Source organism: Dryobates pubescens, chromosome 3, assembly GCF_014839835.1.
Source record: "Dryobates pubescens isolate bDryPub1 chromosome 3, bDryPub1.pri, whole genome shotgun sequence".
In the NCBI taxonomy this organism is placed as follows: domain Eukaryota; kingdom Metazoa; phylum Chordata; class Aves; order Piciformes; family Picidae; genus Dryobates; species Dryobates pubescens.
This window is the reverse complement of record NC_071614.1, coordinates 41741563-41885741: the sequence shown is the minus strand read 5'-3', so window position 1 is coordinate 41885741 and position 144179 is coordinate 41741563. Positions and strand designations below refer to the sequence as shown.

The 144179-nt window shown below is 40.1% G+C and overlaps 1 protein-coding gene across 4 annotated transcripts; it reads left to right on the top strand.

The window, feature by feature from the left end:
• Positions 1-90576: 90576 nt before the first annotated feature.
• Positions 90577-138494, top strand: EFEMP1 (EGF containing fibulin extracellular matrix protein 1). 4 transcript variants are annotated; one of them, XM_054180043.1, is made up of 12 exons: positions 90577-90750; positions 91125-91212; positions 91346-91433; positions 94342-94390; positions 94570-94830; positions 126599-126721; positions 130423-130542; positions 132499-132618; positions 133892-134011; positions 135383-135506; positions 135633-135828; positions 137977-138494. In XM_054180043.1, the coding sequence occupies exons 3-12, from the start codon at positions 91353-91355 to the stop codon at positions 138133-138135; spliced, it is 1353 nt and encodes a 450-aa protein (XP_054036018.1). In that variant the 5' UTR covers positions 90577-90750; positions 91125-91212; positions 91346-91352; the 3' UTR covers positions 138136-138494. The 4 variants fall into 4 exon arrangements, with proteins under 4 accessions (XP_054036018.1, XP_054036017.1, XP_054036019.1 ...); XM_054180044.1 differs by lacking the exon at positions 90577-90750 and adding an exon at positions 90898-90984; XM_054180042.1 differs by lacking the exon at positions 91125-91212.
• Positions 138495-144179: the final 5685 nt, after the last annotated feature.

The window sequence follows — 144179 nt, the reverse complement described above, 5'->3', positions numbered from 1 at the left end:
AAACATATTTTGTTGCCATCTCAAACAATACTTAGCACTCTTCATCTTCAAAGCATTATATAAACATTGAGTCACATCCTCTCACAACAACCTTGTGACACTACCTCCTGTGAATAAAAGCATTCTCATTGTGAAGACATAGAGAAGTAGCAAGAGATCTGGACTTTGTGTGGGTTACAGGAAGAGCCCTTATCAGAGTCAGATGAAGAAGCCAGGGGCTCACAGGCCAATTTTGATCTTCACACTATTAATCTCAACTTCTGCAGATACAGAAGTGCAGAATGTGGGTTGGTTTGGGGCGGGGTTGTCTTCCTCCCCCACCCCCAGCTCTATTCCTCCTAAGGTAACATTCATCTCCTATATGCACACATTAGCTTGCAGGCACTTTATGCTGCTACATGCCCTGCCACCTGAAGTGAACCATGCAGAGCCAGGTCCAAAGCAGGGAATTCCCTTTTCCCTGACTGAAAGGTATTTCAGGCACAGTTATATACAAGTGTGTCTTTGCCCTCAAGTCATGAGAACATATATCTAGCTATGTCCAGCCAGGGAAGATCATCTTATCTTTAGACATGCTCAATTCTGACAAAGTAGTGATTGGAGGAGTTCACTGCCTGTGTGGAGAAGGCAGTGCCATGGCCAACAGTTAATCAAGTTACACAAGGCTAATACACTGGGCACGTGGTTTCTGTACCTAAATTAAAAGCCTTAGGTCACTCTGAAGTCAGTGGAGTAAGGTACGTCCTTTCAGGGGGTAATTCAGAGACATTAATTTAGGTTCCACTGACTACAAGGAGTGTCTGTGCTCCTAAATTAGACATCTAAATCAGTAGTCTGTGTGAAGCAGAAGTCATGTGAATACATTACTATAAATACATACTCCCTGCAGTGCCAACTCCTATAAAGTGATTAAACATGAAATGGGTAGATCATATAGTTGTCAGGGCTTCTTTTCCCAAAGAAAACTGACAAAGAAAATATGTTATTTGTATTCTGTTTCCCCCTCATTAGCTGGCTTCTTCCTAACTGTCTAAAGAGATCTTTCAGACTAAAAGAATCAGATTATTTACCATAAAACTTTAACATTACCTAAAGAACCCTTTCCCAAGGCATTCCAAGGCCCAAGCAAGGGGATTGCTTCTCCTAAGGCATGACAGGTGTGTAGTAATATAATCTAGAAGGTTTTGTTGAATTTGTGCTTCTTTGTATTGTCCAGTACCCTCATTTCTAGACTGGAAGGCATTGGGAAAAAATGGCATGAGGAGAATGAATCATTCAGCTGTTAGGACACTAGCCTAGGGTAATTCCCAGGCTCATCACTCCTGTGACACAGCTTTAAACAAGTTATTTCATCTCTATAATATAGCCTTGATCTCATGAGGCGCCATCAGGTGCTTCCTGCATTAAATGCTAGTGCCACTTTTTGAGTTCATGTTAAAACTGTCTGTGTAATTCCCAAAGTGATGCCCATACCATGGAGCCAAGTGCTGGTTAGGCAGCATGAACAGGCTTGCACAGGTATCACTGTGCTGTCCTTTCTCTCTGGCAAAATGTCAAGACAGACCTCAAGCATGAATGCCAACAGCTCTCTCAAAGACTTACACAAGCTTCTGGCCCATTTCAAAGCAGTGAAATATTTGTAAGAACTCTAGTTTACATAAAGGGATGGGGAAGCATTAAAGGGGAAAAAAACCCAGGAACTAACATGGTCATTTTAACATGTATTTTCTGTTCTTGTTCTCAAAGTAAACTGCACAATCAGAACCTGATCAAATTAGCTCTCCATCTCTGCAGTAATGGCTCCTCTGTCAGGATTGCAACAATCTGAGACATGCAGATTCACTTTGTCAACCACACACTTGGGCCCTCTAAAATAACCTGAATTCTTACTTCCTTGACTGCAGGAAATTCCAGCCAGGAAGAAGGGTCCTTCAACTCTGAAAGCTGGAGCCAATTCTGAATGCAGAAGAACTGATGAAACTGTCCAAAACCTCATCTAGAGGTCATCCTTGCCACTCTTCTCAGTGTAGATAATGTGTTTCTGGTATCTCAAACTAAAATGAAAACATAAAAATGTAAGTGCCACTAATACACAGCTTTTCAAGCAGCAAGTCCAGCTCTTACAGGCTAACACTGTTAGCAACATAGACCTGGTTTTACCTCTGCGGCAGCACTTCCTAGCATTTTAAGTCTCCCATAAAGAGCCATTTGTGGCCTTTCTATCACTGGGATAGTAGGAGCACATAAAGACAAGAAGAGCATATAAAGGACCCCACAAGAACAGACAAAGGATGTAGCTGAAAAAGTTTGTGAACCTTTCTCTAGCTATCAGGTCCCAGCTGATGGGTTTTCCTTAATTCTGGATCACCTTCATTCCTTCTGAGCTTGTACTATCAATGCAAGGACTGAAATAAACCCATCGTCTGTACTATACTGTAGCAAGTGTGCAAAATAATCCATATTTCCATATTAGCACCCATCTCCACACACTCTATTGCAGAATGATAAAATATTGCATGCTAAACTGTGATGGAAAAAACAGGAACAAAACCACTCACTGTTCCTCTTGGACACACTTAGGTGCAGTGAATTAAGAGGTGCAGATGTATGAGTTTAAAATGGGTATTTCTTGTTGTTCAATAACACTTTTAAAGTAAAGAAAGGTGCATTGGATTCAGAGTTCCACTGACATTTCCATGTATGGCATTTTAGTTCTTCCATTAATGACTATTGAAGTGTCAAGTACTATTTCATACCAGAACAGTATTAGGTTCTATAAACCTTCACTTTGCAGGAGCATTGCTGTTTTTCAGGTATAATAACCTGATAGCCTATGGAATAAAACAGAAGAAAATAGTCAAGTTAACTATCTAGATAGTGAAAGACTATATGTATTTATTACTTCAGAGTGAAAACACACTGCAGACAGGAAGGGGGAAAGGTTCAATAAAAGCAGTTTCAGCAGAGGAATTTAAAATTATTCACATATTCCTTGGGAATAATCCATAGCACTTTCATCTGGTAATAGTAGTGCTGTGTTAGGACAAAGCGGCACTTGGGAATTCTGGATTCAATAGCTATCTTGTAAAAATCAGGTGAAGGCTCTTAGACTAAGTCATCTATAACCAGAATTAAAACCCTGCAATGATATGCAGTGTAGAACATGTTAGGAGGAAAAAAAGTATTACAGATGTGAAACAGAAGTGTGGCTGTCATTTTGTGCCTTCTGCAACGGTAAGCTTTATGGTGACATATGAAAGAACAGCTCCATGACACTGAATGCTTCATCTGCAGTGGGTGTATACAGACAAATGATGATTCCAGCAAATGGTGAAAAGTGGTAGAGTCCTTTCTTAGATCCACACTTAACCTTTAAAAGTTTATCAGTTTCACCATGTCCCTTCACACTTCTCTGAAAGCCATGTAAAGAAAATAATGAATTTTCCCAGGGAGATGCTGCCTGCATTTTATACCTAGACAGCTGCTGCACTAAGGGCAAGATCCTCACCCAAGGCCAAGAGGAAAGCAGTGATACTGAGCAATGAAAACACATGCACAGCCAGGTCCTTAGTTTATCCATAATGCATTGAAATCAGCAGAATTTTACAGTTTAGGACATCTGCCTTTCTCCAGTGCAAAGAAACAATATTGCTGGGGAAAAAAAGTAAATAAAGGCAGTATAAATGCAGGTGTAGGTTCCCACAGGAACTTTTCATCTCACACACAAGCTTTTAACAGGTATTAAAAAGGCTGTAGCATTGCATGGAGTTATTATGGCCAATGTATAGAACCCAGCCATTGGACTCTGCCCACCTGTCCAGCCTGTCAAGGTCCCTCTGCAGAGCTCTCCTCCCGCTAACACATCAACACCTGCCCCCAGCTTGGTGTCATCTGCAAATTCACTGATGATGGACTCAATCCCCTCATCCAAATACCTCCTAAGAAACACTATCATGAAAATTGCATTGCTAAAAAAAAAAAAACAACTCAGTTAAATGACCACCATAAATATACAATTAGAGTAAAAATACACAGGTATATGTAGTGTCTCTCTATATATGTAAATATAGACACAGAACGAAATGTTCTCAGTTAAATTAGAGCCACCACACACACAAAGAAATTTGGTGATCATGACAGCCTTACAGACAGAAGCAGCCCAGGAAATGTGGCTATCAAACTTTTACAGAAAATTACTGTAAAAAATAAGAGGTAAAAATCTAGAAGTCACCAAAGCCTGTTTCCTTAGACAGGCCAGCTTAATTAATTTGTTCGATTTGCTTCTCTTCAATGCCCAGGTGTAAACGTAGGTTGGAAAGCAGAGGGCTAGAGTTGATGGGAATGAAGCTCATTAGGAAGCAATAAAGAAGGGAGAGACACCAAAAAAATAAATGCTAGTTCATTGGGAGAATTTTTAAAAATGCCATTTGTCTTCATGACACTGAGGGAGAAGATCTCAGTGAACCCATGCATATGGTTAGCTTGCAGGGACCTTTGACTTCTGCCGGCCTTTGACCTCAATGTTTCAATCGTGACAACACTAAGCTGTGCACACTGCCACCATTTAGTATCCAGTAACTACAGTTCTACAATCTTCAAGCTACAACCTCTGCACTTAAAAATAACTGCATGTGTCAAATTCAGCAACAAATATGCTGCTTTCCTAGGCAGCTTCACATTGTTTTCTCCTTGACTGCTCAAAACTTTCCTGAAGGTGTTTACTCTTCTGGCCCTTTGAGGTCATTTCTGCAGTAGAAACTAACCATGCATGTAACCTGGCCAGGGATTGCTGACAGCCATCAGTCACCAAATCTTCCTCAATCTGGGCATTAAGCCAGCAGTCTTCTCAAGGAATCTCTATGAACTGAGACAGCCATATCCTACAAATAAGTCAGACTCAATTATTTTGTATCAAAACAATATCTTAGCTTTTAATGTGTGCAACTGCCAATACAGAGAGTCACGCATTATGAATCACTATTTTCTCCTTCCAAGCGCTTTCTAATTTCCTGCTAAGGAGACAAGCTGAATGGGGTCATTAATCTGAATTAGAAATACCGTGACCTGCTCTGCACTTTATCTGCTAACATCTTCCGGCACAGCAATATAGGATGGGATTTAGTATTTCAGACAACAGTGGGATGTGGGAAATGTAGGTCGTAATTTTAAAGAACCTAAGGAAGAACTGCATTTTTACTAGCAAACTTAAATTTAAATGCAGCGCAGGGTTCTCTGACTTGAAGCATCATAGAAAATACGTTGAGCAGTCAGCAGATAACGTGTTCTTTAAACAAGCTAGCATGGTGATTCTTCTCCTTTAATATTGGAATACCTCTCCTAAATACTGGAATATTTTTGAGAATACAGAGGTTAATGAGGTCACAACATTATAAATAGAAATATGAGGTATTAAAACATAAAAAGGATATAAATGATAACAATGTTCAGAAAATTAATGGAAAACACTGTACCTAATTTCATTTTCCATTGACAATGCAGCTTTCCTCACTTGGAGTCCAAAGGCCCTGACAAAAGACAGGTAATGCTGGGTCTATGCTTTTCAAGCAGAATTGCACTCAGATGTCTACAGAGTGTTGTTCAAAGATAAACACGATTTAGTCCAAGGCACCTGATATCTGAGAACATTCATGCATTCAAGCCTCACTACCTTTTTTTATTACTACTTTTTGTTAGACTAAAATGGAAAGTGCAAGCTCTAGTCATGGAGTACATTCCCATTGTGTGAGGCACATGATGAATTCAGACCAACAAAAATATAGGGCCAAAACTGAGACCTACGTGTTGCCCAAACTTGTTGCCAGCTGTTTTACAAAGGAATGCACCTCCCTCTGAATAACTTTCCACAAATGGATAATCCCTGCAAAATCAGTGGGAGTTTTCCACAGGATTCAAACAGCTCATGGAAACAAGAATTTCCAGCAAGCAGCCCAAGGCCCTGATGAGCTTGTACACAAGGTTGCCTGAGTTTCCAGAGCTTCTAGAACAGGACTGAGCCTAATTCAGAGAACTGCACTTACCAACCACCATGCCTGGAACTGCAGTCACCTAGGACCAAGCATCCTGAAAAGCAGCAGCATGAAGGGAAGCTTTGGCTGGAGACAAATGCTGCACATATATCTAACATGACAGAACACGGCCAATTCTCACTACAAATTATTCAGCAATTATTCTTTGTTCCCCATATATATTGGAGAAGCCAAGAAGATTAAAAGCCAGTAGTAAAACACTTTTTTCCCCTTACTTCTTTGGTAAAGTCCTAGTTTTCTCTCGCCTACAGCAGTTTTACTGTGCTGAAGTCCCTTCAGCATTTAGTTCTACTTAGAACTAAGCCATCTTTCATCTGATCCAGACCTCTGCCTCCCAGGGTGTTAAATTTATTATCAGGTTGTGGTACATGTTAGGTAGTTATGTTTCATGGTACAACACTTTTTTAGCTCTACAAATCTTCCTGCTAAACATCTATTAGGGCAGAGTACAAAATAGAGCCATACAAGTTAATTAAAGCAGAAGACACCATTTTTCAGTTGTTCGGCTTTCTTGCTTTGTTACTGGTTGGTTGTGCCTTTATTCTTCTCAAGAAGGCGACAGTTAGCTCAGATTTCAACATCTTCTCAGTCTGCTGACATGAGGAGAGGGAGAAATGTTAATTTTATGCTCCTGAAGTTTACACATATCAAGAAATAGATTTTTTTACTTCAGGCTAAGATCTCTCCAGTTTTTCTACACACAAACGACCAGTACTCTGGTGTCCTCCTTCCTCATCCCTGAATACTACATGGCAAGAGAACACGAAATACAGTGGGAGTTCCTGAAACAAGTTGAGCATTTCTTCCCTTATTTGACATAAAGACATTTTACATGAACATCACAGTTTGCTTTTCAATGTGTGCCGATCAGAAATGGTGTGATTACAGGCTACAGAACTCTTTGGTTTTTTCCCTACTTCAACTAACCTGTAACTCTCACAACAGACAGGGTGGAGCTGGAGAAAATATATGATATAACTACTTTCTCAGACTCAAAGATAATTTTTGCTGAAAATAAAAGAAAGACTGAAGAGAGTAAAGGGATGGAAGCTCACCTCTTGATTTGTTATTTGTTTGTATGTTTGGGGTTTTTTAAATAAACATATACTCTGGCATACAAGGTAAAAAGAGCAAGGTAGCCTTTAAAACTCTGGATGTACTTTGAAGTAACCTACCTGCTGTTTAATCGATTCTGATTTTTGTTTACTCAAGAGAAAGAATTGCAAAAGGCAGCACTGGTGACTGTGGTTTGACAATGGATTTAGGACCAGGAAAAAACTTGCTCTATACTGGGCCAGTATGTTTTGGTTTATTTTTTCCTATTTTCAGCCTTTGATGGTAAAGAAAAAAAATTAAATTACATTTTGGCAAGCTGTTTAGAGTGCAGGAATTGATGGTCAGCAGTCTTGCTATTTCAGCATCCTTACTCTGCCAGCAGCTTTCAGGAAAGCCATCTCTTTTTTTGGTCTAACTTTACAGGTTACTATTGTCACCAATGCCCACACAACCTCTCGCCCATGTCTGTGCCTCCTTGGCTAAGCACATCAAATAGTCTTTCCTCAACTTTAAAGGTGATCCAAACGGTCATCTCATCAAACTTCTTTATTGCACACAACTAACCTTTGAGGAATTTCATTGTTTCTCAAGGAAAACCTCATGATTTTCCACTGACAAGTTTCCATTGCTGAGCTGCCCCCGCGGTGGGTCCCAACGCATTAAGGATAATAGTTTATCCCCAAATGAATTCCTTCTCCAGTTTGAGTTGTGACAGCAATAGGTACATCCTAAACTCTGTTATATTTCCAAATTCCAGTAAAGCTGAAACGCATTCTAACACTTTTTTCTCTCCTTAGACTGCCATCCAGTTTTTCCAAAGGAAACACAGCAGTTCTTTTCATGAGCTTTTTGAGAATTTCAGAGGCTGACTCTCAGCCATGCAGTAATTCCTAGAAAAAGTAAAGCAGAACAACTGAACATTTGAACTCCCATAAATAAGCTCCACAATGATTTTCCACATGACCCAGAAGAATCATTTTTAGAATCAGAAAAGTGGTTTTATTCTCTATTTCCATTTAGTCCTAGTGATGTTGGAAAGGATATTGTTAGGATGAGTATTATTATTTCTCTGTGATGTGTATTAGTTTGGAAAAACTATAATTCCTAGAAGTACCAGCCATGATGAAGACACACTGTTCTGAGCACTATGTAACTTATGGTTAAGAGACAGCTTCTGCCTCCTGCAACTTTACAATCAAAGAAAGATAAGGCAAGGATAAGAAGTCTGTTACGCAGTGAGAGGAGCTTCCCTGGTTTGCAGTTTTGACACAGTTTTGTGTGAGGCAAAACAAGCCATCAGTCTTTCCAGACTTCAGACTCCACTCCCTGTTCACTCCCCATTTCTTCTGCCCTGCCTATCTTGCTCTGGAGAGGTTTTTGTAAAAGCCTACTCTGAGGGCTAACCACAATTTATCAGGCAACTTCCTTCTATCCCTGAGTTTTTTAATTATTTTTTTTCAGTCTCCAGCACTTAGGGGTATTAGGTGCCACTGAGAGGCCACAGATGTGGCTCAGTGGTGCAAATTGGACCATCACATTTGCAGTTTTGACACTGCCATGACTTCAGAACCCAACAAAATTCATATTGCTTCCAGAGCATCCCTGTTCTGTTCACTTCACCTAAGCTAATACATGTTGCTCAAAAAACACAGAAGATACAAAAGGCTTATGCCCTCCATACAAGACCCCAGCAATTCCTGAATTATATCAAACCATCAATTATTGTCATGCTAAGGGGAGATACAAAGTATGCTGCCTTGTGCTATTTGCTTTTTATAAAAGTTTATCTTGCTTTTATCTTCATTATAGGTTTAGAAACAGTTAAATGAAAGCCTATAGGAATGTCACTGGGGAGATGCATGTCTCCCTCACTAATGTCCAGGGAACAGCTCAAGATTAAGGCCTACACAGATACTCATTTAATGTGCAAACACGTGCAGGAATATTCCCAGAACACATTTGACAGACGAGACAAAAGTGCCTTATTGGTCCTTCTTTGCTTTCTGCAAGCCCTTCTCTGTCCTATTCTGGAGAAAATGGATTATTTTTAATACAATGTGTCAGAACGTTGCTGTTGTGTTATTTCAGCAGGGAGCGGGATGCTGGTGAAAGCTGGCACTCAGCAGGGACCAAGCAGTGCCACAGCTGCACTCTGTGTACTATCTATCCCACCAAGTGCTGCATTGCTTTTGGAGGGAAAACTCATCTGCCTTTTTCCCTTGATCTCTTCCACTCCTCATGACTAGAAAGAACTCTGAGAGAAGTGAAGAGTGGGAAGGGAAAATAAATGCCATGGCTGAACTCTGGCCCCTGGGAGGTAGCCCAGTGTGAAGAGGCTGAGCATGTGCCAGCACAGCAGGAAGGTGCTGTGTTAGCAGCACAGGGCTCTGCATAACCCCAATGAGCAGCAGCACATGGCCAAAGGTTAGTATCTGTACCTCCTCACCCAGGCACTGGAGTCCAGCCCAGTGCCACCAAACTCACCAAGACTCTCCCCAGAGAATCCACAGCAATTAGACCACCACACAGGGAGAACTTTGCATTAGAAATTACATTATGGGGGGGGGGGGGGGGAGGAGGGCAAGGCAGCCTATAAATTTCTTCCTTCCAATGAGAACCTGCATAAAGATGAATTTGCATTTGGCTGCTCTTTCAGATTGCAAATCTAAGAAAGTAATTGCATTAGCTTTTTTGTTTTGTTTTGTTTTCTAAATTTTAAATCTTTTTTTAAATAAAACCATTATCATCAACACCAAGTAAGAATTTAAAGGGGCTTTCTTTTCTAGGTTTTGTTCCTTTTTGCACCTCAATGAATGCAACTCTGATTCTGGAGAGCCAGGAAAAATTTAGCCATAATTCAAGCAATCATATCCACCTCTCCAAAAGTGTGCAGAGTCAACATGCCACATTCTATTTGCTTAGGAGGCTCTCATCTTTATCTGATTTCTTTCTTCCTAGGGTTAATGGCTGTGCCAAGAAGCATGTTCCATTTACACAAGTAGCATTTTTTTTAAATTAAAACACAGCATAATCAAAAACAATTGAACAGACATCACTGAAACACAAAACACAACAGCTTGTAACACACAAGCCACAGTATTAAGGCTATAGACAATTTTCATTTGTATCCTTATTAAGGTACAGAAATGAAGCCTTTTGAAGATGCTTAAAGAATATAGGTATGAGCACGTGATGAGTTAATCACTTCCAGACAGAGGGCTATGGGTAATTTCTTTAATTACAGTACAACTAATCAAACACAGAGAGCTCAAAAGAATTGGCTGGTTCCTATGGATTAGACTGCAGGGGTCCCATCTAATTTCAGCGACTTAGCCCACTATTTCAAGCAATGTATTTCAACTTGAACTGCAGAACAAAACCTAAAGCTGTACAGCAGATGGTGAAGTTACTATAGCATTTTCTGTAGTTTTATTTCATACAGCTACAGCTGAGGTTTGGTGGGAAATGAATATAAACAATAAAGTAAACTTATCAGATGAAGTCTCTATGGAGTTAGTATATTTAAACCTGCTACAAAAATATAAATTCATAAGCTCTTTAAAGCTACCTAGTTTCAGCGTTTGTTCAAAAGAACAAAGCAATTGTGCAAAATGCTGCTTTTGTCCATTTTAAGCCATTAGTGTTTAAGACTGGGATTTTTTTTCTTTATATTGCTTCTTAATTACATTTATTCAGGGTTTTTTTGATGTATAAAATAAGTTACTATCATTAGCTTAATATTTTCTTGAACCGTAATGTAGTTTAATTTATTATAATTTCCTTAATATGCATTTTTCATATTTTAAGAGTCTTTTATACAACTAAACTGTACTTGGCTAACTGTGACATAAAAAAAAAGAATGAGATTAGTGAATCAGGGATCATCTCTTGGCTAGAGAAGACCTAAAGAATCTTAACAGTATTCAGTGACAAATGGAATTAAAATTACTTTTACATGGAGCTATAATGAAGGAAGTAATAGAGTGTATTACAATGCATGAAAATAATACTGTCTTTAATTCAACATATGTTTTCAATGAAAGATGAACTTAAATTGCAGAGCAACTGGGGGAAGGAAAAAGAAAGGAAGGCTAGCAAATGAACACAGGGACAGACATTTACTACCTTGATATTAATACAGAAGGGAAAACGTCTTCCTGGCAAAGCCTGTTGACACAAGGATGAATAGTTAGATTTCAGGGAAATTCCCTTCCACAAAGACAGCAGTTGGAAAGAATGTAAGCACAATCCTTTGCTCCCTCATCTTAAAACATAAAGGAAATGCCCAAAGATTTTCAGATACCTCTAGATTTCCACAGCTAGTTTGATACATGCATTTCTGCATCTCCATTCTCCACAACTTGGTATCCTCCTGCTAAATCTCATTTATAGTCCAGCCAATTCTCACCTTGAATTTTCTTGGGGCCTTCTGACCTCAGGTGCACAGTTATTTCTTCTTAGTAATGCATCTTACCCTTCTTTTAAGCCAATTCAATTACTTCTTGATTAGTGAGACAAGAGGAGGAAGAAAATAAGTGAGCAGAGTCGGGAAAATTACCTAAAGCTTTCCGTGAGTCTCTTTAATGGACCCCAGCGAAATGAGAAATGATTGGGGGATCTTGGGGGCACCCCCCCAAAGTGGTCCTGATGCAACAGGTCATATGCCACTGATGTTCACTTGAACTGAGCTTGCTCAGCTTATGGTCAGTGCTATGGGATTCACTCATTCTCCAACATCTCTGCTGTAGCACATGCAGAACAGGCACATCTGCTACCTCTGCTTCCCGAGGCACCACTTGGAGTCTGACTTAGTTCAGCAGTCCACATCAGCATGCATACTGCCACATAATAGATGGGGTTTATTCTTCTGGCTGTCAGTCCTCTGCCCTTTGTCTGGTCTTTGGTGCCACCACATAGCTCCTCACCTACACTGCTGCAGAACACTGCTATTGCCCAGGCACCAACCAAATTAAGCTTACATACAGAGAATACTGCCTTTCATGTCTGATGATAATCTATCACCACTACATGTCCATTAAATATGGATTAGAAAAGCAATCAGAGCATTTAAGAAGTAATTACTGTGTGGTGGTTTCTGCAAAGGAAGAAGACAAATTTGTTATGAGGTAACTATGGGAAAGATGTTTTCAGGACTTTTGGAGAAGGAACAGCAACTGGAAGAACTGATGTTTAACAAGAGTTGCCAGCCCACCCTTCTACTATATCTGACTCTCTGGCTCAAATTTTCAAGAAAACAATAAACATCTTTAGAAAAATATCAAGTTAGAATAAAATAGTTTATTTTCTAATAAGCACAAGAAAGTGTACTTCATATTATTAAAAGAGTTTTAAAACTTTCCTGGAACGAATTAAATGGTCTGTGACTGACAACATGGACCAGGAAATGAACACCTCTTCCTCTTTGGAGAGTTGTGCAATTTCCCTGAATCCCAATTCCCCAATTAAAAAAAAAATAGGGCAAATTACATTTCATTATCTCATATAGATGATATAAACATAAATACACTAGTGCTTCAGTGAAGGTTAGGAACTGTGTAAAGCACAGGTAGACGGCTGACAACAGAACTGACAAGGAACTTAGGAATTTGCTTATTCCAGAACTGTTGAGTTAAAGTTATCCTTGTCAAGATGTAGCCCTGCACACAAATGTAGGAAGGGGAATGGACCTCTGAGACTGTGAACTCCAGAAGTAACAAATTATTTGCTGCACCTGCATTCCTGATGAGCTTTGCTGAGTACTGAAAGGTTTAACCAAACACACAGAAGATTCCCAAAATGTTTGAGAAGATACTTAGGTAGACCATTCTGTCCCTTATCTGAACACTTCACAGCATACGTTCCTTGCGCACTTTGCTTCAGCTCCATTCTAAGATGATATGAGAGGAAAGCGAAAGGCAGTTTCTGCTGGTCCCAGAACTACAGGGAGTCCTCCTCCTAGTTTCTTAAATTACATGGTTAAAAGACCTACCATCCTACAGCTTCAGAGCTGTTCAGCAAGTACATGCATACAGGAAAATGCTTTTTTCCTACCAAGCTCCTCCAATTGACAGAGGATTGCTCTTGTAGTAAATACCACCAACGCCAGAACTGCATAATGCTGAAGTACTGCAATATGTGAGGCATAATGCATAATCTTGTAAATGAAAACTACAATAAAATGCATATGCTTACAAAGGTTAAGAAGTTGACATGTGACTGTACTGAGCTAAATGTGGTTTTGCTGCACAAAACAGAGATTGCAAGAATATAACAAGGCATTATTTTCTACCATGTAGAATAGAATAGAATAGAAATCAACCAGGTTGGAAGAGACCTTTGAGATTATCAAGACCAACCTATCATCCAACACCATCTAATCAACTAAACTATGGCACCAAGCACCCTATCCAGTCTCTTCCTAAACACCTCCAGTGATAGTGACTCCACCACCTCCCTGGGCAGCCCATTCCAATGGCAAATCACTGTTTCTGTGAAGAACTTGTTCCTAACATCCAGCCTAAACCTCCCCTGGCACAGCTTGAGACTGTGTCCTCTTGTTCTGGTGCTGGTTACCTGGGAGAAGAGACCAACCCCCTCCTGGCTACAACATCCCTTCAGGTAGTTGTAAATGGCAATAAGGTCTCTCCTGAGCCTCCTCTTCTCCAGGCTAAGCAACCCCAGCTCCCTCAGCCTCTCCTCATAAGGCTTCTGCTCCAAACCCCTCACCAGCTTTGTTGCCCTTCTCTAGACACGTTGCAGCAAGTCAACATCTTTCCTAAACTGAGGGGCCCAGAACTGGACACAGTACTCAAGGTGCGGCCTAACCAGTGCAGTGTACAGGGGGAGAATGACCTCCCTGCTCGTGCTGGCCACACTGTTCCTGATCCAGGCTAGGATGCCACTGGCCTTCTTGGACATCTGGGCACGCTGCTGGCTCATGTTCAGCTGCAGACATGCACAAAAGCAGATTGCCTGGGAGATTTTAGCCTTTATCTAGCTGTCTTTTAATATCATAAATTGAATATTGTTATCTCCAGTGCTACTAAATGATGTTACAAAAGGTGATTTCAGAAAAAGAGTAATGGAGAAAGCTGATGAACCCTACAAAACCAAAAATCCTGCAAAGATGTAGATGAAGATGACAGTAAAAACTACTTACAGGACAGTAGATAATCAAAATTATTGTACACAGTTTGCCACATGGTATCACAGCAGCCTTAAATATGTCATCAATGAAAAAAGGTGTCACCTGGTATCATGCTCAGATACATGTGAGCACTCTTTTGGTTATTGTCGCAAGAACCAAGTAGATGTCATTGTCTGGGGAGTCTCGAGCTGCAGAGCATGTTTGAAATGAAAGATTTTACACCTTGCCTGAAGAAACAGTACTCATCTCAAGCAGCAATTCAAAACAGCCCAAGTTCTCCAGTACCATTGCAGCTCCACTCTCTTTATATTCTCTAGTGTTACCATACGCTTGGCTTAAAACCAGAAATTGCTTTACTTGGGGCTTATTTGGCCAGTGCACTTTTGGAATTAGGAGATCACCAAAGGACCCAAGTTTAGTATAGTAAGTAGGAACAACTTTGGCTTAACGGGGAAGTAAAAATTCTGACTAATGAGGATACATCTAACTTGTGCCAACTGGGCAAGCAGAGCTTACACCTATGTTTAAAACATAAATTACTCAAATCCAAGCTTTTAATTAAAGAATTATAATGGAAATGAAGATGCTCAGCTAAAGATGACTTCATCCAATGGCACAGACATCATTTTATCATTTCGTTTAAGTCTACAAAGCATAATTTTGAGCAGTGTCTTCTTTGGTTGCCACCCCAGAGGGGATCCTACAGTACTTGTACAATGTGACATAGTGGTTATTGGATGAAGTAAACCAGAACTGTCAGTGTTAAGCTGTCATTGCCATGTCTTGGTGAGGTGTAGCAGTGGAGTAACTATGCTCTTAGAAGTGAAATCACAACCAAAACAACTGCTCCACATAAAGCAAGGAAAAATTATTAGTTTTCCTCAATCTACAGGAACAGGAAACTTCTCCAGGGAGGAACTAGCCACAAGCAGTGGCAGACTATTCCCTCCCCATGTCTACTCATTGATGGCCAGGGCAATGGGTCAGAAAGGAAACAGCACAAGCCTTCTCCTGGCACAGAAGAGGATTTGGGACAGCCCTGAGGTCCACATTCCTCCTGCATTGTATCTGCTGGGTAAGTGTTTGCCACCCAGCAGTAAGTGATGCCCCATTCCTGCTGTGCAGCTGCTTTGGATGCACTGCTGTTAATCTGTAGATGTGTATGTCCTGTAGGCAGAAATTTAGTGACTGCCGTTAGGAAATTTGTTGAAGGAGAAGCATTTCCTCGCAAACGCACATTCATAACTCTTCCTGAAACAAGGGTTGCAGTATAACTGTGGTCAAAATCTGGTCCAACGGAAGCTATGCTTATTTATATTCTGGAGACAGATTTGAGGTCTTAGTATCTTGTTTTCCATATTAACTTTAACAAATTGTGCTTTTCCAAGGCTTGCTAATGAGCCTAGAACACTTAGAGGAAAAATGTAAAATATACAAACAAACTCACTGGATTTTTCCAAGGCCTGGACTCAGAGAAATAGGAAATAAATGTTATGTCCCTCCAAATACCTTACAAACTCTGATGAAGTAAAAAAAGCCTACCCTGATTTTCTGGCCAAATCTCCCAGATGCTTTTGCAATTCATAATGGGTCTGGCTGAAGAGCTGGTTCATTTTTATAAATCCAGCTCCCTTTTCACAAAACTGTTACTTTATTAACATCCAAACCCTGATTATTTTGTGCTTAAAACAAAGCTTGCTTAAAAGATAGTGCCTTTTCCTGCAACACACTTTCACCTAACCTGTATGAAACCACTTCTGAGTTTCTTTAGGAAAGAGTGTGCCCCTTCCAGAGCCAGTGTTGTTACTCAGAGATTAGGATGAGTGCACTTGAGAAGAAAAATCATATATCAAGCTAGAGAGATGGCATCTGGTGATCAGTAGAACTGTTAAAACATGTAAGAGGCTAATTCTTCAGAAACCACATATGTTCAAAATTCAGCTAAATTATGAACAATCAAGGCAAGTTCCAAACTAACAATGTCATTCCAAATGCCAGAATACTTAAATGGCAGGGTTTGAAGGATATATTTCATTGTATTGCCTATATTTCATCAATGCTAATCAGCACTGGATTCTGAAGGATTCTTCTACTTTCTTGCAGGTGCAACACCAAAGATTCAGTAGCTAACAAACTTTTCTGGTACCCTAATAAATTCATGAGTACCAGGTATTTTTTACCTAAATTATTATAAGCACAAGTCAAAACCCATTTATCTTGTATATGCACACAGTTCTTCATGCAATTATATAAGTTTTGTGCTCAAATACATACATGGCAAATGCATGTGTGTGTTGTAATCTGACTTACCTGAGCAGGATCTCCTCAACATTAGTTTTTCCTGTCAAATTACAGAAAAATAACTATAGAGGAACTGAATGTGTTTCTCAGAAATGCATATGCTAGGCTTGCCACAAATCCTTTTTCCACCTCAAACTCAAAATAGCTGCAGGTCTGAAGTATTTCCAAAAGGCTGGCAAGACACAAAGCAGCTTTCACAGGCGACTTGCAGCCACTTTGTTTCTCACCAACTGAGGGACAGTGAAGGGGTCTGGAGAGGTCTTGCCCAGATTAAACCATTCCTCCTCTGTGTGCACCAGAAGTCTTCATGTAGCTACTTCTTGTATTATGCTCCTCTTCAGCACAGAAACCACACTTAGACAGTAAACATTGTCAATTCTGACATCTTAGAAACTTTTTCTGATCAAATTTTAGCCGGGGTGTCTCTAATGCCACTGCATATGAGAAATAGCCACTTTCAGCCCTCAGATAAACAGTCCACAGAATCTTGCTTGATGAAAATTTAGGAAGCAAGTTAAAATGTATCACGTTAAATCACACCAGCATTCTCAGACTGTCCTTCAAAGAAGCTGGCTACCAAGGTCAAAAAGCAGCCACCTGAAATGGAATTATCAACTAACAGATTTACATGGAAATTTAGCTTCCTCAGATAAGTTCTTCAGATAGGCTTTGTTACAAGGAAAGCACTCTTGCCATACTTCCTGAGCATGTCCTCACTTTCTATTGTGCAGCATAAGCCACAACCACCTTTCTGTTCACTGGTGTTAACACTTGTGAAACAAGAGGCCAGCTCAATGAATGAAATCTTCAGAAAATATATGAACAAAGCGCAGACTGTCACAGAATAAAGCTTACAAAGTCTCCCATCCTATCATATGATTTGAACCTAGTGCCATCAAGCACACAGAGGCACCCATCACCAAAAGAACAAAACAGCAGAAACCTGGACCTCAAAAGTTAGTCCTGGGGTATTTCAAGAAGCAGAGCTCCAAGCTGAACGCTAGCAGAACTAGAGGACTCTGAGAATTTCAGACTTTGCTGCTCCAAAAATACACTGTTTGACCAGCCTGCTGTCAGAGCTGAGTCCTACTAAAATAAACATTTAACATGTGCAAATACTAAAAAATGAATTTCCTGTTTGAACAGTCAGCACAATGGAATATTGCCAAAAGAATCTTTGCAACATATGTCGACATAACCAACCAGCTACCAGCCAGAAAAATAGGACAAACTTAATCTGTCACCAAGAGACAGCAAGAATGTCTCATGAAAGCCTTCCTATATCAAATTCCACCATGAAGACAAATGACTAACAGAAATGAGATTCAAGCAAGACAGTTGCTGTGATTTCCTACCTTTTCATTCATACCCAAATAAGCCAATAACCAGTTTAGGAGTGAAAGCACCTTTGGTACTTAGCTCAAGGGATACATGAAAGGAGCAAAAGAACCACCATCCAGGCAGTGACCAGTTTGAGACTCATTCTGCTCTCCCCAAAAATGCACCAAGTTCCTTATGACCACAGTGCTGCTCCTCTCAGATATGTCAGAGCTTACAAGCCTGGACAAATGTCCACAGCAGATATGTAAAGATGTTGCAATGATGGCAATGACAAGTCATTAATATCAACTCAGTGCCAGGCAAGATTATGGAACAGGTCATCCTGAGTGCAATCACACAACACTTAGAGGATGGCCAAAGGATCAGGCCCAGCCAGCATGGGTTTAGGAAGGGCAGGTCCTGCCTGACCAACCTGATCTCCTTCTATGATCCGGTGACCTGCCTGGTGGATGTGGGGAAGGCTGTGGATGTAGTCTACCTGGATGTCAGCAAGGCCTTTGACACTGTTCCCCACAGCAAAATCCTGGCCAAGCTGTCAGCCCGTGGCTTGGACAGCAGCACTCTGCTCTGGGTTAGGAACTGGGTGGAGGGCTGATCCCAGAGAGTGGTGGTGAATGGTGCCACATCCAGCTGGCAGCCAGTCACTAGTGGTGTCCCCCAGGGATCAGTGTTGGGCCCCATCCTGTTCAATATCTTTACTGATGATCTGGATGAGTGTATTGAGTTCATCATTAGTAAATGGTAGATGGTAGATAGCAGATGATGTTGGGTGATAGGTTGGACTTGATGATCTTGAAGGTCTTTTCCAACCTGGTTAATTCTATTCTATTCTAAAACAAGAGACTGTGATTCTTGTTTGTTTGTTTAATAAATATTTTCAAAGTCCTTGCTCACTTTCTAAGCATTCACATACTCAATATCACTCACTTTGTATCAGCTGCTAATAAAAAGGGTTAAGTTCTGATGGAAAAAGTGTTATAGCTGACAGCTAATTTCACACTTCCGTTCACCAGAAACAGGTGTGTACTGCAACCTGCAGGTGTGTCATAGTCCTCAACATTTACTTCTCACAGGACAATATGTATTCCCTCTGGAAAGCTCTGTGTGCCATGAGAGATGTCACTCTCTCTGTAGAAATTACACTGATGAAGTTACGTGAATTTTAAACCTATTTCAGGAACCAAAAATTCCTCTAAAGCCTGAGTACCTGAAAACTTATTATAGTTGTGTGAAAGGGTAAATGTTATCAATTTTGCTTTAACAATGAGGTTAAAAAAGGCAGGGGTAGCCAAATTAAATACAGTCTTATTTGGTCAGAGAATTAAATAACCTCTACAAGAGATTCTGGTTAAGGAATCCTCCAATGCCAATGAAGAAGCTTCTGACCACAGATGCCCAGGAGAGAATTTCCTTTGTGAACTTGCTGCCAGTGGAAAACTGGTGAAGAGTTTTATGAGCCATTTCTTAGTATTCTGGCATGCAGAACATGGCAGGGGGGGTGGAAATAAAGGAAAGGGAAAAAAAAAGGAAAAAGACTGTAGCAGAGAACTTTAGAATATCTCAAGAAGAATATGTTGGAAGATGAGCAGTGGAATGACATATCTGATATCCAAACAATCCCTCCTGGATATCAACAGGGAGGAGTGGAACTCACTGCCATTTCTGCCACAGCTCACATGCTTGGGATTTGTGAACATGAACCAGGCCCTTAACTTTCAAGAACCTTTTTCCTGATTCTAGTTTAAATTAAAAAGAGCCACTCAGAACTTGTAGAAGACAGCATATCCATAAATCTCTCCCAGCTCAGAGCACCTAAACCACCAGCATAAAAAGTTGCATTGGAGATTTGAGGCAAGTTTGCTGACTGCTCTTTGTAACATTACAAAATCACAGAAAGTAAAAATGGGAGGAAAAAAATGCAAAAATGAATAAAGCAGTTGCCTCTGCTTAGAACTGACACCTGCATCAGTATATCTAACATTTCCAGCAGTTTACACTGTTTCCAGTTTCCACACACTGCTGATGGCAGTTTCCCTTTCCCTTGGGAAACACTCCCCAGACATAATCTACCTCATTATCAAGAAGCTTTTCTCAATATCCAAGATCAGCATTCCTTTTTCCTTAGTTTTCTCTTAACACTCTTAATTAAGGCTTTTCTCTCATTCTGAATTACGCCTTTATTATCTTTATATTTAATGTTCTCTCTCTCACTGAGAGTCAGTGCAACAGTTAACATTCAGAAAAACCCAAGATGAACACCATTACTAAATGGGAAAATTTTGTGAAACACTGGCTGCATACATAAAATGTCTACTTCATACTTAATCACTTGCTATTCCTGCACAACAGCAAAACCCTATCTTGATAGTTTGGATTTAATAATTGGACACCAAATTTGGCAGATAAAGACCCAAATGCATCCTTAAACACACAGTGTGGCCATAGAGTGGTTTCTTGAAGATAGGACAGGCAGTTTGCAGCAGTTAAATCCAGATGGCTGAATGATCCATACAGCTGTGGCTTCTCTCAGCTCTTAAATAAAATATTAGGGTGTGTTTCTATTGTTTGTTAGCTGTCATCAGCCCATCTCTCAGCTGACGGAGGTTAAAGGCTATGTAGATTCCTGGGACAGCTGTTTGGTAATTGTCACAACCAGTTACTTGGTAACCCAGGAACGGCAATCTCGGGAGGTAGATTCTTGGCTGCTAAGCAATAAATTCAGGTAAAATAACCTTTTCCTGGATTTTATTGCAAATACAGGCTCCAACTATATAGTCCAAAGCTTTTTCTTTTCTTTTTTTTTTCCTTTTTTTTTTTTTTTTCCCCTGGGATGAGATTTTAAATTATTGCTGAATAACTTTTCTGGAATCATATGCAGCATTCAGCAAGGGTTAAATGAAGTGGCACTATATTCGGTTCCTATTAAAAGGGATAAATTCACAATAGACTTCCTACAGTATGTTGCAGCACATGCAGTTAATTTGCTTAGTATAAGAGACTGATTTACAAAATAACAGGTTGAGAGAAGCAGAAAAAAAGAGCCAGGTCTTTCTGTTAAAAAGGACTTTGTTTTCCTATTTCCTTCCCTTTTTCATTTTGGATATTTTTAATCGTTTTTAAGAAAATGCAACATACAGGTTTGAGCTGAACCAAATGCTCTTGTGACTAATGGTTGCTAAGCAAACCACCAAAGACCTTGGCAGCATTATAGGGGTCAAACTTCCACGTGTACACTCAGTTCTTTAGCACTCATTTCTTTAGCAATTTTTCCCACGTGTATCACAAGCAGGAGCTCTTAAACAAGATCTCAGCTTCAGTGCCAGATCTTGGTGTTCCTTGATTTCTTCATCTATGAAATGGAAACACAAGATTTATTTTTCTATATCACAACCTTGTTTATGAAAGCATTTGAGCATGGAAGTCTGCTCTTGTCCAACAGACTGATCATTTTCTGTTTCAGTAGCAGAGAGAAAGTTGTGCACAGTGGGGAAGGAAAGTCACTGGCAATGGGTGAGACAGAAACCAGGTTACCTCGGCCCCAACTGTCAGCAGCTTGTCCTAGCCTTGCATGTGTTATTCCTGTGTGATCCTGTGTGGAGCAGTGTGGGCTGGCTCCTGGGGCAGGCTGATGGCTTTCTGTCGTGGGGAAACGGGCAGCTGCTCTGTCCCCTCTGCACCTGGCTGCTTCAGTTCTGTCTTACACAAGCATGCTCCTGTCTCTTCATTTGTATTTTCAACAAAGATAATATTATTGGTTGCTGCAGAAAAAAAACCCTCATGTCATAGTTACTTATTAATATTCATGTCCATTTCAAGAGAATTAATAAAGTAACATTGCTTTTCTTCAAGAGAGATGCAAAAACGAGGTCCACGCTCTGGGATCATGCTATCTATATTCCACTTTCTTTCTGGAAACAACCAGCAATGTTGAGACAACTTCCCAGCCACACTGGAAGGACTGTTATGGGGCTCTTCAGTGACTTCTGTTCCTTTCAAGGCACTCTCTTGTCTAGCCCCTCGTGCAATAAATTATTGTATGAGTACATACTGCTTTTGAGAGCTATCAATCTGGCATCATGCAGAGGAGTTTTCCAGAATGATTTGTGCAGCCAGTTCTGCTACAAAACCCTAGTGGGTAAGAGCAATTCTTGCCTCATTACGAACAACTTTAGGATATTCAGACTTGCCTTACTCCCTCAACCAGAATTCCTCAAGCCATTCTAAAAACCTACCTCAGCCAGGACCTGAGTTGATACTGGGGTGACTGGTGTGATGCATGTGTACTGGTTACACTGAGCAGAGTGTAACACAAGGACATCCTTCTGCACAAAAGGCTGACAGAAAACACAATGCAGCCTCTCAAAGGAAACAAAATAGCCACAAAAAGTAGTGATGGTGAGTAGCATATACAAGATTTATTTCTGTGTTGTACATGTGCAGTGTCTGCCAAGCTTGCAACCAAAATAGAGCTGCAATGCAAATATACCTTGCTTGAAAATGAGCACAGGCTACAGCAAAACTAGTTTAACACAGGTAGGCAAACTGCCTTGTGAATGCCCAGGCTTCAGGCTGGGTGGCTCCAGAGAAACATACAAAGGGAACCATGCCCCTACAGAAGATGAGTCCTAAAATCTTGGGGGCAAATTCTGAGAGCATTGTCTGTCCTGATACTCTATAAGAAACCAACGAAACACATTTGGTAATATTCAAATTTAGAATAGCATTTCTTTAGTATCTTTGTGATAGAACCATGGAACTACTGGCACTGTGCTGATAAAGGATACCTCAGCTAGCCAAATAACACTCCTTTTTTTACTAATAAAGGTTAACAGAGTCAACTTCAACCAGCAAATTGGTTGTATACACAGACACGTAATGAACTCTTTTGTACACACTCACTGTCTACAGACCACAGAAGTAGTGTTCTCATTTCAAGTAATACTACTGAATATAATGAAGAACCAGCCTGTTTGTATGCAGAGAGAGTAAAACAAAAGGCATATTTTTCAGTGATGCTACATTTCTGGATGAAGTGAGAAGCTAATTTGCTGATAGCAATGTTTTCCCCCAGTCTTTTTTTTTCCTTTTTATTTTTCTTAAATATTCAAAAGAGTTGCAACATACATTTGGAGGAAATAAAGTGCATTAGTAAGAAATCAATTGCCTCCGCCAAATATGGAGGAGGTGGCTTACTCCAGCGTGGCCCAAGGTTTTCATCAATACATGCTGTTTTCTCAACTAAAGGCCCAGCAGCAAGCTATGTTTTCATCTCCTTTATGTGTGAAGGTGTCTGACTGGGATTTTTTACTGATAATTTTAGCTTTATGCTCAATTTTTACTTCCCCAGAATCATGAAGCTCTGAAGCTGTGTTATTGTTTTAGCTATTTTATTTGCATGCAAACAACAGACAGAAAACACCAACTGCTTTGGCTGTGCAGCTGGTAGAAATTGGGTGCAATGGCTTAAATGGAATCCATACAACATCTCAAGGTAGTGTAGGTAAAAAGATTGGGAAGTGGCAAAAAAAAAGAAGAAGAAGAAGAAGACACAGAAGGAAAATAGAGCACCAGGTAGGCATGGGTCAGATTTTGCATTACAGGCATTAAAGAAAATAAACATATATTTGCATGCATCTCATTTTAAAGTGTTAAAAAGATATAATCAGATTAAATATAATAATATCATGCATCTACCTATAAACCACCTGTCCTAATCCATTTCACATCTTCAAAATGGGGAAAAGTGACAGTCTAAAAAAATAAATACATTTGCTTCCTTGTAACCTGAAGCTGATCCAGCACCTACAGAGTCAATGAAAACGTTCCTGTTGAGTCCAGTGCCTTTCAGATCAGGCTCTTGGAAATCAAGAATTATTACTGAAGGAAAGTATCTGAGAATCTGGCTTATAACCTCATCTCCCTGTTCCTCAGAAACACTTTTTTTGAGGAAACAAGATGCCAGCTTTTGTGAGACATTTTCAGGCATCTTTGAATGCTGAGAAACATTATCTTAATACAGCAATCATCCTGATAAAAGGTTGGTAAATATGTTTCAAAATGCTATGAGGAACTACCTCAAGAACTAAGTGTAATATTATATCTGTGTTATGCAGAAACAAAACAGATGTCCATTTTTCTACAATATATTATTATCTTGTACGCAGGGTTCATTTTTTTTCCCCTTAAAATGGCATTCTTTTCATATTATAATTTACCTTTTTCTTAAGATTCAGAAGATAATTAAACTTTTAATAATTAAGCAGTATCTCTGACAAAACAGCCAGGCCTTCTTTCTGTTTGCTTATTCTCCTGATGCTTAGCTAGTAAGCCTACCGAAAGCAGTAGTGATTAAACAAGGCACGACTTTTTGGGACACAGGCAAATGTTGAGTAGAACAGAGAAGGTGAAGATTTTTAAGTCACACAAACCTTAAAATAGCACTCTCATCACTTGTCATTTTTATACCTTGACAAGATCTCCAGGAAAAAATTTTGCATTTTCAGTCTCACAAAAAACCATGGGTTCTCCAGCAATGAGGCAACGGAAAAAATCAATACTTGCCATGTACCATGTAACCAATAGAATAAGGGCAATGATTTATGTATGGATGGATGCAGACTGAATCAGCTGGGGCCTCAAACAGAGGGAGAGAGAGAAGGAGAGAGAGAGAAAGAGGTGTGGGGGTGAGCTGGACTGCAGTGATTATTCCTACACTATGGCCAGATATTTTTTTTTCTGCAGCAATAATCCCCCTCTCTAGCACTGCAGGACATAGAGGAAAGACTAGCAATGTGTGGAATATATGATGGACCAGCTTTTCTCTTTCCGTCTCAGAATAATGATGCTATGTTGAATACTAAGGTACAGTAAAAAGCGAAGAATGATATATGGTCTGCAGTCCTTCAGTCTTCCAGCTATCTCCACCCTAATAAAGACCAATCCAGTGGGTCAACAAGAAATAGTTTAAAGAGAGTCCAATTATCAACAGGATAAAAATGTACCATCACTGCTTCATGACAAGAAAAAGCAGGAAGGGCTTATTGAAGAGAACTACCTTATACCCCAGGAGTTTCTGCTGAGAATATAGTTTTGTAAATTGGATTACCAGGGATACATCACTAAAAGGTATTTAATGACTGTGGTAACTTTTAGGATATCTAATACTGCTGTTAATTTGAAAACAAAGCCATCAAGATAAAGGTTTACTTATCTGTTTGTGTGATACCAATAAGCACTTATCCAAACTATATTCAATGCTTTCTTGCTGTACTATTAAAAAATAACTAGTGGATTACTTTAAGGTGACAGTAATTTGCTACAGAAATGTCATACTGTTTTGTTTAAAGTAGCTCTTCTATAGTTTGTGCAAATTACCAAAATAATCCGGAAAGGTTTTTGCAATGCCTTGGATATTCAGGCTGCATTTATTTCTTTTGAGAAGCTGACGTTTATTCAGTTCTTTCAATATTGTAGTTTGCCATGAAGCAATCTTGTTCTAATTAATATTTCTGCTGCAATTACCACTGATGACTGAATCAATTCTCTTTTCTCCCTATAACATTTATACGACATTTAAACCTTAGTATTGTCTCTCTCTCGAAAGGCATAATAGTTTTAGATAATGCTGTAGAACAATAGGAGGCCACTAGTTAAAAACATCAGTTAGGCAATGTTAGAGCAATTTAAGCTTTAAAAATTGTTGTATGTTTAAAAGCTTTGGATTTTATAGATGTCTGTGAATTTAGCAGGTCAGAGTAAGACAGAAATCATTTAATTTCTGACTTTCCACAGCACATGTATGATAATATGCTGGCAAGATTAATCATCAGCTACCAAAGTACATTTGTATGTTTTATGGTGAAAACGTCAATGAACATATGAACTAAAACTGAATTTAAGTATAAATAGGGTTTTGTATTTTAAAGAATGTGATTGTATGTTACCAGACTCTGCTCTTGAATTAAAAACATTTCTGACTATTTAGCTGTGATACTACCTGCCTAGTTCTTTTATCTAAGTTATACTATGCTTAGAATAACATAAAGTACACCTGCATGGACATAGCAGAACAACAGTGATGTAGTAAAATAACACCCTATAAACAGAGTTTCTATTTCATTTCCCATTCAGGCGACAATGGCAGACAACAGTGTATTTCAGAGAATGAAGGTGCGAAACATGTTATAAACCAGAACAAGTATACACAGCTCATTGAATTGGTCAGAAAATTCTTCTTGTGGCAAACACTCAATAAGAGGAATAGCTAATGGCTTCTAAATCTCTCAGTACTGTCTATATTAATCCCACAAATTAAAGTATGGATAAATTAAAACATTTCTAAGGCCTGAGAATTATGTTAGACTAAAATGGAAAAAAAAAGATGTAGCTGATGTATCAACTAAAACATGACAGAACACAATCCAAAGGTGAAGGAGAGGACACCTTCGCAGTAGCCTCTAATTTAGAAATAACATGACGTGCATAATTTAAGGGAATTGCTCAAACTCCTCAAAGTACTGAGCACTGAGCAGGTTATCTACAGGCTTACCTTTGAACAACATAACTGTAATTCTTCCCTTCCTGCTTCCTCCCTCTCCTCGATAAACAGAACAACAGAAACTCCATGGAAGATGATGGACTTCCTTGAATTTTTTTCTGAGCTTCAGCCAGAACACTGTGGACCTAGAGTATCTGCAAATGGAGAGGGAATAATGTGAAAATCTTGGCACCAGCCCAAAGGAAAGAGTGAAACAGTCAGTGAAACAGGTACTAGTTCTCCACAGCACCAGGACTAGGTGAGTTATATGAATAAACAATTACTTGGAGCCAGTGACATACAAAATTATTGTTGAAAATTAATGAAAACACATTGCCTTCATCCTGGACCTAGACTGATTTCTTAAATTGATGTACAAGCTTATGTAGTTAAAGAAATCTGACCAAAGCCATTATAAGTGTTCACACAGTGGTACATGAATCTTGCAGCAGATGGTTTACGTTAAAGCAACAGCCAAGTTTACATTATACAAACAAAAGGCAGGTGCACCATCACAGTATTTTTGCACCTAGATATACTTTACTCTGTGTCCAAAAATTTTGTGTGGCAAACAAACTTTAATGACTGAACAATGTTATTATGATTAGGAAAAGGTTAAGAAAATTATCATATAGAAATCAGAAAATTATTTTAATGTGCCACATGAAAGTCTTTTTCAGGTATAGGTAAATGTTAGTTTCTAGCCAGCAAACCAGGTTGTCTTTACAAACTACCATTTGAAAATATGTTTACATTGAAGAGTACTCTCATATTGAAAATCCACAGCTGTATTAATAGAAGCTGACACATACAAATACTGGAGAAAAAGAAATTTTATTCATGTTTGTTGCAACTCATTTCCTGAGTATGCTTTCAGCTTTTATTAGAATAAATACTCAGTTACAGCAGAGACTTGCTCCCATTTACACTAACAGTGAGATGATCAGTAATACTAGTGAAAGCTTTGTAGCTGACATCTTCCTAGCATTTTATATATTTGTGCTTTGGGAATAAGACCACAAGAAGGGATCTGGTGTATGACACGTGCAACATCCTTAAAAGATGTGTTGTAGAAAATGCGTACCACTGTGTATTAGTATCTCTTAAAACAACCGTGCTAAAATTTCTTAAAAGCAATATGGTTGGACTCAATGATGTTAGAGGTCATTTCCAAACAAAACAATTCTGTGATTCTGTGATTTATAATTATGTAGATATTGACATACAGAAATACATTAAAACCTCTTCCTACATGAAAGTATTTTAATTTGTAACATGAATGAGGCAATGCCACAGTATTAACATATTCAAAATGCTTTATCATGCTTCAGAATCTGGAATATTGTAGATCAGCAACATGTAGATATTTTTTTTTATGTCTTCATGATCTTTTGTCTTTGCCTGGCCAAAGAACCATCTATATTTGTTAGAAACTATGAAACTACTGAAAATCTGCAGCACTGTCAGGTCCAACTGAAACTACAGTTATCAGGGCAGTGAACAGCATAAGATGCAGACTAAACCTAACCAAAGTAGAGCAGTGAATGTAACACAACTGTAATACATATGGCAAGGTATCAAACTTAATAAACAGTAAAAGGACGTAGGAAAAAAATCAACCCAAAAGCATTATAGGATGGAATTTTGAAAATGCTGGATACACAAAAGCAGCACAGACTGCAAACAACTTGGTGCTCTCTAGGCAAGGCCTTAGTAGTGTGAAAAGAATATGAGAAGATAAATGACCCTTTTTATTTCCCATATAACAAAACCAAAATATTTCTGTATCAATACACTGCTGACCAGTTGGATAGCAAGCAGTTATCATTTGTAATTACTGTAATTGCATTTATTCTTTCCTATAATTTTCCACCCTTAGAGCATGCAACATCTAACTGATTATTTTATCTCATGCAAACCATTCCAGCTCTGTCAACAGCTCTTGAATTTTTAAAGAGGTACCATCTCCCTCCCTCTTTTATTCCTTCTGAAATTTTCTGACCTCAGACCTTAAGATAGAGCAACTTCCATGGATTAAGCACTTCTATAGGAGTCACCTAATAAAACACTATTAATTGTAATAGATTTTTGTTTCTTCTTCCAATGATATTTCCATGGCAACATTTTCACGTTCTATTGTGGAGGGTGTTCTTCATTCCCGGTGAGGGTTAACCACAGGGCAAGAAGGGCAGGCTGTTGGTCAGCCTTTATTTTCTCTGGTCCTTCAACAAAGGTTAGTTGAGGTCATCAGAAGTCAAAGGGTAATTACTTTTCCTCAACAGGGTTAAAGTCACACAGATTGCTGTTGAGACAACTGTATGGACGACCTTCGGTTTTTTATGTTCAATCTTCTTTTCTCTTAGCAGAGCAGTTGTTAATAAGGATAGCATATAGAGTAAAAGTCCAGTAAGCTACATGCTGTGTACATCTCCATTCTTTAAAGTTGTGCTACTGACCGCTAGTGCAATTTTGGGGAGGCAAGGAAAAAAAAAAAGGAAATAATAAAAAAAAAAAAGAAAGAAAAGCAATTAGGTGAATCCAAATGACAAAGCATTGTGTTAACATGAAAGCTATCAGGACCCAAATAGGATCTATTCTCTGATTTGTCTTTAACAGTATTCTAACTCAAATCAGAAATGTTTAGGAGAACTAGCACTTCCATATTCTCTGTTATATTAACCTCAAATACATCACTAATGCCACTTACTTCACTCAAAAGAATAAATTGGGATTACGGGTTTTAACTGGGGAAGACATCGATGCTCAGTGTATCAGGCCTGGCTCCTTCTTTAAGCTGCTCATGGAGTAACTGTCAGATGAGGAGCATGGTGGGGATGCAGGAGAGAAAGCCTGATCTGAACTGCAGAGAAAGCCATGGAGTGGACTGGGGTAATTAAGTATTTTGAAATGATGTGGGGAATGAAAGCAGGCTGGTGGCACGCTAGTGTCTCCAGTATAGCATGTTTAGCTCTCACCCTGTGTAAAGAGTGGAAATGCATGTAAACTGTAAAAAAGCTTCCAACAAGAATTTAGTTCACAAAGAAATCACATCCAAGAGTACATGAAATCTCAGCCATGGTCAGCTGGCACAATTCAGTGCAGGCATGAGGAAAATGGAAAGACATCCTGCCATCTTTTTCTATGGGGCTTTGGCCCAGGTGGCACTGGCAACTGGGCCCCAAACCAATCTTTTCCTCCCATGGTGGCACTCTTATCTGTCACAGGGATCAGAATGTCCTCAGGCACCACCGATCTCATTACTAAAATTAACAGCATTGTTTTTCCTATTTGTGCTACTCTTTGAAGTAAATATTACAATGATGTAAGTCAATAATTAAAATCAAGGGCAAAAAAGGAGGGTGTCATCTTTCTCAGCCTTAGCTTTAGCCTCATATCATCTGCTACTCTTTTCAAGATCAATGTTGACAAAATTAAATAAATAAACAATAAAAGGATCAGGTACTGATCATTAAAATACCATTATAAATCAGGGAAGTGCAATTCAGCTCCTTGACTGATGCATTACTTTGCAAACTCAGCAAAAGTTATAAATAATCACAATGCTGATAAATGATAAATGGAAAATTTGGTAATCAATCAGTTCAAATGGGGCTAAATGGAAGAATAATGCATCATTTATATTTTGCTATATTGTACACTATGTAAATAATATATTGAGTACTTGCTATACCACTTTCACATGAAAGAGCTGGTAGACAAATAGGTGAGCATAAAACAGATTATCAGACTCTAGCCTTGTACCAGTGTTTAACCATCTGTGCTACACACAGCATGCTGGTGGTAAGCCAAAGGACTTCCAGACTTTCTCTCCAGTTTTAACAAGGGAAGATCTCTTTGTTCAGAAGTTACACTTCCCCAGGTGCAGCAAGTGCTACCTTCAAAGGGTCAAATATAAATTCCCAAGCAGAAATCCCGTTCAACAAGATTACAAATAATCTCATTAAATTAAGGATAAATGTGTTATAGGGAATATCCACCAAGAAAGAGCTTCAAACACAGGGACTTAAGAGTTAAGATTTCATGTATCACATCTGTAACATATCTGTGTAAGAGAGTCAAACATACTATGTTGCAAAAAGCTGGGTTTTAAGGGCACTCAATCTTAACTCCATTATGAAATGACTCTATAGCAACCACATTGCTACAATTTGTTCTTAACTTTGACATGTTACACTTCATTACATTAATTAAGATGCTAAATTTGTTGGAAAGGGAATTTCCATTTGTTTTGTCCTGGTTGTGACAGTAGGGAAGTGTGGCAGAACTGGATAGCGAAAGGCAGAGACTGCCAATGCCCAGATTCCACTAGCACCAGCTTTTTACTACACAAATGCTTTTTCTTTCCCTGCCACTCCTATTCCAATCAGTTATCAGTTTCCCTGCAGTCTGTGAAGAAGCAGTGGGTCTTTTTTTCTGTGAGGAAATTTGTAATTTTCAACTATTTATGATCCATAAATTCTGAACTTCCCCAGTTTTCACTCTCAAGTTAGGGTAAGTGTTCACAACCCTTTACCCTTTCACCCAGCATACAAGAGTTGATAAAGAGCAAGACAGACACAGTTTCTCCACAAGTGTCTATAGAAGTCCTTCTGTCCCATCTGTTCTGAAAAAAAATTAACTTTCAGGAGACCATGTACATAGCCAGAGCTAAAAAATCCAGGGAAGTCCCAAACAAATTCAGACAGCTGTCCTGGATTAACCTGCTTCCTTAGGACTCATAAACAATGGCAAGGGCCACAATGTGCTGATACTGGCAAACCAGAGAGCCAAGGAACATTTATTCATTATTATTTCATCATTAATTCAGCATATATTCTATCCAATTTTATTGAGATAACATTCTTACAGCCAAATGCAGGCTTTCTGAGTTGGTTTGGAATCATTAAAAATCACAGCTGATATACCTACCAGCATTTTTTAAGATTTAAAAGACAGAACAGCAAAAATCACTATTAAAATGTGTATTTTGGCTGGCTTTTCCCTTAGTAATCCTGTGGTAGGGTACTACAATCACTAGTGATTTGTAAATGGTTATTTGGATACACTTTGTATCTACAATGACTGCTTGAAGGAGATGGACTGCCAGGCATTTGCTTGCTCTGAAATCTTCTCAGGTTTCTAACGCTGTTTTATGATCAACAGAGACTAAAAAACAGCATCTCTGAAAACTACTTAGTCTTTCAAAATTTGCACTCCTCCCCAAAGTACCATTGTCACTTGATGTTTGCACTCATGCAGCTCCCAAAATAGATAGGGTTTAGGTGAAAAGAATAATTTGAAACCTCAAAATATTGAAGCTGTTTCCTGATAGTTTATCCATTTTACCCACTTCTGCTCTCAGCCTCACACTGCAATTCCCAAGGTGGGACACTTGAAGTGTGAAGGTCTTCAAGTCATCAGACAGATGAAAACTCTGAAGCAAATTCTATAATCAACTAATATTATTAGGAATAATGCCTTACTTTGAACAAGCTAGGCTTTCTGCAAGCTGAAAAAAACCTCAAAGCTTTATACTACTTCTCCAAACTTGGACCCAAAATGTCAGCTGTAGAAGGCAGATGCCTTGAGCGACCCACTATAACTTTTAAATTAGAATCAGTTGTGTCTCTGATAATTTCTCACAGCATGCACTCAACAATACACAAAGGTTAGTATATTCCAACTGTAGTGTACAGTTGATGCTTTTAACCTGGGATTTCAAAAAGCATTATTAATGGTGCTCAAAGCAAAAGACCCATTTTGTAACTCACAGCCCTTGATCTGAAATACAGAGATACACCAACATGCCTCTGCAGATGGTCACTGACAGCACAGTGGGAAAAAATAGCTAGGAAACCTGTCTTGGTGCTAACAGAAAAACCATGGCACACAAAGTATCATAAGTAAAAGGTAGATAGGTTTCCCAAATGGTAAAACTGGAAAAGATAAAATAAGCTGAGAAGTTCACATTACCTCAGACTTACCCAATCTTTACTAACAACTTCCTGTTTCATTGTAAGACTAGTAAATATTCATAACCTGCCTTGGGACTCACTCCTGCAATCTTTGACCATCACAAGCTTGTGTCTAATTGAAAGGATATTAGTTCCTGAACTGAGGACTGCATTTGACTTTTTCTTGCATTTATTTGAGTAGAGTACAGATCACAGACATCTAGGGCGCTGACTTGACACACAGGGAGCCACAGAATACACTGATCCTCTGGCATTCCCACTTTATTCCACCAGGGTCTATTTCATAAACAACATGAGAGCTGTAATGTCACAGACTGGGTAACTTTCTCTTAAAACAGATAAAGAAGGAAGGCAGTAATGTTAGTCTAATAAGCTATCTTTCCCACTTAACCCTTACTGCCATAAAGGCAGGAAGCAAGTGGACTGTGGTATCAGTGTCTTTATTTGAATGGCACCAGAAAACAATGTGCAGACCACCATTCCCTGGCATGGCATTTAGCTGTTCACCCATCATGTGTACTTTCTATCAAACTGTGACCCTCAACATCTTGATTTTCTGTCAGCTTTTTAAATCCCAGCTAATTAGATGCTTCACTACTCTCTATGATTCCTGACTTTCACAGTTTCTAATTAGTCTTTGTAGCAGTCTATTACCTAAAAGAATCATGATGCTCAACTTGTTATATTAAATGAAAACAAGCAACATTAGCATTGCTCCTCAGCATTATTTACATCATAGCAAAGCAATTTTGTTCTGGGGACAGTACATTTTAACTTTGCAATTAAACTGGAAGTCATTCAAATGAAGAAATTTGAAAGGAAACAAAACCAGGCTGAATATTAACTCACATTTTCTGTTCCAAAATTATTTCTCAGATTAGGAGTCTTAATTGAGAGGATATGTTTGTAACATTGTATTTACAGATACCACTGAAGGTCTGTACACAAGTTAGGCACATAACAACTGCCCACACAAATTGGCATAGCCCTCTCTCACATGGCAGTGTTTAGGAGGACAGTTCTTCTCTCCACTATGTGCTGCAGATCTCTACTCTGTATTCTGCACTGCAGCAGCTATAGAGTCATTCAAGCAGAATACACCAAGAGGTAAGAAATGGACATTATCTCTAAATTTAGAGGAAGTTACATCCAGAGGGAAATTAAATTATGAAGTGTAGGATGATGAGAGTTGGTTTCCACTACAGAGGGAGATGAATGTGTTATTTCTTCTGAGTCATGTAGGTTTCTAAAAGCTGTGGATCCACCAGGTACACAGCTGTTTAATATCACAATAGTGTTGAGCAGAAACTAATATCTAGCAGATCATCTCTGGAGCTGGTCAGTAAGCAACACTGAAAAACTGACAGCAGCCTTGAGTGGTAATCTGATTTGGAATTAAAAAATAACATATAGGTTTACCTTCTTTTTTAGCTCAGGCTGAAGACTCAAGAGTGATATACCACTAATCTTTCCAGAAATCAAGCACTAACAGTTCTACAGGGTGATTTTCTTTGGCAGAAATAATTGGAGCAACAAGTCGTAACTATTGGTTACTACCACCAGTTACTTCATAACTATTGGTTACTTCATCCAGTGCAGCAAAACTTCTGTGCTTAATTTTAAATTTAGATCTTTAAGATCAATGAACAAAATTCTAATCTCTTCACACACATATTGCATTAGAAAAATTACTTTCAATCTTACCAGACAGGGCACTTTTATAGCTCCTGCACCTAATTTGAGTTTAGAACAGTAGGAAGCCTTTACTGGCCACTGCCCAACACATGTAGCTTCTCCTACGGATGCAACACCTAACTACAGTCAAATTAGTCAGATTAAACTTGGAGTCCATCTCTGGCAGTGGCACATAGCAGATGCTTTAGGGAAAGCATCATCGTATTGAGAGGACAGTGCAGCCTCCAGCGATTTGTGATTCAGACTTTCTCTGCGAAAATTTCTTCCTACAAGGTAGCTCTCAGAATGAAACAATTCATACCATCACTTCTTGAACCTGGTATGTGGGTACCTCTTCCATGACCAGTTCATTTTCATAGCAGACATTATATTAAGGACCGTGTCACTGGCTCTCCATTGTCTTCCCCTAGTGAACTGCGTAGCAGCAATGAAGTCACCGCAGAGAAAAGAAGGATAGCCGAAGTTCGGAGGAACAGTAGCACTAGACTCTGGGGATAATTTTGATTGGCTGCAAGGCACTCAGGTACCCACTGCACAGACTGTGTGATTATCCAAGAGAGCTAGGCAGGGCGAAAGTGTGTTTATGTAGCATTTGAGTATCTGTGATGCATGCTGAGCATACTGAGCATGCCAGCCTTGGTCCTGAAAGTGTCCCTGTTTACCATGAAATCTACAAACTTATCTAAAGTCTGTTTACACTATATCTACTGGCTCTCTTTTCCCATGTCTTTTTGTCTCTGTGCTCATTATGCCTTACAGCACTTGTCTTCTTACTTTAATCACTCTTCTTTTCATGCCTTCTTTGTCTCCCCTTCTAATACTAGCTCATCACTACTTGCTGCTTGTCTCTTACCCATTTCTGCCACACCTCTCAGTACCATACAGTTAAGTGAGGTCAGGCAACCTGAGTCTAATAATAAATCTTTAAAAATACAAAATTCTCTGTATAATCAGTCACAGGTCCATACTGAAATCAGTCAGTTTAGGGAAGACCCAATGACTACCTAAATTCCTAACAGAGTATCTTCCTGAATTTGCTTAAGGCAATTCACATCACTATGATTCGCAGGACTAGATCAACCTCATTTCTGCATGTGGTTTTATGCATGTACCTATCTGTATTTCTGCATACAAAGGGCATTTCTGCATGCAAGATGAGCAGGTTACCTGAACTTGTGTATCACATGCATATTCAAACAGTCTTTTCCAGGTGTAATTATGAATTCAAAACCTTCCTTAAACAGCATTACAGTTTTAAGGGTCTTTTGTGGAAATACAGTGTAGTGTATATTTGTAATGAAGCAGGTTTCTCCATATATGCACTACCAATTGTTTGCCAAATGAATAGTTTAGGAAAGAATATTATCAAGATGCAACAGCACTAGTTGTCCTCGATCAAAATTAATATTAGAGAAGAATAAAAAAGACTTTCAAACTTTTTGCCTGTCACATTTAATTCATGACTAACTATCCATTACTTTCCTCTGGTTGTTATCCTTGCCCACAGAAATGGGGGATTTGGAAAAATTAGTTATGATCTTCATCCTGTAGATCCCAAAGCATTCTGATCCCTCCAGAACAAGTAACTTGCAGAAACATTCCAGAGAGCTGACACCAAATGTGTCTATTTTTTATTGTCTATCAGCTTTCTATCAGCATTCTCCATTTTACAGGAAGGATTTCCAAAACAATATTATTCTAAGTGCACGACTAAATGATTATGTGGAATGTTTAACAACTGCTTTAACAAAAGCTTCTCCTACTCCATTCCTTTTGTTGTCAGCAGTACCCTGGCAGCAGACAAGGAGTTAATGTCAAAATACATCTTCTGATACCCTGATTGCCTATTCTCATCCATTGTTTTCAAACTTCTTTTGAACAGTCTCAAATTTTCTGCCTGAATAAACTCACAAGGGAAAAAAAGAACTGGAGCAAACAGGAAAATGAGAGAAATAAAACCAAATTGTGTTGGCAAGATAGAAAGGAAATCTGGTTATGAAATCACAAATTTCTATCACCAGCATTTATTGTCAAAGTGTTGTCTTAAAAAATGCAAATATTGCCCTTTTGAAGCAAAACTACCTAAAGATAACAACACTCTGTACAGTGTCATAAACCTGGTAAATTTAACTTTGGTGAATTTTTCTTTAGAGAAGAAGTTAGCCAAACTCTTTGGAAGGCTTTTACAAACAGCAAATCACTGTTTTTTCACAATGCTATTCATGTTTCAACTTCCCTTTAGATGGAAATTTGAAGCCAGAAATATTATTTATCACTAATATATAAGAGCTTCTCATTTCAACCTTCTGTTTTGCTCACTCTTAGCCTTCTCATATTACTATTGGTAGCAAAAAAATATATTCTTATGAAAAACAAGAGCAGTGCATTTCAGTTATGTTTATCTATTGATTCGGTTACACTTGAATTGATCTCAAATTGTTCCAAGCAACTGTTCTGCACCCAAAACACCACATGAACCACAGAAACCAGATCAATAGATTTCAAGTGAAATAATTGTTTTCCTTTGTAAGACCCCATTACTTCTTGAATGCAGAACTGTTTGATTGACCTCCAGGAAAGCAGCAGATGTGAATAAGCCAAGCACCTCAGGCCTTATCATTTAAAGTGAGGCCTTGAAAATTACAGGAAAGTACCCTGAACATATGCTCAGTTAGCTGTGGGAAATGCACAGCTGGAAAGGGCACAAAGCTGCATTTTACTCTGATAATGTGAGAGTGGTAGTGCAAACATAGCAAAAAGAGACCTTAAGAGTTAGTCATGCATGAACACACATAAAAATATTTTACTGGTTAAGAAAATAATTCAAGAACTGTTGGGTGACTGGTTTTATTTTCACAGTACTTATATTAGTGACATTTTTGTCTTGTTTTATGTAATTTCACAAAGCTGTGCATTGAATTCACTTTTTTTCCCCCACAGTGTTTTGATAGATAATTTTAGTGCTTTGTGAATTCAGTCATTTCCAGACTATTATATTCAGACACACAAGGTAGGAGACATGAACCAGTGGAGAACCTGAGGAAATCAGAGTGGCCTCATTAATTTTACTAGCAGGATGGGCTCTTCTAGGGACTGAGTATGGATTGAGGCAACGGCTGCACTGACCTCTGTGACTTGACAGCCCTAGGATATGAAACCCTAACTGTCTTCAGGCTGCCAAATCTGCAGCACCACTCTGGCTGTAGCCTTGCCTTTGTGCTGTCTGTGTTGTACCCTCTAACATGCATTTGCAGCTCTGGATACAACCATATTTCCTATCCGGAACATTCCCTTTGGCACAAAAGAAAGAGTCCAGACACCATCATCTCTGTCCACGGCCATGGGCAGGATCAGTGTGCCTGCAGAAAACTGAGCGAATGTGACTGACTGGAAGGTGTTGGAGATGTATGGAATCTGGAGGCACAGGGTTGGTGGTACAGGACAGAAGGTAAGGACAACTTGTGATAGTGATTATGAGAAGGCATTGCAAGGAGTAACAAACTTGACAGGACTGACCTGTCAGTCTCGACTCAATACACCCTGACCTCTCCATTACATGGACTTAAAACAGCACACAGAAATAGCAAAATTAATGCTTAGTCAATGTAAACATGGGTGTTCCTCCAGCAGGCATCAATAGCAAATGACAAGAAACAGACATCCACCTACTTATAAACAGCAGTTTTAATAAAAAATTCTGGGTTTAGATGATTTCTACCTTTGGTGCTTTCCCCCCTCAAAGCAAGAAGTAGGAGCTGAGACTACAGCAGTGTTAATTTTGTGGTCTTAGGACAAGTAGCACCATCCCTTTTAGTTTGGAAAATTTTATCTCTTTTAATTATATTGCAGATAAATTAATTACTCACATTATAGCTTAAAATGGTTTTGTAAGGAAAACCTTCCTTGCTTTGAAAGGAAAACAAAGTCTTGGTTGTTTCCTTGCACATAGTAGACCTGATCTGAGCTTTACACTTTTATGAGTGCAATTAATAGCAAACACCTTGTCATAAACATTTTAAAAGGTCAAAGAGATTGCAATAATTTTGCTAAAGAGATAAATGGTCAAATAAAACATTGAATTGGTAATTCCCAGGTGACACAAAGCTGTATGAGTCAGATCAATAGGAAGACATACAGACCAAATACTGGGATAAAGGGCGGGTCAACCTTGAAGTGTTAATAACTTGCTCTGGCACATCATGTGTTCTAGCAGGTAACATTGCTGTTAATAGCTAATTAAGGTACACAGACCCACAGAAGTAAAACCGGGCAACAGAGACTATTGAAACAAAAATTTTTGATAGACTTTAGCTCTATTAATACAAGGGAAAACAGTGAGTTTAGGAAAGACAGGTAAAACCAATCTTAATACTAGTTCTAACCTAATCTGTTAGTCATTGCTGGATAGCGCAATCTCTTTCTGCAGATTTTATCCTTTCAACCTTGTTTTTAATGTCTGGGCTTTTATGAAACAGTAACTGTTGAAAACATTTGATTTAAGAGGACTGCAAGAAATCAGTACATTAGACAAAGATTGAGCATTTTGAAGCAGATATTCAGCTGGTCTGTAGTGCCCCCAGGGAACCGGGGCAATTTGTGTTAGCCTGAAGTCTGCCCCACAGAATGCACGAGTGTTTGGGGAAGGTCAGATCCAGAAATTGGCTTTCTTGGCAGATAGGTGTTTGTCTAAGAGAAGGGAAACACTTCTTTCATCTTTCTGAAGTAGATAATGGTGTGACCATTATGTTCAGCATTTCAGCCGGAAACAGCATTTTGTTACTACAGCTACTTCAGAAATTAGTCCTCTTTTTATTGAGAATATCACATTTTTCTATCCATACTGACCATTCAACTCAATAAAATGCAAGTTTGGAACTGAAAATGTACAACTAACCTTCATGATTGACTGAATTTGAATAAAAAGTTCATCAGTTCAAAACAGGGGATATGGAAGAGACTCGCGAGATGACATTGGCTTCTCTAGTCCGCTCCATTCAATATGACGTTAGTTGGACTACAATAAAAGTCAGATGAAACACACTTTGTTATGAAAACTGCACTCATCTGATTTCATGACTACCTTTATATGAGATGACTGTCTTCAAATTGGTAAAATATTCTTTTCGTTATTCATAAAATTCCAATAGGGAGTGTGTAAATGCCAAGAATGTCACTTGAAATTGTGTACTGAATGGCAGTCTGAAAACTGGCTCGTATTTACCAACGAAGAAGAATGGGCTCCTATTTTCAGTTTCTTTTAGTGAAGTATTAAGGAGAATTTCGGGCTGTTGGAAGGAAAATACCTGAAGAAGTCTCTTCTCAAAACTACTTGATTTTTTACACCATTCTGGAGAAGATTATGAGAGGGAAAAATATATCGCACCCTTATTTCATTAAGGATGCTTTCAAGTAAAACAGAGACTTTTCCTAAAGAGGGATAAGGAACAAAGGAAGACAAAGCACACAAAAAAATTGTTAAAGCCTATTGGAAATCACCAACTCCTGATATGCAGTGAAAAATATCTACCAGTATCCATGGGAAGAAACTGAGGAAATAAACTGCATTACACAGTGGTATCAAACATAGGCAGCAATGTCTGTTTTGATCCTGCTGGACATTTGAAGGTAAATGAACATTTGAAAGGTCAGCAATTTTACTACTGCCAAATTGCATGCTAGTAATTGGCATAAGGCTGAACAGCAAATACCAGTGTAAATTCTCGCAGACATATGTGAATTTAATCAGCCCATACCTTGTAACAGCAATCTTATGCCTGCCATGGAAAATGGAGAGAAAGTGCACAACCCTCCCCGCCCCCCCAACTAAGTGATACATAGAACACAGGAAACCTGAAAACACCTACTTTACGTGCTTTATAAATGCCACAAAACCATATTTTACTCTAATAGCAAGTTTTAAGGTTAAGTAGTTATTAAACGATTGCATAAACAAATATAAACTCTCCTTTTCTAGTGCACTCCAGAAACACATGATGAAATTCAATGCTGTCTAAGAGGATTTAAAAATTCATTTTACTATTTAAACAAAAAATTGACTCAACTTGTTTCCAAGTCAACTCTGAGGTGAGATTTTACCTTTAAAAAGAGAGAGACACATTAGTGTGTTTTTTCCAGAAAAGATATTTTCACTGTGTCCTCTAAAAACATTACTTGAGATATATAGTTTGAGGCCTCAAGACTCAATCAATGGCAGTTATGCCACTAAAATTAATGGGTATGAGATCAGGACTTAGCTTGGTTTTCCTAGAGTATTTAAAATTTAAAGAGAAGCTCAAGAGAATTCTGCAATTCTAATATAATAGTAATAAATAATAACCACTAAATGGGTCTGTCCACTATGGGGAAGGAGATCTTACAACAGTAACATAATTCAAATTAAGGTTAAAGCACTGTTTCTCATTAAATCAACTAATGTGCTCTGAAGGCACATAGAGAGCACAAAGTGACAGGATGTGATATCCTAGCCTTCAGCAGCAGCTCAGGGGTTTATAAGCATTTCAGCAGAAATCCTGGTGCTTGCCAGATCTGCCCTTCTACAACTCAGGTACCAGGAAGCTACCTTGATCCACAATTTTTCCATTGCCATCGTCTTTTTCACCATCCTTTTTCATGGAAGTGGGAAGGAAAGACTGATACAAAACAATATGCTGGCATCTACTGGAATCTGTGCTGCAAACTGCACTGTCCCCCAAGGAAGCACAACAAATACACTGGCTATTGCATGTCCACAACCCCTAAGAAAACAAAGAATTCAAGACTGACAGCCTAGGGGTTAGCAGGATATGAGAGTTTCCCAGTAACACCCCACTCTGCTGCAAAATTAAAGGCATGCTTCACTGCCTTTCATACCCCAGGGTAAAGGACAGAAGATAAAGTTCTACCCTTGCTCTTCTGTTACTGTTATTGCAAAGACCCCCATGTAATGGTCCATGGATTTCTGGCCAGCATGAACTCAGGCCTACAAAGAAAGAAAGATTTCCTTAGGTTACCTTGGATGGCAAGGCACTTTAAGAACAGGACATTGTTGAAAGAAGTCCATCAGGGTGATAAGCTGTATGGCTGCTTTCATTCCCCTAGTAATGATACAGATCTGTTCAGCTGTTATTAAAGGTTCTATTTCATTTGCCTCCCTTGTAATTTTAGTCACTTGGTTACATTTTATGACCCCAAAAACAAATGAATGGGGTACTTCTACCCCATAAACATCCTACCATCTTTTTAAATGCTACCACTTCGAAGGAGTTGTTTGGTTTTGGGGTTTTTTGCTATGAATTTACAGTTTTCAAACACGAGGTACCATAACCTTATATTTGTAGGCTGACTAACTTGATTAAGACCAAACCGACTGCCAAACCGATCATCTTAGCCAACACAATTTAAGGCATTATGAAGCAGCAACAGAAAGTTTTTTCTCATGGAGCAAAGAAGAGAAGCTATTTTCAAAATCACATTTATCCAGTTTTAGTTAGTTCAGCCATAAAATTAGATGCAATACTATTTGTATCATCTGTGAGATACAGCATGCAATAAAAATACTCTGTTTTGAATGTCATCCTTTTCACCAAAACAAGCCACTGTTTTAAATACCTATTTTAAATTGAAGTCTCTTTAGTCTGCCAAGAGAGGAAAATGAACAGCATTTTATATACCTTCTAGTAATAGTGACAGAATATAAATGTTATCTTATTAAAGTAAATGCCACCTACTAAATTCCCACAAAATACTAGCTAACCCCAGGGTGACTGCTACACCGGATTAAATGCTTCAAAATGCTAATACATGTTTTCCCAAATTGAATAGTGTGATCCTCACAAAGTACAAGAGCTTTCTCACAAATGGAGTCTGGCATGCTGAAGTGTAACTAATTCTCATGCAGTTTTATTAATTACATCAAAAGAATATCATTTGACCTCATAAATGCAGTCTTTTTAAGAAGAGAAAAACAACTGCTGTTAAAGTGCACACATTTATGCACTCACAGATTTTCTTGTTCCACTAAGAAGCTCCTGTATCTCTCCTGGGACCCCACTGGCAGCAGATACACTGTGCAAACCAGCAGGAACAGGTGCTCCAGCTTACTGCAGCTGCAGGGTGTGTGGAAGGGGGGAAAGAAACTGTTGCTTTTGCTCACTATTTCTGAAATGGCTGCCTACCTGGAGAAATTTCATTTCTCTCTCACAATACAAGTTTAAAAGTGCGTCTTGTCAGATGTTCATTCTCTCACAGTTAAACAACTCTTTCTGAAGAGACACGGCCTGGAGCACTTTTGTGATCAGAAATGCAATCCAGCATAGAGTACATTTAATCAAAGATGTTCACAGCAAAAGGACATACCTAAATGTAAATGTTGCTCAGCAAGTGATTGAAGAGAATAAGAAGCCACAGAATCATGCTGTCATAGTATCACTGTGCTAACAGCACTATGACACAACTGGAAACCAGGCATTTCACACTGTGTCGTGCAAAAAAATACACGTTAATAGGGAGAGAACAGCAACACATATAATTAAAACCATCAGCTTTGACTGGACATTTTTGGTAACACGTTGTTTGCTGTCCATATTGTGTTCTGTCTTCTTTCCTTTTCCCCTTCCCCTTCCTTTTCCCTTTCTTCTCCTTTCCCTATGCCCTGCCTGCTTAGACTGAAGTCCCTCAGGAAAGGTGCTTTGTACCAAATAATGTTCATTCAGCCCCAGGAACAAAGGGATTCAGCTCTGGTTTGTACTTATGTGTCACCACAAAATCATGCAAGGAGGACGCTAATAACGGCGATATGTGTAAATATGCATTTTACACACAGCCACAACAAACCCCTAATACCAGGCAAGTCATGGCATCACCGCATACTTTTGTGCCCTTAAAGTTAACTCTTTATGTAAGCTGCTTCTGACACGCTGCAACAGCCTTTTGTAGACTACCTGCTTGTGTCCAAAAAAGTATGTTTTAATAACCTTATCACTAGAAGAGACAAAGTGACCATCCAAGTTCTGAATCTTGCTGATCACCTCCACACCTCCATTGCCAGGTCAAATTCTTGACAGTGTATTAAACCAAATTGCACAAATACGAAATTGCAACGAGAACAGAATCCAACACCCGTTAAAGGTGCACTGCTGACCTTTTAAAATGGCAATATAGAATCACTGTGGCTAAAGAAATTGTCAGACGGTAATAAAATTGCATTAGACCTTTTTCATCTATGCTCTCGGTTATCTCTTCTGATAAATAAACACAAACTGCAATGTGATGTCAGCCAGTAGAGGTAGGACAACATAATATAGTAAAAGGAGACCTAAGCATGTAATTTAAAAGATTTAAGAGGTTCTACCTTCTAAAATTCAGACCTTAAACCCAAATTCCTGCACTATTATACACCCACTTTCTATGCCCAATTACAACTATATAATGTGAAAACTGAGCACTGCTGACACAGATGTCCAGCTAGAGTCACAAAGACAACATCTCAGAAGCAAAATAATCTCCTTCAGTTTATAAAGCAGTGAGAGAAAAGACAAGCAATGTCCCCATTAAGAATGTCTGTGACATACAAAGTTGTACTACTGGTATGGAGCTACTACAGCTGACACTGCAATGTCTAATATAAAATTACTTCAGTCTCACAGCTACCCTAAAAGACATGGGCTGGTGAACAACCAGTTCAAAAATCAAGTCCAAACATCCACTGTGGTTCTTAGGAATTTAACTCTAAAACAGCTATTTGTGTAGGTGGGTGGGAGGTGTGGATACCTGGCTGCACCACGAAGATGTGGCAACAACAGATAACTGCAGATACATCTTCTCACAAGGCCCTCAGCACTGGAAAATCAGGACATTTCTTTCATTATATTCTTATTTCCAAGTGTGCAGCACATATGTCTGTAATAACCCACAAACCCCTCTGGATGAATTATTAGTAACATGCTAAAGAGAAGCACTCATTTGTGTCTGTAAAGTTCCAGCAAACTTTGACCAAACTTAGAACAGGTGCCAATTTAGGGCTGAATATATAAACTAACGAGACATAAAAATGTCCCCCTGGTAATTCTTTTGCAATTCAGCAGGAGGCCATTTCTCCTCTGCCAGCTCCTCTTATTAAAAGGTCATCAAAGGGAAATTTGGAATATCCTTTAAGAGTGTTTCTTTAGGAAAAACAGCTGAAACCTCTGAGCTGTGCACTACTTCAAAACTCCTGCTAATACCATAGTTCATATAATTTAGTTTTGCAAAGTTATCTTTTCAGTTTGGGGTTTCACTTTTTTTTCCCCTCACTTCCTGAGTATTTTTAGGATACTGAATAATTTGCTCTCCTGCCCAGTGCCTACTGAGTTTTTTGGGAACAACAGGATTTCTTTAATGCTTCTTATTAAATTTCCCTACTTTCTTATTTAAGTGTAGAAAAAGCAACTTCTATTCTGCACCCCTCTTGGCAGATTGTAGTAAAAGAGGAGAGAAGGGGCGGGGGGTGGAAATCACTAAAGCTCTGACAGATGGTACCCAGCGTTTGACTCATGCTGGGCTCAGCGGGACCTATAGTTTAGAAGGTTAGGACTGTCAAAAAGACTCTGCTTATCAAGTGAATAACAAAGTGCGGACTGCCAGGCTGTTTCCTATAGAAAACTTGTCTTTTACTTGTAATTCTCAGCTATCTTTCTAGTGCTTCCAAAACTTCTGAGGAGCAGACATGTGCCTTTTTATTTAAGAAACAACTTGGAGGCTGACATCCTGGGAGCAGCCGGCAGCACAGTAGGCCTGACTCTAAGAAGTTGTGCCCCCATGATAGTTAGTGCTGCAGTTTAGAGACCTCAGAGGAGATCTGAGAGCAAGGAGAGAACTCTTCCTCTCCATTCGCCTTCTTTTGCGGTCAGTGAAAAATTAATCTTCTCTTAGATTGCTGCCCCAGCTTGAGGATTGCTTTAGCAGAGTAAACTGTTGAGCAAAGGCAGAAATGTCTGAGCATAAGGTAGCATTTACCAGGCTTTTGTTTTTAGGTCATTTCCAAGCTCACATCAGTCAGCATCTATCCCAGTACAGAAGTATCTGAAGTGACTAGAAATGTTAGTGAGCAGACCTGAAAGCAATCCTGAAGTTTGGAGAAATACAAATAAAAGGTTAACAGCTTGTACTCATGTCTACTGGTAAGTCTGGACTTTTAAATTTGGGGGTGGTGGGAGCTTGCTGTGAATATGTAACAAGCAATGTTTGAATCACTGCTATAGCACTGTAATGCTTTCTTCCCAAAAATAATCTCGATTCATTTGTTAAACAAGAACATTGTTTTGCTCGTGAAATAAACTGGTACCAACAGTTAGCAGCTGCTTTTCAGCAGTTAGAATTAATGAGTTTGTAATTACACAACCTTTTTATTGCCAACACGCAAGTCTCTGTCATTGCCTTGTTTGCTTTTTATTCAAAACTATGAAAAATGAAATTACTTAATTGAGTTTTGATGTTTACAGAATATAATTAATTCAATGTGGATTCACTTCTATGTCTGGAAGCAAAGCTGGTTTATAAAAGACTTACAACTAGTTTGGTACTAGATGGAGAAGGGGGATGAATCAATCTCTGTGAAACAGTCACAAGCATGCAGAATGGTGTAACTACACACAGATCATTAGTTTTGGTTACTCTGCTGCCACATAGCTTGCAGCAGAACAAGTGTGTGGTCAAATATTCTCTCATTATAATAACTTATTAGTTGATGTTACATTGATCTTAAGGTAAAGCCATAACCAGTGTGATGCTCCTGAAGAATACAGCTCAGAGCATTTTGTTTGAGGTAGTCTGTGGTTCAGAATATTTCTACCTATTTTGTGTATTAAAAACTTGCTTTAAGTAAGGCAATGAACAATGAGGATATTTCTTTTTTCTTTCAGTTTTCATTGCAAATTCTGGCCTGAAATGTGGCTAATTTAAGTGCTAATTTATTTAAGACTCCCCCTACCTCAAAAAAGGAAGACATTGAATGTAGCTGTGTGTACAACCTGTTGCTTTTTTCCCTACCGTATCTCATCTCAAATCAGTTTCCATTCCCCAAGTAAAATGTCTGCTAACATGTTACGTAGAGTTCATGACAGGAAACATGTCTATCCAAAAATTCAGTTTGATTTGGTTTTCTTGCAGTCCAGTCATAAGCCTGAGCGAAAGAAGTCATTAAGCAATGTATTTCTGAAACGTATGTAAAAATGAGCAGTGTTCTCACCCATCACTTACATATATATCCTTGCTGAAACTGGAATTTCCATCCCGTTATTCAGAATAAACAATCTCAGGGAACAGGCAGTTTTACTTGTGTCACCTGGGCTCAATACAGCCAGGTACTGAGCTCCCCAAGCTCCCTACAAAGTCTCCTTTGAGAGCTGATTGAAAATCCCTGCAGCTGTCAAATTGCTTAGTGCTCTGCACACACAAGAAGCCCAAGCCCAGGAGCTGTTTTCTTGGCCCTTCCCCTATTCCAAGGCACATCTCAGAGAGGGACCCTGCTAGAGATTAAGGGATCAGGGCAGGGATGCATTGTCTGTTCCAGTGGTTACTAAACAGACTTTAATCCCATGAGTTAGTGGTGAGTGATTCTTGCTGTAGCAAGGTTATAATGTGGCACAGAGAGAAGACAAGTAAATGACACTTTGACGAACAGATGTAGGAGGGGACCTGCATTAAGTCTATAAATGTAAGAGCTAGAAACCAAGTCACACTGGCTACTTTATTTCTGTATGAATGCCCAAATTTCTCTGGAAAAAAAAAATACACAGTAAGCTGAAAAATCAGTGTTTTAATAAAGAGCCACAAACCCTATCAATCTTATGGTCATACCGACTCTTGCATTTCAGTAAATTATGTACTTTCAGTCAGGTATTAATGTGGCTCATTTGCTCTCTTTTAATGACACGATTCAGTCACCAGTGGCCTGTAATTCTCCACTATTATGTATCAGTTGTACATCTTTGGGAACCACTCAGCCACAAGCAGCTCTCACCACATCTGCCTGGGACACAGCTGAGGCACACAGCTCACAGGTATTTGAGCTACAGGTTAGGTATGTGCTTTCTAACAAAACGAGCAGACAGGCTGTGTAATGTGACACTAAACAAATTCCATGAATGAAGGCACTGAATACTTTCATTGTTCTCCAGATACCAAAAAATAAACTAAAAAATAATTATTAACCACAATCTTGAGGGCTTGAACATGCCACTGGGTTGAGAATTAATGACATTAAAATCAGGGCAGTTTGTGGTACATGATTGGGAAGCTTTGTTTCTTGCTTCATTTAGAGCACACTTTACAGAACAAGTCATGTGCTGTTATGCAGTACCTGCTCCAACACAGACTTCACTCTGCCAACACAACAGTAATTTCGGAATGTATCAAAACCAAGGATAGAATCAGATTTAGCCATCGCTCACTCTTTTCAAAGGCATGAATATAAGTCTTTTTATTATAACCCTCACATCATGTCATTTAAACATTATTGTTGTATATATCTTAATCAAAGTAAACACACAAATAGCTTCTATAAATTTTATCAAACAGACAGGAGAGGGAGCTCTCTCTTCATCCCACCAGATTATGAATGGATTTTGCTGAATGTATTACAATCTCACCACATTTTTATGGTATGTCTCATGTTTCTAGTCATTCTTTTGTCCTAGGACTGTCTCCTCCTAACAAACTCTGTAAGGCAAAATATTCCTCTGTACCATGAAAGAAAAAAAAAATCAATGAATACAATAGGTACATTTTAAAGGCAGTTTTAATTCAGGCATAGGAATAAATGAGGGTGTAAAATTTTGCTTCATTACTTCCTGATACACATATGAATGGCTGTTCTACAGGTATGCGTACCCCATTAGTATAATTCTGTACTTTCCCACTTAAAATAACAGCGAGTTATGTTTTCATTCACCATCCTTTACATGTTCACAGATAATTTTGCATTTATCCTAAGATCTATGAGGCCAAACTAATGATTCTGGTAGATCCAAGCACATTTTAAGATCACATTCAAAATACATACAGGCAAACAAACCACAGCCAAAAGAAACCCAAAGCAAAAGAAACTCACAGTAATCTTAATGTCTGCATGTTCTCTCTGTGCTTATTTGAAATCTTCTTATTGGAATATGGTCTTATTTCACATTCCAAAAATTTGACAGCAGAAATGCTTGTTTCAGCATCTGAATATAATGCTAAAAATCAAACTGTGAGTTACATCTGTCTCGTAAAGGCTATATAATAAGATTTACTTAATCCATTTGAAAGGGAAAAAAAATGGTTTTGTCCCCCAATTTGTTGCAACATCTGAAAGTTCATGAGGTTATGACCCCTCTTTAAGAAAGCATCTTCTACCACCTGCAAATACCCTAGGAAAGCAGTTTGAAACAATAAAACACGTGCTAGTTAACTGTTACCAGGGAAACAGTTATGCTTCAGCAATGGGAGGTTTCAGCCCCACAGTGGCTTTGTCTAAAGAAGATATGGCCCAGCTGTTACCAAATAACCATTGTTGTAGATCATCAGGAAATAACAGCCCATGCACCAGCTAAGCCCTGTGGAAGTTGCTATTTTCCTCACCACCAGGGTAAAAAGACAAAAGAATTTTAAAACATAAACCAAAATATAATAGTAAAGACACTAAAACCTACCCATTGGTAGTGCCTCTCCATTGAACACACATAGATCTATTGTCTTTTGCACTTTTAGACTTATTATTTTTCTAATGCAATATCTCCAATCACTAGGTGGAAAATACTAGCATTATTAATTAACCACAACATCAGAAATTTTCAGAGACCGAGTATGAAGTTATTCTTTGTGCTTACAACTCAATCGGCATACAAAGCCAATTATTTTTCTTGCATCAAAGGAATACAAAGGGATGTGGCAACAGACTGGTCTCCTGACTCGTTGTTTTGTTGGTGGGTTTTTTTTTTCCCTCAGAGACATAAAATAGTTAATTTCATTGCCTTGAAATACAGTTTTCCATCCATATTTTCATTTCCATTTAAAATGGAATTTGGCTGACTATATTCATTAGTTTGTAGAACAGACTGAATAATTTAACTGGGGAGTGTTGCAGGTGTTGCCAGTTAGGTATTGTCCAATTGTTTGTTTTAAACAGAGAGAATCAAATCCTAGACCCCAGGCAGTCAGTGCAGAGCTCTCAGTAATGGCAACAGAAGTGAGGTTTCATTCTGGTATATAGGAGAGTTTCTCTCTATTATTTTTATTAATTTGCTCACTCTACAAAAATTATTACTGGTAGTCTCAGAAGCTGCTGTGCTGAAAGGAACCACATGGCAGGTATGACACACCTCCATTCACAGCAACAAAGTTTCTCCAGCAGCTCTCAGGAGGGGCAGCACACAGGATAGAACATACATAACTATCAGTGAAACTGAGATGTTCCATAACCCCCATTTCTACAAAATCTACTCTTATCTCTCTGATACTGAAAGGTGTGGTGAGGGGAAAATATGCCTCTGTGTGTTCATTTCCACTTTCCTGGTGTTCACAAGCATTACAAAAAATTACAAGAACGAACTGTTCTCTCAAAAGAACCTTTTCAGCCTCTCCTGATAATCTGCTTAGTAAAGACACAAGCTGGTTTTCATTTGCTTATACTGTAAAAGCAGTCACTGTGAGACACATCTTAGGGAGACTTTTTTGCATGGAGTTTTCAAGAATTTGGTATAAAACATCCTTTCACTTTCAAAGACAAAGGAAATAAATAGTGGACTTTAGCCTCTTTCTAAAGCACATTAAAGATCTTTCACAGCAACAGACAGCAAAGATCTGTTCCTCATCCTTCAGATTCTTTGTATCACTTAGCATTAGTAAAAACAAATCTCTTAAAAGGAAAGCTCTACAGCAGAACTGAGCCAATTAATCTGAGGCTTTTATAGCCTACTTTGCTGCTCACAAAAAGCGTATCAGAGTAGGTTAAAGCAGGGTTGTTTTCTTTTTTATTTCTTTTGCTTACTGTCTGGAATTAGCATGAATGTTAGAAACCGTGGTCCAGGATTAATCTCATTTGTTTTTGTTTTCTTCATGTGTTTAAACACCCACACGTTACAAATGTACTCCTAATTTGTGCCTCAAAGAATCACAGAATGTCAGGGGCTGGCAGGGACCTCCAGAGATCACCAAGTCCAACCCCCTGCCAAAGCAGGAACACCTAAGGCAGGCTGCACAGGAATGCAACCAGGCAGGTTTTGAAAATCTCCAGAGAAGGAGACTCCACTACCTCTCTGGACAGCCTGTTCCAGTGCTCCATCACCCTCACCGTAAAGAAGTGACTCCTTGTGTTGAAGTGGAACCTCCTGTGTTCTAGCTTGTACCTGCTGTTCCTTGTCCTATCACTGGGCACCATCAAAAAGAAACTATCACCTTCGTCTTGACACCCACCCCTCAGATATTTACAGAAATTTGTAAGATCCCTTCCCAGCCTTCCCTTCTAAACACTAAACAGCCACAGTTCTCTCAGTTTTTTCTTTCTTCATAGAAGAGATGTTCAAGTCCCTTAATGATCCTCATAGCCCTCTGTTGGACTCTCTCCAGCAGATCCCTGTCTCTCTTGAATTGGGCAGCCAAAAACTGGACACAGAATTTTGGGTGTGGTCTCACAAGGGCAGAGTAGAGGAGGAGGAGAACCTCCCTGTACCTGCTGGACACACTTTTCTTAATGCACCCCAGGTTGCCATTGGCCCTCTTGGCCACAAGGGCACATTGCTGTCCCATAAATAATTTGCCCAGTTTAAAAGTAAAAATGCACAAGACGTAACAAGTGGTCATAAACAATGGGAGAATTACAATGACTGAAGGGGAGGGAAGGTTAGTACCAAAGAGCCTCCGTAGGATTGCAGCAGTCAAATTGGTGGTGATAATGGCTGGAGGAGATTATAAAAATGTTCACTTCTTCCTTTTCCAACAGCAACAAGTAGACAAAAAAAGACAGAGAGTAAAGTTCACAGAAAAGAAATCCCTGCCATTTGATTACAACCAGAACATATGTTCAGAAGGACTGGGGGAAATAACAGTTGCTCTATCAGAGACAACACAAAGCAATACTAGGGTCAGGGGCAAGATGTAATCACTCACAGAATTTTAGAAGAAAGGTGGTGTTCTCACTTCCAGCCAGATCATCCCAGGTGATTTTGAGGCAATCAAAACACAACCTTTGGAGGACAGATCCACACAGACTGGGAATGCAGAGTGTTGGATCCAAACAGTACTTTGATTATTATCAATACAGTTATCTAGTCTTCTTGAGAACTTCTAAGGTGTTCCATCTGGCCTTTCAACAACAGAACCTTCTTCAGCTTCTTGTCTGAAATTTTTTGAAATATCACACACACCAGTGGAAAGAAAATATTTCTCTCTCTTCTTCAACCTGGATAAAAGTCGCAGACTGGGAAATCTCTGCAGGCAAAGGTGACGTTTGTATAGCAATCTCACAATTACCTGTAGAGACTCTACAATCTGGCATCTTCATACACAGTAATTACAAAATATACAGCTCATATTCTGCACCTCTGATAAACTGAACTGAATTCAGTCTGAATTGCCTAAATTGCTTGAAGCTGACTGTAAGCTTTTCTCTCCCTAATGCTCATGAGAAAAAAAAAATTGAAAATAAACATATAAACCCTCCAAAATTAATCCACTGGACACTGGAAAACTACTGTTAACATCTACATACTAAAGGATGGAGTTATTACAGGTTATATTTCAACTATGAGGGCTTAATATTCCATTAAGAGGCTACAACTGCTGTTAAATGAACCTTAATCACAATTTGCTTTTCATGGGTGATTAGTTCTTGCAGCACTGGATAAGTTTAGCTTTTTTTAAATTACGATTCTCTGAAGAGCTGTTTGGTTGATTCTCAAATCAGGCTTTGGACAAGAATAAGCCACTTTGGAAGAAATGTCTTTTTCACACAAGAGAATAACCAGCAATGCAGGTCTTCACAGATGGAAAAACTGACTTTTTTTTTTTTCTCCTCACTTAAAATGTTCCTAGAGCTATCTGGTATTTGGGATGTTTTAGCTCTTACTTGGTTAACATTGAACAGATTCATAATTGGACAAATATTGATTAGGGATCAGGAAGGCAGCAACACTTGAATGTTCTTGAAATATGAAGGCATCAATCCTGCTCAGAAATGCATTTCTAAAAGTTTATGTCTACACAGAAAATCCCATGCCATATGTATACATGGCCTGATTCTGACCACTATTCTCAGACAGGTGATGACTACACTGTGTAGCAACAGCACGGTTGCTGTTGACTATACAGATGATGAAAATGAAGCTCATGAGAAGTTGACTGCACATGTGCCTTCTTGGGCCCTGTTCACCTCCCAGTGATCATGTACCAGAATTTGTGCCTGCATACTCCAAAAGATAAACCTCTGGAAAATTCACTCTACCTGAAAAAAATGAATAGAAAGACAAAGGGGCATGAAAGGACATCAGTGGTGATGCTGAGCTGTTCATGCAAGAAAAGAGCAGCAACCGGAACCACAGGATCTTTATCTGGGTCACAAGTTAGATAAAGACAGATCTTTTCAGTTAATGTTATGCTAGAAAACTCCTAGACAACATTGTCACTTTGAAGATCCATCATGTCCGCTTGCAATCCTGCTAAGAAATCAAATATCTAGCTAGCATGTCATGTAGATGTCACCTCAACTACTGTGGACATCAGGCAAGCCAAATAGTGTCTTTCTTTGATCTTGCTGCATTGCTACTAGTCCCAGGGGAATGGAGCAGTGGAGAAGATGTTGATGTTTCCAATTGCAGAGAGCACATCAAGCAAATACTGCTTAGGTAGAGGAACAGGCAAAAGCAGGACATCAGGTGAGGGAAAAGGCATGATTTGAGTTCTCACTGCAAAGTCCACAACAGGAAGCTGTGCTCCACCACATACAGAGAAGGATCAATAAGTAACAGAATAATAAGGGTTGAAAGGGACTTCTGGAAATCTAGTCCAACACCCCCCACTCCCTCCAGTTGGATGTTTTTCAGTTCTGAAGTGATTACCACCATATTTTATTAGTTCCTCATTTTACATCTTGTGCTGGTGAGAGAAAGTTCAGTTCTCCCACACACACAAAGAAACCACGGCTAACTCAGTCGGAGAAGCAGAAATGAATATAAGCTATATTTACAAGCAGGATGAGATGAAGTGAATGTATACACAATATACAGTATTTACAATATATACAGAAATATACAGCAAAGAACATACAGAACAAAACTCCCTCCTCCAGCCAGGAGGGTCCCTCCCCTGTACCCCCACTCTCCCCCTACATCCCTTTTTTCCCAAAAAGGGTTAGAGAGAGAGAAAAGGTAATTATTAAAAAGGAAATTCTGTTAGCTCAAAGCATATGCAAGAATTAGTTTCTTATCTGTTAGTTCAAGGTCAACTCCATCCCGCTCAGCTGTTGCTCAGAGAGAGACTGAAACAGACAGGCTGAAAAGGACAGACTGAGACCAAGATTCAAACTGAACTAAAAGTTGCATTCTACCTATCTACCAATGAAATTCGTTTAGAATATATTTGTTTTCAATTTTTATACCAAAACGTTCAGCCAAAGTGTTCCAGCAACTGTCCCTTTCTTAAAGGCACAGCCTAAAACAGTCACACATCTCCTCTATTCTCCCTATATACAAGCGATAAATACTGAGTCAGCACAATGGTCCTGCTACGTGCTTTCCAGTTCCCAGAAAGCCACTATTCTTTCATTCTAGATTGGAATTTACCTAAAGACTGAAATAAATATGAGTTTAACCTGTTCTTCTCAAACAAGTGTTAATTAACAAATGATGAGGGCAAGCATGTGCAACTACCATGATTATGGTTGATAACTGTGCATGCAGTTACAACTGGCATGTCAGCATCTGCAAATAAAAATGGTGGTGATAGCCCAGAATAACTCAAAACAATGGCAAAGCCCCATTCATTTTAGTATCATGATTGTTTCAACACAAGTCTTAAATACTACTTCTGGGACTGGAAGCAAAATTGCAATTGGAATGAATGCATTTTCCCCAATTAAGCTCTTATAAATTATCCTTACTTTTATTAAAGACAGGTTGTTCTTGTCTACTGTGTCTTCACAGAGACTGTTTTAATAAGCCATAAAATGTGCTGTACAATAAAAATATCAGTTACCTTGTATGATTTCTAAAACACCTGGCTATTCTGCTCTAACATTTTAAATCCATCTTCAATTATTCAGTCAGCCCAAGCCCTGCAGAAGTATCAATATGGTGCCATCCATTTCCAGAAATGCTGTGATGAATAATATGCATCCTGCCCATCCATTTAGATTCATAATGAAATACATCAAGGAGAAGCTATGCAGGTAACTCCAGCTGTGAGAACAAAACCAAAGCTTTATTCCAAGACCTGACTCAAATCAATGCTAGAATCACTCTAGGCTAATCTAGAATTGTAAACCCTTGATTATTTTTATACGATTTTTTTGTTGCTGTTCTGATTAAGAGGCTCTTTCATTTCATCTGGTGTGGTTTAAGTTGATGACATCATTCTAAATATTTATTTTGTCACACTGCCAGAATGATCTGTGCTTTCACACCTCTACCTTCAGAATGCTGTCATTGTATTGACTCAAATATCACACATGAAATAGAAAAGTAAACTTTTCTGCAAGCTTCTTGATCTTCTCATAAAACTGGAGTAATTACACTAATGTCAGTAATGTGCACTTATTATTTTCTGGATTAAATCTGTGTCCCACTGCAATCAATAAAAGATTTTGCACTACCTTCTGTAGGATTCCTCCAGAAGCCTTTCATCCTTACTCTAATGACCAATTTTCACCTACCCATTTGTTAGCAAATATTTTTAAACATTATATAAAAGCACTAAAAAATATGGAGCTAGTTTTAACCCATCATCTTGGAAAAGTGCAAAATTAAATAGCACATACTAAAGTAATCCCTTTTTACAACAAAAATAAAACAGAATTCTTAATATTATTCTAACATAAATTTTTTGATGCACCATGGAGAAGTAAGTGCAAGATACTTCAAATCCTTCAGAAACTTCAAATACCTTCTCACTGATACACAAGCTAGGAGGAAGAAGCTGGAAAATGGATTATTTAAATGTTTTTGTGTGGGTACCCTCTGGTACACCAACTTATACCAATTTCTACTATGTTGTAACTCTTACCTAAACACCTATCTAGAAACAGTCTCCTCCTGTTCCTTTGGAGCTTTTCCTTCCACAGACATTCTACAAACATATATTTGGATTACTAAATTAAAGGGAAAAAAAAAAATCACAGTATAAAGCTATCCTAGCTATCCTCCATCTATGGCCATTTGACTCTGATTTCAGCACCATGTTGAAAATCGTCTTTGAGTGACAGCTAATAATGCATACCGGGATAGCAGCAAGGAAAAAGTGCAGACCAAAACTTACCAAGGAAGAAGAGAAGTTAAAAGAATCTACCTGACATGGTTTTAACTCTTTGCACACCAATGGAAAACAGTTTAAGTTCTACAAAAGAAACACAATGAAATCTGAATTCTCAGTAGTGTTGTGTTTACCAGCCTGACACACAAGAATCAATAGAAGCACTTCTCCTGGCCCCTGGGCCTTCTCCTTAAGGCACAAGGTTTCCTCCACTTTCACAGACATGCAACAGATGAGAAAATCTGTTCATGGTCTGTATTCATCTGGAGCTTTGTTTGGGACTTTCTGTATCACCTGATGCTTTCCTTTGTCCAGCAAATACTGCTGAACTGGCTGAGCAAACATAATCAGACCTCCTGCCAAGCCTGTCTCTGGTTTCTTCCAATAGAAAGCTGGTGTTTCTGAGGATTTTCTGAGTTGCTCCCCTGCCAGTATGCTCCAAGGCTGCACTACACACAGGATTTCTCCCAGAGAAAAATCAACAGTTTTACATCAATGATGGTACAGGCTTCATTCTGCGAGCCTCATGGGTTTTAGTTCTCAAAGTAAGGAAGGCAGCCCAACCTTGCTAAAACATCTGATCAAACACACACCCTGTTGCTTGCCAGAGGGTAAAGATTCCACCAGGAATTGCCAGCAGCCCCAAGGTCTGTCCCTTCATCAGGCAGAGCATTCCTGCCTCTCTACTGCAGCCCCAGAGAAGCCTAGGGAACAGGCATGGTATGCAGCTGTGATGCCAGGACTTTTGCTGTCACCCCCACTCTGCAGTTCTCTTGAGGACAATGCATTATGTCCTGGGACTATGTGACACTTTTCAAAAGATTCTACTAGCAGAATTGTTACCCACTAAGCCTGCAGGGAAAAGTGCAGTTGGCTCTCCTTGCTACAATGTTCTGCTATTGCAGCACATCACAACAAAAAGTGAATTATATTGCTCATCATCTTACGCATATAATCAGCTCTAAGAAACCAGCTCGTATTTTACTTCATCCTTCAGAAAACTTTTTTTTCAGAACAATCTATAAATACCTACTTTTTTTTCTTCTAATTACATCAAATGTCTCCATTAGGTTCAACTTCTTTGATTCTTACCTGTTTTCATGTGCAGCTCTAGCACTTTATTTCTAAACATGGGAGATGTACTGACAGAGCTCCAAAGTGACCAAATATAAAACCAGGATTTGGTTATAGCTCTCTGCTCTGTGCTACCCTGGTTTGAATGCATTAAATAACAGAGTTACAGAAGCATAAAAGGAGGTAAGTGTAAGGAGCTGAATAAACATGGACATCATTTTTACATGCTTTACATAGACATTTTTTGTTCAGAAGTTAGAGAGTTACATTGAATTTATATTTTATTGTATCCCCTATTATACAAGAGAAGCTAAATAAGCAGAGGCAGAACCAGAAGAAACAAGTCTGCTTTATCATTTTACATGCAGTTGGGACATGCCAAAGATAACTGAATAATCTAGGTCTCAGTTCAACAAATGAAGTTGCTTAATAATACTTCTCTCAGAAAGGATGCACAGAAACCCTAAATGTTTTAATGACAGATCTTCACAGTACCAGGTGTTGTCAGTGGAATTATGCCATTTTTTCCTCTGTAGGATATTCAAGGAAGAAATTTAGCTGACATGAATACACTTGCAGGCATAACCTAGATGGCTGTGAATTGGCTTAATCTCAGCTGGCAACTGTGAGCAGTTACTAACTCTCTCACAGTGGTATCTGGGATTATGCTAAACATAGCAATTTCTTTGCTCTTTAGTAGACCTGCGTGGCACCTATGTTACAGAACCAAGACACATTGTTGCAGTACACAAAATCCAAACGCACCACGAACACAAGATCAACCTTGTGGTTTAGCGAAACCATGAAGCGCTCTGAACTCCAGACCTTGTCTTACTACATCCTATCCTGCCTGGCTTCACTGTTGCAGAGTCCTGCAGCAGCAGAACAGTCTCTGGGTTAACTGGATTAATAAGTATTTCTGCAATAACTTCTCATTTCAACCCCACTGAAAAAGTTATTTGCGAAATAGCTGCCGAAGACATTGATCTACCACCAAACTGCAGGGCAGACAATGTTTTTTTCTATTTAATACTTTGCAGATCAGTTTTTAATAAACAAATTTCTGTGCCCAGATCTTTCACTTCATCCCTGCTGCCACTTGTTCAAAGATTAGTGTTCCACCAGAACCACCATCTACGCTTAATCTTCCATGACTCAAAACAATTGCAATCATTTTTTCCCACATTTATGACCTTGGTAATGTCCCAGCTCAAACCAGTCAGGATTCTTTAACCTTTTATTAAAGGTGAAGTTCACACATTGAAGAGAAACTATTACCCACCACTTCAAGAAACATGGCCATCATATATATGTCCTTATTTATGGTACCCAGCGTTAATGTGATGTCTAGGAAATGGCATGTGCTATCTACCTTTATGCAGTTCACATATAGCTTGATTTTACCTCTACAGTGTAATTAGACATAGCATTATAAATAAACTCCTTAGCCACAATTATGTTATTCACATTTGCTGCGCATGCAACTTTGTTACTTACAGCCCAATCCATAGATGCAGAAATCAATGCAATATTCCTGCTAACACTGAATGGGCTTTAGTTATCCTACGGATACCCAGAAAAGAGTAATATCATCATAGAATTATACAATGGTTTTGTTTGGAAGTTAGCTTAAAGATTACATATAGCTAGTGCACATAAAATAGTTCTACTCATTTCACCACAGCTTTATGGCTGAAATCTCCAGATGGCCAGTCCTTAGAGATGTCTCCCCAGGTCGTATTTATGCGTGACATTCCCAGGGATCAGCTGTAGCCTGACAGAAACTATTCATGTCACACTAAGGATCAAAGGTACCTGACAAAAAATGGTTCACACTGATGTACAGAAGTGGGTACTCAGCACAAACAGGTATGACTTTTTCAGTCCTGCAAAATTTTAGAAAATAACTCTGAGATAAAAATGCATTAGATAAAACAGCCCTTGTGAAGTGATGCTATTTCTACCTCAGTAACTGCTAACAAAAGTGCCACTGATGTAAAAGTGTAGCTTGTTCATGATGCTTATATAGACTTAATTATCAATCTCATCACCAGATGTCATTTGTGCCATGGAAGCAGTAACAAAATGAGTTACCGGACTATACATGGCTTGCAAAAAAAAGCTGTTGAAATTCTAAAGAACAGCATGTGCTCCAGTCATACACCTGTACCTAGAGTTATGGACTGACACTCAACAGCTGACAAGAACAGACTGTAATCTGAAGATTCACTTCAGGTGCATTCTGCTGATTCTTACAAATAATGTATTTGGAGGTATTAGAACCAACTAAAAAGCTATTCACTGGCTAAACACAGTTTTGGTCAAATGTTTGAACACTGCTCAGTCAGGCCCAATTTTCAGCCTTGAAACTCAGGAGACACTGATGTCTTTAAAAACAAAAAAGTAATTTAAATTGGCAGATCAGTGACAGAAGGACAATGCTGATCTATCGGTCTCTGTCATGGCACTTTACAGGGAGCTCTAACCTGAATCTCCACAGCGGTGCGTATCAGCTGAAACAGCGCTCTGCCTGGGCCATGCAATGCAAGTGGGCGCTGCACTTCAGCCTGCTGGTTCAACATAGCCAGGGTGCCTCTATGGAGGAGAGAGACCTCATTAAATTAGTTACAGTCAAATACATTCCAGATTATTTCTTTTTTAGGCCTATACCAGAATTACAAACCTCAATTATCTCTGAAATCCTACTATCTCTAAAAGACTCCATTCCTTCAAACAGAAGTAGGTGAAAGCAGAAATCTTGATGTCTGAGGGCTGTGATGACCATATTCAGGTTTTGTTGTGTATGTTACTTGTTCTCAGTACAGTCAGATATTCAGCAAATGGATGGACACACCTGGCACATACTCATCCAATAAAAATATAGATTCTGGTCTGAAACAAGATTATTCCTTTCAAATGTAATGTTTTTTCTAGTTTCAGAAAATGTGTGAGAAATAGGATAGTGTCATTAGGTCTGTAGCTCTTACTGCCAAAATGCTGCATATGGAAAGCCCATACACGTTGGCATAAGTTCATAGTGTCTCACAAATTTCACAACTCAAATACGTACTGAATTTACAGACTCACCCTGCTGCAGGCCTACATCATCTCCTGCATTTTGAGAAGCGGAACACACTTGCTGACTACACTTGTGCTCAAGCAACAAACAAAAGTCTGAAGAAAGTAACACTTGTATAAGAAGTATAATGCTCTCTAGTAGTGCTACCTGAAGCGATTCTTGGTAATATTTCTTCTTAGCAATTCTTAGGTAAAAGAAAGGTATAAATTAAAAAAAAATCTGAGTGGTGAAAGCAAGCCATATTCTTTTCTTCCCAATACACTGACCTTGTTAAGCCTCAACATCTGAAATGTGATTAGTATTTTTTTTTAATAGCCATTGAATGGGAACACTGCAACTGAAAACATTAAGACGTAGTGAAAATCACTGCAGAGTTTTTGATGTCGCAGATACTGCATCAGGAACTGATTGGATAATAATCATTCACCATCAGTTCCTAATGCATTGCCTTCAGCATCTAAACAAGCATCTATGAGTTTCCCATATAAATGGCTACAATAATGTGATGATGGCATATATGTTAAATGTCCACCCACCAAAAACACAGTATCACCCTTAGAGGGAAATCTAAAGGTTTTGGTGCTGTTCAGTGGGACAATTTGCTTCCCCCCAGATTAGGGCAGTGCAATTAGAACCAGACTGGGAGGAAAAAAAATGAACTAAAAGAGGACTGTTCTTGGCTAAGGGGGGTACCTCAACAAGGTATTTCTCTTCCTAAAAGTTTCAGATGACATACTTAAAATATAAATAGAGTGATAGCAACAGTAATCACTTCTACTGTACCTCATTTCAAAATACTGAGACATTATTTACATTTTGCATTATTAAAACACATGCACAAATTATGCATACTGATTTGTATGTATGTATCTATGAAACCAAATGAAAAAGGAATCTTTTTGCTGATGAAACAGAAGCCACACTGAACTCAAACAGAGCAAATGACAGCATACAACATTAAAATGCAACAATTCACTCCGAAACTGAATGAACCATATCCAATTTTATTAGCATATGATAGTCAGGTAAGTAGAAGCCACTTGTATTAATTTGACAGATCTTTGTTGCTCCTTAGAGTTCCTGCATCTCCAAAAGTAATATAAGCCTTGATTTAGACCTCATCTGAAGAACACAGCACTCACCAACACAATACCTCAGCTGAACATTTGCTCAGAGCAAAGCATCTGGACTGTCCAGTACACCCACAGATATGCTGGAGATCTCATATCTCTGAGCATACCTCATCCAACACAAATCTTTGCTCATCAAAGTACAGCAGAAATCTGATAATCAGGAAGATATACAGCAGTATATCAAAACTATCAGTGAACTTACTTGTTTTAATGTCTCAGAAAGGTAATCTGGCAAATTTTATCTGCACTCTGACAGAAGGAATATCATCACCACAGTTCTTTAAGTGAAAAGTGGATGTCTAAGAAGTTAATTACGATAGAACAGAGACAACTGACACTGGTTTATTCATTATTCATATTCAGACCTGATGCTCAAAAACTTTCAATACAGCCTCCTGGTTCTCTTCTCATAACCTTCGAATAAGATGCAGATTCTGGAACTCATCTCCATCCCACAAGTTGTAGGTATTTATGAACCAAATGTGTGGTCCACTATGCTAGATTGTTATAGTCACATTCTCAGTCCAAAATGTATTCAGAGATGAAAAGTGTTGGCACAGGTTAAATCCTCAGAGTGGCCATTCTGCAGAGAAAGAAATTTGCTTAGCACAAAAGTTGTCTAAAGGCACCACCATACATGCAGAGACATGGAGCACCTTCTCAAAGGCAGGAAACATGGCTTGTGGAAAGAGTAATTTTAGGAGTAGGACAAGCAGGTTGAGTAAGCAGATGTTGTCTGCCAGGTCAGAAAGCTAGGCACCAGCTCCATAACACTGCAGCTTTTACAGTGACACAGAAGTGATTCCAGCTCCTCTGGGGAACCAACACCATCTGTGGTAGTCTGTGGCCGTGATCAGATTAAATTGGGACCTACAATCTCCTCCCTTTATGCAGATCCCAGATTTCCTGCACAAGGAAATCCATGCTGTCTCCAGCTAGCACTAAGTTTCTGAGAGAACAGTCTAAAGCAAACCCAAAGAATTTCTTAGCCCACCCTTACTTTCTTTCCCTTTCCCCTCCGGGGAAAACATTTCAACCCCACTAAGACTTAGAAACAATGACCTTTCACATATTAAAACACTTGTGTTCGAAGAGAAATACACTAGAGCATTTTTATTACTTTGTTTATTTTGACTTGTTCTAGTGCCAAAAATGCATCAAGCATGTCATGCATTAGTGAATGGCATAGAGGAAATAGTAAGAGAGAGATATAGTAATAAAAGGAGTTAACAGTTCATAGTAATAGTTAATAGTTATAGATTTACCAAACATTTTATATGAGAGAGAAGAGAAGAGAAGAGAAGAGAAGAGAAGAGAAGAGAAGAGAAGAGAAGAGAAGAGAAGAGAAGAGAAGAGAAGAGAAGAGAAGAGAAGAGAAGAGAAGAGAAGAGAAGAGAAGAGAAGAGAAGAGAAGAGAAGAGAAGAGAAGAGAAGAGAAGAGAAGAGAAGAGAAGAGAGAAGAGAAAAATGGGTTGTGTTCATTATACTCAGATTCCACAAACTAATACCTATTTCTGCAGGACACACTACCTGGCAAGCTGGCTATGCATGGACAAGGGAGCAGAACTGATCCTACACCACACACATATGCAGAACTACATGACAGATACTGGTCTGTGTGTTGTGGCATTTTTAGCTAGCTTCCCCCATGTTCATACAGCAAAGAGCACAGATTTATTTGAGAAGATAAAAAGAACTGAGCTTCCTGCAATGAGCACTGCCAGATGCCACTCACACTCCAATCTCATGGCATGCATTTCTTGACAGTAGTTCTGAAGTGCTCTCTAAGCTGTCAGCTCGTGGCTTGGACCGCAACACTCTGTGCTGGGTTAGGAACTGGCTGGAGGGCCGAGCCCAGAGAGTGCTGGTGAATGGTGCCACATCCAGCTGGCAGCCAGTCACCAGTGGCGTCCCCCAGGGATCAGTGCTGGGCCCCGTCCTCTTTAATATCTTCATTGATGATCTGGATGAGGGGGTTGAGTCAGTCATCAGCAAGTTTGCAGATGACACCAAGTTGGGAACAGATGTTGGTCAGTTAGAGGGTTGAAAGGCTCTGCAGAGGGACCTCGACCGACTGGACAGATGGCCAGAGTCTAATGGGATGGCATTTAACAAGACCAAGTGCCGGGTGCTGCACTTTGGCCACGGCAACCCCATGCAGAGCTACAGGCTGGGGTCAGAATGGCTGGAGAGCTCCCAAACAGAGAGGGACCTGGGGGTGCTGATTGACAGCCGCCTAAACATGAGCCAGCAGTGTGCCCAGGTGGCCAAGAAGGCCAATGGCATCCTGGCCTGTATTAGGAATAGTGTGGCCAGCAGGAGCAGGGAGGTCATTGTGCCCCTGGACTCTGCATTGGTTAGGCCGCACCTTGAGTACTATGTCCAGTTCTGGGCCCCTTAGTTTAAGAAGGACATCGAGACACTTGAACGTGTCCAGAGAAGGGCAACAAGGCTGGGGAGAGGCCTTGAGCACAAGCCCTATGTGGAGAGGCTGAGGGAGCTGGGATTGTTTAGCCTGGAGAAGAGGAGGCTCAGGGGAGACCTCATTGCTCTCTACAACTACCTGAAAGGTGGTTGTAGCCAGGAAGGGGTTGGTCTCTTCTCCCAGGCAACCAGCACCAGAACAAGGGGACACAGTCTCAAGGTGTGCCAGGGGAAGTTTAGGCTCGAGGTGTGGAGAAAGTTCTTCACTGAGCGAGTCATTCACATTGGAATGTGCTGCCCAGGTTGGTGGTGGAGTCGCCGTCCCTGGAGGTGTTCAAGAGGAGATTGGACGTGGCACTTGGTGCCATGGTCTAGTCGTGAGGTCTGTGGAGACAGGTTGGACTTGATGATCCTTGGGGTCTCTTCCAACCTTGGTTATACTGTGATACTGTGAAATCTAGGGCCTTTTGGCCTGTTAGATATATGAAGCTACCTGTGCAATCCAATATGCAGTCACCGATAGACTTCCCAGTACTGGGGACTGGTTCTGGCAGATCTGTGCCTTTGCTTAGGATAGCATGGTATTATAGGTATTATAGAACTCAACCAGCCTAAACAGAAATGCTGTGAGAAAGCAAATGGGTGGGAAGACTGAATGGAGCTGATGTCACTGAGCTCACACTGTAATCTAATTCTAGATTGTTCAGGCCTCCAATCTCTCATCCTCTTCTTCTCTTCCTGTTTCTAGGAAAGAAAATAGCCTCCACCCTGCTAATGATCCCTCAGGGAGGCGTCGACAAGAGGCAACACTTGCTGCAGCAGAGAAAAGCCACGGCTGCTGCTGTTGCAGTATGCAGCATCAGACTAAGAACATCTGCAGCATACAGATATCAGAAATCTAAGAGGGTGAAGAAGAAAGATTCCTGCATGGGAATTCAGATGATTAAGGATGGAAAGGAACAGCTTTTCAGTGAAAACAAACCACAGAGTTTCTCAGAACCCCACTAATATCTAGGCATGTTCCCAAGAGGATTTGCACAAAGATAGGAACAAACATACTCAAACAGAAAGCTAGCTAGTTGGACACCTCATTTGAATGTGCCATTTCACTGTGAAAACACAGGGCAGAGGGCTTAAGGTCTCGTTCTGCATCCCCACTAGTAGGTAGTGCTGTGTTCCTCTGACTTTGCTTTTTTGTAACTTCTTTGCCTCCCTTCTCCCTACTGCATGCTTATAGTCAGCTTTTGAACTCCATCAATGAAACCACTGGAGACAAGTGAGAAGGCAAACAGGGACCATTCACCCTTTTCCCACCGTTTTTTCTTCTCTTTCACACATCTATCCCAGTTAAGCTACTGTCTAATCAACCTGCAGTGACAGCCAAAAAAACCCAAACCAAACCAAACCAACCAACCAACCAACCAGAACAACAACAACAAAAAAGCATTAACTGCATTTCTCCTCACTTACCTTCTCTCACTGCCATGACAGTATCCAATAATCTTTGCCCTGGAAAACCTTCAACATCTCAGAGGGAAAGCTGCCTTTCCATTACTTAATCCCACTCCCTGATTTAGTCTCTGCTAGAGCACAGTGTACAAATGCTATGCTCCACGTTTTTTAACCACAGAGCACCACATTCATTTATGGCAGGTATGCCCTGGGATAAAAATAAGGTTGGAAGAAGGACAAAGCACTTGATAAACCAGTAATTAAAGATTAACATGTTGAATCTCCATCTCTGCTCTCACTTTTTTTAAAGGCAGTAAGATCCAGACTATCATTTCCAAGGAATCTCTATACATACAAAAAAATTCTCTGAGGTAGGTGTTCCCTACAATAAATATTATCATAATGGTCTCAGACCAAAGATCCATGTAATTCACCTGGCAGTAATAAGACATAAGAATGAGGTAAACACAGTAGTACTTTCCCCAAATACTCTTCCAGGCTCCAACAATTTGTGGCTCATGAACTCCCCAAGACATGACTTTCCATGCATTTAGTATCCCAAAGAAAGACAGAATTACAGACCTGTCAGCCTGACCTCAGTGCCAGGCAAGATTATGGAACAGGTCATCTTGAGTGCAATCGCACAGCACTTACAGGATGGCCAAGGTATCAGGCTCAGCCAGCTTGGATTTAGGAGAGGCAGGTCCTGCCTGAGCAACCCAATCTCCTTCCATGATCAGGTGACCTGCCTGGTGACACCAAGCTGTGGGCAGGTGTTGATCTGTTAGAGGGTAGAAGAGCCCGCCAGAGGGACCTTGACAGGATGGACAGATGGGCAGAGTCCAACAGCATGAGATTTAACACATCTAAGTGCTGGGTTCTATACATTAGCCACAATAACCCCATGCAGAGCTACAGGCTGGGGTTAGAGTGGCTGGACAGCAGCCAGGGAGAAAGGGACCTGGGGGTACTGGTCAATAGTAGGCTGGACATGAGCCAGCAGTGTGCCCAGGTGGCCAAGAAGGCCAATGGCATCCTGGCCTGTATCAGGAATAGTGTGGCCAGCAGGAGCAGGGAAGTCATTGTGCCCCTGTACTCAGCATTGGTTAGGCCACACCTTGAGTACTGTGTCCAGTTCTGGGCCCCTCAGTTTAGGAAGGATGTTGAGTTGCTGGAACGAGTCCAGAGAAGGGCAATAAAGCTGCTGAGGGGTTTGGAGCAGAAGCCCTACGAGGAGAGGCTGAGGGAGCTGGGGTTGCTTAGCCTGGAGAAGAGGAGGCTCAGTGGACACCTTATTGCCATTTACAACTACCTGAAGGGAGGTTGTAGCCAGGTGGGGGTTGGTCTCTTCTCCCACGCAACCAGCACCAGAACAAGAGGAAACAGTCTCAAGCTGCACCAGGGGAGGTTTAGGCTGGATGGTAGGAAGAAGTTCTTCATAGAAAGAGTGATTGGCCACTGGAATGGGCTGCCCAGGGAGGTGGTGGTGTCACTATCACTGGAAGTGTTTAAGAAAAGACTGGGTGGGGTGCTTGGTGCCACGGTTCAGTTGATTAGATGGTGTTGGGTGATAGGTTGGACTTGATGATCAAAAAGGTCTTTTCATGGTTAATTCTGTGTTTTTCACATCATTTTGTACCTCTGCTGAGTAGGGGTTCCTTCAAGTTTAACCTTGTTTGAAAATCCTTCGTATGTGTGTGTATATGAAAATCAGTGGTTGTTCCTAAAAAAACTGTGTAAATTTCACCACACTATTCCACAATTCCTGCAGGAAATGGGAGCAAGAATGAAGACACCAAAATAAAATTGGGCTGAAAAAAAAAAAGCCTAGGCAATGAGAAAAGGGAAGAGGCTGACTGTAGTGAAACAGGTCATTGTATGAAAAAAGAAAATCTGTAATTCCTACTTCAATGACACTAAAAGAAGTCTTCCAGAGATGTTTACATATCTTCTGCATCTCTGCCCAAGTATCTTAGCAAGTAGAAAGCTGTTTCAAATTATATCCCCCCCAGCTCTCTCCTGACTGCATACTTGGAGGTATTTAGACGCCATATTTATTCCATCAGGCTCATGAAATAAGTTACACCCATGAAATGTACGCCCGAGATGCCCAGTTCGGACAGTAGGGTATGAGTAACTAGCACGGAGGTCTACAACCTCCACAGTTTTGGTTAATCCACCTCCCACTTGGAGGGTGGGACTATGTTTCAGCACAGAGAGGGAAGGCGCACAAAGCTGTCCACCCTTTTGGATGACTCTACAATCCTGATAGAGGAACAGCCTGAGGCACACACTGCAGTCCACCACCCACACACATAGGTTAATGCACTTTTTGATGATTCATAAACTCAGATCTAGGAGCAGAATCAAGCCTTTTGTTCATTACTTTGGAATGAAACATCAGCTAACATTTTTTGCAGATTACTGTTAAGGCAAAATCCTGGACTGAAGAGTCCTACTTATCTAAAAGGATTTTTGGCTACACCCTTTAAGGCAAAGCCATGTCTATTAAAAGAAATCAAGAAAATCCCAGAATCAGAGTCCTAAAGATGCAGCTGTGTACTGTACGCTGTGAGGTCCATTCTGCCTAGATTTTGCAGGGATTCTTTGTACAGCAAATGCTATTGCTGTACTATGTAATTCCTACTCACTGTTGACTGTTTAAGGATGGACTTGAAGCCTTAACTGTAAATTTTTCTGCTTTTGGATGTTCTTGCTGATTCATCTATAACAGAGCTCTGAAGTTTAATTACTCTTAAAAGTTGCAACCATTGTACTCAAGATGTGCAAGAGGAGTAAAAAGCGTTTGTAGAGCAGCCTCTGAGAAGATGACTGTCCATGATGTTTTGAAGAAAGAGTTACATCAAGCAATGGCCTCAGAATATTGCATCATCACACTGATCAGCTCATCTAATACTCAGAGCTAGGACAACAGAGGCTATGGACACAGAAAAACTGCTCTGACATAAAATGTATTGCCACATTCCCTTTTTTTAGAGAAAGGAGAAATATTAACAACCCTTGTATCAGCTAAGAAAGGACAGATCTTTATGAGGGATAAAGTTCCAGAATATTTTAGACAATTGATCATTTCCTTGGACCTCTCTAGAATACTGTGACACCCGCAGAGCTGGACTGCTCATATCTGCAAAAAGAACGGGAATGAAGTCTGGAAGTGCACATTCAATTTCTAGCTTTACTGTTGTTTGCCTGATAACATAGACAGAGTTTTAGGTAATAATGTACATAGAAAAATGTGTGTATGTGGAAGTATGTAACTCCAACAGCCCTTTTGCATATGCAACGGGCAATGCAAAGTGTAAACACCCTGTGGGATACACCCCATGTAATCAATAATAAATACAAAACTAGACATCTAGACTCTGGTTCTATGACTGCATTTATTCAGGTATCCACCTGTGTTCAGAAGGTATAATTTGCACATTGAGCATATATTAGCTAACAGGACCACAGGATTTCTTTACTCTACAATATTTATTAAGATAAAGTAAATAATTTTTTTATAATGTGGGACATGAATTTTGCTTGGGCACAGCAGGTGCTGACAGATGGATGGAGACATACATCCAGGTCATTAGTGATAGAATAAGAGGGAATGGCCTCAAGTTACTACTGGGTAGGTTTAGACTAGACATCAGGGAAAAAAAATTCACAGAAAGAATGGTCAGGCATTGGTATGGGCTGTCCAGGGTGGTGGTTGAGTCATCAGCTCTGGATGTGTTTAAAGTTTGTTTGGGTGTGGTGCTTGCGGACATGGTTTAGGGGTGAACTTTGTAGAGTAGGGTCATTGGTTGGACTTGGTGATCCTGAGGGTCTTTTCCAACTTCAGTGATTCTGTGATCCCAGCATTTTTATGTTTTAAATAGTGGGTTGAAGAAATAGAATAGAATAGAATAGAATAGAATAGAATAGAATAGAATAGAATAGAATAGAATAGAATAGAATAGAATAGAATAGAATAGAGTAAACCAGGTTGGAAGAGACCTTTGAGATCATCGTGTCCAACCTATCATCCAACACCACCCAATCAACTAAACCATGGAACCAAGCATCCTGTCAAGCCTGTTACTCCATGCCACAAAAGCAACAGTTACTAGCTCAAAAACCTTGGCCTCTAGAAGTGTTTTTTTTCAGATATAAATAATATCCTATTTTGATCAATTTTTTTTACTCTGTCTACAAACACCTTTTTTCTCCTGCCAATCTCACTATCCATTCTGGCAGCCAAGTTATTTCGATATGTTCTCCTGGTTCACATAAACTTGTATTCCATATGAATAACCACACATAAGAAAAACAATGCTGAAGAATGTTAAGATTGCAAGTTCAGACCCCAAATGTCAGGAAGTGTCAAGACTCAACTTGCACACTTGTACACACTTAGCAAAAAGTTGCTTCTACCTCTTAACAGTATGTATGGAATACGAAGGAAAAAGTCACCAAGGCTATATGCAGAATCCCTTGATCCAAGCTGTTGTAATGTATGCTGTCCACAAGAAAAGTCTGGCATCATCATATTTCTTCTGCTAGAGATCCTTCAAATGTGAGGTGTGATAAGAAACCCAGTGTGTTATTTCTTTCTAAATGCAATATTACAATTCAAAAGGAACTTCTAAAATGTGTGAGAGAAAACTCAATTTATCCTAACGTTACAAAACTAAAACCCTCTTTTTTGCCATCTAAATACAGCATATCTGGTCTGTCATCAGAGGAAAGCTTTCTGACAAAAGCTAGAAAATCTTTCAGTAGAAAACTCACAGAATTCATATTCTCCTTCATTGATAACATGACTTCAGTATTCCCAGTCTTCCTTATATTTGAAGTTTTCCAAATGTGTCAGTTGAGGCAGAATTTATTACCTCTGCAAATCACTAAATGTAAGCTCCAATTGAAGTACAAGTGCATTTAATGATGTGATAGATTATATCATATCCATCCCTGAACTTTGAGGATTACAAGATTTTCTTCTAAATCAAGCAGAAGGACAGCCTCAAAAACATTCTGCCCAGGGACCACTAGGTTTACAGGCTTTGCTGAGAAACCATCAGTACTGCAAATTTTCCAGGTCCTGCTTATGCACTGTGCTGGCTATGATTGCAACCACCAAAAACTCCAGATCTTTGTGCCAGAATCCCTTACGTAGATGCACAACTGGAATCTGTAAATTACATATAGAAACAGCTAATGCTCATGAAACTCCAAAACATTTCTAATTTGACCAGTGTGACCAGTAGGGTTGTAATTTCTGTGAACCCAGTATCTGGAATTCTTGGAATTTACCAGCCCTGCTGGCAAAACACTCACATCTTCTAACTTCCATGAAGGCAGGAATGAGGTTCAAGGAACTTACAAGCTCCCCAGGGCAGCTGGAGGAACTTGACAATTCAGTTAGACAGATACCTAGTGTTTGTGGAAACTTTCCAAGCCTTTTCAGAGAATAAATCACAGCTCATGACACTTACAGTGTTTTCCCTTCTGGAATTAACAGTGAGGTCCACTGCAGAGGTCACACGCCCCACTAAATGCATTCACTAGAATGTGTCTTTGCTGGGAATATAAATTATATTCTTGGATGTGTATCTACAGGACAATATGAACTTCCTTAGAGATTCAACAGCTGCATCTTATACTATATGCCTGAAGGCTACTGTAAATGTTGTTCTCATGCAAATTAACCTGCACAGGTTGTCTGGTGAAGATATAATCTGTATCATATATCTCACCCGAAATAAAACAGGCACCAGAGGAGCCAACAGCTACTTCAAATTCCAGCCTCAGCAGTTCTGGAAAGCTTGATGAAAGGCAAAGATGTTTCTAAGCACAAAGCAGTTGTTTGCTTCTCTGATGAATGTTTTCTTTTGTTTGAGATATCCCAAACTATCTTCTTAACTATCATCAATATAAAAAGCACTGAACCACAATAGTGGAGGGGAAACACTGAACCCTGGAAAAGCAAGTGGATATGGGTGAAGGGACAGACAAAAAAAGCAAGGAAAACAATGCCTGTTCATGGATATGTTGCATTATGAAACAAGGAATGAAATATCCCACAAGAAGGGTCAGAATTAACATTATTTATTCACTATTTCCTCAAATGAAGCATATACACTAGCTTCAGCTGTCATGTCCTTGAGTCTAGCCTTCTAAACACAGTCTGAAAAGATTTAAAGACATAGGCTGTTATTGTAAGAAGATTACATGTACATCAATATAGTGCATATGACTTAACAGATATCCTACACTCTGACCCTTACCAAAGAGTCTAGCTGGGCTTAGTTGTCCCTGGAAGTTTTCATCCCATGTATCCAAGTATCTATGTGATCATTAAGCAGCTTTTGTGGAGCATCTGCATTTCCCCACATCAAAAATCAGCACTAGATATCACAATCAGACTCTCCATTCAGTCAGATTCAGGACAGGCCAAAAAATACTCCAACCAACAGAACTCAGCCAAGATGTCCATTCTTACATTAACAGCAAGAGAGCAGCCCTTGGAAGGGAACAGTCACAAAGATAAGTCAACATCCGCCCACCAAGGAAGAGAATATTTTGCCTTCTTTGCAGCAATTTAGAGAAGGCCAGTATTTTCCAGAGAGAGGTCTTTGACTGTGCCCTCCAGCACTGCCCTCTGACTTCCCAGTTATGCAGCTATGTTACAACCATGTCAAAAGTGACTCCTGGTTCCTAATCCCAGCAATAAACTGGAGCACCATTATCTTTAATAATTCTGTTTCACAGCAGTGGGATGGGACAGCCCCTCCAAGTTACCTGTTCTTTCAGCTTTCTGCAAACCTGTTTTGTGTAGCTTAGCAGAGAGAAGCCTCCACAGAACCCATGGAGAGAAATACAGCAGATGCTACCAGAAAGGCGCTTACACAGCTGCACACGCACTGTGTGAATACATGCGAGTGCGCACGTGCTTTTCAAAGCCAGTACTTGTGAGGTCATAGGTCTGCCTATATTTCCAGAACTTCTGCACACAAAGAAAGTGGGTTTGGCCTTCTAAAAAAGCATTACATTCATTAAAAGGAAAACAAAAGCAGCTGTAAGAACATGAATAGAAGGGAGATGTACTGATAAGTGCGCATAAAGGAAAATATGATTCATCAAAAGTCCTTAAATTCTGCTTATGACACTAACTTCCCTGAGCAGAAGTCTTTCCTCTCATGCAAATCTTTTGGAGACTGCACAGGCAGTAAAAAAGGCCCAGTTGGAACCTAAGCTGGCCACCTCCGTGAAAGACAATAAAAAGCATTTTTACAAATATATTAACACTAAAAAGAAGGGCAACAAGAACCTTCACTCCCTACTGGACCTGGAGAGGAACACTGTGACTGAATGTTTAACAGCAAGGCAGGAGTTCAGGACGAGTGGCCTCCTGAGCTGGGCGATGGGGTCGGGGAGCAGTGTAATGCCCCAGAAATCCATGAGGAATTAGTTCGGGACCTGCTGAGCCACTTGGACACTCACAAGTCCATGGGACCAGATGGGATCCATCCTAGGGTGCTGAGAGAGCTGGCAGATGAGCTGGCCAAGCCGCTCTCCATCATTTTCCTCCAGTCCTGGCTCACTGGAGAGGTCCCAGATGACTGGAAACTGGCCAGTGTGGTCCCCATCCACAAGAAGGGACGGATGGAGGAACCTGGAAACTACAGACCAGTCAGCCTGACCTCAGTGCCAGGGAAAGTGATGGAGCAGATTATCCTGGCGGCAATAACTGCGCACCTGAAGGATGGCCAAGGGCTCAGGTCCAGCCAGCATGGATTTAGGAAGGGCAGGCCCTGCCTCTCCAACTTGATCTCCTTCTATGATCAGGTGACCCACTTGGTGGACATGGGGAGGCCTGTGGATGTGGTCTACCTGGACTTCAGCAAGGCCTTTGACACTGTCCCCCATAGAAAATTGCTGTCTAAGCTGTCAGCTCGTGGCTTGAACCGCAACACTCTGTGCTGGGTTAGGAACTGGCTGGAGGGCCGAGCCCAGAGAGTGGTGGTGAATGGTGCCACATCCAGCTGGCAGCCAGTCACCAGTGGCGTCCCCCAGGGATCAGTGCTGGGCCCCATCCTCTTTAACATCTTCATTGATGATATGGATGAGGGGGTTGAGTCAGTCATCAGCAAGTTTGCAGATGACACCAAGTTGGGAGCAGATGTTGGTCAGTTAGAGGGTTGAAAGGCTCTGCAGAGGGACCTCAACCGACTGGACAGATAGGCAGAGTCCAATGGCATGGCATTGAAGAAGTCCAAGAGCTGGGTGCTGCACTTTGGCCACAGCAACCCCATGCAGAGCTACAGGCTGGGGTCAGAGTGGCTGGAGAGCTCCCAAACAGAGAGGGACCTGGAGGTGCTGATTGACAGCCGCCTAAACATGAGCCAGCAGTGTGCCCAGGTGGCCAAGAAGGCCAGCGGCATCCTGGCCTGTATTAGGAATAGTGTGGCCAGCAGGAGCAGGGAGGTCATTGTGCCCCTGGACTCTGCATTGGTTAGGCCACACTTTGAGTACTGTGTCCAGTTCTGGGCCCCTCAGTTTAAGAAGGACATCGAGACACTTGAACGTGTCCAGAGAAGGGCAACAAGGCTGGGGAGAGGCCTTGAGCACAAACCCTGTGAGGAGAGGCTGAGGGAGCTGGGATTGTTTAGCCTGGAGAAGAGGAGGCTCAGGGGAGACCTCATTGCCCTCTACAACTACCTGAAAGGTGGTTGTAGCCAGGAAGGGGTTGGTCTCTTCTCCCAGGCAACCAGCACCAGAACAAGGGGACACAGTCTCAAGCTGTGCCAGGGGAGGTTTAGGCTCGAGGTGAGGAGAAAGTTCTTCACTGAGCGAGTCGTTCACATTGGAATGGGCTGCCCAGGGAGGTGGTGGAGTCACCGTCCCTGGAGGTGTTCAAGAGGAGATTGGACGTGGCACTTGGTGCCATGGTCTAGTCATGAGGTCTGTGGAGACAGGTTGGACTCAATGATCTTTGAGGTCTCTTGCAACCTTAGTGATACTGTGATACTGTGAAATGTGTTTGCAATCAATACTATCTTTACTTCTCCTACACTTGCCAGCTTCCCTGAATCCATCCATTGTGAAAGACCAGCTCCCCAGAGGGCACTATAGCTGTACTCTATGTCTAAAATTCCATCTCCTCCACTGTTTGTCTGATGTTTGAACTGTAACTGTAGAATGCCTTCAAAATATTTGCACATTTTGGTTTGTCTTCCAGTAAAGGCTCCGCTTTGCAGCCACTGCTAGCAGAGGTAGATATACACACCTCACACTGTCATTGTGTCACTAGAGGGCAGCTCCACATTTCTACATCTCTTTCATTATCTCCATTTCATTGCATTCCTACACATGGACCCACAACAGAAAAATTCAGATCAAGACTCTTATTAAAGCTTTATTTGTTTTAAAGCAAAACACAGTGCTTACCACTTAATTCACTAGCTTATCAAGCATTTATCTTTGAGGGCTATGCAGTATCCAGTTCTGGGCTCCCCAGTCCAAGAGAGACAAAGAACTACTGGAGAGAGTCCAACTGAAGCTATGAAGATGATTAGAGGGCTGGAGCATGTCTCTGATGAGAAAGGCTGAGAGACCTGCAGCTGTTTAGCCTGGAGAAGGCTGAAAGGGGGTCTTATTCATGTTTATCTAAAGGGCAGGGGTCAAAAGGATGGGGCCAGACTCTCAGACTCTTTTTGGTGGTGCCCAAAGATGGAACAAAGAGCAACAACCATAAACTAAACACAGGAAGTTCCACCTGAACCTGAGGAAAAACTTCTTTCCTGTGAGAGTGATGGATCACTGGAACAGGCAGCCCAGCAAGGCTGTGGAGTCTCCTCTGGCAAGTTCCCAAGCCTGCCTGGATCTGATACTAGGCAACTTGCCCTGAGGTGAACCAGCTTTAGCAGGGGTGGTGGACTAGATGATCTCCAGAGGTCACTTCCAACCCCTACCTGACATTCTGAGATTATGTATCTCTGTGTGCAGATTTCAAAAGGAACTATGCTGAGTTGACTTATAATGAAGAGCACCACTGAGGAAACATCTGTATTTTGCCAGGGTGCTGTTTGTTTCCATGGTGCATTCCCAATCTCATAGGCTTATAGTATTTTCTGCTGTTCCTGTGTCCATATGCTTTTAAAAGCAACAATAGCAATTCATCAAAAATCATGGTTTTAAAGGTCAACACTCTTTTAATAGGCACATTTGCTTAAAACCACAAATCTATGTTAAGCAATTCTCACCAGAAAATAACTGGCTGGTTCACATTTCTTCATTCTTTTTTTTTTTTCCCTGCTATCAAATCCGCTATCATCTGCATAAATCTCTGCCAATGTTAGACCATGCCCTCAGATCAACATTTGCATTTAGAGATGCTTGCCTGTACATTCTCCCCGTTAAGGTTCACCCATCAGTCAGATCCCAGGAGTTCTGCCACAGGGGGAGTGCAGTCCCACTCACCTCATACTCAGATGCATTGCTCATACAAGCTTGGGTGACAGCAGGGTTCACAGTAACTTGTAGCTTAAAGTGAAGTCCAGTTTCCATGGGACTCTAGTCATAGATCTGCATGGACAAAAACCAAAAACATCCTTCAGAAAAAAACCCACAGAGGCTTTATCATCCCATCCTTTTATTTTTAAATGACTAAACAGACAACACATGTTACCACGTCTCTCATTGCCTTTAACTGAGAAGTTTCCCTCATTTTGGTCTCTCTTTTCTCAGAAAACTCATCCAGGAGCTGAAAGGATTACTGGGACTTCCAAGCCAGCTGCTGGTATTCTGCCACCATAATCAAGGGAAGCATGGATTGAATTTCCAGCCTCATTCAAGGACCTAATCCCACTTCTGACCCTATGCGCAACACGCCTCACACTACCACAGAGGACTCGGTGTAAGAGAAAAGGGAATGTTTTCTGGGAGTACCATATTAAATTACCATAAGAACACCCCACTAACACTAAGATGTGCAAGTTCCTTTTCTTATTAGAAACCCTACAAATCAAGCCTTACAACTGAATACTTTTATTGGATATCTTCCAACCATGAATGGAAAAACACACTGTCAAGAAATCTTATTTTAAAAGACACCATAAAGGTCACCTCCAGATTAGGCCACACTGCATTTTCCTAACATTCTGCGAAACTCTTCAGGAGATTTGTTGCAGCATTCCACAGTTCTCTGGGAAAAAAAAAAAAAAGAAGGAAAAACTTACTGTATAGAGCTTGCAGATGCAAAAGCTGAACACTTCTCTTTAGAAAGTACCAACCTACAATAACAAATATTCTTCCTATTCACAAGAGAATCATTGAGTATTGCAAAACTTGATAATTACTGATTCATGACAGATTTAGGAAAAACATCAGCTTAAGTAATCAGGTCAGGGCACTGCTGTTGACCACAGTGTTGACAGAAGAAACAGTTTTTTCTACATATCTTTCATCAAAGTTTAACATTTCACAGAATTTAGCTTTTAGCACTTCATTGGTCCAGACCAGTAAACAACTGATAGCTTGAGAATTACAAGTCAAACTGTAAGCAAACACTTTTATTTAATATGATCTCATGATTCGCTTGCACCCTTCACACACGTTTAAGTCCAAGTAAGTAAAATTACTGAGGATCCCCAATAGTTGTAATATAATTTATTACTGCTGTTAATAAATCCACCAGATAATTAATCCCTTACTCTGTCATAAAAAGTATGCTGTGGCACGTATTACCAACTGGGAATAAAGATTCTGTTCAGATGTCAAGGTGGGCAAAAAACAAACCTAGTTTTTTTTGTGAAGGATGTGTATGTGATCTTCATTTCTTCCTGGAGAATGAAGGGCTTTTCTCTAATAAAGTTTACTGCAAATAAATCCATTCCACCTTCTTCCATGCCTCTGTATTCTCTGCCTGACACTGGGAAACCTTTCTGAAAAGGCTACAGTGCAGTGAAAGAAGATCTTCTGACTCCAAAAGTAGTGTAATTATAGCTCCTGCTTAGCTTCCTCTTTTTAAGAAAACTTCTCATTTTGATACAGTTTATTCAAAACTTCATGTTGTCACAAACCCACCACTAAAACAAACAGAATTAAATGCTATTGTTGCAGACTTTCTAAGTGAAGAGACTCTATTAGGCACTGTATTAAGCACATCCTTCTTTGTAAGATCTGTCCCTGTAGATAAGATCAAGACATAGTGGCAGAGCAGTCTTTAGGACTTAGATGATGACTGTCAGAGTTCAGAGTAGTCTTGAGTACTTGGATGATGACTCAGAGTTCAGAGTACATTGCCTGCTACTCTGAACCCACCCCCTACCCTTGAGTTTTCCCAGAGCTTATGATACACATGCAAGTTAATACACACACACACAAGTTACACTCTATTTCCACACAGGGTGAGAGCTAATTCTGAATTAAGCCTAAGTTCAGTAATTATTACAATTTCCTGAAAACAGTCTTAAGCAATGACTCCACCAAATGACATTGCGGTCCAGCAGTTGTTTTTTTCTTTTTGCTTTTGACTAATCTCCTTTTGAATCAGCATAATGAAAGGGACTGAGAGAAAAGCAGGGTTAAAATAAGAAATGTCATTCTTCGTAACTGCAGTGCCATAGTCTGAAGGCCAAAGTCACCTCTGTTGTTTTTGTGCCCTCCTCTTTAAAACAGCTACCAGCAACTATAAGACATGGCCCCAAAAGCCATTATGCACAGCTATTCATAAAAACATAACAGACTCCTCCTATCCCACTGCAGTCAGACCACAAGAGTTTCAGCTCCAGCATAGCTCCGACCCTTGGTCCTAAAGTGACAAGAGCCAAAAAAAGCTATTCTGCACTGGGAAATCTTTCTGAAAAGGTTGCAGTGCAGTGAAAGAAGGTCTTCTGACTCCAAATGAAATATAGGTTTCATTAATTCATCTTCAGGATGACATGTTTCTTAGTGTTCACTGCTTATTTAGATATACCAGTTGGGAGCTCCAGTAACATTTGGATATTTGTATATGAAATGCCTGCCTGAATGATTTATAAATTCCAGGGACTTAATAACTGAGACAGATGATTACTAACTCAGCCACAATTTTGCTGACAAAATGTTGAACCAAGAGCTCTCCTCTGCTTTGAGAAAAGCACAGGCAAGCTCAATCAAATATGCTTTTCCTGCTCTAGTGTTTTCTCACAGATGTTGAATTTACATGGTAAAAGTCTGGTTTTCCTCACAAATACACATTTGAAAAATAATAATGCAGAAATGACCAAACTAAAATTCCAACACATTCTAATTACTGCTTCTAGAAGTAAACATTTCACTGTTTAAAGTGCTGGCAAACATTACAGTGGGAAATACACATTTTTTTCAAGAGCAAGGCTGGAAATCAAAAACCTTTTCTACATAAAATGGGTTAAAATAAGTAATAAATAAGAAGTCTGGAAGTAAGTACCAATAAGATACTTGAGTAGCATCCAAGTAAACATATTCCTCCCTCCTTCACCCCCAACCCCCGACATTGATGAAAGTGATTTTATTCACATGCCCCTCTTCTCTTTTTGTTACTATTTTACAAATACATAGAAAGACACACAGACAGACTGCTGCTCCAACTGCAACCTGGTCTGCACAGTGTCCAAATGCTTGTCTAAAAGCATGTACCTGTCCCTTATCTTATTCACACTGAATTCATATTCAGCAAAACACTTTAATCAACTTTAAGGAGTTTTCTGCAGGAAGTGGAAGCACAATGTACAAAACACTCCCTGGCTAACACAGGGAATGACAGAAGTATCGCTTCTAAGAACTAATCCACACATGGGAAGCTCTATGAGTGTGGTCTATACAGTCACCTGCCAACCTCAGGAGCTACCAGTCCTTCCTGGAGACAGGGGACAATACCCCAGGCTTTGCTCTATAGCTTCCAGAGAGGGACACTTTAATATCTTTATTTCCCAGCTTGTATTTATGGCCTGCAGCTGTGCTGCCACTTTTGGTGTTACTAGTCTTCTACATTTTAATAGCCCTTCAGTTTTCCAGGGAATAAGAAGCTGAACAGATTAATAAAAAATAATTCCTGTGTTACACATACTTCAAGATTAGTATATATCATAAGTTATGTGTTAGTATATTACACAGATGTAACACTTGCTATTGTTATGCAGCCACTTAAAAAGGCTAGCTCAATGACTTAGAGTAGAGGTGTTCCCTCAGACTCACTCCCAGAACTGAGATTTTCCCTGAGGTGGTAAAACTGATACAAAGCACACTTTGGGAGCATATAGGGACACAGATATCTTTCAGCCTTTTCCAGCATCTTGATACCTTTAAATCACATGCAAAGAGGGGTGAGAGGAAAACCCCTTTAATCTCACAAAAAGGAAAATCCCCATTGTTATTTTTATTCTGCTATTCAGCAGACAGCACTAAGTAACTTTAATAATCTAGGGAATTAAAATGCTCTGACACATATCCTTTAGTATTAACATGCAGATATTCACCAGAAAAGTTCTGTCTGTTGACAATAATTAACAGGTTAACTGGGCAGGTTGTTTGCCAAGTTCTCCCACACAAAACACAAATAAGAAATGCTGCTGCTTTTCTGGTATTAATAACTTTTGCTCCAAAGGGAAAGAAAAGGAAACTCAGAGAGATCAGAGGATGCTTATGAAACCACATTATTATTTAACACATCTACTGATCCTCATATTTATGAATTCTGAAATGCAGAATAATCATTAGCAACCAGCACCAGAACAAGGGGACACAGTCTTAAGCTGTGCCAGGGGAAGTTTAGGCTCGAGGTGAGGAGAAAGTTCTTCACCGAGAGAGTCATTAGTCATTGGAATGGGCTGCCCAGGGAGGTGGTGGAGTCACCATCCCTCGAGGTCTTCAAGAGGAGATTGGACGTGGCACTTGGTGCCATGGTCTAGTCATGAGGTTTGTGGTGACAGGTTGGACTCGATGATCCTCGAGGTCTCTTCCAACCTTGGTGATACTGTGATACTGTGATTTTAACCACACTGTTTAAAACCTAGTACAGCATCAGACTTAAACTTCTGTATGAAGAAAGGCTGATTTTCCAGGAAAGGCAAAGAAGGAATGACAACTCCAGTGTTACAAAAGCTACATATCTACACTGATGCATCTTTCCAAGTCTGCTGTTTCTCTTCTCTGGTATGAGAAAAAGAGAAAGAGAAGAGAAGGAAAATCAATGATAAATAGAGAAGAGCTTCTACACAGAATAAAATGATTGAATGAATTAGGAAGATTCATAGAAGCAAAAGACCAAAAGACTCTTCAAATTTCAAACAAACTAAAGCCTTCACAGCAATAATGATGCAAAAGTTAAGAACTGCATTTTCCTACCTAAATTCTTACCACGTTAAATAGTAATTACCTGCATGATTAATCCATAAAAACAGGCATTCTGGGATTGTGGGTAACCTTTTAAGTTAAGGGCCTCAAAGTTACGACCTTTAAAACACTGAGAAAGAACCTGAAAACCTGAAAGCTCGTTTTTCAAAGGGAAGCCAGAAATTAGCATAACACGTAAGTATCAGTAGGAGTGGTTTACAGTCATGAAAGACACTAATTACTTGATACATTGCATGCAAACCACATGCTTGACCTTTATGAATAATATAAAAAATTACAGCAAGAGTATGGCTTAATATCCTCAGAGGATTTTTAGATGTTTAGAAATGAAATCACAGATCAGCCTAAGTTAGCCAAAGGCCTCAGCACAGCAAAACTCATATAAGATCTCTCATACAGGAGATAATTGCAGCAAAATAAAGGCTTAAGTGCTAGGCTACTAGATTTTCTAATGCAACTCCCATGCTTTTTAACTCACCAAACTGCAATATTTATGAGACAGGAGTTTGTATCATCTGTAACCTATGTATTCTAGTGAAATACAAAGCAGCAAAGAAGTAATAATAATAGATGTGTTGAATTTTAATGGGAGGCTTAAGAATGAGAGAATATGTTCTCTGTCCTTGGTTACTGACATCTTGGTTCTTACTAACTTTTTGTCATTTCAACACCTATGATCAGAAACTGATATGATACATTTTAACTTCTTACTGATAGCCTTCTATGAAAAGTGAGAGCAATGTGTGAACACTGTTCTTCTTTCAAATGAAGTTTACAGTAAAGTCACACCTCACGCCACATGCAATATGCTCATGATACCTCCCTTGAAGATAAATTTGTGAAATCATACTTCAAATAGAAGTTCAACATTTGTCATATTTAATCAGCAATAAAATCACATGTACAATTCCTTATAATTTATCCATCACCAACACTATGTCATTCCCAAGTTGAAAAGTGGGGAAAATTTTGACATTTGCAGGCAGTGTGGCAGAAAGGCAGCCTGCTCTGTTATTAAAATAATTTATGATCTAAAATTCCTGTGAGTCCAACATGAAAACAACATCTCCACCATTCCAGCTCTTAGTTTAGACAACTCCATCGTATTTGATACGACATGCTCAGAAAAATAAATCATCGTAAATTGACACTGATAGTCCCCTGAGCTGACAAATACAAGTTGCTTAAATTTGCTGTGTGCTTGCTTTTCTGTTCTAGTGGGCTATGCTTGAAACAGGAAAAGGAGGTCAGATCTGGGAGCAGAAGAGATTAAACTGCAATTTTGTTTTCCTCATTTTCAGGCTAGCCTCTAGTATCAATCTCAGCCTGCTCTAAATTACGTCCAGCTGTCTATTGCCCCCAGGGACAATTCTAGCAGCCAGAATTAGTTGGAGTGCAATGACATTTTAACCACACACAGTCTTCCTTCAGTCTACCTATCTTTGGGTTTTTGAGGACAATGGGGAGTGGCAATAAGTTGGCCCAGAAAAAAAAAAAAAAGTCAGCATTTAAGTCATAAAGACATTTGAGTTAAAGAAGGTATGAAAACTGTGGTTTAAAGAAAGCAAAAACTGAGCTGTGACAAAGAGTTCACTAAAGAAGCAGTGGGGAATAGAGTGAACCATTTTCAGGAGCCAAAACCTAATAATTAGGGGCCAGCTTTGCAGGGCTGCCTCAACAGGAAACATTGTCAGCAACTGTTGTAAAGGGTTGGCTTCAGCAATGCCATGTTGCATGTGCAGCAAGAAGGAATGGATGGTGTGATCCCATCTTACCTCACATCTTCAGACATTTCAGATATGTAAATAAGTTGTTCTACTGCTAAGCCACTCATTCACATACTTCTCACACTCCTCAACATTTCCAAGAGTCTAAATCCTGCTATCCTACATCAGGTAAATTTCCAGTTGCCTCAGCATGAACTATCTGGATCTCCATTTTGCAAGAGAGCTGCTTGGGACCAGCACCAGGACCAGCGTGCTTGAGCTGAGAGGCACTCCATTTGGGTTTCTTTTGGGGGCTTTTCAGAGCTGGAGGACCTCAGCAGACATTGAGGACCAGCAGGGTCATCTTACGTGCCCGCTCAAGAGGGTGACATTAGCCACCGCAAATTTAAACATGGAGAGCTGAGCCGCACGGCCACCACTTTGGCAAGAGAGCTGTCTCCTCGCTCGATTGCAGCTAGCGGCACATGCTGCGGCATGTCTTCACCAGCAGGAGGGAGGTGCTGAGTCACGTGGGCTCATTCCTGAATTGTTCTCCAGTTAGGTCCCGTGGCCAGGGATAGGGATGGTGGTGACTTGCCTCAAAGCTCTTTTGAAAAGATCCATGTCGACCCAGACTGAGGTTGAACTAAAGCAGGCAGGTGTCCAGGCTACTGGCTGCAGAGAGTGCTGGTGCCTGGCACTTGAAATGGAGGGCCGTGGAGATAACACCTGCATTAGGTGTGAGCAGCTCGATTATCTGCTTAATCTAGTGGCTGAACTGAAGGAAGGAGTTGCTAGACTTAGGACTGTAAGGGAATGTGAAAGGGAGTTGGATTTGAGGAACCAGGCTCTGCAGGCTCCCCTAGCAGAGGGAGGTGACCCAAGATGCAGCAGGAAATGGATACAGATCCCTGTTAGGAGACGCAAAGTAAAACCCTCACGGCTCCCCTTACCTTCCCAGCTGCCCTTGCAAAACAAGTATAGGGCACTGGAAGTTGAGGGTGAGGTGAAGGAGAAGACAGAAGACACACCATCTGAGGTGTTGCCTAAAGCCAAACAGCCTGCCCTCCATATCAGGATTTGTTCCCTTAAAAAAAAGTGGAGGGGAATTCCCTCCTGAGGGGAACAGAGGGCCCCATATGTCAGTCAGATCCTTCCCACAGGGAAGTCTGCTGCCTCCCTGAGGCCCAGGTCAGAGATGTTACCAGGAGGCTGCCTAGTCTGGTACAGTGCTCTGATTACTATCCCTTGAGAGTTATGCAGGTAGGGAGCGATGAGGTTGAAACCAGAGGTCCAAAGGCAATCAAAAAGGATTTCAAGGCTCTGGGAGAACTGGTTGAGGGGTCAGGGGCACAGGTAATTTTTTCACCAATACCCTTAGTTGCAGGAAGGAAGACTGAAAGGAACAGGAAAGCAGGTGTAATTAACAAGTGGCTCAGAGGTTGCTGCCACCAACAGAATTTTGGGGGTTTCGATCTTGGGGAACTTTCTGTGGCACCAGGTCTACTAGCAACAGATGGAGTACTTCCATCCCAGAGGGGGACAAAAATCTTAGCACATGAGAACAGCTTATCCCACAGAGGGAAAAGGGTTCTAGGAAGGGAGTTGGCAGGTCTCATTGACAGGGCTTTAAACTAGATTTGAAGGGGGAAGGGACTGAAACCAGTCCCCCCAGACAGGAGTCTGAGGGTGGTAAGCTGGAGTCAGGGGTGAAACCAGCAGCCCAGATGAAGTGCATGTACACTAATGCACACAGTATGGGTAACAAACAAGAGGAACTGGAAGCCTTGTTACAGCAGGAAAGTTATGATGTAGTTGCCATCACAGAAATGTGGAAGGATGATTCACACGACTGGAGCAATGTAATTAATGGCTACAGGCTCTTCAGGAGAGACAGGCAAGGGAGAAGGGGTGCAGGGGTGGCCCAGTACATTAGGGAGGCTCTAGATGCCATGGAACTAGAGATCAAGGATGATCAAGTTGAGTACCTGCGGGTGAGAATTAGAGGGAAGGCCAACAAGGCTGATATCCTGGTTAGATTCTGTTATACACCACCCAAACAAGATGAAGAGGTTGACAAATTATTTTATAGGCAGCTAGAGGCTGTCTCAAGATCACCAGACCTTGTTCTTACGGGCAATTTTAACCCGCCAGATATCTGCTGGGAACTTAACACAGCAGAGAGGAGGCAGTCTACAAGGTTCTTAGAGTGTATGGAGGACAGCATCTTATCCCAGCTGCTGTGTGAGCCTACCAGGGGTAAGGCTTTGCTTGACCTTCTTTTTACCAATAGAGAAGGGCTGGTGGGAGATGTGGTGGCTGGAGGTTGTCTGGGGTCCAGTGACCATGAAATAATTGAGTTTTCAATATGCAGTCAAGCTAAGAGGGGCAGCAACAAAACCTCCACTCTGGACTTCTGGAGGGCAGACTTCAGGTTGCTCAAGGAACTAACTCAGAAGGTACCTTGGGAAACAGCCCTTAAAAACAAAGGGGTCCAGGAGGGCTGGACCTACTTCAAGAAAGAAATCTTGAAGGGGCAGGAACAGGCTGGGCCCATGATAGAATAGAATAGAATAGAATAGAATAGAATAGAATAGAATAGAATAGAATAGAATAGACCAGGTTGGAAGAGACCTTTAAAGATCATCGCATCCAACCTATCAACCAATCCAACCTACCGAAACAACTAACCCATGGCACCAAGCACCCCATCCAGTCTCCTCCTGAAAACCTCCAATGACGGCGACTCCACCACCTCCCCAGGCAGCCCATTCCAATGGGCAATCACTCTCTCTGTATAGAACTTCTTCCTAACATCCAGCCTAAACCTCCCCTGGTGCAGCCTGAGACTGTGTCCTCTTGTTCTGGTACTGGCTGCCTGGGAGAAGAGACCAACCTCCGCCTGTCTACAACCACCCTTCAGGTAGTTGTAGACAGCAATAAGGTTACCCCTGAGCCTCCTCTTCTCCAGGCTAAGCAACCCCAGCTCCCTCAGCCTCTCCTCATAGGGCTTGTGTTCCAAACCCCTCACCAACTTTGTTGCCCATCTCTGGACACATTCCAGCAAGTCAACATCCTTCCTAAACTGAGGGGCCCAGAACTGGACACAGTACTCAAGGTGTGGCCTAACCAGTGCAGCGTACAGGGGCAGAATGACCTCCCTGCTCCTGCTGGCCACGCTGTTTCTGATACAGGCCAGGATGCCATTGGCCTTCTTGGCTGCCTGGGCACACTGCTGACTCATGTTCAGCCTGCCATCAACCAGCACCCCCAGGTCCCTTTCTCCCTGGCTGCTCTCCAGCCACTCTGACCCCAGCCTGTAGCCCTGCATGGGGTTGTTGTGGCCAATGTGCAGAACCCGGCACTTGGATGTGTTCAATCTCATGCTGTTGGACTCTGCCCATCTGTCCAGACTGTCGAGGTCCCTCTGCAGAGCCTCTCTGTCCTCCAGCAGATCAACTCCTGCCCCCAGCTTGGTGTCGTCAGCAAATTTACTGATGATGGACTCAATGCCCTCATCCAGATCATCAATAAAGATGTTAAAGAGCATGGGGCCCAGCATTGATCCTTGGGGTACACAACTAGTAACTGGCTGCAAGATGTATGTGGCACCATTCACCACCACTCTCTGGGCTCGGCCCTCCAGCCAGTTCCTAACCCAATGCAGTGTGCTCCCATCCAACTCCTGGCTGACAGCTTGGCCAGGAGTTTGCTGTGGGGGATGGTGTCAAAAGCCTTGCTGAGGTCCAGGTAGACTACATCCACAGGCCCCCCCACATCCACCAGGCAGGTCACCTGATCACAGAAGGAGATCAGGTTGGTGAGGCAGGACCTGCCCTTCCTAAATCCATGCTGGCTAGGCCTGACCCCTTGGCCATCCTGCAAGTGCTGAGTGATTGCACTCAAGATGACCTGTTCCATAATCTTGCCTGGCACTGAGGTCAGGGTGACAGGCCTGTAATTCCCTGGCTCATCCAACGGGCCCTTCTGATGAAGATGAAGATGAGCCACCAGAGTAGACAGCCAGCCTGGATGGACAATGAGCTTCTGGGTGAATTAAGGAACAAAAAGAGGGTGTATTATCTTTGGAAGGAAGGAGAGATTACCCATTAAATGTTTAAGGAGGTTGCTAGGTCATGTAGGAAAAACATTAGAGAGGCAAAACCCCATTTAGAGCTTAGACTGGCCACTGCTGTGAAGGACAACAAAAAATCCTTTTACAAATATATTAATGGCAAGAGGAGGGGCAAGGACAACCTCCACTCCTTAGTGGACATAGAGGGGAATATTGTAACTAAAGATGAGGAAAAGGCAGAGGTACTTAACACCTTCTTTACCTCCATTTTTAATAGCAAGATAGGCTGTCTTCCAGTCAGTTGGTCTCCTGAGCTGGCAGATGGAGTCAGGGAGCAGTACAGTTCCCCTGTAATCCAGGATAAAGCAGTTAGAGACCTGCTCAGCCACTTGGATCCCAAAATGTCCATGGGTCTGGATGGGATCTATCCTAGGGTGCAGAGAGAGCTGGCAGATGAGCTGGCCAAGCCACTCTCCATCATTTTTCAACAGTCCTGGCTCACTGGAGAGGTCCCAGAAGACTGGAAGCTGGCCAATGTGATGCCCATCCACAAGAAGGGCTGGAAGGAGGAACCAGGGAATTACAGGCCTGTCAGCCTGACCTTAGTGCCAGGCAAGATTATGGAACAGGTCATCTTGAGTGCAATCACACAGCACTTACAGGATGGCCAAGGGATCAGGCCCAGCCAGCATGGGTTTAGGAAGGGCAAGTCCTGCCTCACCAACCTGATCTCCCTCTATGATCAGGTGACCTGCCTGGTGGATGTGGGGAAGGCTGTGAATATAGACTACCTGGACTTCAGCAAGACCTTTGACACTGTCCCCCATAGCAAACTCCTGGCCAAGCTGTCAGCTCATGGCTTTGACAGCAGCACTCTGCACTGGTTTAGGAAATGGCTGGAGGGCTGAGCCCAGAGAGTGGTGGTAAATGGTGCCACATCCAGCTGGCAGCCAATCACTAGTGGTGTCCCCCAGGGATCAGTGCTGGGCCACATGCTCCTTAACATCTTTATTGATGATCTGGACGAGGGGACTGAGTCCATCATCAGTACATTTGCAGATGACAGCAAGCTGGGAGCAGGTGCTGATCTGTTAGAGAGTAGGAGAGCTCGGCAGAGGGACCTTGACAGGCTGGACAGATGGGCACAGTCCAACAGCATGAGATTTAACACATCTAAGTGCCGGATTCTACACATTGTCCACAACAACCCCATGCAGTGCTACAGGCTGGGATCAGAGTGGCTGGAGAGCAGCCAGGGAGAAAGGGACCTGGGCATACTGGTTGATAGCAGGCTGGACATGAGCCAGCAGTGTGCCCAGGTGGCCAAGAAGGCCAATGGCATCCTAGCCTGGATCAGGAACAGTGTGGCCAGCACGAGCAGGGAAGACATTCTGGCACTGTACTCAGCATTGGTTAGGCCACACCTTGAGTCCTGTGTCCAGTTCTGGGCTCCTCAGCTTAGGAAAGATGTTGACTTGCTGGAACATGTCAAGAAGGGCAACAAACCTGGTGAGAGGTCTCAAGCAGAAGCCCTGTGAGGAGAGGCTGAGGGAGCTGGGGTTGCTTAGCCTGGAGAAGAGGAGGCTCAGGGGTGACCTTATTGCTGTCTACAACTACCTGAAGGGAGGTTGTAGCCAGGTGGAGGTTGGTCTCTTCTCCCACGCAACCAGCACCAGAACAAGAGGACACAGTCTCAAGCTGCACCAGGGGAGGTTTAGGCTGGATGTTAGAAGAAATTCTTCACAGAGTGATTTGCCATTGGAATGGGCTGCCCAGGGAGGCTGTGAAGTCACCATCACTGGAGGTGTTTACAAAGAGACTGGATGGGGTGCTTGGTGCCACAGTTCAGTTGATTAGATAGTGTTGGGTGATAGGCTGGACTTGATGAACTCAAAGTTCTTTTCCAGCCTGGTTAGTTCTGTTCTGTTCTGTTCTATTCTATTCTATTCTATTCTATTCTATTCTATTCTATTCTATTCTACTCTACTCTACTCTACTCTACTCTATTCTAACCGTGAAATCATGAACTGAATCTACTACATCCGTTTATAAGATTAAAACCTATCTTTGGCAAAATACAGTATTTCAGCAAACCTATAACACTGTGAAGCCAAGAGCAGGATCTATGTTCATCTGGTAGTCCTGCATGCCCAAAGACGATGTTTCTGCGGTTCCCTGCTTTCTTTTTCTATAGGGAAAACAACCAATTGTAGTTCTGTGACACAGGCAATGTCTCCTTAGGTGGTAGATTAAACAAAACCTTTATTAAATTTTGACTTAATCCAGAATCCAGAAAGTTAAATTCAGTTCTCTTTGTGTGGCAGATATACCAATGCATTTAAAAGTCTCCAAATGTTGCTGCCAGTACATATAAGTAATATGTTATCTTCATTAGATTATTAGCAATGTCCATACTGCTTTCTGTAAGCACAAAATCGTAACATTCCAAAATATATTAGTGGGCACATCACAAATCTGAATCCAGTTTACACTACTCAGAGTCAATAACTTAGAGCCAATCTCACACATTTCTGAAAAATGCCCTATAGGTTTAAAGTAATCTTTTTGGATCAGTTGAGTAGGGATCACAAGATAGCTTATTAAATACACCAATATTTGAAAGTACCTGCTTTAAAAGTACGGTCAACCTAAATTTTCTTTATTATACCATATTGTTCCTTCTGCATTTTAATTACCAGTGAGGAGTCTTGACTGTTAAGTTCTACATTTTTACCCACTTACCTGTAAGCACAGAAACTGCAGTGAAAGAGGAAAAATCTTGTCTTCTCTCATAACTACCTAAGAAAGAAAAGAAAAAAAAAGATAGGCAATGTACTGTCATAGCTGAAAGTATTCTGAAACTATCAGCCTGGCAGTGGTGTGGCTCAGTTGGTAGCACATAAGACCTTTAATGGGGAAGGTCGTGAGTTCAAGCCTGCAGTGGGCACTAGTGTCCTCCCTACTCTAGTCATGAGGTCTGTGGTGACAGGTTGGACTCGATGATCTTTGAGGTCTCTTCCAACCTTAGTGATACTGATACAAAAATAACATGCACTGTACGGCCATCTGAAAAGAGCTGATGTTTTATATACAATCAAATATATGTTACAAATTTAAGGGATTATATAAGAAAGCTGTTCTTTAGGCCAGCAGTGCCACATGTCTGCAACCTAGAATGACATTTTTTCAGTTCTTGAGTTTTTCAGGCCCTTCATGATCAGCATTAATGAGGTAAAAACTATTCTTAAAATTAGAGAGGAACTGAGTAGAGCTGCATTACTATGGTACAGTGCCCCAAGAAGCAAAACTGGGGACCCAACGAAAGGTCCATTTTATCCCTCTGTAGAAAGAGTTGCCTGGCAGCCTGCTCCTTACCATGTCACCTACAGAGATTCACAATCTCTGTAACACCTCCTCACTGCCCCTTCAGTCCAGTAACTTTCCCACTGGGTAGAGAAATAATGGTATTTCATATACTGTAGAGGCACTTAAAATTAATGATTGCTGCACTTACATGGTGTCTAAAGGAATGGGCATTCCCATAAGAAGGACCCCTCACACTTTTTATTTACCAAGTACCAAGAAAATATTTCAGTATTGTAATTTTAATTTAATAGCTTGCCTAGCCAGATAAACATTCTATACTATTGCTTGTAAAGCCACAATTCAGCTCAGATTTAAAAACCTCATGTATTTATACACGGGATTTCAAGAATGTGCCCCAAGAGCCAGCTCATCAAAAGCTCAGGTAAGTAGATTTGGTGAAGTTCATTCATCACGGAGCAATTCAGCCACTGCACCTTAGTGCCCTGTGGCAACCACAGGCACCCACACCATAGGCTACACTATATACAGTAAGTTACTAAAGGCTGACTACAGCCTATGTAACAGCCTCAAGTTGTGCCAGGGGAGGTTTAGGTTGGGTATTAGAAAAAATTTCTTCCCCAAAATGGTTATCAAGCCCTGAAACAGGCTGCCCAGAGAAGTGGTCAAGTCACCATCCCTAGAGGGATTTGAAAGATGTATAGATGTGGTGCTGATGGATATGGTTTAGTGGCAGCTTGGTAGTGATGGGTTGATGGTTGGAGTCAATGATATTAAAAGGTTTCTTCCAACCAAAATTATTCTCTGATTTTATACGAGGTAAATCAGCAAGTGCCATGTCATTTCCCTCCTTCCTACCTCTGCCTCATGGTGGTTCTTTATTAGATGCCAAGACTTGAAGTCTGACCGTGCACAACCCAAGACAGTCCCCTAAATGATGGCTGTCCTGCACTTTCATGGACATGCCAATTATGATATTGGTAGCTATCCTTGCTAGGCACTCAACTGTGTGTTAAAACGTGCCTCAGACGTGCCCAGTGCGCAGAAACAGCTCTCACCGGGCTCAGCAGCTCTCACCTCCCTGGTCAAGGATGACAAGACCCCCTATGTCCCTTCCCCTCACCGCGCCTTTGGTGGCTCTGAGCACAGCCCCCCGAAAGCGCTGCCTAATAGCCCGCCAAAGTTTCTCCTCAGAGACCCAACATGGCGGCCAGGCACCCCACCTGCCCCGCCTCAGGGCGCCCCGGCCGGGAGCGAGAGAGCTGGCGCGGGGAGCGGCGGAGGGCCGTGCCCCACCGCGCCCCGCCCCGCCCCGCCGAAGGGCTCCGGCCGCCGCCGCAGGGTCGGTAGGGGGCGTCCAAAGGCTCCGGTAGGAGCCAGGACAGATTCTATTTAGCTGAAGGCCCGTGGGGGAGCGGGGGGAAGAACGACAGCGAGTGGTGCTTTCATCGCAGAGGAGCCAGCGGAGGGACGGTGCCGAGCCGCTGCGGGAACGCGCTGCCAGGAGTCAGCGACAGCCACTGCCTGCACCGGCCCCGCCGACAGGTAAGAGCGGGCAGCACGGGGCAGTTGAGTGCCCTGCTACCCCCCAGGGCGGCTTTGCGGAGCAGGGCAGGGTCGGCCCCGGCCCAAGCCCAGCAGGTGTCCGGCGAGTGCACCTCCGCCCGGCCGTGTCTTCTGCCGGCGGGGAGGTGAGTCCCGCGGCGTTTCCTCGACCCTGGTCGCTTTCCTCGTGGAACGACGAGCTTTTACCGAAAAATTACTTTCCCGTCCCGAAAGGTATGATGGCACGGCGGTCACACCGCTTACTCCTCACCCAGCGCCGCGCCGGAGATCACCGCTTCGTATTCAGTCTGGCATTAAGTGCCATGTTATTTTAAACTCCATTTACTTATTATTATTTCCGCCCCCGCTCTTAGCTGGATAAAGCACAACGGACTGGAAGCGCGGCCAAGCCTCACCCTCTTTACAGGAGAAAAGGGGCAGCGTCCTGGCCGCTTCCCCCAGGTAAGAATTAGGCGGCTGTTGTGCGCTCGCAACTGGGGCAGCACCCGGACCCAGTCCCCGTCGTACTGACTCCCTCCTCCAGTGTAGGGCACTAAAAATATTTCTGCTTTATTTGTTGTTTTCTTCTTTCAAGGCTCACGATGTTGACAGCTATGTTCTTGGCTGCTCTCGTTCTTATTACAGTACATTCGCAAGAAACTGAGGAAACCATAACATACACGGTAAGGTTTAACAAGAGTTGGAGATAATTACTGCTTTGCAGGGATTCTTTTCCAAATGACCCTTAAGAAAACCCAAATTTCTTGCCAATGTATAGCATGCAATACAAAGGTCTTTGAGTTCAAATGTTAACCATAAAATAAGCCATTCCTGCACTGTAGCAGCCTTTTAAAGTTGAAGTTGACAAGATTGAGCAAAATAGGCTACAACTGCCTGTTCTGGAAAGCTTATCTATGTGCTGAGATTGATGAACTGAACAAAACTATGAGGTTTGAGTATTTTTTTTTTTCCTTAATCTTTTTTCATAAAGACAGGATCCATAGGAGCTTCATTTGAAATGTATAGAGGTTGACAGATAATTATGTCAAACATTCTTGTTTTCTTTGGGGTATTTCAAGCTTTTTTTAACAGAATTTAAGTACTTCAAAATTTGGTGATCTTAATGAAGCATCTGAGTCCTGGAGTGATCCTGTGACTGTTTATTTCTGAGCTCATTTTGAGCAGTGGTTTTTCATGCCTTGATAAAACAGTATGAGAATATTGGGAATGAGTACTGCTTCTAACCAAGTAATAGGATATGAAAGTTAAAGGCCTTTTTATGAGGCATTTTTAATCTGCTTGTGTTCAGACTTTGGCTTGCATAGTGCATGTCCTAGAAGGAGTGGCAATTACATTGGCTTGGGCTGGGGAAAAACCCTTATTTTCACATCTGATTACAGTTGTAATCCCGGCAACTTGCTTCATATGGGTGGACCTCTGCATATGTGTACAGACATTAGCGCAATAAATGCCACACAAGCAGAAAATTCTGCACACGTGCAAAAAGTTAGAGAATCAGAGCCAAAGACTGAGATTGTGTTTTATACAAGTAATCCCACTGAAGTCAGTGGGATGGCTCAAGCAAGTAAATATTGCGGAGTCGGACCTTACCACAGAAGGCGAGGCTCAAAGAAGCCTCAAGTGAGCATCAGGAAACCAGTCATAAAATACTTTAGCACTGGGATTTAGAAACAATAGATTTTTTGGAAAGTTGGGAGTACCTCTGTTTAGAGGCTTCTGTGACTTTTAAGTCCATATATATATATATGAAGTGGAAACTGAAGATCTAAGTACCATGTGAAAATTCAAACAAACGTAGGAATCACAGCCCCTCCTTTTCTGCAATTACTACATGTTCTTTTTAAACAATCAAGTAGCATTATGGGATAAGCACAGTTCTGTTTACACCAATGGAGCATTTCCTTCTTGCATATTTGACTTGCATTCCTGTATCACGTTTTCAAAGAGTCTTAGCAATTAGGTGCCTCAATAACCTTTAGACTCTAATCTACTCAGCAAAACAACATTGCAGAAAACCTTATCTTCTGGAAATTTTACTCTTGGGATGCTACTGTTTCTCATGTGTACATTAGGCCATTTAGGGCTAAACCTCTTTCTGTTGTAGAAGTCCCTTCAACTGCAGTCACAGATGGACTTGGCTCTTTATGGTTAAATAGACAGTACTTCTGTTGTGCATTAACAGGAATTGGGTGGTTCAGTAAATGCATGAATTAGCTGCTTTTCTTTGGGTTTGTATTTTCATAGTAACAGTAACTTTCCTGTTGTCAATTCGGCATATAGTCATTCCTATAGAGACTGAGAATTGTAATATAATTTGCTGTCCACTTACCCCCTTGGAAGAAAAAGCCTCCAATATTACAACTCGCTGCCACATGTAGTAGATTGCTGGTGTCACCTGCAAATGAAGACAGCATTTTCAATCTTGCTGTTGAGTCAGTGTCAAAATAACTTGAGGACAGTACAAGAAAGAAGTGTATCTTGGCATCAGAAGGACACAGTTGTCACTTGGATAGTTCCTTGTTACATGTAAAGATTCAGCTGACTGATTCTCCTTTTCTATAGGGCTATTACAGTAATATCCTACACAGCATTGGATACATATGCACATACAGTACAGCCCAGTTGATTCACTGATGTTTCAAATGTGTCTGCTGCTGTTGGTAGCATTGTTATGCTTTGCTAATCAGTTTCTGTAACTGTAACCTGTGATTAAAATTACTGCCCTCCAGACAATTACATGGTCCTGGACAGAGGAATAATGAATCTGCCTACCTAAATGCAGGACAGAATATTGACAATTCTTCCTGAACCTAGTTGTCTGCAGTGATGTAAATAGTTGCTGAGCAGAGTCTTGCCTGAATTTCATAAAGCCTTGTCTATATGAGTAGTCCTGCTGTTATAAACAGTAACCATTTATTGTATGTCTTGCAATGTATTTGTCCTTCCTAGGCTGCAGTCCTGGAGTCATGTGATTACAGAGCATAAGAATGAATCTCCAGCTGTCTTGGGATCCTTCCCCATTGCTACAGTGCTAATAGGAGAAAGGATGGAGTCTAGGGGCATAAATGCCCATTAGTCCCTCTGGCCAGCAGGCCTCAGGAATGAAAGAGGTTCGCCTGTTGGGAGGCAGTGGACAAGATCAAAATTCAGAAAAACTTCCTCTTTTTTTTTTCTTAAGAAGATTTTCATACTGGCCAGTTGGGTCTATCTAAAGGTTCTTCTCTTCCATGATTCAGCAAATGATAGGTGCTCTAAAACAGTGTACAGGAATAAGGCAAGGAGAAAGCGATGCCTTTCCCATGTCATTCCCCAGCCCAAATAAAACCTACTTACTCAGGTCAAATTCTACCATAGGAACTTCTTGAGATACAGGCTCTATATTCTCATACACACATTTCTGCACAGTGATGTTGCATCAATAGTCATTTTTCTGGCTTACCAAGGTGTGCAAACATTGCACCTCCCTTAGTACCAAACCCTGAGTTCATTGAAATATGCTTGATTATTATTTTTCAGAAGAAAGAATCCAGAGTAGCCTAATTTTTTCATTATATTTGTTTTTTTGTACAGCAATGTACAGATGGCTATGAGTGGGATCCCGTTAGGCAACGGTGCAAAGGTACAGTAAATAATTTTCCAAGACAGACTTACCATGGGTATATATTTAAGTATTATCATTGCACAGCCATGTTTTGGACAAGGAGGTGTGCTTGCATGTCTCATTTTGTTATTTGTATTAGTAGCTGTTGCAAAAGGTTTGCCGGCTAAAAGCATGACTTCTGTTGTTGCTAACTACAGATATTGATGAATGTGAAATAGTCCCAGATGCATGTAAAGGTGGGATGAAATGTGTTAACCACTATGGAGGATACCTCTGTCTACCCAGAACAGCACAAATTATTGTAAATGAGCGAGAAGAAGCAGCAGCTGAATCCACTAGTGGTCGAAACAATGTCATTCGACGAACTCCAGCTGATCCTCACCGTGCCCCTCCAAACCCAACTCATCAAATTCAGTGTGCAGCTGGGTATGAGCAAAGTGATCACAATGTTTGCCAAGGTAAGCAAACTGCCGAGTGTTTTACTTTCAGTGTAACTGGGGTGTATGTGGTAACAAGTCTAATGCCTGGACAATGACAGCTGATAATTCCTGCATCTACTAGAATATAGTGTTGCAACTGTTGTTGCTGTTCAAGGTAACAGAACTTGGCAGTTTGTTGTAGCCTTACAGTGTATTCCATCTACTTCAGGCTAACAAGTAGAATTAATTATGTTGCATTTAAATCCTCAAAATACTTGAATGCAACTTCAGTCAAATATTTTGTATTGTATAAAGTATGTCCAGGAGAGCCAAGGCTTTGACAAAAACAGGCAACACAGCAGGTCATATTACAGACAGTTTCTAAGGATTTGCAAAACTTTGGAATTTCCCTGAGTGGATGCTGAATGGAACACAGAACAGCCACCAAATGAACTTTTGCTTAGAGCAGATTGTAATGCAGAAGCATACAGTAGTTTTATTATGTATGAGGAATATTTCTTGAGCAGTAGGAACATCTGAACAGACTGTGCACTTCTGGTCTTTGGGAGCAGTTCTATGCAGACCCTGCCAGCTTGCTTTCAGCCATAGTCCAGCCAGTCTCTGAAACTATGGCAATGAACAGCTTTCATCTGAGCGTACATACCCTGGGAATTTTGGCGCTGTGTGTGGTATATTAGCAACATTAATTGCATACATTCAGGAACCAGGCTCACAAACATTACTGTAAACAAAGACTTTCATTTATTATTTCATATAAATAATTTACTCTCCTACTTGCTGAAGTAACAAATATTTTATCCATTGTTTTGTTTTCTTTCATAAAAATATATTCTACTCCTTGTTCACAGACTCAGTTTTCAAGTATGTTAGTGGGATGCCCATGCAAACAGAGGGCAAAGCTTGACCCCTGGTTCATCTTTTCCACTTTGTGGCTGGTAACACTATAATCATATAAAATAGTACTTGAGTGACTATAATCAGGGCAAGCTGGAATATAGAGTGGAACAGAGTCTTATTTATCACTAGTAAGTAAATTCCTTGTCATTCTGAAGCATAGTAATCATCACGGAGGCTGGATAAATTGTTTTTATAGGAAAAGCCTCAGATTTCCATTTCTGGTTTATCTGCTAATGTTCAACGTTTCTGTCACTCCAATTCAAGAATGTCAAGTAAAGAACCTACTGCAGGAGTTAACCCTGAGTTTTCACATAGGGTTGTCAAAGGAAAATCTATTCCAAAGGTGGCAGATTCCTTTTTTCCTTTGTTTAACTTAAAGTAGCAGCAGAACCAGGAACAGAATACCAGGCTCCTGTATTTGATCTGGCATGCCCTCCTCTAGGTGATGATGTGTTACTGTAGCAGGTAGTCATCTTAGCTGGTGAATTGCCTTAACTCTAGTGTGTAATAACATTTTTGTTTGATAAAATGCAAGTAATGCTAGAACTATTCCAGATATGAATATCATTGTTGCTGCAGTAGCTTTAGATGTATACATTTGGGGTAGTTTAACAGCATGTAGTACCAATACCTGTATTTCAAATGAAGATTGGGAGTTGGGGTTTACTTACAGACCGGTTGGGTTTTTTGAGAAGATGATTGATGGTTGTAGGTTACTGTTATTTTACTCCATGCTCTGGCTTCCTGAAGCTTGCAACTAAATATTTATATTCACTTCACTAATCTTTGGTTAATGTATAACACCATCTAACTGTTTTTATAGTACCAGAACTTTTTTAACTAGCAGGCATACAAATTGTGGTGAAAGCTGGGACTTGACTGTGTCAGAGTTTTGTTACTAATTTTCTCATGCCAAAATTTCATCTAGATGCAGAAAGCATGGAAATATTAGTGTTTAAAAGCTGAAATGTATTGTACTGAATTAATTCCAGCTGGAAAAAGGGTAGTGGACAGTGTGCTTGAAAGAAAGGATAAAACACTTTTGGAGCACTTAGAGCATGCATTCAGCTTCATGATCTTCATACTTTGCTGAAAATATCTTATAAAAGATAATCTTGATCAGCAATGGTCCCACTGTGGATTTATTTAATTATGGTTAAAAGACTTTGCTATGATAACTGCTTGAGGCTCATAGGGAGTGTAACTTACACATATAGTCACACTTAAGCTTGTTTTATTGTTTAGTAAATCAAATGCGAAGTCCAGCTCCTTCTAATTGTTTGCAGATGTATGACATTTTCCTTCCAGTCCAGCAGCACTAAGTATTTTCTAACTGATGCGAAAGCATGGAGACCTCTGTTTAAAACGATGGCATGCTCTGAGGAGCTGTTACTGACATCACATTAGAGTGTGAAGGGCCTTCTGTTTTAACACAAGCATCCACTCCCTTTTTAAACACTGAATAGCGAAGGTATGAGGGGCCAAACACACTCATGTTGCTTTCTGTGCTTGGAATAAACACATATAAATGACACTAGCACTGTTGGGCTTTAAGAGGCTTCAGTGATGTGCTGAGCTTCATTGCTGGGTACAGCGTGATGCGGTATGGTCCGATCCTGTTTCAGCTGATAGAAATTAGAAACATTCAGAGAGGATCACGATGCTCTGACCCTAATTTAATCTACCACAACACAGCCATGTGCCTGAATTACAAAAGATGCATAATACCTTCTTCTGACCTGAACAAAACAAGTGACAATTATGATATTTATTATCAGTGGTGAGAATTTTCTGTCTGCAACATGTGCTGTTATTTATTAGAAACAAGATAGCCCATGAAGAGTACAGATGGCAGGTTGGTATCAAAGCAGAAGACGTGCAGAAGACTGTCCATGGAAATTACTGCAATTTCCTATGCTGTATATCATTTTTATAACTACTAATGATCAGAATTATGTTCTTGTATAGTTGTGTTATGTTAGAAGTGTAGGTAGCAAAAATTTCTTGGGGAAAATCTTAATAAGGTACTGTACATAAGGAGTAAATGCCAGTAATGGCAAAAACTTCTGAAATGAGGAAGGGAGGTTATTCTGGAGGAAGCTCTTACGTAGAATATGTACAAAGCACTGTTTTGTGCTTCAGCTTAAAACATTTTAACTGTATCTTAAGTTCTGAGTTTATGATATTAACTGATCCTCCCTTTCCCCATGTCTGTATAGTCAGTTCACACTTCACTGTCACTTCCAAGTTTGCCCTTAACTCAAAAGGCTGCTGAATTGGTCGCTAAGGTAGATTACCATACGTGGTACCTGCCAGCACTTTCAGGAAGCCATTCAGATGTTCTGACCTCTCAGGGCAAGTGTATCACTCAAACTCGGAAAAGTGAAAAATACAGTAAGAAATATTTTTGAGGAAATTACTGAGTTAGCTAATAATCACAGATAGTTTTGGCTGACAAAAAGCATAAGTAGCTGCACTCTGTTGCCTGCACACAAGACTGAATTGTATTTCTGCTGTGGCATAGCACATCCAAATCACAATAGACCCTGCTATTGAAGTCAAAAGAAAATCACCCAATTAATTCAATTTTGTCAAATGTAGTCTCCAAGAAACTACGACACTTGAATGAAAAATGGCCAAGTAAGGGTACTAAATAACCTGGAAAGCCAAAGAACATGTTTTTCTTGTCGTTCTGTCATGCTGGCAATACAAGCAATAAAGTAAGCAAACTTTTGTTGCTTTTTTTTACTAGATTAACTTCCTATAGTTCTCCAGTCTCTTTATAACCCTTTATGCTACTGTGATTGTAAAATACATGGAATACATTGTAATGGAAGATACCAATGCGGTGGATGCATTTATGTAATTAGTTCTGCCTAATGTCCAGTGGTGGACATTGGTTGCTTTTTTTCTTCTCTGGGGCTGGAGGAAAGAAATAAGCTTGTTTTCTGTCCTATGCTTATTTTATTCCTGCAAAATCATTGTAGGGATCTCTTCATTAATAAAGGTTAGGGGATTTTGTGTTGAGTTTTCTGGTACTCTTCAGAGTAATTTACCATACTCAATCTAGGTTTTTATCTCAAGAAGTTGAAGTGGGCTTATTTGATAGATTTACACTAAATATTGCAGCTCTAGAGGTTTGGTTGGTTGTTGTTTTAATAAGGAGGGAGGGACAAAGAGAAGCAGGTCATAATGTTTTATTTTTGATACGGCAATCACTTTATATATAAACACGACAGGAATACACAGCTAGCATGAAGGCCATAAAAGTTGGATAAATGCAGGTGCACTCAGCTTGGCCCATTGCAGAACTCGTTCGGGTTGGAGGATCGGCTCTACCTCCAGCAGGGTGTTCTTTAGTGATGTTTGGCTGTGAGGCAGATTATGCTTCTGAAATGCACCTCCTGATGAGCTCCACTTAACATGCTTTGATTTGCCTCACTGAGTGGTCTTGAAACACGCAAACCAGATCCTGTTCAGATGAAACTAAACCTGAAATGCACTGCAGGAGTGCTGCTAATACGCCACAACCACTTACAAGCATTCAGGCCCTGGGACCAGAGTGGAGAGAGCCAAGACCCTCAGAAATGCATGTACTGGGACAGCAGAGGTTCTTAACCAACATCTGATCCGAGTCCACACTCTTTGCTGATATAGACATAACCCAAAATACATCTGTAATAGTTTCTTAGACTGGACCCAGAAGTGTTCCAGGGAGTCTCTTGTAAAATGGTGCACCATCTCAAGTTTTTCCCACTTCTTATATTTAAGGACTACTTTATATATCAAAAAAGTGCCTTCAGCGTTATTTTTTTTTCCAAAAAGCCTGGGTTGTGACAAGCTTAGTTCCAGAGTTCTTCCTCTCAACACAAGACCTATTGAGTTTGAGGGTAAGGTGAGGAGAGAGGCTGTGGTAGGACAAATAAGGTCTAGTTATCTGGTTTAGGTTGCCATTAGCTCATCAAAGTGCTTACTGAGGCACAGTTCATATATACATATGTTTGCTTCAGCAAGTGGAGAATGCTTGTTGCCAGCAGTAGCCACCCTAAAAGACTGACTTGCTTACACATGCTATTTGAATACTAATTACTTGGAAAAGCTGTAGGAGTTTTGCAGGTTTAAGAGAATCCACAGAAGAATACAAGCTGTGTTTTCACAGCCCTTTGTACTCAGTCTTCATAGATGCCAATTAATTTCTTGTACATTTTGGGTACGTCATGCAAAGATCATCTTTCATCAGCCCATCCTGAACCAGTTGTTCAGGCTGTTAATCTGTGAAACTTCTGCATTCTGTGGCAAAGAGCCCATTCTGAAGCATCTCTTTAATAGCCTTGAGGGACCAGAAGGGAGGTCACCAAAAAAAAAAAAAAAAAAGCATCTTCAGGGCCTGAGGGCTTGTTTTTGGGCATTTTGAAAATCTGACCTCTCTGAATCATCTTCCCATCTGTGCTATTTGCACAGCTGTGAGTGCTGTGTCAAGACCTTGGATAGATATTCTCTGTTCTGTCTGACCATTTCACTATGAACATCCATCATAAGCATAAATACTAGCAGCTGCTTTTCTTTCTTCAGTCAGTTACTACTTTTCCATAGTTCTGACCCCTGCAGGAATATGCTCAGTGCATTGGAACTAAAGATTCACAGAATCAACAAGGTTGGAAAAGACCTCAGAGATCATCCAGTCCAACCTATCACCCAACACCTCATGACTAACTAAATCATGGCTTCCTTTTTGAACACCTCCAGGGATGGTGATTCCACCGCCTCCCTGGGCAGCACATTCCAATGGCCAATTACTCTTTCTGTGAAGAATTTCTTCCTAACATCCAGCCTAAACCTCCCCTGGTGCAGCTTGAGACTGTGTCCTCTTGTTCTGGTGCTGGTTGCCTGGGGGAAGAGACCAACCCCCACCTGTCTACAACCTCCTTTCAGGTAGATGTAAGCAGCAATAAGGTCTCCCCTGAGCCTCCTCCAGGCTAAACAACCCCAGCTCCCTTAGCCTCTCCTCATAGGGCTTGTGCTCGAGGCCTCTCACCAGCCTCGTTGCCCTTCTCTGGACACATTCCATATGATAATCATGGTAGATTCAGGCAAGCTCCTCAAAGTTGTAGTTCTTGAATTGTAATTGCACAGACAAGTAGTAGGCTTCAAGTTTCAGTAAACTCATTAGCAGGCCTTATGGCTGCTTATTCAAGAAAAAAGGATTATACAGTAGTCACAGTGACTGTCATGCTTTTAGGTTTGATTTGTTGATTGTAAAGCCATGTTTGCTTAGTAGCTCTGAGAAGGATAATGTTTTGACAGATAAAACATAGCAGATGTATTCAGAAGACACATGGCCTGAAGAAAGTCCAAACCTTCAGCCTTCTGTCCTCCTTCAGAAGTTCATGCTCTAAGCTGGAGATCTTTTTTACAATACAGTCAGGACTAACACCAGTTAGCATGGGCGAAGAATGAGCTGTCTGATCCTGACTGGCCATCCTGGCACCCCATTAAAAGGCACAAGTATCCTGAAGTCAGTGAGCTCTGATAGCATACCAGATACTCTAAAACATGATTTGTGGGAGCACAGGGTGGCTTTTCTTTCCCGTTAAATGACAGCAGAAATTGAAATTCTGTTCCACAGTAGTGCAGGGATACAGAAAGTTTCCCTAGCAGTAACAGAAGTGTGAGAGCATTCTGGCAGCCACTTTAGCATATTTCTTGGATAATTTCATAATGATACCATTGACACTTTGTGGATAGACTCTTTCTCCCATGTCTCCATGAAAGATATGTAGCAATATTCTCAATGCACTTGCTTTGAGCAGGCCTGCAGTTATTTCGTTCTGGACTGCTGCACTGTAGTTCTTTAACCTGCTGAGAAAGGTTGTGTGTTTCTCCTTTCTCCAATTGCTTGCTCAGGGTAATTTTCTTCCAACGAATGTGTTTTTTTCCCCTGTTTTCAACCCGATTCTTGCTTCAGATTACTTAGTATGTAATAGAAATGCTCTCAAGCAGAAGCTTGAAACAGGTTTTTTTTTTCCCCTTATTTCATTCTCTTTTGGAGTAATTTGATTTTTTTATGCTGGCAAAGGAAGATGGTAGCTACTGTTTCTCTTTCCATTTCTCTGTGCCAAAATAGTCCTTCCCACAAATACGAAAGTAGTCTGTTTGATTCTCCACTATACCACCTAGTGATGCCTGTGTTTCTTTGTACATCCTTTATGAAGAAGGAATATCTACAGCCAACCAAACAAGTCCCCACCATCACTTGAACTGATTCAGTGTGTTTCATAGCTTTGCTATCTTGCCATTTTCCTATTATCAAGGGCAATGAGAACACAATGTTATGGCACCCTGTACTATCAATGTATTTTTTTGTCTGGTGAGAAGCACGAGAGAGGTGATTTTTTTTAATTTACCTTACCAGGTTGCATTTTAAACATTCTGTGTATTTTTATGGCATAGTCAACTATTCTTGTACAGCACTTTGTCATGGCAACCCTCTGTGTGTGTGTGTTTTAATGGACTAAGAACATTTTGTTCATGGAGACAGAACTTGTCTCTCTCCTTTCAATATACTTAGAGGGAAAATTAGTATAAATATTCCTTATGATGCTTGTAGTGTTGTTTTTTCCTAGACTATTATCATTTATGCATGTTCTATACTAATTCAAGATTTAAACATCCTTTTGTCTGAAGGATTCTTACCAAAGCACAGTTTGCAACATCTACTGTTCAGTTGGTTCTATCCACAAGATTGGCTAGTAAGATCTTTTCTCTCTTTGTATGTGACAAGAATATATGGAATAGGTAATCAGCCATGTAAAGTTCATGGATGAAAAACATGGCATTTCAAAGATTATATCTGTTTTCTGATTTGTTCAATTTTGTGCTCACAGCAGACAGAAGGCCATAGTTTTGGAGGCAAAGCTATTTGCCATAATTCAATACACACAAAATTTAACCCGAAGAAACATATTAAAAGCCCAAGAATCCTGTTTGTGCATTCTTTCATTTACATTATAACTTCTCTAAAAATACAAGAGGCATTTGAAAATTACAGATCTATGAAGTAGTTTAGCATACATGTAGTCATTATAAAATGCCTTTTCTGCTCATTCATATTTGTGTTTTACTTGTTGATCTGAAATCATGTTAAAAGTTGGTTCTGTTGTAAGTATAGTGAAGAAATGTCTTAATCTTTGTTATGTGTAATTATGTGGTAAAACTATGTAAGCTACAGCACTAAGAAAAAGTTCTCGAGGCCAAAAAATTAATTAGACCTCTTCTGACATAATGTAACCAAATCTCATAATTAGTCATTTTGTTGAACTAGATATTCAATAGACCTTTGTCTGCTGCTGTTACCAGATACCTTAAATAAGTAACTTCACCTAAGTGAAAAATGCCCCATAACTATTCTGCAGCAAGAAGGGGGGGCAGGGGTGGGCAAGGCGTGTTCATTGGTTTGGGTGCACAGTGGGAGGTTTCTTGTTTGGTTTTGGTTTGTTTGTTGCTTTGGTTTTTTACATGGCTTTCTTATTTTCATTTTTTTACTGTCAAAACACTAGTTTTGAAGGTGGGAAAAATAGTACTCATTTGGTTAAGGATAGTGATGACGACTACAGATGGCTAACCACAGAAACCAGGAAATTCTTAAATAGAATGGTAAAGGATTCAGTGTATGAAGGTGTATTTCCTGGAAAGAGATGTTTACTTTGGGACGCTCTCAGTCTGTCTTTATTAACTCCTGATTAAGGAAATTCATGCCTTTGGCCATATATAGACATCATATAAGCCTCTTTAAATCAGTTCTGAAAAGGAGATGATGTGGATGAGCTTTCTTTTATAAGCTGATTTTAATTGAAGTAAACTTCTAGACTAATGCCTGGTCTGATATGATATAAGCAAATCTGACATTGGACTTGAGCGTTGTTGAGTCTGCGCTTGAATATATATAGTATAGATGTCCTGTGTAATGCTGTAAGTACAAACAGAACTTGTTCAGGGATTTTTATATGCCTGCATGAGTGGGATTCTTGTTAACAGGTAACCAGTCATGATGTGTGCAATAAAGCTTTGGTAGATAATGAAAGCCTCAGAGAGTACAGTGATTTTTTTGAATTTTCAAGCCTGAATGGCTTCAGGAATATTGGATTTTTCTGTCCATCAACACCAGTAAAATCTTCATCTTGACTTTTCAAAGTAAGGGGCCACTGTCTGCATACAAATATTTTCTTTCAAAAAGATGGCCTTTGTAAAGGACAGATAGCCTTCTCCTGGCCTCTGAGAAAATAATCATCTCATTTGCTTTGATGCTATTGACACCTAAACACCACTACCAGCTGTAACCAGCACCAAAGAAAAGCCCACTTTGATAAGCCAGATTGCTGTAGTAAAACTGGTGTTTGGACAAAGATTTAGAACTTTAGTTTTCAATAATTAAAAATAGCAAGAGTTAAAGAAATCTGGGGAGAAAAATACAACTTCTTATACAATGCAAAAATACCACGATGCCAGAAAAACAGTAATGTGGAAGATCAGTTACTGCATACCTCCTAGTACTAACAAGTTAAAAGAAGAAGAAATCCTTGTCAATACTGTAACAGCTGTCTGTTCTAACACAAGAAGTTAGAACTGGAAAATGCAAGGACTTTTCACAGGTAACAATTCCCTGTATAGTTTTGAAGAGGTTGCCAATAAAATAACATTTAATAATAGACTTGCACAGAGGAAAGCGATAAACCATGGTAGAGTGAGCAGAAATTTAAGTGTGATTTTTAGCTGACATTATGTGGCTTATAAAACTACCTGGTCAAGAAATATAGAAAAGGCAATATTTATTTTCTGGACTAACTCTGTGGAGAATTCTGGGTATCTGGGCTGCATTAAAAAAGAGATGGAATCAAATAAACATTTAGAAGCAACAAATACAGTTCAGTGTTTAAAGTTTCATCTAAGTTGATGAAAATAGCAGCATTGCCTTTAAAAAATATTTACTGAACTGTACATCAGTTTTGAAACCATTTTGTTTTACACCTGCATTACTGGATCTTACTTGTACTTCTGTAACATTTAAATTACATTCTTAGCAGATTCATTTTTTCTCGAGTGACTTTCTTATCAGAAGAAAGTTCTCCAGATAGCTTTGAGATGATAAAGATGAACCAGATAAAACAATGTGTTGCCTATCACACTTGTATTTATTTTGCATCTAGATCTTCATCAGTCTTACCTGGCTTAATTTGAAGAATCAAGATAGATTTTCTGCTTGTATGTTACTTGAGTGGAAAGGAAGTTTACACTAGTTGAAAGACCCTAAGATATTGCCAGAACTTCTAGGCCTAGTAATTTTTACCTTGTGCAGAAAGCACTCTACAAGCAGATAAAAATGACAGACTTAAGTCAACAACATTGTAGAGCACCTCTTGGGGCTTGTAGAAGCAGGAAAGTATTACAGCTTGAATGAGGCCAAGTTGGAAGAGAGTTATAACTGCCCTCCTGATATGCTTTGTGCACTGCAAAAGCTGGCTGCAAGAGAAAAACCCCCTTTTTGTCCCATGGAAAACACTATTTGACCAGTATTTAAGCAATCCAGAAAATACAAGTTTCAAGCTGTTATTCAGGATGTAGAAAATGATGGGTTTGGGGAGGGGGCTGCTTTTTGTGTGTGTGTGTTCTAAGATAAAGTGTTCCTCTATAGAAACTATGGTTCTGTCTGCCTATAAAAGGGGGAAATCCCCATTTCTAGAAGATATTTTCATTAAAAGATTGCTTCATTGTGTATTTAAATCTACCCTTTCTCTTCATTATGATGATACTCAAATTTCAGTCTTCACAGTTAAGAGAATCTCTTCCTTACTATGTATGCAGATTTATATGGCTCCAGGCACCTTTGAAATAAATTGAAAGCACAGCCATGTAATAAAGCCAAACCCAAAAAACTAGCCAAAGGGATCCACCCAGCAACACCCTCGAACACCCTCAGCTTCTTTCCCTAAGCACAGCTTTAGAGCACTAGTCTTGGTCTTTGCTTTTCTCCACCCTCATGAAAGCTTCCTGGGGGATTCCCCAGCTGGCAGAGAAGCCCGATCTATGCAAGTGGCTGTTCATGATGCAGGAACAGTTCACTTGCTTGGTTTTCTTACCTATCAAACAGCTCATAAGGAGTGTGGCTGTTTGCAGTACTGCTCAGCCCATTTCAAGGGAAATGCAAACTAGAAGCAGCTCACACCAGGAGAAAGCACCAGTGAGGGGATGAGAATATATTTTAATAGCTGCAAAAAGAGATAAGTATGGTAAAACCACACAGAAATAATGAAGAGGCTAGAGAAAGCAGACTTAAAACTGCTGGTTTCTACTTGGAAACAACAATTCAGAACTTTTTATGATGCTGAAAGGTGGTCTAGTTCAAGCACCTGAGAAACAGAAACACTTCCTGGACTCAGTTGCTATGGGACATGGGTGGCAGCCACAATGTAAGAATTTAATTAAACAAAGGTCTGGACATTTTATATATAGTGAGACTAGAAATTAAAGAAGACTAGCTTTTGAAAGAGATAAATCATAAAATAGTAAGGGTTGGAAGAGACCTCTGGAGATCAAGTCCAACCCCCCTGCCAAAGCAGGATCACCTAGGCCAGGCCACACAGAAATGTGTGCAGATGGGCTTTGAAAGCCTCTAGAGAGGGAGACTCCACCACCTCTCCAGGCAGCCTCTTTCATTGTTCCGTCATCCTCACAGGAAAGAAGTTTTTCCTGATGTTGAGGTGGAACTTCCTGTGTTCTAGTTTTTGTCCATTACTACTTACCCTGTCACAGTGCACCACTGAAAAGAAACTGTCCCCTTCCTCTTGATACCCATCCTTCAGTTATTTGTAAGCATTAATAATACCCTCTCAGTCTTCTCCAGGCTAAACAGCTCCAAGTTTCTCAGCCTTTCCTTATAAACAGATGTCCCAATCCCTTAATCATTCTTGTAGACCTCCACTGGACTCTTTCCACTATTTCCCACTTTTCTGCATTTGGGGATTGCTACCTGGGGACTGAGTAAAGCCTGTTCCCTGAAGCTTTGATTAATCATTCTGGTGGACATCAGACATTTGGGATCATAATAGAACATTCTCTACTCCACAAGCTGCAGAAGGTTGAGACTTTCTTTAAAGAGAGCACAAACCAGTATAGTTTTGTTGAAAACTACTGGGAAATACAGAAAAAAAGTTTGTGTAATTCTGACAAAGTGATGTATAATCACCTCTGAGTGTTAGTGGCCAATCCTTTCTATATCAAAAAGAAATCAACTATTAATATCAGAACATTTTCATTCATAGGAATCACAGCTCGTTATTGTAGGAAAAACCATGCAATACTGAAATTCAGTGACATCGTTTTGTAGTGCCACAGCTTTCAGAAGTCTTACTTAGGGTCCATTCTTCTGGGCAATGTAAGCACGTAGAAGGGTATCTGCCATGCTCTGAACAGCTTACTGTTGCATGCACTTGAATACCTTAACAAGGACACCCTTTACACAACAGTGTTGCTGATTTTAGTGTTATATTTGGGGCAAAAGCAGCAGCAGCTTATATTATTGTTTGCATTTGATTCTGTATTTTAGTGTCTGTCATGTCCAACCTAGCCAAAAACTGGCCTCAGCTGTGGGAGCCCCAGGGGTGCCATGCACATGCCTCATCTGTGACCAAACTGGGGCTAAGGAGCCATTTCACAGTGCCTTGTCCTCAGGGTGGAGTCACGCTCCTATGACAGCTATGATCAGTAGGCTGAAAGCAAAACACTAAAGAGCCCAAAGGGAGCAGTTGGGATTTTCACAGACTGAATGGCCACTCAGAGGGTTCAGCCAGAATGAACGATCCAAAGTGTCAGCAAATGTGAAAAATAGCAAAAAAGGTGAGACAAAAATGTTTTGTTAATTTGACCATTACTTTTCAAGTGAGATAGCCATGGGATCTGCCTAGATCAGCTGAAGGCCATCTCTACAGAACACAGTGGAAGCTCGTGCAGCGCACCAGCCAACACGCACTCCAGCTTTATGGCATAAGTTACCGTACCGCCTGTGTCACACAAATTCAGATTCAAGACAGCATTACTGTCCCATTGGGATGCAATTGGAAAGGTCTGGGTAGACAACAGCCCTTAAAAACTGGAATAATAATGTGCAGGTTTTTCCATCCCTATCATTTGTCCTTAATTTGAAAAATCAAATGCTTATGTCCAATTGTTAACTATTCTTAGCACTAATTTCATAATTTAGCCCAGTAATGACCAAATGGCTTCCTTACAGTTTTGTTGGGGTTTTTTTTTTCCCTCAGTTCACAGCTGGCCTAAATTTATTTAGTTTGGTGCTTAGGTTGCATTAAAAAAACAAAAGTTTTGTGACTCAGCCTCCATAACTGTTTTAATCAGAAACCAGACTTGACTTAATAACTAACTGCCTGAAGAACACTACCTGTAAAAAGTCAGAGGTAGTATAGTTCTCTGTTCTGGTTAATAGCTTAGAGTATATTTACAGCATCAGGAAATATCTCAGATTAAGAGGGACCATAGGAAGTATCTAGTCCAACATCCTTCTCAAAGCAGGGTCAGCTGTGAGACCCTCAGACCAGGAAGGTTGAAACAGCCAGTCCTTGAAAACCTCTGTGGATAGAGAGTGTACAAACCTTCCTGGACAACACACTCCACTTCTTGATTGCCCTAATGGTGAAAAAGGTATCCAGTCAGAACTCCGCCTTACAATTCACCGTGGATTGATAGAGACAGGCAAAAGAGATGTGCTAAAGGTGCAGACCTTTCTTCCTCCTTCATTTTTGATTCTAACTGGATTGCATTGGCCCCTCGGCAATCAAGCTATTTAAAATTATTATTTGATTTGGCTGTAGCACAGAAAGAATGCCAGTCACCAGTGAAAAATTTCCTTCTGGAAGGCACAGCGTGCACAAGATGCAGTGAAAACGCTCACCTGAGAAAACCTCCTATCTTCACACTTCTAAACACTTGCCTTACATTCCTTCTGTTTTCTTCAAGAAGGGTAGAAAAAATACACTTTCTTGCATTTTACTGTTTCTCACTTTACTATTCAGAACTAGCAATTTTGTAAAAGTGCTGTATTTAAGGGGAAAATGGTTCATATTTTTTTACAACAGGTGAAGGTGAAGAAGTTTTTCCATAAGGGAGAGTAGTACAACTCTGGGGCAGCCCTGGGTTTGAATGAAAACATTTTCATGGGAAGCAGATTAGCTAGTGAGAAGCTGGAAGTCATTTCAAGCCTCCCCTAACCCAACTATTCCTACAAGCGAATGTCTCCAGCTTTTCCAGTTTCAGTTTGTAAGGAAAACAGGGAAGAAAAAAAAAGTCTTGTCAGTGTGACTCCACATACCAGGAAAAAATGTAAAGTTTTACAGAGCAGTCTTCAACATATAAAGCTCTGATAGCTAATGCCCACCAAACTTCTTAAACTACCAAAAGTATATCCAGACTAATTTTAAGAAACCAACCCCATGTTTATACTTGAGTGTCGTATTAAGACACAGTTGTGTCCTGGTGTTTAAAACACACACTTGGATCCCAGCAATTTCACTGACATCTTTGCACATGCCTAAATTTACACAATTACTTAATGCTGTCCTAAGTAAGTCCTTCATCCTGTTGCTAGGATCTTTTATTTTAAAAACCCTCACTAAAAACTTGCCAGAGCAAGCCTGCAATACCAAATGCAGAACAATCCTGTTCAGGGGTGGGTAGGAAATGCTTGAAAGGCTAGGAGGGAGTAGCCTTGCTCTGAAGGAATGGTGCTGTTTACTCAGCTTGCTGTTATATCGCTGGGACAATTAACAGTTTTCAGATCATTCTCCTGAGTGTCCCAGCTTGTCTCATGTCTACCAGTGTTAGCCCTTTTAGATACTCTTCACATAATTTTTGTTTCTTTGTTCCTCTTTGCTTTACTTAAACTGGCAACAAGTGCCAAAAACTGACTGAAAATACGAATTCACGCTGTGATCCTGGATAAATTACTGTACAATTAACAATATCACAATGTGCATTTCAAAATGTTAATGAAATAAAGCTGCTCCTTTAGGAAACAAGATACTTTACAGTTTATGATTTATGTTAACTCTAAATAGGAGTGTGAACAGTTGCCAGATGAAATAATATTGTCACTCTAACTAAATACTTCATGCCACTTCTGAAGGAAGTGATGCCTGGCTTGACTAAAATAATCATCTCCTCAGGATCATCTCTGTACAGATCTTACCCCTTCTAGAAATGGAATTGCAAAATTGTGATGATCTGAAAATCAGATACATTTTCTTCATTATGAGAAGCAGAACAATGCAGCAGACATGGCTGGTGTGGGACAAAATGACATGTAGCTGTATGATCAGAGAGTTCTTTCCATTAACTTCTTGGATTCATTCTGTTTCGAGAGGCTTTGCTCTCTGCTACTGGACATTTCAGGCAAGCACATGTTCATGCAGTAAGTATGAAGCCTTATGGGGTAAATAAAAGTTACTGCACAAGTAAGAGTAATAAATTAATCCCAAGAGTTTTAGGCCTACAGATAAGAGATTATTGTTCTTTGCTTTGAAAAGATTTTGGAGTTTAATATGTATTCAGCCATTACTTGCCTGTTATGCTTTGCTTCCTTCTTACTTTCCTTTCATTGAAAAAGAAACCTAGCTCCTTAAAAATCATTTGGACTTGATCCTAAAACACACTGAATACTTCTCAGTCCTTTTGGAAATAATAGGATACAAGAACTTTTATGAGTTAGTTTTCATTTCTGATGTGTTTTTTTTAAACTTTAAAATCAGTTCAGAAGATCCTTACTCAGTATTATCTGAGACACTGTATTTATTTTCTTTCATATTGGTCTTATGGCCTGTACATGAAATCTCTAAAGCATATTAATATTCTGGTAGAATCCAACCAAGTTTAGATACAGCTGTAGCTAAAGAGGATTTCAAACTAACTGCTAGAAACTAATCCTGTCATTGGCCTTCCACCAGTGTTTTGCATATTTATTGGTAGCATCTGATTAATTCAAGCCAGCCTCTAAATTAATGGAGTTGGTTAATTGCTATGTAAGCTAATAAGCTATATAAGGAAAGTTTTGAGGCTACTTAAAACTACATATTATAGTCTGTAAACTACCAGCACAGAGAAACACAAATTCCTCAAGGTTACACTGTGAACGTGAAGCTGATTAGCCTGGGAGAATGCCTGCAAACAGTGTTTTGAGCTTTTCAAACTAATAAAAGTTCATAGTAGCACAAATAATAGCAGGATTGGTACAATTGTTTTTAAAAAATTACTTTAAACCACTTCAGCTTCTTAAGAATTTTCCCCCTTTATCCTATTGGTAAGAAATTAATGTGATCGTAGATGTTTGCTTTTTCTCCACTATAAACAGGGCATCTTACTAACACTCGGGTACATTATCTCCTTGCTCCACCTTTTAACTGTATTACTTCCTTTTAGCATTACTTTGAATAATTAGTCTTCTCTACATTCACCTTCTGTCAATTCGTCTCTTACCTCATCAGTTACTGTAAATTAGCACTTCCATGAAGAAAGAGCCACTAGTCATTATTTTGTTGCCATCCAGCAAATGAATGAGCATGACATGGACCTTCCCCCTGAAGCTGCAGAGACAAGCTGAGTGTACAGTCAATCACACTGGAATTAAATCCTATCAGAAAGCATCTGAGGCAGCAAGATGTCTAAGAAAATCCTGAGTGTGATTGACAGCTTTCTCCAATAGCTTTGATGAAAGTCTAAAATGAGAAATCTCTTCTCCCATCCTGCAAGAACTTATGAGCAAAATTTATTTTGACTAACCAACATTGGCCTATATTCAACAGGACACGAGGCCCTTATGTTCCCCTGTAGGTTTGTGCACATTCATTAACCTCTTCAGTGGTCATGGAAAGGGTAAATGAGGTTTTAATCAAACATGTATGAGTGTCTACTTAGAGCTAGAGACAACTGGGCAAGGAGACAGTTCCACTGAGCAATGTTCTGATAATGTCCTAGGCATCCCTCAGAAATACTGAGGTGCAGACAGACTGTAGCAATATCCTGGGCAATATAGCTCGTACATTCAATGAAAAATCATGCCTTTTAAAGAGGGAATGGAATAGACAGGAAACCAAGCAAATTACCTTCTGAGAAAAAGATAAAGAGAAGGAAGGACCTCAATGCTACCTCTTCAAGAAAGATAGCTAACACTTCCCACTCATCTTTTTTCCTGGAGACAGAAGCAAGAGAAACATGCCATGCCACAAAGTGTTAAAAAAACTTGTCCAGTCATTCCATCAGGGCCTGCTCCTTTCTTTCCCCATAGTAGCTACAAATCTACATCCTATTTGTTCCTGCATGTCTCTGGAAGCAAGCAGCCTGGTTTGGATGGGCATCTGTACTAGCATTTGTCCCACACTATGCAGTTCTAGCTGAATAATGGTCTCCATGCTGTGGGTGCTTTTCAGTGCCTGCCAGTGACCCAGAGCCAAAAAAGTTTCTTGACACTGAGCAATGGCTAATACTGGTGTAACCCTTTTAGGACTGAAATGATTATTTTCTCAGTGTCACTGGCTGTACTACCTACTTAACATCAACACATTCTGGGGAACACCCATGCTTTGTTGCAATGGCAGATAGTTTCAAAAACAACAGTTTTCTTTAATTCTGTTGTAAGCTACCCTTACAGAAACTTCATCAGCTTGCACAGAGTAGAAAGAATTGTCAGAGGAGCTACCTGTCCTTTCATGAGCATCTTGCAAAAGCTGATTTTCTGACCAAACTGTGTTTTGATGAAGTGTGTTTCCCTCCTGGTGCTCACTTACCTGTCTTTTGTATGTTTTAATATCATCTCAAGACTTGCATAGGGCTGTATCTATCTTAGATTGGTTTTATTGGGAAATAAAGTACACTGCCATGCACCCATGTGGACAAAATTAGAGCCTAGACAACTTTTGTACAGAGTTCCTTTGGCCACAGCTTCTCTGTAGGTTTCATTTGGCAGGAGTGATATCAAGCAGAAGTCTTCCCCTCAGCTTCTGATGTAAACTAAAATACACCTTATAAATAGCAAATACAGGCACTGGGAGAAGTGCCTTTGGGCAAACAGCCACCTTTGGGCTATGGGAAAAATTTAGTTAGATATGATTCATAAAAATAATTAATGGGGTGCCATAAACTCACTTTGCTCTTCACAAAGGCACATTCTCTGCCTTGATAAATTAGAAGGGCAGTACCCAGAGGAATAGGGAAGGAAAAACATGAGGAAAGTACAAGTGGGAGATTTAAGGAAAAGCAAGAAAAATGGGGGCTTGAGTTTTCAGACTGGAAAGTGAGATTTTGAAGACCATCAGACTATGCAAGGAACAAAAAAAGGGGCTTTGTTAGGCACCAGATCCTGCTGTGCCTCACTTCTGATGAGCTCCAGCTTTAATTTTGCAAAATTTGAAGTGTAATACATTTCAAAAATAAATTAGTTTGTTCTTTAAGCCCTAGTTTAGTTCAAGGCTCCTATTGATTACAGCTGGAGCTGGGTCAAGCTTGAGCTGTGTTCTCCTGGCAGATGTTCATTTCTAAATACCTTTCATCTCATCCAGCAGTGATAATGATGTGCTTAGATGATGTGGCAGCAATTATTTATCTGCTGTGTTAGGTCTTCTGTTTAATGCTAGCCAAGTCCCCTAAAGTCAACCCATGGAAAGAGATGATAACATTTTCATCAAATTTCTTGATTTCTTCCAAAGAATTTGTATCAGCTCTATTGTAGTTCAAGTAGTCATTGTTTTCTTCACTTTCACTGACAAATTTGGAAGCAAAGGGCCCTATTCCACCATATTTATTAAGTTTAAACATGTTACAGATAACTGTTGTCTCATAGAACACCCCCAGGAGTACTCCTCAAAGCTTCCATTTTCCCAGGTTTTGGAGCATCCTGTCTACTAAACAAAGGCAAGGCAGAAAAAAAGAGGGTGATGTAAGCCTTGGTTACTCTCTGAATGGATATACACGCTTGCTTAATACTACGTAAATACTGGAAAATAAAGCATGGATCTTGTCAAACATAAGAACTTAGCAAATAATGAGAATTAGGAACAGCACTAATAGCAAATAGAGCTGAAGTGTTTACTGCCAAGTCAGTGAGAGATCCCACATCCTGCCTGGCAATCAGTCTAAATACATCCTTTCTCCCACTTCATGTGACCTTTTCAGGTCAGCAATGCTGTGTGTTAGTTTAATATTTTAAAACTGGAACTTTACTGGTATTTGGCCTACTTTTTTTCTGTTTATTTTCTAAACAAATGATAGCCACTCCCTCCTCAAGCTAACCTTTTAAGCTTCGCCAGATGTCTGTGAAGATCACAAGGTATTTAAAAAAAAAAAGAAATTAAAGAAAAAAAAAAGTCACATGCTCAGGCAAAGAAAAGCAGGTTGCTGCATTTCACTGTCCTGACAGCCCTGCAAGCAGGCTTCAGGAATACTCTGCTTACTCTAGGAAATACTGCTGAAATCCCATTTTCAGTGAAAAGTGACAGGATTAACGTAGTACAGCATCTACTCTCAGGCAAACCCGTGTAACTTCCCAGCCAAAGCCAAGGGAAAAAAAAGGGAAGAGCTGTCCCAGTTGCTACTTCTACTTGATTGTTTAAAGGCAGCTGGGAAGTCAGAGCCTGAGCCTGAGAGCAGAGCTGATCACAGTTTTAAGGCGAAGTAATTTTGGAAGAAAAAATAGTTCTCTCTTCCCAAAGAAACTTCTGTTTTTGTAAAATGTTAGTTTTCCTTTATTACTGGCTCACTGACAGAACAAAGTATTTTTGTTCTTTTTTGTTCCCGAACACAGCAAAAATGTGGCTAAACACCAGAAAAATACTAGTTTGGGGCCAAAACAAATAATAATTTTCAGTTTTCAGATATTTTTTTTTTGTCAGGTTTTTGAAAGAACAACAAATACTTCCCAAGCACCACTCCAGTTTGCAATCTTCTACACAGCCCCAACTTACTTCAATTATCTTTCTTGTCCATCCCCACTTTGCCCACAGACCACCAGAGGCTTCCTTGGGCTCACGTCTTGCTCTCACCACATCTCGGGCACATGCAACCACCGCAGGACAAGTTCTCCTGTGCTACACAGGGTGCAGTCCTGCCTCAGCACTTGCTACTTAGGCATTCTTCTAACAGTTCTGCTTGTATTTCGAATCAGAAAAAAAAAGTAGTAAAATACTTTGGCAGGTACTTACCAGCTCTCTGGTGAAGAAATGAGCATCAAAACCACCTTTGTGATCTATCTAGATCATGCTGTTAGTCTTTGGCTATAATCAAGTGTTCAATAAACACTATTTCTGTAAGTGAAGAATATTTGCATCAGTAGTGCTTTTTTCCCCTATTTTCCTTAGCCTCCACTTAGTCACCTCTATCTTGATGCAGCTTTTTAACTTTAATTTTTCTTCCTACTTAAACACTCAGACTGCCTCTTGTGGTTTGTTTAATTATCTCCAAAGAAGAGATTTTCACTAGTGCCTCTGCCTCATTTCTGATCCTGCCTGGCTTCTTCTTGTATCTATTCTCTTTCAAACAAAGTATTTTTTTAAACTTCATTTTGAGCCCTCCTCATGTTAAGAATTGCATGCAAAATTGTATTTCCCAGTTAAGTGCAAATGGAGAGCCAGCAAATGTGAATTCTTAAGGCAAGACAGATGAACAAAAATCTAGAAGATGCAGTTCCTGACTGCTTTGTTAGATCAGTACCATATAACACTGTTTGTAGCCTAATCAAATTGATATTGCCACAGGAATCCTAACTTCCGCACATCCATTTCACTTCACTTGAACTGTGCAACCTGAACATTGTGTTTTTCTATCCCAGCTCTTCCAGTCCCCTCCCATCCCTAGAGTATATTTTGGACCAAATCAACTGATGTGTCTTTTTAAAGTACTTATTTCCACAATTTGCTTTTATTGTTCTATCATTCAAAACTTGTAGAAGGCGTGAAAGTGAATTTCTTTTAACTATTTCATTTCTTATTTCACAAGAAGGCAAAATACAGACAGGTGCCCACCAATTACACTTGGAAAGTACATACATTTTAGCTACATCTCTTCAAAACAAGGCATCTGTGGGTGCAACACACTAAAGGATCACATAACCAAGAAGGAAAAAAATCATAACTAAATAATGCCTTCAAAGGCATTTCTGAAATTGGAATGGCATCAGGAATTTGCTTATTTACGTAGGGAGTTGTGGAAATTGCAGCATGTTGGTACTGCCAACAGATAGGATGATTAGTGCTAAAAAACCCCATTATTTAGATAAACCTTCTCCTTCTGATAGCTGCTATTGAACTTGATTTGAACTTAAATGTTCTCAGCTTGGAAACTACAGTTAACAGTTCCTAAACCAGCTCATTCAGCCTGCAAAAGCTGAAGGAAAACGGGATTTTATTGCTACAATTGGTCCTTTATGTCAAATATTTTAAGTTCCTTGCCTTATATCTTAAGGTCCCTTGTTTCTTAAGTTAGCAAAGTGCAGTGATGAGCACAAAAAAAACCCCAAACTCTCGGACTACTGTATTTCAGGCTGGGATTGGATATCACTCAGTTGATGCTCAGTGCGTTGCTGTGCCTGCTGTGATCTTGTTTAGTTGATAACTAGCTGCCTGTAATGTCAGGACACAAAGATTATGGTGGTGTTACACAGACCAGCTTTTCACCTGACCACCTCTCCCACTGCATAACCTTTGCCAGCAGCTGCCACATGAAGATGCCTCCCTCACCATGATTCCTTATAACAGGAACGGTCTGATTAGGACTAACACAGTTGAAGACATGCCACCATATTAGAAAAGCAAGATATTCTGCAGGAACTGTTTTCTGTGGTGTCTCAGAGTAAAACCTGATTTTTAAAGTGGGCTCTAAATTACACTTTTTAGGTAGAAGCTTGTGTTTTCCTTTGTAGGGACCCAGTAGCTGCCAGTCAAAAGGCTTGCAAAGATTTAATGAGCGATTCTTCAACTTGCTAATTAAAAACCACAATGAGCTTTCAGGTCTTTATTTCCCTAATATTACAGGTTATAACAGTAATATTTTGTTCAGTCAAGCCTAGCTAAAGGAAAATGCTTATGAGGTTTCCAAGGAGAGAAATAAACAACATGGAAATGAAGAGGGAACTTGGAACTTTTAAGTGTACGTAATTAAGAAAAAAATACATCCTTCAGATAATTCTGGAAACTATTAAGAGATATTCATAATTCATAAGCAGTTGTTTGGTTTTCTTTCAAGCAAGGGGGCAGCTTTACATCAAACACTGACTAGCGTTTCCATTAACTTAAATAAACAAAACAGTGTGCTTCAAGTTAAGTGAACCTTTCTTCTTTTTTTTTTTTCCTTTTAAACAGCAGAGTGAATTAGAAATAAGAACAAGACATTTACTTTCAAATAGGAAATTAGTTTGCATGCTATTTCTTCATGTTAAAAATACTTTGGAACACTCACAAAAACAATGTTAAGCTGGATTTATGGAAATGTTCCATATCAGTTTTGAAGATGATATGCCAGATGTCGGGGAGAACTCTTTCATCTGCAATAACGGAACAGTTTAATCCACCCTTGTTGGTTTTGAGTATAGTCCAAGTGTATTGGCCATCATGGGTGGGTGATCCTCACTTCAGCAGGCATGAACCAAAAAGCACAAGTTGTTAGACCTCTAGCATAGTCACAAGAAAGCAACAGCTTTCTTGCAACAGTAAAAATAAGCTATTGTAATGTAAATGAAAGTTTACCATTACAACAGCTCACATTTTGAAGCGCTCTGAGACTTGCAGATATATTGCAGTGAATTATTGGATTTTATCCTGAAAGCAAGTCTGGCTCCATTTAAGGCCTCAGCAGAAAAAAAGCCAAATATACACAGTTTAAATTAATAGAAGTCAATCAAAAAAAAAAGGGAATATTTTTCTTTTTGATGACCAGGAATACTTAATAGTTAGCCTTTTGGTCTTCTGTTGGGAAAAAAGTACTCTTCCTTTTGAGAAACTTTAAACACAAAGACATGTATATTAATACCTGCATTCTTGTTTTAAGAATATATGTTAAAGCAACATTAAATAGAAAATACTATTGCTGCATGTCTTTGGGGAACAGTTTTTGTGGCCTTGTATGAGACTCATGTTGTCATATTTGCCGTACCACTTCTATTAGTAATAATTACTTTTATCACTGTATTTTTGAAGTGTTGCGTGTGTCACAGTCATTTAACTCACTATGGCTGTGATTTCATAATGAACAGTATTTTTATCAGAACACATTCCTACTAGCTGTATTCAACTGTGGGTTGCACTGGTGGAGCCTGAAAAAGCACACAGTAAGCTGTAATAGAGCATTAGGCTTTTTGACTTGCAATGCAATTTCCAGCCTGAACAGCTACTGTGCAGAAGACACAGGAGCATAGAATATGCATTTGGGCACCAGTTCAGGTTTAGCACCCTTACCTTATCACCACCAAGATGCTCTCCTGAGTGTAACAATTTCAAGTATTGTTTTATTTTAGAACCCAACCAAACGTGCTTTTTCTATCCTGTATATTGCATCTCCACATCCTAAGTAAAAAAAAAATAATCAGAATTAAAAGCCATTTACTTTTGCAGTTTAATTTTCAGACTGCATAGCATTCATTAGAGATGGAGGGTAACATCCCAGATGGAGGCATAGTGGAGGAGAAAGGAAGTACCACATCAATTCAAAGCTTCATTCATTATTTTTTTTTCCCCTTTTCAGCTGCCTGCCACACCCAAACAAATATGTGGGAGATATTCTAGTACTGAAAGCTATGGCTCACTCCTCTATTTAGTTATTCTGTGTGATAAGTCATTTCAGTCTGGACAGACCAAAAACAATACATAATTGTGACAAAGTATTGTAGCACAGACTTGATTATTGCAGCTTGATCCCTCATTAATTCTGTTGAGTTGATAGAAAGATGCTTTTCAGTACCTCCTTATTCAGGAAGTCACTGTGGTTGGATGCCTTCTCCAAATTCACAGTAGTTGCTAACACTTTTGCAGTCCAAACACAGAAATCATGCAAGGAACTACAAGTTGCACTGTGCTTGGAGATTTTTGGTACACTTTATACATTAATACTTTCTATTACTTCTATTTTGTTGTGCCATGATCTCCAGGAGTACTAAAAGACAAATCTGCAAGAACCTTGCTTTGCTGTGCCCTCAAATTCGAGAGGAAATATTTCAGCACACCAAAAGAAGTTGTGCCACTCCTCATGCAAGTTTTTTTAATTTAAACATTTTACCTCACTTATTTGCTTAAATGTAGGTCTTGGGTCTTGCATATATTTTTCCTGAGCAAACAAGTATTTGTTCAGATTACCTTTGCTCAACTGTGAAAACTTGTTACCAGGGCAATCAATCCAATATACTTAACGTGAAAGGGCCAAAGGACATTCAAAAAGGAAAGACAAAAATCAGCAATGAAGAGGGAGTGTATGTGTTGCTAGAGAGCTACACAGAATTACAAAAGTTACCTTATGTCACTACTGAGCAGTGACTGCACTGTTAAAGTGCAAGTCTATTAACAGGTTTTGCTGTGCCAGAAGTGAGAAATTTCTCTAAAAGTTTAGTCTTTTGGTACCTGCAGACCTCATGCTACATAACAGCTTTTGTGTTGGTATTTACCACAGCAAAGTGCAGCGTCCCCACACCAATGAGTTAAAAGTTGTCTGGGCATGCAGCCCAGATGAATAACATCCCAAATGTTGAAGGAAGTAGCAAGGGAAATAGAAAAGCCTTTGACAAAAATTGTTGATAGCTTGCTAAGGCCAGGGAGGGAACCAGGGAATTTGGAGGTTGCTAATGCTGTTCCTATGTGTAAGAAAGGATCAGGGAGGATCCAGGAAACAACATAGCAGTGAGCTTGGCTTCAGTTGCAAGAACAATGTAAGAAATATAAATAAGGAACAGAATACTTAATTCAGTAAAATAAAGCACACTCATACTCATGGAAGAACTACAGCGGTCTAACTTCTTCTTCTTTTACCTTCAGCTGGTTACTTCTAAAAAATACTGATATAAAATGTCTTACAGACAGAAGAAAAGTTAATGAAGAAAAGTTAACGATACCTGCATCACCATGCAGACTATTGTATGCATGTTACCAGACTCACTGGTGCCATTACATACATGGAAGGCAGTGTTTTCAGGTCAGATGAATCTACTAGAAAAATAGACCAAGGCATTTTATTTCTTACTCACACTGAGAAACAAACAACAAAAGAATTAAACTGATTAACTAAAATATTTATAATTTACATTGAAAACAAATGGAGAACTGCCTCACCGGAGTCAGTGACAAGTGCAACACTGACATCAGTGGAATCGGGTTTGAATTTGTATAAACCATTCAGAAGCTGGTCAATTGGTGCTGCTCAGTGGGGGTTGAAATAAAAATTTGAATTAGATGAAGCCATTTTAAGGGCCCTTTTTTGGATCTGATAGAATATTTTGTTTACAAGATCACTACAGTCTAGAATAAAGCAACCTACAAACATTTTGTGACTTGAACAGATGAATATATACACAGGGAAGGAGATAATGAAGATGGCGTAATAAATTGCAGTATGTTGAGAATCAGTGAAGAGCAAGAAGCTGAGAACTTCAGTCACAACAGTAAGGCATACTTGAGCTAGTTAAGAAGCAGTTGTCTAGCTCTCAGCACAACATACAGGTATGAGCTAAAGGAGAAAAAGTTCAAGTGGCTTAAATACGATGAAGGATACTTGTGGACTTCATTATTTTCTACAAAAGCTTGAAGTGCTGGTAAAATGCATCTTGTGAATTCATGTACTTCTCATAATGATACAAAAAAAAGTTACAAAGATTAAGCTGTTGCCTAAGCGAGCAGGCAGCATGAGTCAGGGGGTTTGGGAAAAATGAGTCACAGCATGAGGGGAAGAGAGCCAGGTTTGTAGCTCAGAAAGAGAGACCAGAAGAATTTTATGGATGTAGATAAGAGCCTGACAGAGTGGGCTGCAGTAGAGAAGAACAACTAACTAGCTGTAAAACAAGGAACCATATGCTAGATTTAGAGAAAGCTGTAGCTAAAAAGCAGGTCAGGCAAAATGTTTGCACACAACTGGTGGATGAAATAAGAGCAGGCTGCCAAAATCAGCAGTGGAAGGACATAATTGTGTAAATCACTTCAAGAGGGAGCGTGGGTACATTTTTGGAAAATGAGGGAGTCACGGGGTATAGCTATTAGTGAGGTTGTGGAATTAAAACTATGAAGTGCAAGTCAACTTCTATTTTGAACAAATACAGGAGCAAGTTCTGCTGCCCTCCATGATTCTCACATTATTTCTGTAGCAGCCTGCTATCGCCAGACAGTGGCCTAGGCAAATCAGAGCATTATTTTAACCTGCAAGTAGTTATCAATATGAAGGTCTGCTAAAATAAGCCTTCTCCAATAGCCCTGAAGACTGCTGCAAAAGGCAATAGCTATCTTGGAAGAAGTCACTGGGGCCTGATGGCTATACTTACCATAGTATGGTTGAGGACTTCCGTAACCATTCCTGGAAGATCAGTGCAGCTTACATGTAATTTGAGGCACCTGTGTCCTTAATTGTATCATTCCTCACCCTACATCTCTATTGACTGACTCTTCACATCAGTTTAAGGGTTTTACATAGCAGTAATTACTGCAGGTTGATAGAAGGCCATACCACCTAACCCATTTAGGGAATGGTAGAATTTGACCAAGCATAAATCTTCAGGAAAAACAGAATATTAAATTCCTATAACTAAAGACTCTGTCATGATGCTTAATGGATCTGAATTCAGACTGCTCAGAGAACCTGAATTCTGTGGTTTGTAATCCCCTAAGTTCTTGGCTTTGAAATTACCACATTCTTCGAGTGTAAGATTCTGGATTTAGCACCTATAAACAACATATGGAAATTAAAGTACTTGATCCAAACAGGTTTTATAAATTTAGTTATTTTTTATAACTATTTAGTTATAACTCCCATTATAAGTTTGATTTTGAGTGACCTACTGAAAGACTACATTATTCTCCACATTGAATTATTGCAACAATCAAGACACTGAAGATAACCCAACTCTATTTTCAAGTAAGATCAATTTGTAAAAGAACTGTTAGAGACACCCAGGCTGTTTCAAGGGAATCTTCCAACTACACAGGCTGTAACTGTCCAGTGAGTAACTGTCTGGAAATAAAAATCTGAGCAACATCTTAGATCAGAGAAACACTGAGTTTGAGGATTAATCTGTATTTCACAGGTTGCATAATCAAATAACCATTCAGGTTGTTGAAATTTTAATGCAAACTCAAAGCTCTTATTTACCTGTGTCCCTTGTTTACCTCTTAAAATGTTATCTGAGATTAAAAAAATAGAAGAAAAAAGGATTATGTTAAAGAAAAGATCATTTTCATTACTGATTACCACTGTAACTTACATTGCCTACCTGGGTGAACATTTGTGCAACATCCAGAAATGCAGTTTAAACAAAGCTGATGAGGAATGAGTTGAGGGCATTTTCAGGTACAGCTTACAAGATACTTGCTTAAGGTGGAACCTTCAGCTATTGCATCAGTTGCTGAAACACTAAACAGAAACAAATTTATCATGACGACACTAAATTTGGAAGAGAGAATGCAGAGGAAAGATGCTCAAGAATGAGCTTGTAAAAGTCCATTTTTTTCTTTCTAGATCTGCTTCTTATACTGCACTCATCACTGTGGTATCTTGAGTGCTTTCCAGTAGTGCATTAAGCAACATGACAAACATCTGTCACATGTTTGTTCTCACCCTCTCCCCAGAGAGACAAGTGTGTGCAGCAGAGTGTCTTGTTTTAATTTTTTTTAATTATAAATACCCATGCATGGAACACACATTATTAAATATTTGTGCTAAAGAGGAAAGGTCAGACAAATTTATCTCACTCTTCAGATGACAGTTGGTAAGCCCTGTGATGTTCCTGTAGGAGTTTCCATCACACCTTTGCTCCAGATATCTTCACCAGCTCAGTCTGGTTATGGTTTAGCCTGGAGAAGAGAAGGATCAGGGGTGACCTCATTGCCCTCTACAACTACCTGAAAGGTGGTTGTAGCCAGGAAGGGGTTGGTCTCTTCTCCCAGGCAACCAGCACCAGAACAAGGGGACACAGTCTCAAGCTGTGCCAGGGGAGGTTTAGACTCGAGGTGAGGAGAAAGTTCTTCACTGAGCGAGTCGTTCGTCATTGGAATGGGCTGCCCAGGGAGGTGGTGGAGTCACCGTCCCTGGAGGTGTTCAAGGGGAGATTGGACGTGGCACTTGGTGCCATGATCTAGTTGTGAGGTCTGTTGGGACAGGTTGGACTTGATGATCCTTGGGGTCTCTTCCAACCTTAGTTATACTGTGATACTGTGATACTGTGATGGATGTCTGCAGCAGGCAGAAATCAGAAGTATGGATTCCCAACACTGTTCACACAGGGAACAGTCCAGGGATTTTATCAAGGAAGATCAAGGAGAATGAGATTGTAAAATTTAAGAAAAAACACATGCTTTGTGTGACTACCATCTCATCCCTACATTAATTGCATTTGATACAGACTAAAAGCAGGGATTCGTGCAGCTTCCAGATCACCATCACAGAATCAGAGGGCACTGTGCAGGTTATGATAAACAGGCTAGGAATCTAATGGATCGGAAAAGTCTGATTTAAACTGGAAAAAATAAGTCCTTAGAATAATGATACGAATACCTGGGTGTCAATAAGGGGACATAACAGGAAAAACTATCTGAAAGCTTCAGACCAGAGTTCAGTCAGACCTTAAAGAATTGCAGATAAACAGTATGCTTATTCAAAAACCATGAACACATTAAGTGGGAGTCCCAGAACAGTATTGGCACCACCAGTGTAAGATTATGTTATTTCATATAGAGAGAGAATTGTCTGCATATATCGATACATAACTCTACCTCTGCCATCCCAGAGAAAAATGGAGCTGATCTGCCTCAGCTCAAGGAGACTTCCAACATTGGTGTTGCTTCCTTCCTATGAGCTCCACTCCTCTATTGTTCCAGTAACTCTCAAGACAGAAAAAAGACTTGTTTCTCTAACAGAGGAAGATTTAGGTAACACAAATGCTAAGAAGCTGAAGACTTGTCTTCAAGTCTCACACTAACATAACACTGCAAAACTCACTAGTGCTTCTTTCTGTACTCCACGAGGGCTGGGCTGCTTCTGGTATCACACCAATACAATTCACATTTGGCACTGCTTTGAGCACTCAAATCTTCCACTCGCTTCCTCATTCTTCTGTCAGTCACTGCAGTAGATATGTCTGCCATTGCAACAGCAGAGATGTCAGAAATGAATGTTCCAGCCATGAAACCTTTCTAGCTGCCTGTTGTTCTCCCACAATATTGCCCTTGAAACACTTAAACATGATCTTTAGGCCATCAGCCTTTCTCTAACATTACTAATTTCTTTGCACAGATGTGAGCAGAACTTCTTCAAGCATGGTAACCTAGTGCCCTTTCCCAGTGAAGGCTAAAGGCTGCTCTCCTGTGCACTTTCAGTGCAGTTCAGTAAATTCCACAAAAAGAGAGGACTAAGTTTCAAAGAACTCCCATCAATACTTCCTTCCATGTGTTTGTTTCTCTAGCTTTCCTGGGGGCTTGCATCTCCACAAAAGATAGTCAAAAGCCATCCAAAGACAGTCAAAATAGCAAAAAGTACCAGGATAATGCAGAATAACAACACTGATAAAGCTCTTCTGAAGTCCTCCAAGAGTATACCCCAATATGCATTTTCGTGGCACATGGCAAACAGACAGGACATACAGTCACAGCTAATATGCAACCCACGTCAGGATCCCAACACTGAGAAGCTTAGGAGAGCTCTAAAAGATTCCTTTAAAGTTTTAAGAGAAGGTTGCTCTTCCGCAGATCTTTTGGGCCATAACATTGAATCCTCCAAGAGTTTCTCAACAAGGCAGCAGCTAGCAGTAGAACACTACTTTTGAATAACTGTTCTTTCAAACTGAACCGTTGGGAAAAATCAAAGATGCTGAGTGCACAAGTCAATCTGGTTTGCTTCATTTTGTCTGGAGTAGCTTGTTACTCCACAGAAATTAAACTAAATGGAAATCAAGCAATGGATGCAAACGGCAGCATAAAGACTTAATGCATTTTAACTAATCCATTAAAAAAAAAGGAACTCTTGTTAAGTTTACTTGGATATAAAGCCCCTAAAGATCAAATAAACTTCATTCCAGCACCTTCTGCAACACCACCACCACAAAAAAACCCCCAATCAAACTCCATAAGTAATATAGCCATTTTATTTTCAACTTTAGTAGAAACTAGGATGACACTCAAAGCCAAGAAGTCTCTGCAAAGACTTCAATTAAGCTTCAACAAGCTTTGGCTCAGGTGTTTAATGATGTGTCAGGTTGGTATGAGGCAACCAGCTATAGTCCCTGAAAGTCTTTACACCCAAGAATGTGCTTTTCAGCTGTCAGTATGGAGCAATGCAGTCAGCAAGTCCTGCATTAACTTTAGGATGGATACTATGCAGAAATGCATAGAGAGCAAGGTAACAGAAATGGACTTTATTTTCCCTGTCAGATAAAGAGAACGTATACGTAAAACATTTGAACATTTGGGGAGAGGGCAGCCATTGAGAACTAATTCAAACTGTTGATGGTTTATTATTTATTGAATCTTGCGGTCAAAGTTGTTTTCATTTGCTGTGAGAAAGAATCCATCATTTTTTCCAAAGCACCACCCAGAATCTGCCACTGGTGATGTTCTAATGTCCCCAGTGCCTATACAAATAGCAAGGTCAGCTGAGATTTGTAAACTAGAGATCATAAGTTTTAAGGAATTTGTTTATTCAGCCTAGTGTCTCCAAATTCTGTACAATGCCAAAATTAAAAAGTCCTTTCACTGTACTGTGTCAGGTTACAATAAAAAGCTTTCCAACAGTTTGGATGGTCAGATGAGAAAGCAAATTGTAATTTCATTTCAAGCAACCTATTTGTCAGCACATGCAGTTTAATTATCATTAAGTACCTCCAGCAGTTATAATGAATAGGCACAATCAAAATGTTTGGTGTGTACTTGTATAAACCTGCATTTAGTCTGAACTAAAAGCTGCCTGAATTACACTGAAAAGTATCTGTCTTGTGTTTGCATTTTTAGCTGTATTGTTCAAACAAAAGTGTTAGTAAACAGTTTCCAGAGCCTTTCCTAAACTGATTGAATTAGGGGAATTTTCATGGCAATGACAAGAAGCAGATCTCATCCTGATGAGAAGGGCACCATGCATCAAGTTCCAAGTCCTTGTCAGAGTATAGAGCACAGGAACCATGCAAAAGTGATAAGTCTTTTTAGTATCAGCAAAAGAACATATTTCTAACTCATCTCATTCTTGACAAAGGGCTGATCTATGATGAAATTTCCCAGAGTATTTCAGCTTGCAACAACCAAACAGCTTGCAGGAGGGGAAAAAAATACAAAATAAAGTGACTAAAATATGATAGAGTTGCAAGGCATTTACAGAAAGTTGTATAGTAACAAGTACAAAATATTAACAGTATTTGATAAATAAAAGTGGTTGTTTAAAATAAACATATCTGAACATACTTCCAAATGCAGTCTATCAGAATTAAAAGCTATTATAAATATCATGACATTTGATGTTACCCTGCAAGTGGAATGAGCATTGAGATTACATCTTTGGAGTACATTTTAACTTTGCTGCCTTCTTTTATAGGTAGCTTGAAGATACATAAAGCATTTCCATAGGCTAAACATTTGAAGTAAACTTTATGACTAATATTGTATTTGCCTTTCTTACAAAGATATAGATGAATGTGCAACTGGAACCCATAACTGTAGATCTGACCAAGTCTGTGTCAATTTAAGAGGGTCCTTCAGCTGCCAGTGTCCTCCAGGGTATCAGAAACGAGGGGACCAATGTGTTGGTAAGTGTTGCTCTAGACTAAATTATTTTCTTTCATCCAGTTACAAACTTTATATTGAATATAAAGTGTCTAGGTATGTATACTGTAAAACAGCTGTAAGTTTGTGTCGTGACAATCACTTTATCACAATAATTAATCACCAAAACATGTTTAAGTATAAACAACACTTGGGTTGAATTTCAAATTCATTTTCCTAACAGTTACCATTGTGTTTATTGTTTGTATGGGGTGTTGCCTAAGTCCCAGATACAGTCATAACTCTGCTATAGTGTCAACCAAAGCATGTCTTTCCACTGTAACCCTTAACTACACATCTGTGACCTCCAGATCTGCAGGACAAAGTGGTACCTTCACACAGACCTAAATCCCTACTCTGCAAAGCCTGGTGGCACAGCCTGTCTCAGTTTTATGAGTATAAATTAAAGAGATGGAAACTCTGAATGCAAGTATATGGTATTTACAACATGTAAACCACTACGCTTTATTCTTTGGACCAAAATAAACCATCAGCACCCTTGGGACCTATACAAGTACAGCATTAAATTAAATCCAAGTGCAGCGTAAACAGTGCATCTTTCCTATTCCATCCTCTTTTGGGACTCTATGCAAAAGTGCTGTTACTCTGTTCCTGCAGCCCACCTTCAGCCTTTATTTAATACCTCTTTAATCGTAATTTCAATGGATGAATTTATAGGCACCTTTACAGGCACTCCAGCCTTAAGCCTTAGTGTTGTCAAAGATAACAAAAAACAACTATGAAGTAGGAGAATCAAATTTATACATAGAATCATAGAATCAATCATAGAATCATAGAACTTTCAGGGTTAGAAGAGACTTCAAGGATCATCTAGTTCTAACCCCCCTGCCATGGGCAGGGACACCTCACACTAGATCAGGTTGCTCAGAGCCACATCTATCCTGGCCTTAAAAACCTCCAGGGATGGGACTTCCACCACCACCCTGGACAACCTCTTCCAGCATCTCACCACCCTCAACCTGAATAAGACACAAGACTGGGTTTAGGCAACCTAGAAGAAAAGCATTTGTTGTTTTGTTTTTTTTTCTCAGTAGAACAAGAATAATAGAACTTCAGGTTTTCCTCTTTAACTTTATGTTAGAGATCCCATATTTTAAAGTGTTTAAACCTATTTTTATTTCTAATCTCTTTCAAAAAAACTTGCAAAGGCTACAGGTAGTCACTGCGTAACAAAAGCAGCAGGAAGGAACCTGGGGAAATTTCAGTACACATCCAGACTACGTGACATTTCTGGGCATGGCTCTCTTTAGAGTGCTGAGGAAAGGGCTGGAAAAACCAACCAAAACATTCTTATCTCTTTCCTAAGAGATGTGGATCAGGCCGTGAACTGTCAAATCGGTGTAAACACGTGTATATGATTTCTCTCTGTGCAAGAGTAGGATGAGTAGTTTGGAATGTAGGTAGAGGAATAGTTTTGACAGATCATTGATTTTAATTTTCAAAAAATATCTGGGGGTTATCTAGATTTTTTTTTTTTAAGAACAGGTAAAGTATATTATTGGCTATGCAACAGCACTTTCAATATCAAGACCTATGGTACTACCCGAAAGTCTCACGGGACACATAGTACAGCACACACAAGCAAAGCAGCAGAACGATGCACTCTTCTATTTCTGTGTGAATAAGTTTATGTATTTAAATTTATACATGAAATTGTCTGGAAAGTGGAATTCCCCTTCTCCTATTTAGGTCAAAACCAAGAATAACACCTGTTTTACATATTACACACTGATTTAAATTGTAAGTACATCCCTACACTTAGTACTGTCCGCATTTCAGAATGAGGCCTGTCTTCAGGGATTTTATAACAGCTCAGACAGAAAATGTTCTTGTGGCCAGATCTTGATAGAGGTTCTCCGTATGGAAGGAAATATTTCTCAAATTTGAATGACATTTTTCCAGACTCTTCTGGCTTTCATGTAGAGGGAGGAAAAGACTCAATTCTAACAATTAGTTTATTTTATTCTAAAGTCACTAATACTTGTTTTAAATTTACTTGTTCACATACTGGAAATTTAGTCTTTTCTGAAACACAGGAATACAGATAAAATGAATTATTTTCCAGCATTACTTCAAGCAGAAAATTTGGCCCAATGGATCTGCATGGAGTTGATGTGCCTAATCCCACAAGGAAAACTTCCACTGAATTAGAGTCAGATCCTGGAAGCATTCATATGCTTAAATGTAGTGCCTAAGCAGTAAAGCATGGCTCATATGTCTGTATTGTATAATCAGATCTTTAAACAGCAGTTTATAAGAGCTTAGTCCTGTAAAAGTCAAGGATGGAAGAGATCTCCCATGTTTCCTAATATATTCCATTTCTACTTCCAAATTTCTCCATGCAACAAAAGTTACAATCGCTACTGTACTGATAGCCAGGAATTTTCCAGCATAAGCCTTTTCATTCAGAACCATCCAAAACACTCCACTGCTACATTTAGCCACAAACAGTGACAGCAGATTTGACGAAGAAAGGGTTACCCTCTAACAATTTATTTTTTTTTTGCTTGATATTAGAACAAACACTTTCCCTATTAAAAAAAAAAAAAAGTCTTGGCCTCTTTTTAAACACATCTACGGTGGAAACAGCTGGAGGTAGGAAACTCAAGATCTGGCATGGATATGGGAAGTGCCTGTCTTTGTTCCAGTGAAAACTGGTCTTATTTGTCTGAGCCTTTGAAATCTTGCATTGTGTACATGTACAGAACACGGCATGGATTTCTTCGTCAAGCCCAAGCAGGCCAGAACTAAAGATGGCTGCTGCACATACCTGCACAATCACTACCATGGCATAATAAAAAACCCTCTGATTTTTAGACATAAACAGAGGCAATAGATCTGCCAGAATGCAAGGTAAACCTTTTAAAAATGTGCTGTTGAACATTTTGTGTGGTTTGCAGGTGAAAACCCTGCTTCGGTGCACACATGGAATGCTGAAACTTGGAAAGGCAGCCTGCTCCACCTCAAACCCAGAGCTAATCTGCAAGTCTGAGAGTCTGTGGAAAGTTAATACTGCCTGAGATAGCAACAGCTTCAGCCAGTCTGATTGCATGGCTTGGCACCAGAGAGCGCAGCCAGAAGGTGTATGGAAAGGGATGCAGGAGAGACACAGAGGGAAACAGGAGCAATGGGAGCCCCTCCTGGAGCAAGCCAGTTTCTGAGGGATCCCTGCAGAAGCAAAACCACCTGTTTGTTTTTCAGGCCTATTAATCTTCCATCCTACTCATTCCCCTGTACTCACACAGAAAATGTGAACTCTCCCTGATGGAACTGCAAGGATTTAGTACATGCTAAGAGTGCTGTGTGCAAACTGCTGGAAAAACAAGGGTTACAAGCCACATTTTCGGTCTGATCATGAGAAATTTGGGTTGAAAAGCAGAACAAAATATTCTGGATTTTACCTATGCATAACTAGCAAAACTAAGCAATACTGTGGAAATGAATAAAGTTGGAATGTGTCTTTATCTCAATGGCTGGAAGACAATCAGCACAAACCAAATTTTTAGAGAAGTTAAAAGTAAAATAAGCAGTACCTTCCTCACATAATCTTTTTTCCCTGCTTTTAATCAAGTCCAATTAACTTTATCATTTTTGTGGACCCAAGACAGCAACAGTGATCTGCCATGATTTCATTTGAACTAATTTCTCTTTGTTGATAACTCAGACATTGATGAATGCACTCTGCCTCCATATTGCCACCATCGATGCACGAACACTCCTGGTTCCTATTACTGCCAGTGCAATGCCGGTTTCCAGCTAGCATCCAACAACCACACTTGTGTAGGTAAGAGCTTCTTTGCACAGCACATGCAGAGACTTCTCATGCATGGGCTTGCTCACTATAGATACAAATACTGACACACAACTTAAATACAGTTAAAATGTAAGTATCTTTATCCCAACTTAAAGGGAATAAATACCAACCTGTAAGGCATACCAGTTTTTGTATTGAGAGGCTCTCCTGTGAGTGATCTGAGAAATACACAAGGGTTAGAAAGAAAATTGGAGTCTTACTGAAAACCTGCTATTTTGTTGTTGCAGCAGGTTTCTGGGGACCATCTAGTTTGGCAGCTGGAGGGTTATATTCATCATTTAATCACAGGGACAATTATTTTTAAGTTCTGGTGCATCACTTTGCATTACCATTGGCTTTCACAAAACATTCCCAGTTCGTGCAACACAAAGTCTAGAACTGGACACCAGGGAAGCAGTACTATTCCTCTGCTGTTAAGTGTAGTTGTCCTCAGACCATGATAAACATAGGAAAGCTGGCAGCTATACATGTCACATTTGAATATGTAGAAAATCACATTAAAAATTAAAACCAAGGTCACGAAGGACAAGTGACTCTTCAGACACGATCCCCACTTCAGAAGTAAGTTGTTACCCTTTCCATGGCTTAAATGCAAGATGCATTCTTTTAATTACACTCATAAATCTGTGACAGCTTCAAGTTTGATGGGTACTTCACCTAAACATCCCTTCTCTGACTCGCTGGTGTCCTGCTGGCTGCTGCAACGGGACAGACTGGGACAGACTTTCACGTTGTTAACAGTCATCTGGCAGGAGTGCTACTTGACAGCTGTACCCATCACATTTGTGTTACAACTTTTACATATTGAAAGGGGGTCAGTATCTGTCAGAAGGAATACAAACAGAATTGGGGCTTCGACTAGTTAGGTATTCCTTCTGGTAGCACGTTCATGATGTACTTCTTTGCACTGTTTCCAGGATTAATCAAAAGAAGAAAGAAAACAGTTTTCAATCAGTTTTACCATTATCATTCATTTTCAGGACCAGGAGGTTCATTCTATATCATATATATATATATAATTCATTCTATATCATATATATATATATATATATATATATATACTGAAGAGAATTACTATCCTCAATGTTTTAGGTTTTGTGAATGTGTGATCTTACTTGTCAGTTTTTAGTGGTAGCTGTAAATGACTGAGTGTTGCTTACATTTATAATCATTTGTAAAAGCCATGAACTGTGGATTTTTTTCAAGTGGAGCTCTCTAACAGTTGTATCTGATAAACACAAATATGAATGGAATACATGCAGGGGAGGAATACAAAGGAAAACATACTAAAATCTACACAGTGAATGATGGAGAAGCAGCAGTTAATCAACAGCTTGTGAAAACAAGTGTTATAGATTCCAGAGATGGTTATGGTTATATAAATTTCCCATTAAAAATTGCTTCTCATACCACAGTGTTCTCACATAGGTTCTTAGAATGGACACAGAAATACACCTTCCCCCAATATGGTCTAGGAGCACAGCAAAGCTCTACAGGTCTCAAAGGCTCATGTTATTACTGTAATGGAATTTAAAAGAATACATTTTAAGAGTAGTAAATAGCTCAAATAAATCTCAACCACTGCATACTGAGAGGTCTTATCAGTATGTGTTCCTTATATCAATTATTTATAGAGACTTGGCATTTTGTACCTGAAAACAATGCTGGAATGTGGAGTTTCATAGCCACACTAAACATTTTTGGAACAAGTCATCACATATTAGAATAACTTTCATTCCTGGAAAAATATTCTTTTTTTAACGTGGAATGTAAAGCATAAATCTGACATTATTCTGCAGTGACTACAGATCTGTACTGATATAGTCAACTGAGCTGCTAAGCAATAGACACAGACTAAGGACTAATCCACTTAACCAGCCTAATTACCAGCTACATAAAATAAAGATCTGTCATTTTTCCTTTCAGACATAAACGAATGTGATGCCAATAATCCATGTGCACAACAGTGTTACAATATACTGGGTTCTTTCATCTGTCAGTGCAATCCAGGGTTTGAGTTAAGCAGTGACAGAATCAACTGTGAAGGTAAGCCCTTTTTTTACCTTGGAAGAATAAAGGGATATAATTCATGGGGAGCCACACTGTGGGTGTGGTCTGTAGCCAGAACTCTTAAGGCATTATACTGCAAATGTGGTTTATAATACACACCTTAGTAGCTGTAGTTTTGGCACCTGTAGGTATGGGTATCTCTCATAAATAATAAGTGCAAAATAGGACATAGATTGCTCCAGCTCAGATGACAGCTGGGAAGAATAAGGCTTCTGAATACTTATTTCACAAACTCATTGAATTGTGTGTGGTCTAATGCTGATGACCATTAAATGAATCAGAAAGGAATGCAAACCAAGAACAAGTGCAATTTTGTTGTTAGTCTTCTCCAAAAATAAAACCTCTTTTTTTTTTTATTTTAAGGAAGCAACAACTGTGTTTTTTGAGGTGCTTTTAAGGCTTTGTATATAAACAGCATGTTTCCTGATGATTATAGAACCAACATTTTATTTCCTCTGCCAGAGGCTCCATAGGGGTCTTCTAATCTCCTTTTGGACACATGATGATCTCACCCCTAAAAGCCCATATCCCTCCTACGAAGCCTTGAGCCAAAGATGCCTTTTTGGCTTACCACTGCCCTCCTAAACAAGCCAACAGAGCTATTACAGATACTCCTTCTCCAAGCATCTTAAACTAATCCTACTTGCAAGTGAACAGAACAGGGAGCAGCAAGTATGCAGCCCCCAAGGACATGCCTGACATGAAATCAAGAACTGGCCTCAAACCTCAGCGGTACTAGGAGTGAGTCAGACTGTTTTCCAAGCCATTCCCTAGTTTTGATAGGTTTCATTTCATTTCTAGTTAATGATATATACTGTTAAATTTTGTTTCACAGCACTCTTCTCTAGCAAAGGACTTTCCCTCTCTTCCTCTACTGCATTAGCATAGGGTGCAAGTACAAAGACAATATTTTTACCTTACTAACTAAGCTCACATCTGTGCACTTTATCGAAGTAATCACATTTTGGATACTAAAAGTGTAAATTCTTTCAAAAGCTTTTTCCCCCAAACCATTCTGAAGACTAACTTAGCTTCTGCTTCCTCAAGTTCAAAAATTCTCATTTTGGAAGATAACTGATAAAACACAAGTAAATCTATCCCTTCTGTTTGCAGCTTGAGATGTTCAGCCTTTTTTTCAGCCAGGTTTCTCTTTTCTTGCTCTGTAGAACCAGCACTTAGCTATTATATTTATTCTATAACAAGGTAGATGTTAAAACCCAATAACTTCAACCTCTTTTTCTCCCTGTAGACATTGATGAATGCAGAACATCAAGTTACATATGCCAGTATCAGTGTGTTAATGAACCAGGAAAATTCTCATGTGTCTGCCCTGAAGGATACCAGGTAGTAGGAGGCAGAACATGTCAAGGTAAGTGCCCTTAACTTAGCAGCCTCAATGCTGCCACCACCATTTCAGGCAAGACTAAGAATGCTTTCTATCTAAATGTATATTTTGTGACAGGATTACCATTATGTGAGCAAGAAATATGTTGGATAAAGCATTTGATGATTAATTGCCTATCTGATAGTGATTCTAATTTGAGTCCTTCAGCTCATATTGTAAGTCCTCCAGATTCCTAGGACAACATTGCAGCCCTCAGGTAAAACATGTGTCTTGGATGTCTAGGTATTGAGTCTAAGTTTCAGAAATAAATACCACTGAAAAAAGAGTAGGCCATTTTTTACAGACACTAAACATGGCGTTTTATATCATGTTTCATTTTATGGACGTTCCTAAATGCAACCACAGTAGAAATGAATTATATGTTTCTTCTCATAATAGGAGAAAAAAATGCCAGACTTGAGTGGCTTAGATAATTTATGTGTAGAAGATAAATGTCTGGCTAGGTGCCAGTAAATGCAGGAATTGTAACGTTTGCATTTCTTCCTCACTGGTATTGAATGTCTCTTCATCTTATTAGACAACATTGCAGAACAACAAGTGCATTGTTTCTGTAATCCAGAACCTGATTTATCAGTCACCATTTTTAGGAATAAATGCTTGATAATTACTTGCAGAAGGCCAGCTCATATTGAAGGTGGTGGAGTGGGTAGTTTGACCACCTAAAAATCTGTTTGTGCCTTCTAAGAAATTACATTTGAGTAAACCCTTTCTGCGACTGTTAATTTCAGGTAGGCAGTAGGGTGATTCTGGCAGTGATAAGATAATAGAGCATTAATACAGTAAAATCTGAGAGTCTCCACCTCCATTCAGGGTTATTTTCCAAGGTTAAAAAGGAAGCTCTGCTTTGCATGATAAATAGATTTTCATTATTCCTTTCAAATCTATTTCAGTGAAAATTTAGACATTCATTAAGCATTTAAGTTAGACCATGAAATTCAGGCAATTAACAAGAGCCTGCAAAAGGTAGGAAATCACAATCCTTCCTCAAAATCTTTGTCCTCTGCCTACAAGGTATCTTCTGCTATTAAATCATTCTTTGCTAATTAGAAACTTTATGGTCTTTCTCCAGTTGCATTATGTATGATTAGTATGTACTTTAGTCAACTAAAACCAAAAATTAAAATCTTCAAACTTAATTAACACTCTATACAGAAATGTATTCCATTTCCGCAGAGAAATCCTTTATAGCCAGGCCCCAGAAAAGCAGGTAAAGAACACAGACACCTGTTGCATTTCAACAGACAAGCAGGCAATTGGGTTTTGTGGTTATTGTGAAGACATTGTATGCAAACTCATTTCCATCTGCTTTGACACAGTTCCTTTCCTTCCTCCTAGATATAAATGAGTGTGAGACTACTAATGAATGCAGAGAGGATGAAATTTGCTGGAATTACCACGGAGGATTTCGTTGTTACCCAAGAAATCCTTGTCAAGAGCCCTATGTCCTTACATCTGAAAAGTAAGAGCAAAATTAGTCTGTTGCAGTTTTTAAGCTCATCCCCAACAGACAACATGATCTACTACAACAGAAAGCAAGTACCATTTGTTTGCAGGTATACTAGTTTGATCCATTTTTGTTTTTCAGCCGTTGTGTCTGCCCTGTATCAAATGCCATTTGCCGTGAGCTGCCTTACTCGGTGGTGTACAAATACATGAGCATCCGTTCAGACAGAACAGTGCCCTCAGATATCTTCCAGATTCAGGCAACCACTATTTATCCTAATACTATTAATACATTCCGGATCAAGTCTGGAAATGAAAATGGAGAATTTTACCTGAGAGTAAGTATTGGTGGGAGTTGGACCTGAGCAGGGTATTAAAACCACTGGTGCCTTATAGTGCCTTGCCATTCTGATGTTATAGTGCCTGTCATTTTGACAAACGCATCAGATGTCTCTATAAGAGTATCACAGCATCCCAAAGTTTATCAGCTTTTTCGTACTTCCTTATTAAATGTGCTTGGTTTCCAAATTTTAACAAACCCTTCACTTTTATACCTGAAAACTTAAAACTCAGAATCAAATTGTTTCTTTCAAATGAGTTCAACAGTAGGAGTGATCATGTATATTTAGGAATCCTGGGACACAAGTCTCAAATTCAAATGAGGTATCTCTATGCTTTTCACTATCTTTACCAATACCTCATCTATCATGTATTTAGGAGAGGACTACAGAAAAGATTCACAGAATCACAGAATCTTAGGGGTTGGAAGTGGCCTCCAGAGACTGAGTCCAACCGCCCTGCCAAAGCAGGATCACATAGAGTAGGCTGCACAGGAATGCATCCAGGCGGGTTTTGAAAGCCTCCAGAGAAGAAGGCTCCACAACCTCTCTGGGCAGCCTGTTCTTGTACAAAGAGTTTAATTACATTTCTTGGAATTAGTTATACAATTACTCTAATTACATTTTTCTCTCTCCTTTTTTTTTTTGTTTAATTAATTACATCAATAATTTCTTGGGATGGGACACTAATTTCTAGAGTGCTAAGTTCATGCCGCTTTACAAAGGTTTTGAGTTGAGACAAACGTGAACATTCTTTTTCCATATTGCTGCAGCTATTTCAGAAAACCACAAAACTCCAAATTACTTATAGCAAGATTTCCTATTGGTATAATGTGTTCAAGTAGACACGAATGAAAGTGTCTGTAACATCTGCTTTTTAAGATTTTTTTTGGCAGAAATCTGATTTTCTTGGATGCTTTTAATATTTACAAATTCCTGGGAAATCCTTTCTGTATGTGGCTTTACACTCCATAAAACAGAATCAGCACATAAAATATGATCAGAAATATATTAATTGGAAGGGTTTGATTTTTATTCTTCTTCAGATCTGAAATTAGGGGGGAGTTCATAGTACATCAAAAAAGTATACCAAGATATGGTATTGCCTATTTACACACTGTTTCCCCAAGATGGAATCAAGGAACTGCTCATCTCTAGCTAACTTGTTCTGGCATAACCTCCAGTGCTTTTTCCTGGATTTATTACACATACACCCCTCATATCTACACTAGAAACACAAAGTTTTAGTTGTTTGAAAGAAGAACAAGATCAGTCCAGCACTAATTTGGCTTATACCCCAATCTAGCCTTTGGAATTATTTTCTTTAGATGAATAACTCCAGTCTTCTGTTGCCACCCAACAAGGAATCTCAGGCCTTAAATAAGGAAGCATATGTTTATTCCTGCCAAGAGACTGCAGTAAACAAAGGCTTACTTAGAAGTTACTTGTATTGTTTTTGTGAAAGTCCAAGCTGGGTCTTAGATACAGTGAACTGATTTGATTCATCTGTATACCTACTCATTTGACATGGTGAGAAAACATTGTAGGGAGAAAGACAGTTTACATTTTTATGACAAAGCTTTTGAACACACTAGCAGCATGCCACAGATAAGGCCTGTCAGTGTTCTGCAGCAGCATGATCCTAGACTGGGAAAGTGCTTTGGAGCAGTTCAAGATGAGGATGGCAACAGGTACACCAGCTGCAAAAATTCCCAGTGTTTACCAGGGGAACACAACTTCTGGAGTATGAGCCATGAAAGAGTTTCCCTCCACACAAGCTACAGCACTGTTAAAGATATGAGACTTACTCTCCATGTATTTTCAAAGCTGATGGATGGGGATAAAAACAAAGACCATTCTGGGAGAGATTACCACTTTGCAGGTCCTTTAGGAGAGTCAGCCTAACCAGGAACAGATTTTGCAGTGCAGTTTATTTCTCCCAGCCGTAGTCAGGTAAAGCTTTCCCTGCAGCAAAGCCAGGTGTGAGATTAGTCATGGCCACTTAAAAATGTTAAAAGAATACTTGCATTGTGTATCTGTGCTAAGACAGAGCCTTTTTATAGCGTAGTAACATACAAGCGCTCACTTGATGCAACTAGGGAATCACTTTAGATTTGACTGAATTAAACTTCTCTGTTGTTGTTTCAGCAAACAAGTGCCGTCAGTGCAATGCTTGTACTCGTGAAGTCACTATCAGGACCAAGAGAACACATTGTGGATCTGGAGATGCTTACAGTGAACAGTTTGAATTATCGTACAAGCTCAGTGTTAAGATTAACAATAATAGTTGGACCCTATGCATTTTAGTGGTTTTCAATAACCTTTCACTGGCACTTAAAGTAGCCAAAGAATATTATCTTAAAGAAAGCACTTACTATTTTATTTATAGATTTTGCTCTCCTATTTTTTTTAAGATTTGTTTAGTAAATTGGTATCTTTAATCCACACATTAACACCTGTAATTCCAAATTAGTAGATGTGTTCCATAGTATACAGATGGGCATTGTCACTTTCTGTATAAAGACTTAAAATCTTTTTTTAATTACCTTTCTTGGACTAGATACATACTACGCTTTTGTGTGAGAACTGTATGTTCATACTATCCTGTAAAACTTCACGTACCCCTCCTAGCCAAATAGGTCATGCAATTAAATGGTGATCTTCTTTGTTGTTTTTATTTTAAATTCTGATGCAGCTACACTGACAATCTGAAAAAGAAAAAAATTATATAGTATGAATGATATACAAAGTAACATTATCTGCTAAGCTAAAATATATTTCTTCTTTCTAACTACATTGTAACAAAAGATATCAGTCAATAAAAATCTATTTCTGTAGACATTTATGTGCTATCAGTTGTTTTTTTCAAATCTGGGGGGGGGGGGGGGGGTAAGCTTACATTGTCAGAGGGGTTTTATATGCAGTTAGTGTTAACCATAGCAGTGAATAACATTCTGCCCTCTCCAAGAAAAATACACCATAGGAGAAAAATTTCTATGACATTGAAAGAAACTCCAAATGGAAAAGCACCACCAAGGGCACATGTGTCCATGGTTTTCCTGAGAGCACTGTTGGTAGTTACAAGTTAGTGGGACAGAAGTTAACATGCTGTTTTTCCAGATACATTATGTTGCATACATGCATATGAGTGCATTTGCTCAGTAAGTTGTATAATTTTCAGGCACTCCTGTTCTTACAATTCAGATTTATCATGTACAGTATTCATAAAATTTATTTCTAATTCAAGAACTAAAAACATCTTTTAGAATACATAGAATACATAGAATAAACCAGGTTGGAAGAGACCTTCAAGATCATCATGTCCAACCCATCAACCAATCCAACACCACCTAAACAACTAACCCATGGCACCAAGCACCCCATCAAGTCTCCTCCTGAAAACCTTCAATGACGGCGACTCCACCACCTCCCCAGGCAGCCCATTCCAATGGGCAATCACTCTCTCTGTATAGAACTTTTTCCTAACATCCAGCCTGAACCTCCCCTGGCGCAGCCTGAGACTGTGTCCTCTTGTCCTGGTACTGGCCGCCTGGAAGAAGAGACCAACATCCGTCTGTCTACAACCTCCCTTCAGGTAGTTGTAGAGAGTAATAAGGTCACCCCTGAGTCTCCTCTTCTCCAGGCTAATTTTGTAATGTGTGAAATCTTATTTCTTGTTTAAAATGTAGTAGTTAAGTCTGGCATGTACACAATTTTTAGTAAAGATCTCTCATTATATTGGACTTAGTCTTATGAGATAGTTTATTAGCTGCATTAGAGTGCTGAATTGTCAGCTACTGTGAGAGCCAGCAAAGCCCCATGGAGTTCTGCTGAGTCAGAATGACCCAAAGCTCAGTACATACAGTATTAGTTCATGGAAGACTAAAACCACACTGCCTTCCTAGAATGACAGTCTTATCATCTAGTGAGTTTGAAGTTTATTGACATTAAATAAAATAGAAAAAATACACCAACATACACACACTGCTAGTTAGTTGCTGATTTAAGGAAAAAGCCTCTTTTCTACTTAAAATTCATTTTCTATAGAAAATGTGTGAGCAGTGCATACATCATAGACAAGAAAATCCCTTTGGTGGTGCAACCCCACAGATTCATATTTATTATGTCAGTCACCCTCAGTGGTTGCTTTCAGAGGATGTGCCCAAAGAAGTAACAAGCATGGCTGAAGAACTTTGCATCCTGAGGTCCTACACGGCAAGACAGCAAAAATTCACTTCAGAATATAACTTAGAAGAGGCCAGAACCACTGTGGTTTAGGGTGATACATCTCCCACACTGACAAATTGTGGTGCCGGACCCTATTATCCAATGATCGTTCCTTCAAGCAGTCATTTGTGGCTTTAAACAAATACTTCATCTGCCAAAGGGGTCAGAGCACGTTTGTAGCATAAGCAAAAAACCAGCACTGGTGCTGGGTCGCATTTTCTTTGGGATCCTGGAGCTATGGGGTGAGACCCCAGGTAGCCTTCACCCCTCTCTGCAGAGAGGAGCTCACCAATACAAGCCCAGTTGCTTTGCAGAACAATTCAGTTGGTGTTTTCCATTGTGAAAACTCTGATATAGGAAGTTTGGCTTGTAGGAAGCTCCTTCCTCTCTGCAAAGGGCTTCCTCCCTATTCATCACCACTACAAATCTGCTTATTTTGAAAGATAGCTCCTCATCCCACAGTCTCAAGCTGTGCCAGAGGAAGTTTAGGCTCGAGGTGAGGAGAAAGTTCTTCACTGAGCGAGTCATTCGTCATTGGAATGGGCTGCCCAGGGAGGTGGTGGAGTCATCGTCCCTGGAGGGGTTCAAGAGGAGATTGGACGTGGCACTTGGTGCCATGGTCTAGTCGTGAGGTCTACCGAGACAGGTTGGACTCGATGATCCTTGGGGTCTCTTCCAGCCTTAGTTATACTGTGATACTGTGATGTACTGAACAAAATGCCTCCAAGTTTCTCCTCCCTGCAATGCCTGTCACAAGCAGCATGTTTGCCTCCATATTTAGTTCATCAACCATCATTTTCTCTCTGTGTAGTGTGTCCTCACAAACTTGACATGCTGGCTCTCAAGCATGCCTCTCTACCCTTAGCATCAGGACTGTTCTTTTACACTGACTTTTAACTTCCCAGGTTTTTTTAATTCAGTATCATCCATTCCATGGAACAATCAATTTTGTGGTTCTTTCTAGGTTTAAAATGGGCAGTTTTGTCTTTATAGGTGCCCAGAGGAGGCTGAAGTGGCTTTGCCCCCTTCAGTCATGGGACTTCTAAGGCAACAGGCTGGTCCCTGCAATGAATTAAGCAGTCAAAAGTAACCCTGGCATCCCCAAGCTGCCAGGCTTTGCCCCAAGGATTTACTCTGCCCTCATGCTCTGCCAATATTTATATGAGTTTTGTCACCAGCCCTTTTAAGTCTTCCTTTTAAATCTCCGCTTATCTGACAATGACCCAAAATTAATACTTATATATAAAGAAAAATAACATTTATGTACTCATCAAATGGCATGAACAGCGGAAGCAGTTGTAGCACATAGACATGCACAAATCATATTCGGCGTACTCATTTCTTCACATCTCATCGTGCTCATAGACTTGGACCAACCCATTTTATTTCCTCACAAACCGTTTCTTTGAAATATTCAGGTCTATATAAGACCACTTAGAGCCCAAACTAGGCAAGTCAGAGGTTATCGTACAGCCCAGAAGCCCAGATCCAGCCACTTGACATTATATTGCTATGGGTTGGTTGAGACCTGAACACAGTCACTGGGTGTGGGCACCACTCTCCACACACAGCATTAATCATGGGGCTTTCATGGAAGTGGGGAACTGAAATAACAGGAGCCCCTCCAAACCAAAACACAAGCAGGTGAGCTGAGCAAGCCAGGGACTACAGCACAGCTGTGCAAAAATTGGAAGGAGGTGATTAGTATTGTTTTGGATAAGGGTGTGATACATGATTGAGTGTGAGAATGTCCAAAAAGCTGATGATTAAAACGAGAAGGTGGTTCAGAGCCTGAACAAGGAGAGCTTTTGTATGTTACACTATACCAGAAAACCAGCATGTTTTTAGGGGGGAAACTCACAGGTTTATCCAATCCTTCAGGAAAACAGGACTTGGTATGTCCCTTGCAAAGGATATGGAGCTGCAGCAAACATGCAACAAGAGTTTAAGTAGTGACTTGGGTTAAAAGGGTTGTTAAAATCCCAGGAAATTACAGGAGAGCAAAGTGTGTGCTCAGCCTTCATCCTAGTGGCATGACCATTATTAATAATACTCCAGGAAAGATTCTCATAAAAGTCTCTGTCACTCTTGGAGAAGAATCTAAATCAGGATCACATGCAAAGTTTTGTATCTTCTTAAAAATAGAAAACTGGGGGGGGGGGGGGGGTGAATTAAAAAATAGAACTTTGAGTAAACAGAACTTAAGGAAAGAGAAATGCAAGTTCATTCACTTCCCCAAGACCACCTGAACATAGTGCAGTGGGATTATTTTGTTTGGAAGGCTCACAAATGCAAGTTTATTGTTGAATCCCATTTCCATGACTACAAAGAGTTGCTTATGTTTTGAATGATCATCCACGTTTCTAACTTTATAACTCCCCTATTAAAATATAGAACAGCTGCTGCCCCAGTCAGCTGTTCAGCATATGGAGCCCACCAGGGACAAAAACCACTGTTAACACGGAGAATTATTTTTAACGCCCTCACATTTCTAAACCTCACCATCATCGCAGCAAAATGGCACATTTCCATACTTCCCAGCTGGGGGAACACCTGCGTAAGGCAAAACTGAACTGGGCCACATCTGCTACAAACCCCAATTTTATTTCATCTGGCCAGCAGAAAGAGTTATCAGCCCCAGTGAACATCAAGAGGGCAAAAAGTTAACTGTGTTTTATATCTGGGAAAAAGCAGATGTCTAGTTAAAATGTTTATACTGCAAACATTTCTGTATATATTAGGAGGAAAGAGAGCTGTTGGTTGCCAAACCAAATTTGAAGGACAGTACCACAGCTTTTGTCATTTTTGCACAGGAAAAAATACAGCCAAGTTTTACATGGATATAGATGATGTACATTGAACAAGTCATTTTGGTTTTAAGTATGTGATCTCAAAGTCAAGTCTTTTTAAAGCCTCTCCATTATTGTGTGTATCTGCTAAGCAGAAAAAGCTGCAAACATTGTGTCACAACAATATGACAAAGTAGTATTAAAGGCTTCCCTTGATTTATTTTCTGATAACTCAGAGGATGCCTTGACAATGGATTAGGGGCTGTGTGGCCATGACATGCAGCAATGCTTCCAGCAGAGGAAAATGCTTGACTTAGGTGAGCTCCTGGTTTTGTCTGTAAACACGGTCACACTGTGTTGGTGACACTATTTCTGCTCTAGTTTGAGGAAGAGATTATTTCACTTTGTGATCCAGCATCCCCACAGAAGGGACATCAGCTCTGTGTACCCCTGCTCCCTCCAGAAAGAAGGTTGGATAACCAGTATTTTAAAAATGTTAATGCTTTTGTAATTCCTACATAACCACACAGAACATACATACTCAGACAGTAGTACAATTCTGCACTAACATACTTCAGATCAGACATTTGAAAGCAAGAGGTGCAGCTCTCAGCTAAGCAGTCCCATGGCTCCTGCCCTGCAGATGCACATTCTGGAGCACTTTATTGCATTGCTATACTGAAACTTCATTTTTTTACCCTGCTCCTTCCAGAAGATACCCCCTAAAGCCTCTGCAGTTCTGACCTACAAAATCTCCCCATGTGAAGACATGCACCACCCCATTCATATACCCAAACAAGCACATGGAAAAGCTTTCAAAATTAGCAGCCTGCCAGCTGGGTTTAAAAAAGCAACGCATTTATGCTGTTAAAGTCCAAAATCACAACCATGAAAGTTACACAGGCACCTCAAGGTATGAATCCTGCTGATGCCACTCCAGAAATATTTGAACCTCTGACCATCCCCTCTTGAAAGTCACATTTTCTTGCAATTTGAGTGTTTCTGGAGTATCTATGTGCAGTATATAGGAATGTTTCCCATACAGAATATATACAATAAACACCCAAGTGGGAAGTTTAAAGAGCAAAATTCTTGCAGGTGGCATGGAAACTAGGAAAACAAACAGATTTTGGAAGCTCAGAGTAAGGCCTGCAGAGGGGAATCCAACATACCAAAACAGCAGGGTAAAAGGCATTATTAAAATCAATAAGTCATCCTGCGAGAAGCTGAAGTTGTATACGGATGAGGAAAATAGAAATGTTCCTGAGATCTGGAAGGTCACACATAAAAACAAACAAGGCAGGCCAAAGGACCAGCTTGCAAAAGGGATTAGCA

What these genes read in the sequence shown, in the direction of transcription:
- EFEMP1 (XM_054180042.1), top strand. Translation starts at nt 91,353, where the DNA reads ATGTTGACAGCTATGTTCTTGGCTGCTCTCGTTCTTATTACAGTACAT. An exon ending in TGATCACAATGTTTGCCAAG is followed by an intron (nt 94,831 to 126,598) that starts GTAAGCAAACTG and finishes TTTCTTACAAAG; the next exon opens with ATATAGATGAATGTGCAACT. An exon ending in ACGAGGGGACCAATGTGTTG is followed by an intron (nt 126,722 to 130,422) that starts GTAAGTGTTGCT and finishes TTGATAACTCAG; the next exon opens with ACATTGATGAATGCACTCTG.